This window comes from Megalobrama amblycephala, linkage group LG24 (assembly GCF_018812025.1).
Source record: "Megalobrama amblycephala isolate DHTTF-2021 linkage group LG24, ASM1881202v1, whole genome shotgun sequence".
NCBI lineage: Eukaryota > Metazoa > Chordata > Actinopteri > Cypriniformes > Xenocyprididae > Megalobrama > Megalobrama amblycephala.
The window spans coordinates 32,083,214-32,221,466 of NC_063067.1; the positions used below are offsets into that span (position 1 = coordinate 32,083,214).

Genomic DNA, 138,253 nt, shown 5'->3' on the forward strand with positions numbered 1-138,253 from the left:
CTCCAAATCACTGAATTCAGGTGTTCCAATCACTTCCATGGCCACAGGTGTATAAAATCAAGCACCTAGGCATGCAGACTGCTTCTACAAACATTTGTGAAAGAATGGGTCGCTCTCAGGAGTTCAGTGAATTCAAGCGTGGTACCGTGATAGGTTTCCACCTGTGCAATAAGTCCATTTGTGAAATTTCCTCACTACTAAATGTTCCACAGTCAACTGTTAGTGGTATCATAACAAAGTAGAAGCAATTGGGAACAACAGCAACTCAGCCATGAAGTGGTTGGCCATGTAAAATAGAGCGGGGTCAGCGCATGCTGAGGTGTGCAGAAGTCAATAGCTACAGACCTCCAAACTTCATGTGGCCTTCAGATTAGCTGAAGAACAGTGTGTAGAGAGCTTCATGGAATGGGTTTCCATGGCCGAGCAGCTGCATCCAAGCCTTACATCAAGTGCAATGCAAAGCGCTGGATGCAGTGTTGTAAAGCACGGCGTCACTGGACTCTAGAGCAGTGGAGACGAGTTCTCTGGAGTGACCAATCATGCTTCTCTGTCTGGCAATCCGATGGACGAGTCTGGGTTTGGCGTTTGCCAGGAGAACGGTACTTGCCTGACTGCATTGTGCCAAGTGTAAATTTGGTGGAGGGGGATTATGGTGTGGGGTTGTTTTTCAGGGGTTGGGCTTGAACCCTTAGTTCCAGTGAAAGGAACTCTTAATGCTTCAGCATACCAAGACAGTTTGGACAATTCCAAACTTTGTGGGAACAGTTTGGGGATGACCCCTTCCTGTTCCAACATGAATGCGCACCAGTGCACAAAGCAAGGTCCATAAAGACATGGATGAGTGAGTTTGGTGTGGAGGAACTTGACTGGCCTGCACAGAGTCCTGAACTCAACCCGACAGAACACCTTTATGATGAATTAGAGCGGAGACTGTGAGCCAGGCCTTCTCGCCAACATCACTGACCTGACCTCACAAAATGCGCTTCTAGAAGAATGGTCACATTCCCATAAACACACTCCTAAACCTTGTGGAAAGCCTTCCCAGAGGAGTTGAGGCTGTTATAGCTGCAAAGGGTGGGCCAACTCCATATTAAACCCTACGGATTAAGAATGGGATGTCAAAACTTTGGGACGTCCCAAAACTTTTGGCAATATAGTGTATATTTAAAAATATCCTGGCTCTTCCAAGCTTTTCTAATGTAGGTGGATGGGGCTTGAGATTTTGAAGCCCCCAAAAATGCATCCATCCATCATAAAAATAATCCATACGGCTCCAAGGGGGTTAATAAAGGTTGCGATTTAGTACACTTTAGTGAAGCGATGGGCTTTTGTAAGAAAAATATCCATATTTAAAACTATATTAACTATAATAACTAGCTTTCATCAACGGCTGTACACAAGTAGAGTTCCAGCGGAAGAGTGACCTCTAATTCTACGTATGATGCAGGATGTAGGCAGTAAGTGTAAGCTTAGATGCCTCTCGAGGTTTAAACATATAGAGCTAGGCTGCAAACTCAAGAAAAACAAAAGTAACACGGCAACAACATGAGAGTGAGTAAATGATTTTTGGGTCAACTAACCCTTCAATTAATGATGTGATAATTATAAAACAATCACAATTTCAACAAACAGAAGCTTGATAACTACTAAAGGATGTTAACTACTTTGGCACGTACATGGAAGTAAGGCATTTGTTCTGAGGATCAAATGAGAAGATGAAATCTTAGTGCAGTATTATGACTCATCCCTCCTCATACACCGGTTATGCTGCAAAAACTTTCGGCTGAAACCTTGTTAGGGTCTCGGATCACTTGCAAGGAGACAATGATACACAGTACATAACATGCACACGAAATCCGACCACCGTGACGCTGATGTTTTCCCGCTACGCTCCTCAAACGGTTCACCGGGCATTGCCTCAGATAACTATGGAGAGATGGATCGATAATCTTGCCTCAGAAGTGTTTCGGTTGCACCTCTCCAACGGTTCCACTGCGAGGAAGAGCACGGACAATCAAACCGATCAGAGGACGTTCGATCCTTCAGACCGTTAACACAAAGCCGGTCGCAGTGTCGATAATGCGATGATAGAAAGCAAGGAGGCGGGGATGGTGTTGGGTCGCCAGGCTCTGGACCCTCGTACACTCATACCTGGAAAATGGAAAACAGTCTTTATGGTGCTGAAGATGATTACCCTTGATTTAATAAACAAACATGAGCGCTGCATGTTTCAATGTAGCAACCTGGCGCTGATGCACATTCTAAAGGTTTGTGCTTTCAGAGCAGCTCACAATCAATGAATAATGCACATTTATGCTATATAGATTGCTTATGATCTACTGTTAATGATGAATTATGGCATAATTTTTGTCTGGGCTGCCCTGCAACAGGAAGGAAAGAGTAAGAGCAATATTTAATCCACATTCAATACTGATTTTACTACCACAATAATATAGTTGATGAAACTCCAGAGGGTGCAGGCTGATAATCTGCAAGCAATCACATCATTACCGCATGGCACAAGCTGATTGGCCTCTGCTGATCCTACAGCCAATGAGATTGCTTGCTCAACATTCAAATAGTCTGGTTCAGTGTTTATTGTAAGCTAGTCCTGCAGTGTGCTATCAGAGTTCCTCTGAAACTCTCCACTTCCCCAGCTCCACCTGCCTAGATTTGCTAGGGCAGTGGCTCCCAAACTTTTTAGCATTATGAGTGAGTCATCGAGTAATTCATTCAGTAACGAAGCAAGTGGTTGTGAATGAAGCATTGAATCGACCCACAATTCGTTCAAAGCCGCAGAATTGTTCGCGAAACACAGTTTCGTGTTGTAGTTCTGCTGTGGTTTTCGTTATTATTTCATTGCAAAATAGAGTAAATACTGGCAGTACTGTGTTTAAAATGTACGTTATATTTTTTGACCTGTTGTATAATAATGTCACGTTTGCAGTCATGTGGATATTTGGGAACAATTGCATTCTTGCTCGTTATCATCATTAAATACAAGAACTTACACAAGGTATGTTTTTGTACTGGAGAAAGTTTGAGTCTTAAATCGAAATTAATTCATTATCTGTGACTATATTTGTTCTTCATGCGAGTAAGTGCTAAATCCCTACTGTTACAAAGGTGCACTGTCAAGAACGACAGTAATTTAGCGCGATTTAAGGCAGCAGACTCTGCTCACAATCTATCATATGCATGTTGCTTGTGTGGATACAGTCATTTTTGACTGCAAATGATGAGGTAATCTGATTAAATGTACTAGATTTACGACATTTTGGCAGTTAGAAATACATGCTCTATTTTAATATTATTTTAATGTAGAATTAAATGAACTACTCAGCATTTTGTTCGTGTACCCCCTTTTGTCACCTCACGTACCCCCAGGGGTACGCGTACCCCAGTTTGGGAACCACTGTGCTAGGGTATTCATGTAAGTCTATTTATGCAGCAGCAGCAATACTCAACAGCAGCAGATCTAGTCCACCAAGACCAAATACATTAACATATTAAATAATGCAAAACTATTCAAAATGCAAAAACTATTCCAAGTGTTTGTGTGGTTATAAAATTAGCCTATAAATCAAATTAGGGCTGCACAATATATATCGCATGAGATTGTCACGTGCATTTCGTCAGTAAAGCCGGTTCCCTGATTACCGCTAAATCACCATCACCTGCTTTCAAATGGAGCGGCATTTAATAGACAGAACCGTAGATCACTGACAAGCCACGCAATATCACGTTCATTATCGAAGGCATGAAATGCGCGTGACAATCTCATGCGATATATCGTGCAGCCCTAAATCAAATACAGTTTGTAGCAGAAATACAGTATTTAATCTGTTAACTGTCACCCCTCCACCCACCCTCCTTTTGAGCTTATAACTGAGTTTACAGTTTTTCTCAATCGATTTGACACATTTCTCCAAACTCGGATCACTGTTCTCAAAACAGTTAACTCAGTGATCTGAACACTTTGTAATTGTCCTAAACAGATTGTAAGTTCAATCATTTCACACAAATTGCAAATCATGTGAACCATTTTCTCAAAACACTTTTCTCAGATGTTTTCATAATAGTTCATACATCCAACCAAAACTTTAATATATCAGGAAAAAAAAAAAAAAACAATCACAGCTTTTATTGGGATTAGACAAATCACAAACATTTATGTACCATTTGTCCAAACGCAACAAACAAAACTCTGGAATTTGTCATATTATCAAATAGACATGGTATGTTTAGAATTAGCCTCAAACTGATATCTGCTTGATTAATAATACACACAACACAGGAAATGCGCATTCATCACAATTGCATTATGTAATAGGGAAAATATAAAAGGGAAAGTATACATAGAGCAAGAAAATATGCAAGAGAAGGGGAAAATAAATAGGTGTAAGTGTAAAGGTGGTGATGGTGTGGGCGTAGAGGAAGGGATGTAATGAGAAGGAAAGGAAGAGTGGAACATATAAAGGAGATCATATATGAGGAGAGAGGAGGAAGTGAAAAAGGAGGATAGGAGAAGAGCTGAGTAGTGGAGGAGATTGTAGTGGAAAGAGCAAGAGGAGAAATTGTAAGAAGACATGGACGTAGTGAAAGTGGGTAGCAGGGTGGAAGGGGTGGAGGAGAGGGAAGGTGGATTTCAAATGAATGCTTCTTAATCCTGGACCTGGAGATACTGTCTGAGGGTATGGGGATTTTGGATTCAGCCCCCATAAAATGTTTTTTTTTTTTTTTTTTTTTAAATAAGAAATTATTTTATTTATAAGAAATTCAAGATAAAATACCTTGGCATAATGTTATGTTTGAATATACATATAAACAAATTTTTATAAATATCTGTAGTTTTATAGCTGTTGAGATAATTGAAAAACTTTTGCCTGGCAATTTGTATATTCTCAAATGTCAGGGTGGCACAACTGCAAATATTTTATTATCAACTGACAGGGTAATAATGTTAAGGCTGATACTGTAATGCAATATCCAGAGGAGCCAGTAGATCACTGTGGCAGAGTGAAAAGGGTTGTAGATATCTCTCAAATACTGATAAAAACAGCTCATTTCAAGTATGGGTAGATATATATTTACAAATATTTGGTTGTACCACCTGACAAGAAAAAAAAAAAAAAATTAAACACTTTGAAATGTTATATAACAACTGAAACTTGTTTACACATTGTTCATGACTCAAAAATATTCAAAATATTTATACAGTGCCCTCTATAAGTATTGGGACAGTAAAGATAAAATTGCTCTGGTGTCAAGACATTTATAAATAGGATTAAAAGGTTAATATGAGGCAGAAGTACATATCGACTGTTTCAACAATTTTTACACTTTTACATTTACTTTCAGTTGTGAAAACTGTCCCAATACTTATGCTCACATTAGGCAGAGGGATGAAACTCTAAAAGTGCTGTACTACTGAGTTGGTAAAACATTTTGTGTTGAAACAGCCAATAATAAAATGTGACATTCTGTATTCTATTAATCTGTTAATCATATTTATAGATGTCTTATAGACACCACAGCTAACAGAGCAATTTTGTCTTTACTGTCCCAATACTTACGAAGGGCACTGTATATATTGCATACATATATTTGTTAGTGTTTGTACATCTACAGCTGAAAATCATTAGAGAATACTCTTGTAGTTTTGATGTTAGTATTTACTTTTAATAAACACAAATGCAGTGCTTTATTTTGCAGTAAAGATGAACTGTTTGGCTAAGATAAGATTCTTTGGAGAAATGTTTATCTGTAAATGGTTGGAATTCATAAATGCTTTGGAATACAGATCTAAGGTTGGTCTCTTTTTAAAGAAGACACTCAGCAGATCATGAAGTGAAAGCAAAAAATGAAAGTGTACTGTACAGCAAATGTACTGAACTAAACATTATTATTTTATACAAAATATATATTTTACAAACTTTTTATAAAGTCACAGCCATACGTCTAACCAAGTTGTGCTCCAAATTTGAAGTTGATGAGACAAACATTTAGGTTACTAATAAGGTTTTAAAGTATGGTTTAAAGGTGCAATATGTACGATTTTCTGTCTGCTAGAGGCCTATTCAAAACAAAGGCGTAGCTTGATGACGCCAAGTTTGAGCGCAGAATCTTGGGACATGTGGTCTTCACCTCACAGCCAGTGCAAAAGAATCGGGACGGGACTCGGGCAGAAATCATGTTCATGGATGCGATTATTAACGTTACTGTAGTATGAAGCAGAGCAGGAGCGAGTGTTGTGGAGCTGAACGAGGAGCTGGAGCGATTGATCAACACACGCCTCACAAGCAGCGGGACTTTTATTATGACACAGTCGCCGGCGCCGCTTCCGCTTTTCCGGTCATGAGTATGAGGTAACGCAGCTCTGTTTATCATATTAGATACATTTGAGAGTGTTGAAAATGATGTTATAACGTTACTCTGTGCGTTCGCTCGGCGGCTGCTGTGAGACACTGTTACACACTGCAGTAAGATAGATCGATTTTACAATATCATATTAAATGCTGGATGATTGTGTTGATAAATGGCATGCAGTTAATTTTAAAACATATTGTATGATGGAGAAAGTGCTGTATTACTGTTACTAACAATAAAGCTGCATCTGATTATGCTATGTTAGCTACTTGACAAAATAGTGTTTTTCTCTGAGGCATGGTAAAGCATGGTACTCGCAAAAAATCAAGAAAATTAAATTTAAACAATAAGACTAAACGTGTTGAGCTATACAACATTATTTAGTTTTCTGTCTATAAATATATCAAAACAGTTGTTCCCTTGTCTATAAAAACATGTAAATATTAAAGCTCTTTGGTGTTTCCATGGTTTCTACAAAATAAAACCTGGAAACCGAGGGTAACGCGGGTATGCCGCCATTGACAGGCGACTCCTCACATGTCCCGGAGCCTTGGGTAAAATTGCAATTTTCTCACGATTTACAAATAGTTGCAAACATTTGGGATGTTGTAAGTACTCAAGTGAACAAAATATATAACTCTGGCCTAGTGGTTTTTGGTTATTTTACTGCAAAATTCTTACATATTGCACCTTTAAGCTTTCGAACGATACCTAAATTATTATGATGATTTCACAAATATGTGATTGGGAAAAAAGGCAATAAATAAGCACGCCAAGTGTACCGCTACCAGGACACTAACAGATAAATGGATAGTTCACTACTACCATAATACTATACTATAGAAGTCAATGGCTACCGTCAGCTGTTTGGTTACTGGCATTCTTCAAAATATCTTCTTTTGTGTTCAACAGAAAAAAAACAACAACAACTCATAAAGGGTTGGAACAACTTGAGAGATTACATGATGAGTAAATGATAAAAGATTTTTCATTTTTGGGTGAACGATCCCTTTAACATGCAACAAATCTAGTGTACTTTTTGTATTCTAATAAACTTTGCTTGTAAATGTCTCCTTGTATCCCTTTATTAAGGAAAAAAGTAATTAAGTCATTTAAGTTATTAAGTTTCATTGTGCCCCTAAAGTTTGACATTTTTCAACTTAGAGCAAGCCCTAGAGTAAAGAGTAAGCCCTAATCGTTGGGAATTGAAGGATGAAATTATAGCTTTAACAGTGTTTAGCTGTGAATCTGGTGGTGGACAGTCTTGTGCTCTGAGCGGATTTACATCGACTTCCAGTAGACGCTCACTGAGCAGTTTTTCCATTTTTAAATGACTAACTAATTAATGCTAAAGCAGGTTGGAAAACCTTGCTATTGGCACAGCTAATAATTTCCAACATTAACAACCGTAAAAGCCAGGGCTTCTTCATGAAAACAAGACATTGCAGGCCATTATATGAAAAATGTGAACAATAAGCCACAGAGAACAGTCACCCCTTGCAGTTGCATCAGCCGGTGACGTTATATCCATGGGGGAGCGGAGACGAGCGGGCAGAGATAGATGGCGAGAGCTTGGGCTAGTTAATAAAGATCAGACTGCTTAGCCCAGCGGAGAATAAAAGGTGTACAAAGAGGACACATCAAATCAGTGAGAACTCATTTAGAGAGGCGCATTAAACTCTGCGGGCTGCAGTAACAGAGCGTCTGTGCACCTGCGCTGTTCACTCGGGGGAACACGAGGAGAACATTATGAGGTCAACTGTGCATTGTTTATTTTATAGGGGCCTGTGTGTTTAATATCCCTTTGGCATCGAATATTTATCTTTTACATCATGGGCCTTGAAAGCGGAGGGCAGTGGATGTGCTTTGCTCACGCCCGCAGGTTTAACTCATGCACGCAAATGTAATATTGTGTAAGGATGCAGACGTGAAATAAATGAGCCCAAATATAAACAAGTGATACAGTCGAATTCATAAATCACTCATTTTTCTAAAGTAATACTGTCCACCAGGGACACCAGGAAGACAGCGTTTTTTTCCTCCCTTGAGCTTGTTGCATTTTCATATTATAGAAAACCCTGAATGTTGTGGAAGGAAGGGTGAACGTCAATTCACAAAGTACAACATCTTTGCTGCAACATTTTAATCAACCAATCAGATTTGAGGGACACGTTTACAGTTTATGTCAAGTTTAGGCTTACAACCAGGGTTAGGTGCTTCTACATTCACCTATCATTTCCCTCTGATTTTAGAAATAATTTATGGGTAGGGTTAGGTTTAGGGGTAGGGATAGGACTTCATTTTCGGACAGGAACATTGTTCCATGTCTTACTTGGCAAAATCACGGTGACCTAATGCCCACCTATCATGTTCATAACAAGTCAACAAGAAGAAATGGCATGGCATAAACATTGAGTAAACTATTCAGCCACTTAGACCTCACAATCAGAGGTTCACGTCTGATTCAGAAAGATCTGTGAGTCAGGCCTTTTTAGATCTGTTAAATTTTCAGAGTGAAAAAAACAAATAAAAAAAAGTAGGGTGGGACTTAATTTGATCCATTGCACTACTGTTCAAATGTTTAGGGTTGGTAAGGCTGCATTTATTTGATCAAAAAACTGTAAAAACAGTAATATTTTAAAATATTATTACAATTTGAAAAAATGTTTTCTATTTGAATATAATTTACAATGTAATTTATTCCTGTGATTCAAAGCTGAATTTTCAGCATAATTTTATGAATAGATTGTTCAAAAGAACAACATTTAAAATAGATTTTTGTGACACTATAAGGCCCGTTTACACTAGTGTATTTACATTTTAAAATGGCGTTTTAAAATTAAAATGATCCTCATCTACACTGGCATTTCCACAGCATTTCAGAATTTCGATCTCTGTCTGTACTACATGACCAAAAACACGTCACATGACCGTTCATGCACACTGGGCACTTTTTTTTTTTGGTAGTATTTTTTTAGTACTGCTCTCTCTCTCTCTGTCTATCTTTTTTTACTCAATTACAGACAAGTACAATGCAAAAAGTACAAGACAAATATTAGGCATTGTAATACAGTTCAGAGTATATAAAACAAAGAGTAAACAACAACTAAAATATAAAATGTGTTTGCTATTTGTTTTGAGATCTCATGTTTGAAAGAGGTTCACAATATATTGTAAGATCGGTGTTATAAAAGGTAATATATAAGGGTTTCTTTTGAGTTATTTTTGTCTTATGAATATTAAACTTTGCCAAAATAATTAAAAGATTAATAACATAATTTTGCTTATCAGAAAAATATGGGGTTTGAAAACAAAGTAAAATGTCATGGGGTTCTGTTTAATTTTTTTGTCATGTCTATTTTAAAGAAATAGAAAAATATTTATCAAAAATATCTTCAAATGATGTGTTATAAAAAGTACATTTATTACAAAAAGTATGGATATATCTACTAATGGCTGCATTTACAGGATAATATCTATGAATAATTTTGTAAATGATTTCTTTTACATTATTAGAAATAATATATTTATATGGTAATGTCCAAATGCTGTGCCAAGATATACAATGAGGTTTAAACCATTTTGATTTACATGGAAGAATGGATCCGACATTAAAGGTGCCATAGAATCAAAAATTGAATTTATCTTGGCATAGTTTTAAAAGACCTCCGAAGAACAGGCGAATCTCAACATAACACTGACTGTTACGTAACAGTCGGGATCATTAATATGTACGCCCCCAATATTTGCATATGCCAGCCCATGTTCAAGGCATTAGACAAGGGCAGCCAGTATTAACGTCTGGATCTGTGCACAGCTGAATCATCAGACTAGGTAAGCAAGCAAGAACAATAGTGAAAAATGGCAGATGGAGCGATAATAACTGACATGATCCATGATAACATGATATTTTTAGTGATATTTGTAAATTGTCTATCTAAATGTTTCATTAGCATGTTACTAATGTACTGTTAAATGTGGTTAAAGTTACCATCGTTTATTACTGTATTCACGGAGACAAGAGCCGTCGCTATTTTCATTTTTAAACACTTGCAGTCTGTATAATTCATAAACACAACTTCATTCTTTATAAATCTCTCCAACAGTGTAGCATTAGCCATTAGCCACGGAGCACTATCAATGTATCAATGTATCACAATCAGAATCAATGTAAACATCAAAATAAACACTGTACTTACGCGATTAGACATGCTGCATGACGAACACTTTGTAAAGATCCATTTTGAGGGTTATATTAGCTGTGTGAACTTTGTTTATGCTGGTTAAGGCAAGCGCGAGCTCCGGGGGCGGAGAGCACAAGAATTTAAAAGGGCCGCACGCTGAATCGCCACATATTTAATGATGCCTCAAAATAGGCAGTTAAAAAAATGAATTTAAAAAAATCTATGGGGTATTTTGAGCTGAAACTTCACAGACACATTCAGGGGACACCTTAGACTTATATTACATCTTTTGAAAACACGTTCTACGGCACCTTTAAAGAAATTTCTTATAAAATTGTTATTAAAACATTTATCAAAAAATGAGAGACCATTTACAAAAAGTTAAGGATTTTGTAAGGTTGTATTATTAATATCTAAATCTATAAATTTAGATAACATTATTATGCCATTGGGGACAGCCTTAATTACTTTGTTAAATTCTTTTTCATTCACAAAAAAAAAACAAACAAACAAAAAAAACAAAACAAACAAAAACCATATTTTGAAATAAAATTAGGGTATGTATGTAATTGCCCATTCTTGTCAATAAGCTGGTTTACAATTAAAATGTTGTGCTGAACCCAATTCTCCATGTACAATGATTTCTTATTATGAGGGAAAGTGTAAACAGTTGCCTCTTGGTCATGTAGGCAGCTGCAGTATTGCTGCTAACACTGACAACTAAGCCAGCAAAGATTGCAGTTCAGTCTCCATGTTATTGTTTACACGGTCATGAAAAGTGTCCATTTTGGTCCATTTATACTGAAACACAACCCTGGCAATTTCAAACTAAAACGGGCTCTGCAGCGTTTTCGAAAGTCTCTGTTTTTGAGGGTTAAATACGCCACAGTAGTGTAAACGACAGCCGTAACTGTAAGCAAAAGATTAAAACGAAATGCACTAGTGTAAACGGGGGCCTAAATGGTTTTACTGTCAGTTTTGATCAATTAAATGTGTCCTTATTAAATAAAAGTATTAATTTCTTTCAAAAAAACCCCCAACTATATAGATCGCAAAAATTTTGAACAGTAGTGTACATAGGACTACAAAAAAAACAATAAATAAATAAATAAATAAATAAATAAATAAATAAATAAAATAACCTCTCATTTCAGAATTATTCAAATACAGTCAAACCAAAAATTATTCAGACATTTTTAAATTTTTGATATATATTTGTACTAGTGGGTGCAGGACACTATAGTTCATTTATGCAAGTAAGGATATAAAATAAAGTAAACTGTAACACATTATACCCAAAAATTCTTCATACAGTGGACTACCAGTAAAATTGATAAAAATTTGGAGGCAAATTTTTGACCTGACCATGTTTTGCTTAAGTGTTATCTGACATAATTAAGATTAATTTTTTCTGACAGTTTAACTCTGAGATCTTGTCATATTTTATTACCGTTTTTTACACTATAGTGAATAAACTGTATTAATGAATGAAATGTTCAAGGTGTCTGAATACATTTTGGTTTGACTGTACATTAAATTGAGGATATTTTACAGAAACAGCATGATCTTACTAAGTTTATGTATGTTGATGGATTCGGTCGGTATGCCTTCCCCTCCGTCGCTCAGCGCTCGTATCTGAATGACGTAATCATCATCTGCAGGTAGAGTGAGCTCCACTGAGGTCAGATTTGTTGTTATGGAGTTAATTTCTTTATGCCGGTTCCTTCTGTAAGTCACCTGGAGAGACCAAATGAGAGAGGTGCTAACAACCACTTAAATTTATTCAGCACAAGCTATTTTAGTCGATAAAGGAAGTGAAATCAAATTATCATACGCTGTGGGGAACCGCAGGGATTTATTAGCACACCTGGTGTTTTCGCTATACTGTACAGCATATACGTTGTAGATATGCGTTAGAAATTAGTTTTATTTTTAATTTCCGTTACCACTAAGATGGGCTAATGTTCCAACAAGAGAAATAATATAAGCGCTTTAATATAGTTGTTTCCTAAATGCTCACCGGAATAGAACAAGCTAATAGGATTATGTGAAAACAATGCCTTACAGTTTAGCTTTGAGGTTTACATTGCTGGGAAGCACTTACCTGATACCCAGTAACATCTGACTCCATCTCCAGAGAAATGACAGGCTCCCAATGAACAGTGAGCTTCGAGCCAATCAGGTTCCACTCCACGTTCAAAGGTGGCTGCCCGGGTGCTGAGGGGAAACACAGCCATTAGTTACTGTGCATGTGACGACATCGCTGAGAAAGACATGAGAGAGGTGCCTGGCTGTCTGTTTGTTTATTATGTCCTATACTTAAATAGATAGTTCCACTAAAAATGATTTCAATTTCAATTTAAAAAAAAAAAAATCACCCGGGACCGTCGTACGGCAAGTTGTCCATATGATTTGTACATTATATCACAAGTCTTTTGAGGTCATATGAATAAATAGCACATAAGTTGGATGCATTTTTTTTGACTATCCCTTTAAGAACTGCTTTAAAGCTAGGGTACAACGGGGCTAAAGGCGCCTCTAAACCACTAGATGGCACAAAAACTTGCCGCAGCACTTTCCTAAATATCCGCTTTTCAAAATGCACGTGCAAATTTGTCTGATCTTTGACGCGATCGCAGGCAGCAACGCAAAGTTGATTCTGAAGATCTAATATTTGATGTTTTTTAAAATGTTGTTGATTTAAGTAGCAAATGAGAATCTATGAAATTAATGTTTATATTTTCAGATAAAGGTCTTCTTAATGATTTTCTTTATTTTCTTAATGATTTTTAATGAAAGCGCCGCTGATGTTGGGGCAAAAAGCACAATAATTAACATGATAATAAATAGCTGACTGACTTTTCCATTTCTTGACATGGTTAGATTTAGATGGTACATATCATATATCAATTTGGGTATCCATCTTAGAGATAATACCCATATTTACAATGAAACAATCATATTTAAAAATATTATATTAATCATATCATAATAAAATATAATTTATTTTTACTACTGTAAATCTATATTAATATTGTGGGATCTCATTCAATGCTTTCAGAATCCTTTACTTTTTAAAGTAATTTTGTTTCTGTATTTTTAAAATATATTTTTATATTAAAATAGGCCTATTTTAATGACAGTATATTTATTGAACACAAATTAATTATTTTATAAAAAATAAACAGAAAATAGTACAAATTTTGCTAAACTGATTCTTTTCAACAAGTATTAAGCTAGACATTATTAAAACATATTATTTTAGCTAAAGTATTTGTATGAATACTGTGTGCCTTTTACCCTATGTGTGGCTCCCCTCACCACCTCATGCATTTATAAGATTTATAAACAAGATTAACCACTTTTATGATTTATTTTCACACAAAATCTGTTGCTCCATCAATGTTCAATACAAACATATATATTTTTTTTGGCAATCATACACTTAGAGAGTATAGAAAAGCACATTTTCTCTTAAGGTGTGTCTTTAGCCCCGTTGTACCCTACTTTTGTACTTTTGCTGGTCACTGTATTCTTTAGTTGTATGAGGAAAAAAAAAGCAGCGTGAACATTTGTTTAAATATCTATTTTTGTTTTCCATGGCTCGACATGAGGGCGAGTGAATGATGACAGAATGTTATAACCAACAATCCTTTAAATATATAGACCACCGTTCAAAAGTGTGGGAACGTTTTGAAAGAAATGAATACTTTTATTCAGCAAGGATTCATTAAATTGTTCAGTAAAGACATTTACAATGTTCCAAAAGATTCTATTTCAAATAAATGCTGTTCTTTTGAGCTTTCTATTCATCAGTTAATCCTGAAAAAAATGTATCACAGTTTCCACTATTGATTCTTAAGCAGCAAATCATCATATCAGAATGATTTCTGAAGGATCATGTGACACTGAGGACTGAAGTAACGATGCTGAAAATTCAGCTTTGATCACAGGAATAAATTACATTTCAATATATATTAAAATGTAAAACAGTTCTTTTAAAGTGTAACAATATTTGACAATATTACAGTTTTTTCTGTATTTATGATCTATTAAATGCAGCCTCAGTGAGAGTGAGGAATTCTACATTCACAATTCTACAATTGTAGACAATTTCACTGTAGAGGCGAGGCCTAAATGAATGGATAAATGAACAAGCGTATACTCACGGGACTTTTTGGTGGTCACATTGATGGTAGGAGAGAGAGGGCCAGTGCCCGCCGTGTTGAAAGCGCTCACTGTCAGGAAATACTGAGTGTATCCTCTCAGATTACTGATGTTAACCTTGTTCTGATTGGCAGACACTCGGACTTTGCCCATGGTCTCTGGTTTTGTATCATCCTCCCAGTACACCACCTGATTTCAAGAGCGATGGAGAGAAAGCACAGCCTGTAGAATCTAAAGATTCAAGGATATAATGCTTTGGTGCCATTAGGTTCAGTGCAGTAGAATCATTATACAGGAGTATTTCACATTGGCTTTAGGGTGACATGGATGAAGAGTTTCAAAGAGGAATGTGTAATGTGTTCTCTTTCCTCAAAAAAGATAAAGAAAAGCCATTTCGCCCATGCTGCAGAGAGGGCCCCCGATGCATACAGTAAGAACAGGGTGCCCTATTCTTATTTTCAAATGGAGCGTTTCCATGGGTACAGAGGGAACTTTGAGGTGCAGCGTGGGAGATGACAGGCTCTGACAGAACCCACGGTGCATTTCAAAACCGGACAGAGAGTCATTTCCATTTAGAAGAAGGGACGCACCTCATAGCCCAACACTCTTTCTGGGGAAGCGCTGAGAATGTGCCAGCTCACTTCAATTTCAGTGGCAGAAATGCTTCTGGCCCACACGCCGTCTGGAATGCCACTGGGCTCTGAGAGGAAAGATAAAAAGAGAAAAAGATGAATACATAAAAACATAAGAGAAGAGGAGAAATGAGAAAATGAAACAAGACTAGACAGAAAAGAAAGAGTAGAGAATGCAATGAAGAGAGATGTAAACAAGACAAAAATAAGTCAAGAGAAGGAAAGAAAGGAAACAAAAAGGGAAGAACTGAAAGAGAAGAGCATAAATAAGATGAAATGAGACAAGAAACAAAGAGAAAAGATGAGATGAAATTAAATGTAATGAGATAAGAAGACCAAAATGAGACAAGACTGAAAGAGATGAGATGAGACGAGATAAAATGAGAGGAGACAGGATGAGATCAAGACAAGGGAAGAGACTAGAGGCGATGATGAGAAGAGAAGAACTAGGACCCAACAAGGAGAGAAGCCTGAATGGGACTGAAAGGGAAGAGCAAAAATAGGATGAAACGAAGCAAGAAAGAAAGAGAAAAGACGAGATGAAATGAGACGAGGTGAGACAAGAAGAGCAAAATGAGACATGACTGAAAGAATAGAGATGAGAATAGAAGATGATGCAAAGAAGAGAGATGTAAACGAGACAAAACTGAAATTAATGAGATAAGATAAAATCAGAGGAGACAAAATGAGAAAAGACGAGATCAAGAGAAGAAAAGAGACCAGAGGAGACGAAAAGAGAAGAACTAGGATGCAACAAAGAGAGAAGCCGAAACAGGGCTGAAATAAAAGAGAAGAGCAAAAAAATAAGATGAAACGAGACAAGAAAGAAACAGAAAAGGCATTTCACCGAGACGAGTTGAGACAAGAAGACCAAAACGAGACAAGAGTGAAAGAATAGAGATGAGAAGAGAAGAGGATGCAATGAAGAGAGATGTAAACGAGACAAAACTGAAAGAGATGAGATAAAACCAGAGGAGACGATATGAGAAAAGATGAGATGAAATGAGATAAGAAGACCAAAATGAGACAAAACCGAAAGAGATGAGATGAGACGAGATAAAATGAGAGGAGACAGGATGAGATCAAGACAAGGGAAGAGACTAGAGGCGATGAGAAGAGAAGAACTAGGATCCAACAAGGAGAGAAGCCTGAATGGGACTGAAAGGGAAGAGCAAAAATAGGATGAAACGAAGCAAGAAAGAAAGAGAAAAACGAGATGAAATGAGACAAGAAGACCAAAATGAGACATGACCGAAAGAATAGAGATGAGAATAGAAGAAGATGCAACGAAGAGAGATGTAAATGAGACAAAACTGAAATTAATGAGATAAGATAAAACCAGAGGAGACAAAATGAGAAAAGACGAGATCAAGAGAAGAGAAGAGACCAGAGGAGACGAAAAGAGAAGAACTAGGATGCAACAAAGAGAGAAGCCGAAACAGGGCTGAAATAGAAGAGAAGAGCAAAAAATAAGATGAAACGAGAAAAGAAAGAAACAGAAAAGGCATTTCACAGAGACGAGTTGAGACAAGAAGACCAAAACGAGACAAGAGCAAAAATAGGATGAAACGAGGCATGAAAGAAAGAGAAAAAATGAGATGAAATGAGATGAGGTGAGACAAGAAGAGCAAAATGAGACATGACTGAAAGAATAGAGATGAGAATAGAAGATGATGCAATGAAGAGAGATGTAAACGAGACAAAACTGAAATGAATGAGATAAGATAAAACCAGAGGAGACAAAATGAGAAAAGATGAGATCAAGAGAAGGAAAGAGACTAAAGGAAACGAAAAGGGAAGAACTGAAAGAAAAGAGCATAAATAAGATGAAACGAGACAAGAAAGAAAGAGAAAAGATGAGATGAAATGAGATAAGAAGACCAAAATGAGACAAGACTGAAAGAGATGAGATGAGACGAGATAAAATGAGAGGAGACAGGATGAGATCAAGACAAGGGAAGAGACTAGAGGCGATGATGAGAAGAGAAGAACTAGGATCCAACAAGGAGAGAAGCCTGAATGGGACTGAAAGGGAAGAGCAAAAATAGGATGAAACGAAGCAAGAAAGAAAGAGAAAAGACGAGATGAAATGAGACGAGGTGAGACAAGAAGAGCAAAATGAGACATGACTGAAAGAATAGAGATGAGAATAGAAGATGATGCAAAGAAGAGAGATGTAAACGAGACAAAACTGAAATTAATGAGATAAGATAAAATCAGAGGAGACAAAATGAGAAAAGACCAGATCAAGAGAAGACGAGAGACCAGAGGAGACGAAAAGAGAAGAACTAGGATGCAACAAGGAGAGAAGCCGAAACAGGGCTGAAATAAAAGAGAAGAGCAAAAAAATAAGATGAAACAAGACAAGAAAGAAACAGAAAAGGCATTTCACCGAGACGAGTTGAGACAAGAAGACCAAAACGAGACAAGAGTGAAAGAATAGAGATGAGAAGAGAAAGAGGATGCAATGAAGAGAGATGTAAACGAGACAAAACTGAAAGAGATGAGATAAAACCAGAGGAGACGATATGAGATGAGATAAGAAGACCAAAATGAACAAAACTGAAAGAGATGAGATGAGACGAGATAAAATGAGAGGAGACAGGATGAGATCAAGACAAGGGAAGAGACTAGAGGCGATGAGAAGAGAAGAACTAGGATCCAACAAGGAGAGAAGCCTGAATGGGACTGAAAGGGAAGAGCAAAAATAGGATGAAATGAGGCAAGAAAGAAAGAGAAAAAACGAGATGAAATGAGACAAGAAGACCAAAATGAGACATGACCGAAGAATAGAGATGAGAATAGAAGATGATGCAACGAAGAGAGATGTAAATGAGACAAAACTGAAATTAATGAGATAAGATAAAACCAGAGGAGACAAAATAAGAAAAGATGAGATCAAGAGAAGACAAGAGACCAGAGGAGATGAAAAGAGAAGAACTAGGATGCAACAAAGAGAGGCTGAAAGAGAAGAGAAGAGCAAAAAATAAGATGAAACGAGACAAGAAAGAAACAGAAAAGGCATTTCACCGAGACGAGTTGAGACAAGAAGACCAAAATGAGACAAGAGTGAAAGAATAGAGATGAGAAGAGAAAGAGGATGCAATGAAGAGAGATGTAATGAGACAAAACTGAAAGAGATGAGATAAAACCAGAGGAGACGATATGAGAAAAGATGAGCTGAAAGAGATGAGATGAGACGAGATAAAATGAGAGGAGACAGGATGAGATCAAGACAAGGGAAGAGAGACTAGAGGCGATGATGAGAAGAGAAGAACTAGGATCCAACAAGGAGAGAAGCCTGAATGGGACTGAAAGGGAAGAGCAAAAATAGGATGAACGAAGCAAGAAAGAAAGAGAAAAGACGAGATGAAATGAGACGAGGTGAGACAAGAAGAGCAAAATGAGACATGACTGAAAGAATAGAGATGAGAATAGAAGATGATGCAAAGAAGAGAGATGTAAACGAGACAAAAATAGGATGAAACGAGGCAAGAAAGAAAGAGAAAAGACGAGATGAAATGAGACAAGAAGACCAAAATGGCAAGAAAGAAACAGAAAAGGCATTTCACCGAGACGAGTTGAGACAAGAAGACCAAAAAGAGACAAGAGTGAAAGAATAGAGATGAGAAGAGAAAGAGGATGCAATGAAGAGAGATGTAAACGAGACAAAACTGAAAGAGATGAGATAAAACCAGAGGAGACGATACGAGAAAAGATGAGATGAAATGAGATAAGAAGACCAAAATGAGACAAAACTGAAGAGATGAGATGAGACGAGATAAAATGAGAGGAGACAGGATGAGATCAAGACAAGGGAAGAGACTAGAGGCGATGAGAAGAGAAGAACTAGGATCCAACAAGGAGAGAAGCCTGAATGGGACTGAAAGGGAAGAGCAAAAATAGGATGAAATGAGGCAAGAAAGAAAGAGAAAAAACTAGATGAAATGAGACGAGGTGAGACAAGAAGAGCAAAATGAGACATGACTGAAAGAATAGAGATGAGAATAGAAGATGATGCAATGAAGAGAGATGTAAACGAGACAAAACTGAAATGAATGAGATAAGATAAAACCAGAGGAGACAAAATGAGAAAAGATGAGATCAAGAGAAGGAAAGAGACTAAAGGAAACGAAAAGGGAAGAACTGAAAGAGAAGAGCATAAATAAGATGAAACGAGACAAGAAAGAAAGAGAAAAGATGAGATGAAATGAGATAAGAAGACCAAAATGAGACAAGACTGAAAGAGATGAGATGAGACGAGATAAAATGAGAGGAGACAGGATGAGATCAAGACAAGGGAAGAGAGACTAGAGGCGATGATGAGAAGAGAAGAACTAGGATCCAACAAGGAGAGAAGCCTGAATGGGACTGAAAGGGAAGAGCAAAAATAGGATGAAACGAAGCAAGAAAGAAAGAGAAAAGACGAGATGAAATGAGACGAGGTGAGACAAGAAGAGCAAAATGAGACATGACTGAAAGAATAGAGATGAGAATAGAAGATGATGCAAAGAAGAGAGATGTAAACGAGACAAAACTGAAATTAATGAGATAAGATAAAATCAGAGGAGACAAAATGAGAAAAGACGAGATCAAGAGAAGAAAAGAGACCAGAGGAGACGAAAAGAGAAGAACTAGGATGCAACAAAGAGAGAAGCTGAAACAGGGCTGAAATAAAAGAGAAGAGCAAAAAATAAGATGAAACGAGACAAGAAAGAAACAGAAAAGGCATTTCACCGAGACGAGTTGAGACAAGAAGACCAAAACGAGACAAGAGTGAAAGAATAGAGATGAGAAGAGAAAGAGGATGCAATGAAGAGAGATGTAAACGAGACAAAACTGAAAGAGATGAGATAAAACCAGAGGAGACGATATGAGATGAGATAAGAAGACCAAAATGAAACAAAACTGAAAGAGATGAGATGAGACGAGATAAAATGAGAGGAGACAGGATGAGATCAAGACAAGGGAAGAGACTAGAGGCGATGAGAAGAGAAGAACTAGGATCCAACAAGGAGAGAAGCCTGAATGGGACTGAAAGGGAAGAGCAAAAATAGGATGAAATGAGGCAAGAAAGAAAGAGAAAAAACGAGATGAAATGAGACAAGAAGACCAAAATGAGACATGACCGAAAGAATAGAGATGAGAATAGAAGATGATGCAACGAAGAGAGATGTAAATGAGACAAAACTGAAATTAATGAGATAAGATAAAACCAGAGGAGACAAAATAAGAAAAGATGAGATCAAGAGAAGACAAGAGACCAGAGGAGATGAAAAGAGAAGAACTAGGATGCAACAAAGAGAGGCTGAAAGAGAAGAGAAGAGCAAAAAATAAGATGAAACGAGACAAGAAAGAAACAGAAAAGGCATTTCACCGAGACGAGTTGAGACAAGAAGACCAAAATGAGACAAGAGTGAAAGAATAGAGATGAGAAGAGAAAGAGGATGCAATGAAGAGAGATGTAAATGAGACAAAACTGAAAGAGATGAGATAAAACCAGAGGAGACGATATGAGAAAAGATGAGCTCAAGAGAAGGAAAGAAAGGAAACAAAAAGGGAAGAACTGAAAGAGAAGAGCAAAAATAAGATGAAACGAGACATGATGTCTCGAAGATGAGATGAAATTAAATGAAATGAGATAAGAAGACCAAAATGAGACAAGACTGAAAGAATACAGATGAGAAGAGGACATAATGAAAAGAGACGTGAACGAGACCAAACTAAAAGAGATGAGATAAAACCAGAGGAGACAAGATGAGATCAAGAGAAGGGAAGAGACTAGAGCTGATGAGAAGAGAAGAACTAGGATCCAACAACAGACAGAAAGAAAGAGAAAAGACGAGATGAGACCAAAATGAGACAAGACTGAAAGAATAGAGATGAGAATAGAAGAGACGTAAACGAGACAGAATGGAAAGAGATGAAATGAGATCAAATCAGAGGAGACAAGATGAGAAAAGACGAGATCAAGAGAAGGGAAGAGATTAGAGGAGACGAGAAGAACCAGAATACAAGGAGGAGGCTGAAACGACAGGACCAGAAGAGAAGGGACGAGACAAGTCTAGATGAGAAGAGAAGCACAGTCGTCAGCGCACAAATCAGAGTCTGATGAAAATCATTCGTAAATCTTTTGTCTCTAAAACTGTAAATTACTGGTCTTTATTTTAACAGGATAGTTGAGTGACACAAAGGAATATTATCTGTACAGGAATTCAATTAATGCTGCAGCTTCCTGACACACCAATGTCTTCCCATCACTCCACGCTATAATAGCTCACCTCAAACAGATCCTAACCAGTTCAGAGATTCCCACTCTGGCGCTTCAAATGCTGAGCAAGCTACTGAAAGGTTTCAGAGCTAGAACCACCTGACATTTACAACAGAACATTATGTACAGCCATTATAATACATGCTTTACTTTGTAGTTACTGCAAAAAGAAAATTGCAGTTTGCAAAATACCAAATATACTTCCTGTTAAGAAATGATAAATTATTGCTAAAAGAACAGAAAATTGCCACCCAAAGTGTTGGAGAAACCAATAAAATTATACAGCACTATATAATCTAAATCTTTAAGCCTATCTCTCTTTTCCTTGACCATTTCTTACAAAATGCTATGTTCTTTCAGTGTGCTGGTGGTAAAGCTTTTATTCTTTGAAAGTTTTATGCACCTTACAAAAGCAACACAGCAAAGAGAAAAATGCATTGAAAACGCTGGAAATAACAGAGCAAGGTATTTGTGCGCTGCTCATAACGCGACCGACAGTCTCACCGTTCTCAGCTGAGAACACGATGGTGACGGGGCTGAACGGTCCTTGGCCTTTGGTGTTGTAGGCACCCACTTTGACGCTAAACGGAGAAAAGGGCAGGATGCTCTCGTTCCGGTACACGTAACGGGACTGAGCAGGCACCGAGGTGACGGCGTGCGTCCAGTTGACCTCCCCCAGTGGCCGGAAAGCGATGATATAGCCAAAACCATCTCCGTTTTGTAGGTCTTCAGGCACAGGCTGGGAGGGAAACAAAAAACTATAGTGATATTAAAACATACAGACCAGATTCTGCCTCAGGTTCACACCCAGTGCCTTTCCAAATCCCACACAGCTTCTGCAAAGTGATGCAACCTCTCGAGAGTGCAAATGAACCGCTTTCTAATATACAACCAAATCTGAATTGAATGCCATTACGGGAGTAAAGGGCCCAGATGGAAAACAGGCTTGGCTTTGACTGAGGTAATAAACACCCCCATTCAATTCCATTTAATTAGCCAAAACTATTACCTCGCACAGAGGGAGTGATAATATAGACAGATGACTTACCTCCCATGTTATTACCAACTCTGACTTGGAACCACCCCCACCTCCGACATCGGTGGGGGCCGTGTCGGGAACTGCGTACAGGAGAATAAAGAGAAAAACCGCCATGTTGTCAGTACAGCAGATAGATGCAGCCTTCCTCATTGTTTCTTTTCTTTTTCTTTTGCTCAAAGCCTCATTATCAAGTATCAAACAAAACACAAAACAAACAAAGCTCCGGTCCCTTAGCAACTGCTTTTAAAAGATTCTGTGGGCAGCGTCTGAGTTAACTGGCTTTGTTTTTAGTGAATTTCACCATTTGCCAAGAGTCTCTCAACAATAATGCTTGCAGAATTCATTCCATGTTATACAAAGAGGCACTTGAGGAATGGACATTTGAAGAATACGGGCACTAAAAAACATTGGTGGATTCAACCTCAGACAGCACACCCTTTGGCCGCCTACACTCGCTCACTGACCATCTGATACGTACTTCACACAAAACTGGATTGTGCTTTCTCGATCTGGCAAGCTCTGTTCTGATTGGCTGACTAATCTGATGGGGAATTTATACCTTTTGAGGATGAAATTATCAGTGGACTTGCCAAAGTTTGCCATGTTAGTGGCATTATATCAAATAAACAATACTGCCAGTTATGTCTGTGAAATCGACTCTAAGTCTGTACTTAGAGTCGGCATGAAAGTTGAGATATTCCCTATTGTGAAGTATATCTGAGTGAAATGGTAAACGTGTCATTAGAGAAGAAATTGAGATGATGCTGCAAGTGGGAGGGGAAGTTATTTTGATTAAGGATGATGAAAATAATGTGCATGGATAAATCATTTATAATAAACACTACGATATTCCATAAATAAGAATTTGATTTCATGATGCCTTTGCTTCTGACCACTTTGTTAATTGGGTCAACAAAAAAGTTAGCTGTTTTGATTTAAGTTTTATCATGGTTTCCACAAAATATTAAGCAACACAACCATTTTTAACTTTAATAAAATTAAGAAATGTTTTGTTGAGCATCAAATCAGCATATTATGATGATTTATTTGGAGAGACCAGAGTAATGACGCTGAAAATTTGACATCACAATTACATTTGAAATTATACATGATTGTTATTTTAAATATTTGCAATAAAGTAAGTAATATTTCACAATATTACTGTTTTAATGTATTTTTTGCAGCATTTTTGAGCATAATAAACTTCTTTTAAAAACATTAAAAAAATCTCACCAACCCCAAACTAAAAATAATGTTACAAACTGTATCTGCCATAATGATTTGAACGCAGTTACATGCTAGTCAGAATGTGTTGTGTACGCTCTTTCTGTAACAATGCACTAAAACTCAGACAACAAATAACTAAACCATGAAGAATTCACAAAACTATCACAATTATAGTGTACTCATTACAATGTTATATCAGTAGATCAGGTTACCACAACAAGTCCAGTTTCACATGCATGTTAAATGTTGATATTTAATTTGATATATAAAATGTTTGAATATTTGCTATTATTTTGCCTAAAATGAAAGAATACACATTATGAAAACACAATTTAAAGGCATAGTTCAACCAAAAATTTAAATTATTCCATGATTTACTCACCCTCAAGCCATCCTAGGTGTATATGAATATCTTCTTTCAGAAGAACACAATAAGAGATACAGTGGGTAAGGAAAGTATTCAGACCCCCTTACATTTTTCACTCTTTGTTATATTGCAGCCATTTGCTAGAATCCCATTTAAGTTCTTTTTTTTTCCTCATTAATGTACACACAGCACCCCATATTGACAGAAAAACACAGAATTGTTGACATTTTTGCAGATTTATTAAAAAAGAAAAACTGAAATATCACATGGTCCTAAGTATTCAGACCCTTTGCTCAGTATTTAGTAGAAGCACCCTTTTGATCTAATACAGCCATGAGTCTTTTTGGGAAAGATGCAACAAGTTTTTCACACCTGGATTTGGGGATCCACTGCCATTCCTCCTTGCAGATCCTCTCCAGTTCTGTCAGGTTGGATGGTAAACGTTGGTGGACAGCCATTTTTAGGTCTCTCCAGAGATACTCAATTGGGTTTAAGTCAGGGCTCTGGCTGGGCCATTCAAGAACAGTCACGGAGTTGTTGTGAAGCCACTCCTTCGTTATTTTAGCTGTGTGCTTAGGGTCATTGTCTTGTTGGAAGGTAAACCTTCGGCCCAGTCTGAGGTCCTGAGCACTCTGGAGAAGGTTTTCGTCCAGGATATCCCTGTACTTGGCCGCATTCATCTTTCCCTCGATTGCAACCAGTCGTCCTGTCCCTGCAGCTGAAAAACACCCCCACAGCATGATGCTGCCACCACCATGCTTCACTGTTGGGACTGTATTGGACAGGTGATGAGCAGTGCCTGGTTTTCTCCACACATACCGCTTAGAATTAAGGCCAAAAAGTTCTATCTTGGCAAACTCCATGCGGGCTTTCTTGTGTCTTGCACTGAGGAGAGGCTTCCGTCGGGCCACTCTGCCATAAAGCCCCGACTGGTGGAGGCTGCAGTGATGGTTGACTTTCTACAACTTTCTCCCATCTCCCAACTGCATCTCTGGAGCTCAGCCACAGTGATCTTTGGGTTCTTCTTTACCTCTCTCACCAAGGCTCTTCTCCCCGATAGCTCAGTTTGGCCGGACGGCCAGCTCTAGGAAGGGTTCTGGTCGTCCCAAACGTCTTCCATTTAAGGATTATGGAGGCCACTGTGCTCTTAAGGAACCTTAAGTGCAGCAGAAATTATTTTTGTAACCTTGGCCAGATCTGTGCCTTGCCCACAATTCTGTCTCTGAGCTCTTCAAGGTAGTTCCTTTGACCTCATGATTCTCATTTGCTCTGACATGCACTTTGAGCTGTAAGGTCTTATATAGACAGGTGTGTGGCTTTCCTAATCAAGTCCAATCAGTATAATCAAACACAGCTGGACTCAAATGAAGGTGTAGAACCATCTCAAGGATGATCAGAAGAAATGGACAGCACCTGAATACTTAGGACCATGTGATATTTCAGTTTTTATTTTTCAATAAATCTGCAAAAATGTCAACAATTCTGTGTTTTTCTGTCAATATGGGGTGCTGTGTGTACAATTAAATGAGGAAAAAAAAAAATGAACTTAAATGATTTTAGCAAATGGCTGCAATATAACAAAGAGTGAAAAATTTAAGGGGGTCTGAATACTTTCCGTACTAACTGTATATTTAAAAATATCCTGGCTCTTTATAATTATAATGGTAGTTGGTGTTTTGAAGCCCCAAAAAATGCATCCATCCATCGTAAATATAATCCATACGGCTCCAGGGGGTTAATAAAAGGCCTTCTGAAGCGAAGTGATGGGTTTTTATAAGAAGAATATATTTAATATTTAAAACTTTATAATCTAAAATAACTAGCTTTTACCAGACCATCGTACCACCAGACCAACTCGACTTGTGCCAAATGAGTAACCCCTTGACGCGATGTATGACGTATGATTGTAGGAGTAGCATAAGCTTAGGCTCTTGCGGTTAAAAAAAACAAAAGAAAAACAGGGCTGGGCAACAAAAGAAGTTCCTCTTCTCTTATATTGAAATCCTCTGACATTTCCCTTTACAAATTCTCATTTTAGACTTCTAATATGTGACCAGTGTTTTGTTTTGCTATATACTCTGTGCTTCCATGTTTGTCATTGCGTTATGCATCGGGTCAGGGGTTACTCTTCCGCCGCAAATCGATGCTTACGGCCCTCTGCCGGAAGCTATTATAGTTAATAAAATTTTAAATATGGATATTTTTCTTACAAAAAGAAGGCATTTATTAACCCTCTGGAGCTGTATGGATTATTTTTATGATGGATGAATGCATTTTTTTTAGGCTTCAAAACATGCCCCATTCACTGCCATTATAAAGTTATAAATTGTGTTTATCTGAAAAAAGATTGTCATATACACCTAGGATGGCTTGAGGAGCGAGTAAATCATGGGATAATTTTTCATTTTTGGGTGAACTATCTCTCATATGGTAATATTGGTACAGGTAATATTCTCATATGACTAATTGGTACATATGACTAATTAGTAATATTGGTACAGGTAATATTCTCATATGATTTTAATAAAAAATGGTGTATAAATGAACACTGTTGGTGACTCACCTGCATCTTCAGTTCTTGTTTTAAGAGATGCAGGACTCGGTTCTCCAACGCCGACGCTGTTTCTGGCCAGCACTCTGAACTCGTACTCCACCCATGCGTTCAGATCCACCACCGTTGCCGTCAAAGTGTTGCCATCAATCACCTCCGGAACTGAGAGCAAACAGAAAAGCCCCGGTTTAACCGTAAAGACCCGGATTACACAGCATCGAAAAGTCAACAACAGGAGCCCAATTTTGAGCCAATGTTTACAGTAAGCCAGAAATGTCACGAAACATAAAAACTCGTTCTGTTCCATGTCTCTTTCTGGGTGGGATGTTGTTTCAATGAATTCGAATTCGAGCAGCAGGGCAAGAGACCAGATTAAGTAGTTTTGCATTAGTACTTAGAGGCCCTTATATGTACTCAAAGCGAGCATAAGCTTCTTTCTAAAAAGCACATGAGACGTGCTATGGTAATTTCAGCCTCTCGCTGAATTGATGCTCCGCTTGACTAGCTTTAGCTAATCCTGTATTGTTACCCGTGTTCACCGCTTGCCAGCCCACTGTGAAAGCTGTCTTGGCCTGGATGATATAGCTTGTGATGGGGCTGCCATTATCCTGGCCGGGTCTCCAAGAAAGCTGAGCCGTGCTGTCCGTGATCTCCTCCACTGTTACGCCATCTGGAGCTCCTGGGGGACCTGATTCAATCAGACAATTAGCGGTGAATTAGCAATTAGAAATGAAGTTACCTTCACTGACATCTAACCTTACTCGCCCCCTGCCAGGAAGCTCTCCTCTTATCACCTCACTAAGCTTCTGTGATATAAGGCCAGTCTCTAAAAGGTGTTATTACATTTTAAGCTGTTGCTTTTGTGGGAACGCTAGATCTCTTTGAGAATCATAGCAAAGCTTTTCAGAGGCTCGAGCTGTTTTCTTAACAGCTACAGCATGTCTTCTTTGAAAAGCTGCAAGCAGGCATTTCTCTGCACATCTTTAATTGGTTCTTCCAATTAAAATGTGCAGAGAATTGTCTTGCTTTGTCAAATTCACACTCTTTTGGGGGAAATATGAGGAAATGAAGCTAAATGTTTTGTGGTTTTGTCAGCGCAGGTCATTGTGTCACTCGCAGCATCGCTTATAAGATCAAACAGTCTTTGTTTCTCACTTAAAAGGCACCCATCACAAAAACATGAAGACAAAGTAGAATTTTTTCTTCATTTTTGCTTTTGGACTAACATTTACACAATTTAAATTGTGCATCTCAACCCTCCATTGTCCATATCAATATTGGAAAGCCAGTCACTCCTAGTTTCTGCGAATTTAACAGCTGAATGCTCTTCAGGCTTCCCACTCTTTTAACCAATGACTTTTCCAGTTGTTCATGATTTAGGGTTAATGATTTTTAAGAATACTCACACTTTCTACACAATAAAATATTTAAGAGTTTGGCATAACTAGAAAAATGTATATCCATTATAAAAATCTCCATTGAGTATTATGATTTTATTAATTTACATGACTTTTTCAGATCTAGAAATCACATTTATAATTTGGCTCATTGTCTATTCAGGTAGGAACCCTGGTTTTTCAAAGGAAAAAAAAAAGGTTGTTGAGGGGATGAATTAAAATAAGATATATCTTAATTTTTAGTTGTTTAAGCTGATATTAATACTTGTTTTGCCATAATTTAAGTGATTTAAACCAACTGATTTCATTTGCTCACTACAGCCAGTTATTACTTGCGTTTTGTGCTTACAGCGATTGTTAATTTTATGCTGTTATAAAGCATTATTATAGGCTCTGGCAGTAAAAGTTGGCATGTCAATCTAATTTCAATTGAAAGATATTGATCCGGCTAAAACTCATTTGTGACCTTTGATAAACAGCTTTGATATGTTCCTCTAATTACCTCTAATGGAACATGTAATAATGGATCAATTCAACAGACAGATACATTTCCTTGGCAAAGCAAGGACAGCATTTTTGTCTTTCTATCAGGTTTTCCTTCCAAATCCCAACCCTACATTTGAAGCTCGCCCGAATCCCTGGCCGTCGCTCTCTTACCTTTCACGATTAAAATAGCTGCAGCCGATAAACTCTCGACATCCGTGTCAACCACACAGACGTATTTCCCGGCGTGTTTCAGCTGTATATTCCGTATCATCAAATCTCCAGATGTACTCTAGAGATATAAACAACACACACATACGCATTACTATCCACTCTATCAGCCGAGACTTTAAAGTGACAGGAAGATGGGTGAGTTGTTTGCTATATTCCTCGGCAAGTGATTCAGTAAGTGTAGACACCCTGCTGGGTTTGGGAATGAAAATGTGGCCCAACTCCACAGCTAATGGATGACTTTTGGCAAAGGCTGTTCGCTGCTATATTTGAAACGTCCGTCATGGACAAACATTCCCTCTGGCCAACCCTTAGGCTCCTTCGGCACCGCACAGAATCCAGCTACCAAACTCACTCGCTAATTGGCTAATTAGAGCTTAATCACATTTAAGAGGTTGTGTGATTGGATTCAGTGTGCCGAAACCCTGTGATACGAAACTGTGCAAGTGATGAATACTAAATCCACGCTAGACAATTAAATGCCTTTGTTAATCTAATAAAGATGAAGAAAGTTGTTCATAAGAGTGGATGTGAACTTTAAAAAAAGTACTCAATCAAAGGGAACAGATGAAGTACTGTGAAAACAGGTAAAGTAATAAAGATATTTCCACTTATAATCATCATGATACATGTAATTATCCAATGAAAAGAGCGTCAGAATTCTCATACATTGTAAAGTACTCTCTGATAAACTAACTTTTATTCTTTATAATAAAACTAGGGCTGTCAGCTGGTTAAAACTGATGTGCTGCATGTATCTGTATATCCAAAGAAAACAAGCCAATTCCATTGTGGAAGACGAAAGCACTGAATAAACTATGTTAAAAGAACAGAGAACTTTTAAAAACTCAAGACTCCAGCATTTTTGTTCCACTCCATTGCTCTTCATTTACATTTAGATGTTTTGAATGTAGGAATTCATTCATTTATTCACTCATTCAATTAACATGCTATACTGCCATAAAAGATAAATAAATTTGTACTGCTATTTAAAAGTTTGGGTTCAGAAAGTGTTTTTTTTTTTTAATGCTTTATAAATTAATACTTTTATCCAGCATAGATGCATCAAATTTGACAGTAAAGACATTGATAAAGTTACAAAAGATTTCTATTTCAAATAAATGTTGTTCTTTTGAAATGTATTTTCACAAAAAAAAAAAAAAGCAGCACAACTGTTTTCAACATTGATAATAATAAGAAATGTTTCTTGAGCATCAAATCATCATATCAGAATGATTTCTGAAGGATCATGTGACACTGAAGACTGGAGTAATGATGCTGAAAATTCAGCTTTGCATCACAGAAATAAATTATATTTATACAATATTCATGTTTTATTATAACCTCATCCTTGGTGAGCAGAAGAGAATCTTCTTTCAAAAACATTTTAAAAAGTCTTATCGATGCTAAATTCTTGGTTTGCTATATGGTTTAACAACATTAAAATTTGCTTTGTGTGTTAAATTAGGCATTGAAATTTCAATGATAAATTCTCATGGACGAATTTACATTTGTGTCACTTTCACATGGAATTTCAGTGCAAAAACTCACCTACTCTGCAAACAGCACCCCTTTTGTTGAAATCGACACTAAAACCATGTGGACATGTTAATAAACAGCTCTATCAGTGGGTGCATATAACCCTTAGAGACCCGGGACATCATTTAATACCCTGAAAGAATGTCTGTTTTCTAATTATTTTTTGTAAAAAGTGTATAGGGTCGCTAGCGACCCAAGGTATGTAATAGTGTTATATTTTTTTTATACTCAACAATACGTGCAATTCACCTTTATTCCTCAAGGTGGCAATATCTGATAAACAATGATGATGTGATATTTCACTTATAATCACCAGTGAATGTGATTTCACCAAGTAGAACATGTTCCTGAACAACATTCCAGTCGACCAATCAGAGTTGAGTTACAGTTATAGTCGATGTCAAGTTCAGGCTTACAACCAGGGTTAGGTGCTTCTACATCAGTGTTATTCATCTACAGTATCATTTCCCTCTGATTTTAGGGATAACTAATGGGTAGGGTTAGGAGAGGAGACAGGAAGTTTTCAGACAGGAAAATAAAGCAAAATATGTTGATGCAGGAACATGTCTTACTTGGAAAAATCACAGTGACCCATAATTACAGCAGGCATAAAACTAAATATGCAAGTATCATCAGCAAAACTTGAAATGGCTCAGTGATTTGCTGCAGAGCAAGTACTGAACGCAATCAAATATTAGTGTCACTGTCACTTGATGGTGGATCTGGTAAAGAAGCTGTCAGCGATAGAAATATTGATTTGGAAGGCGGTGAAAATGATATCTGAAGATGAAGAAAATGGTTGAGATCGTGAATATGAGCCAGATGCTGGAATGTACTGGGAAATGAGCTCTGATTGTAAAAAGCATCTGCTCAAACTGAACCCTTACGAGTTACAAAATATGCTTTATTTCATTCTTATGTAAATGTTATTAAAACATCATGAGAGTTTTATACCATTGCAGCAGTTAGAGATCCATCCGTGTTAGATTTAGATCCGATTCACCAAATATGTAATAATGACTGGTGAAACATTCATGCATTTAAGGGTTAATTCCTACTTTATTCCCCCATCTGTCAATAATCTTCAGTTTAATAGAATGGATCCTTTATTGCTATTGTTCATAGACACTGATTCGCTTGGATGTTGATTGTCTGTGCTGCGCTAAAATCTTTGGCACGGACAACTTCACTAATTTAATAAAAAGTGCTTAGATTTCAACTCAATTAAATTACACGAGATAAGATGTGTGCTCTTATCTAAGGGTGAGATTGTGGTTGGCAAACAAGAGGTAAATCTGCAATTTCAGCAGTAAGGACATTAGGCTACAAATTTAGCTTCATTATGGAAATGAGTTCATCCAAGCCGTGGACTTCACGCTGATAATCCTACAAGACGGGTGGCATCAGAGAATTCATAAGAACTGGAATATAATTACTGAGAAGAATCACTGGCTTAAATGAAGATGAGTGCGTTTCCTACAGTATGTGTGTGTCCAAATGTCGAAAACCTTTACATTTTCTGTTCAGATTTATCATGAAATTATCATAATTATATAAAAGTCAAAAATAATTTTATTTTGCTGCTGCTTCCACAACGCAGAACACAAACTCATTTAATTCCCTAAAATATGCAACCTTATTTGAGAAAGAAATCATCTTTTTGATGGCTTTGGGGGTGGTGATTAATGAATCTGTTTAAGGATTGCTCAGTTGAGTCATGCACATCCAATATTGACCAGTCAGTCCTCATTAGGGCATTCTCTCAGTCATTACTATTTCCAGAAAGTCGTCATTACATCCCAGAGAAAAGCAATCGGAGATGTGAGATCTGACCATTCAAAAGCCTTATGAGGATATTACACTTGAGATCGTTGAAGGCAAAACTTTGATGGATTGATTTTTATTCTGTGAAGAGGACGGAAAAGCAGCTCAAAGTGAACGAAGTGGCTGCTAAGCAGTGGAAGCAGCAGCTTAAAACTCAAAAAGAGAGTGATAAATTGATCCCTGCCAACTCTTCCACATTTTTAACAGTAGGTCTGGCTCATAGCACAATAGAAGCATTATGCAGTAAACTACTGGATGTATCTGTTCAGAATCAGACTTTTGTTGAGCATAAAGAGAATAATAAATTCATTCGTTGTAAGAGCTATATGGTACCGAGACATTAAAGGTGCACTCAGTATTTTTCCTCATTATTAAGGTTTTACACAAAGAAATGAAATAGTACTTTTGATAAATCTGTTTAAAATCATGTGCATTCACACAGAGTATGATGCAGACTTCAGGCATTTCAGCATCCATCAATTATGGAATATTGCAGTATTTAATATAAATGATTTATCTGTACACATATACATGTGCCCTTGTAAGCAAAATGACTTCCCCTCTCTCTTGCAGCGACATCTCATCTCTTCTCTGATGACGTGTCGGGACAACCTGTCACTCACATGAGATCGACCAATAGTAAAGCACAACCATCCAATCAATCCCAACGGACAAAATCAAGTCCCGTCCTACATTTTTTCACTCAAATATGTGTCACAAGAGGGAAGAAAAGACTATTGCAAATTCCATTTCATGCTGACTTTGAATTAAAATTAGTCCAAGACAGCTGCCATAAAAAAACAACAACATAAACAAAAAAAATGACTGAGTGTACCTTTAAGAAACTGTTTGGTGAGGCTCAAATGATTGAAATTTGTTGAAAATCTTTCCACAGTTTTATGACACATTAAACATTAGGCAGAATAGAATACAGATAGAGAGCGTATCTAATAAAATATGACTTACCCCACCCACATGCTCATAATGTTGATCCAGTTTATTGAGGAGCTGCCCATTGAAGGCCCAGGAGAAAGAAACATCCAGAGCAGGGTCACAGGAGATCTGGCAGGGCAGCACAATGCTCTCCCCGACGATGATCTCCATGTCCACCGGACCCTGGGTGATTTGTGTGGGATCTGCTCAAAATCACACTCAGCTTTACTCAATGGTCAGTCAATAAGGTTGATTCATTTGAATAAAAAATTTGTGTTATAAGGAAAACATTTTTGCAAAACCTGAAATATGCTGCTCTATGTACAAGAGCTCTGAGCCTGGAACCACACCAACCAACTCAAAGATTCACATTAAAGATAGTATTTGAAAATACGAAACAGACAATGGTACTAGACTGTGTCCTTATCAGTGAATGAACTACTAATCCCATGAGGAAGCACTGTGATGGACTTCTGCAGAAGCATATTAACAACCGTGGAGCTCATTGAAGGTCTTCAAAGGTTTATACATTATTGCTAAAAACCCATTTCTCTATGAAGAAAACGAATGGGATTTTTCTCTCACCCACCAGGTTTAGGACGCTAAAGCTTTATCTTCTGTATTATTGTGCTTAGTAGTCTCTCACTCTCTATTTTTGATGTAGAATTTTTTTAATACCATGGCAGAAGCAAAAAGATACTGTAACTAAACACGAACAAGGAAAATTGAAAAAAAAAAAAAACAATAATATTGATGCTCTTGTGTTTCTTAAATGCATTGTCAGAGCTAGAATATTTTTAGAGTATAAATGTTATGGTTTTATGGATAATATGGAGGGTTTTAAAAAGATTTGGAGTTTTGATGGAAAAATATGTACTGTTTTTGGTGAAAATTTGTCATTTTCTGAGAATTTTGGATGATGTGTATGTTTTTTTTTTTTTATTGGTGATCTTTTAAATAAGGTAAAATAAAGTTTTGTTACACAAAAGACACAAAAGTTCTGAACGAGGAGCTGGAGCGACTGATCAACACACGCCTCACGAGCAGGGGGACTTTTATTATGACACAGTCGCCGGCGCCGCTTCCGCTTTTCCGGTCATGAGTATGAGGTAACGCAGCTCTGTTTATCATATTAGATACATTTGAGAGTGTTGAAAATGATGTTATAACGTTACTCTGTGCATTCGCTCGACGGCTGCTGTGAGACACTGTTACACACTGGGATGTTGGGATGTTGTAAGTACTCAAGTGAACAAAATATATAACACTGGCCTAGTGGTTTTTGGTTATTTTACTGCAAGAATCTTACATATTGCACCTTTAAGAGAATGTAAACAGTTGTATGTGTACATGTGTACAGTGTCAGTATATTAGATCTTTGCATAAGGTATTAAAGTGACAGCAGCCTGATATTCCTGCTGCTGTCTGTGTTTTTAATGTTAATCAAACAACAAAGGACAAAGAAAAAAAAAATGTATAGCGTAATGAACTCTTATTTCAAACAATCAAGGAAAATTTAATTTCTATTTAATTGATATAACCCCTTTAACTACATTAATGTTTATACAAGTGCACAATTGCTTCCTTTCAGATTCATATTCAAATCTGCAGGGGTGGAGTTTGCTGTAAAAGACTCTGATGTAGTAACCTCAGCAAAACCCAGAGTGCAAATGCAGCATTCTATATTTTTCTCTCTAAATTGTGCATGCTCAACCTATAACCTACACCCTCACACACTCCATTAGTGTAATCCAGGGTAATTGCAATGCCATAAGCGGAGCGTGAAAATGGGTAATTACAACAACACACAAAAAGCCACTGTATCCCATCCCTGTTGAGTTGAGCTGGAAAGAAAAAAACCCCTGCCGGTTGGAGAGCTGAACCGCTCAACCCATCGCATTATACTAGAGGAGCATGTAAGCCCCAGAAAGCAATCAAACAACTTTTCTGTCAGAATGCATTATAAAAACAGAACTATATGAAAAAGAAGTCCGTGTGCAGGACACCTTTGTATTTACTCTTTCAGCTGAATCTATTTGTTGTTTTGTTGTAAATTCCAGGTTAGGATAGATTAGGATAGGATAGTTCACCCAAAAATGAAAATTCACTGAGCATTTACCCTCATGTTGTCCCAAACTCGTTTGATTTTCTTTATTCCGTCACACAGCTGATGCCGTAGGTCACAAGGCAGTGACCGGTTGGGAAGAAAATTTCAAATCAATTGTAGTACCTACTCAGGGCTTGACATTAACCTTTTTGCTAGTGGCTAGTGTTTTTTCCAAAGTTACTAGCCATTCAGCATTTTCATTGGCCACAATATTGACATCAAAACCATGGGAGAAATCTGCCATAGAGATATTTTTAATATTATCTCATAATTTGGCAGCATGTATATTAGGCTGCTGTCACTTTAAGACCTGATGCATGGATCCATAATACTGTTACACATGCGCTTTCTTTCTTAACTCTTTATGTTCACTTAAAACATAACTGTTCGGCATTTTGACATTATTTTGTGTGTATTTGACTTTTTAAGCACAATAAGCAGTGAAAAAGAACTCAATTTAGTACTGAGAGGCAGCTTTATGTGTGCACATTTGGGTGTGAGCACAAAATCTGTACGATATGTGAAATCCCAAACTCAAGCCCTGTAACAGCAACAATATTCATCTGGAGCAAATGAAACGAGTGAGTGAGGGGAGGAGGGTTTGTGTGTCGACTCGCTGTCGGAGAGATGAGAGAGATAGAGTGCAGCTGGTATTGTGTATCTGTTCTGCAGAAAATGAGTACTGGAAGCATTTTGGATATTTCAGTATCGATATGTATAGAAAAAAATCAGTATTTTTGACAACACCACATTGCACTTAGTTTATTATTTCAGATGCTTTTTAAAAATACTACAATTGAAAAATGTATATATTTTCTATAAAATTCAACCTGCCAAAGTGGCTAGTGGGAGTGACTGCGTTATGCGCCACTGTTGAAATCCACCCGTATTTGGCGGGTTGGCAGCTGTTAAAGGTGCCATAGAAAAAAAATTGAATTTACCTTGGCATAGTTGAATAACAAGAGTTCAGTACATGGAAATGACATACAGTGAATCTCAAACACCATTGTTTCCTCCATCTTATGTAAATCTCATTTGTTTAAAAGACCTCGAAGAACAGGCGAATCTCAACATAACACTGACTGTTACGCAACAGTCGGGATCATTAATATGACCGACCCCAATATTTGCATATGCCAGCTCATGTTCAAGGCATTAGACAAGGGCAGCCAGTATTAACGTCTGGATCTGTGTACAGCTTAATCATCAGACTAGGTAAGCAAGCAAGAACAACAGCGAAAAATGGCAGATGGAGCAATAATAACTGACATGATCCATGATATGACGATATTTTTAGTGATATTTGTGAATTGTCTTTCTAAATGTTTTGTTAGCATGTTGCTAATGTACTGTTAAATGTGGTTAAAGTTATCATTGTTTCTTACTGTATTCACGGAGACAAGAGCCGTCGCTATTTTCATTATTAAACACTTGCAGTCTGTATAATTCATAAACACAACTTCATTCTTTATAAATCTCTCCAACAGTGTGTAATGTTAGCTTTAGCCACGGAGCATAGCCTCAAACTCATTCAGAATCAAATGTAAACATCCAAATAAATACTATACTCACATGATCCGACGCATGCATACAGTATGCATGACAAACATCTTGTAAAGATCCATTTGAGGGTTATATTAGCTGTGTGAACTTTGTTTATGCACTGTATAACTGCACTTATAGTCGAGAGCTCGGGGGGGTAGGGAGCGAGAGATTTAAAGGGGACGCAGCCTGAATTGGCGCATAGTTAATGATCCCCCAAAATAGGCAGTTAAAAAAATTAATTAAAAAAAATCTATTGGGTATTTTGAGCTGAAACTTCACAGACACATTCAGGGGACACCTTAGACTTATATTACATCTTTTGAAAAGACGTTCTACGGCACCTTTAATGTCAAGCCTTGTACCCACTATACAGTATGCAACATTTGCAACAACAAGAGGATGAGTAAATGACGACAGAATTTTCATTTCTAGGTGAACTATCCCTTTAAGAAACTGTCATGGTTTTGATTAATTGTGCAGCCATACCAAGAACACAGTTGCCTGAAACTGTGAAGCCCCCAGAGTTTGCAGACAAATCACCACTTCCCACATAACATTCCCACAGCTGAATGACACTCTAAAATGACTTGTATCTGCAGGAAAAGCAAGGATGAAGCCCAAACTGTAATACTGTTATAGTAATCCTTACCTGTGACCAGCAGTCTTCCTGTAGTGCTGGCCACGCCAAACTGGTTTCTAGCCAAGCATGCATAGTTTCCCCCGTCCATCTTGGTCACATTCGTAATTCTAAGTGTTCCATCAGGGAGAAAAGTTATCCTAAAGGAGAGAACCACAATCCTCTCAAATCAAATTGGTTAACTCATAATGGAGCTACATTCCGAGTATAAATGTGTTTTATCTTTCGGGAACAGTGGAAATGTGTTAAAAAACATAATGTGTTTCTTTTGAATGGAACATAAATCTTTGTACATTGGACACTCTCCATGGCTCTGTGCATACAGCTGCCCGAGAGTCGATGAAGCTGAAGAATGTGTGTTCACACGAAACGTAAAGCCGACGAGCTATAACAGCGGGCTGCATCGCTCAATCTACTGCCCCATTATTTGAATTAGGTTTCCTTCCAACCCTTTATGACTATTTCTGCAATTATAACATACTCTTAATCTAAATAAAATAAAATACAAACCTTATTTTCATCATGTGCATGTTAAGTGCCTATCATTTGAAGTGCTTTCGATTTGATTTAATTGCTATTTGCCTGTAAGTGCCATCTATGGCACTTTAACCCTTTAGTAAGAACTATGTATAACGTGTAGTTTACATCTACACATTAATATTTACAACAAAAATATTTTCAATGATTTCAAGGTAGATTTTTTTGGATGTATATGTAGTTAAACTACAATATATAGTTAAACTAGTAATAAAACACAATTGCATGACTGAAATAGAAGAATTATTATTATTTTTTTTTTTTAAATATGTAATGAACATTCATTAAACTATCTAGTTGAATACAGATTTTGGCTCATCAGCTGATCAATATATATTTAATAGAAAAGGCTATAACATATTTAAAATTTTACTTAAACATACACTACCAGTCAAAATTTTGGGGTCGGTAAGATTTATTAATGCTTTTGAAAGAAGTCTCTTAATGCTCTTCAAGGCTGCATTTACTTGATTAAATATACATTAAAACAGCAATATTGTGAAATATTATTAAAATTTAAACAGAATTGTTTTCAATTTTAATAATTTGATTTTTTTTTTTTTTTCTTGTGATGTTAAAGCTGAAATCATTCTAATATGATTGTTTACTGCTCAAGAAACATTTCTGATTATGTTGAAAGCTGTTGCGTGGCCTAATATTTTTGTGGAAACTGTCATGAAAAGAACATCCAAAAGAAGAGCATTTGTTTGGAATATCAATCTACTGTAGGCTATATGTAAAATAATTTGCTGTCACTTTTAATCAATTTATTGCGTCTTTGCTCAAAAAAAGTATTCATTTCTTTAAAAAAAAATCGTACAGACCCCAAATTTTGAATGATAGTGAATATTATTCCTGAGAGCTAAAGGAATTAGCACCATACACATAAAAAAAGACTAATAAGCAATGCTAATTTATATTGAAGCAATTATTTTGTTAAAATATTACTATAATGAATGCTATTATGTTTCTCTTGTTTCCCAGCATTTTTCTGATGTTACAATCATCCCTGTAATGCTAACTTCTTTTATTAAAAAAAAAAAAAAAAAAAAAAATGCTCAAAGCTTTCTCAATGTAAAAATGTAATGGCACTCATTACTGATGGCACATAGATGTATAGCAGTGTGTGATTTCTGAAGAAAAACATGTAAAAGATTGTACAATTGCCTCTGCTCTCCCCTATCTATCAACAGTGGTTCTCAATACATCCTCCGGAGTACCAGATAGCAAATGCCGGTAACCGAGTACTGGAATGTTAATGTCCTAATGCGCAATTCCCCGGCAATGCGCTTACAGTTAAATTGGACTGTGGATGTGTCCCAGAATGCTCTCAAAAACAAACAACTGTGGCTTAATGCAAATCTATTGTTTTCTGACAATAGTTCTCCACCCTTGACAGGATTCGTCCCATACTATTTAATCCAACTTCATTATAAAAAGAGCCAAGCTTGCGATCCGCTGCGCTTCCTCAAGTGGCCTCCTACCAGGAATCATTTCATACTTGACAGACTCAACCCAAAATGCAGAGCGACCTCCTGCCGGCCAGGCTTAATGGCCTGCTTCATAATTCATGAGTGTTATGGTCAGTGAGCTACCACAATTGGCAATGCAGCTTCCTTTTGATAACTGTTAAGTTGCAGCCTGCGCAGAGAACGTGTGAACATAGCAGAGCCCCTGGGGTGAAGCCTCGTATGAATAGATGGTCAGAAGGAAGGAATACGAGGAATAAGGAAAAGAAAAAGGAGAAAAAAAAGATTGTATCCGTACCTCTCAGTGCTCTGCAGCGGTTCGTTGCCTTTTCTCCACAGGCTGACGGCTATGGGAAAGGCCTGCGGCCTGCACTCCATGGTGACTGTGCTGCCTGTCTTGGCTTTAAGCAGAGCTCTCAGAGGGCTTCTGGAAAAGTCTGGGGGTGAGGCTGTGGAAAAACACAGGGCCAAGAGAGTCAAACTGCTGCCTCAGGCATGGGTGCCCTGTGCACATAACTGTAAATGAACAGCACGGCCGAAAGCAGTGTTGTGTGTGTGTGTGTGTGTGTGTGTGTGTGCTCTGCTGATCTAGGACCACTTTAGCATTTTCTCTTCAAGAAACAGTTCAATGAAAATTCTGGAGGGACTTCGCTTGCACGCTCTCTGTGTTGTTTTAGCGATTCACTAAAGGAATTATGCAAATCGGGTAAGAAAATTAGTGATGAATGCAATTTGCATGGTGCAGTTCCTCATTATGCTGTGTGGTTCTAGTTTTTTCTCCCACAATCTGGCCAATTCTTTATTGGGAGAGTCCAAAAAATCTGCAAAGATCTTAATTTTGGAATACAATATTTCCCACTATTTGACATCTTTTAGAATAAATAATACAACTTCCACATCATTGCATTCTGTTTTTATTCACAATTTGTACAGTGGCCCAACTTTTTTGGAATCGGGTTTGTATATATCATTTTATCTTACCACTAAGAGTTCTCCTAAATAGCAGTAAAAGTTCTTAGCTAAGAGTTTTCTCTTAAAACCTATTCACAAAGCTGCTGAGACAAACTTTTACTAAGGAATAGACTGAAGTCTATGGAGTATACACACAGTGATTGGCTGATGGGGGAGGAGTCAGCGATTTAATCATAGAAATATTGTAGAATAAGGTGTCATGTTTCCATATTAAAAAAGGTTTTAAAATACAAATGTTGCCCTATTCAAATAAATAACTTTTTAATAAAAATATTGGCACAGTTAAAATAAAATGTTGCCATAAAGGTTTTAAAATGTAGGCAAAGTGTCACTAATTAAACTAGTATATACAGTTAATTGTCCACCTCTTGGATGTCTGCATCTCAGGAGAATGCAGAATTCAAGCGACAAATTATGTTTTATAAACAAAGTTTGGGAAAAACACATTTGAACAGTTTTTCTAATCAGCTCGAGAGGAGGAATATATACACAGACGAGAGCCGACTCGCCTAGTTACTTCGACAGTTTTCTGCATCCCTCCGCCACACCGCTCCTCATTCTCGGCTGGGGATACGGGGAGAACTTTGGATTTGGGCTAAATTCCAAGCTCGGAACCCTCAATCCTCAAACACCAAATAGGCTTAATGTATATTTTATTACTCTATTCAATCATTTGTAAGTGTGAACTCATGAAAACCACTGCCACAGGTAATCGGACAATATTTATTTATATGTTAAAGATTTTTCAAATCTATAAATCAAAATGTATTGCATTTATGAAGAAAAGGTTCAGCAACTAAGGGTCTATCTCTATTGCCTCAATGGTGTACAGTGTCTTTGGGTGGATTAGGACTGTTTGTGATTTGGTCTTAGTGACTTAGGAGTCCTCTTGACTACTAGCGTTTCACAGATTTAGGAGCTAAAATGCTTTGTGAAATACTCAGAGCAAAAATTTAGGAGTCCTAAAATTAGGACTGACACACCAATTATTTTTAAGAGTTTCTCCTAAATCGGCAATTTAGCTACGTTTTTGTGAATACGGCCCCAGGTCTTTAGCAAATTAGGTAAATACAACTTCAGATAAACAACAACACATGACATATTACACAGTATCATTATTTATTTAACAAAAATAAAGCCAAAATGGAAAAGCCATGTGTGACAAATTAACTACACCCTGTGATTCAATTGCTTGTAGAGCTACTTTTAGAAGAAGTAAGTTGAAAGAGTATTTTTCTGTATGACTTTGTCAGTCTCTCACATCTTTCTGGAGGAGTTTTGGCCCACTCTTCTTTACAACATAGCTTCAGTTCATTGAGGTTTGCGGGCATGTGTTTATGCAGAGCTCTCTTAGCATTTCAGTTGGGTTGAGGTCTGGACTTTGACTGGGTCATTGAAACACCTTGATTGTTTTCTTTTTCAGCCGTTCTGGTGTAGATTTGCTGGTGTTCTTACGATCATTGTCTCGTTGCATGACCCAGTATTGGCCAAGCTCTAGCTATTGGACAGATCTCTTCACATTTGACTCTAGAATACTTTGGTATAGAGAGGAGTTCATGGTCGATTCAATGACTGTGAGATCCCCAGGACCTGTGGCTTCAAAACAAGCCAAAAATCAACAACCCTTCACCGGTGTGATGGACAGTCGATTTGTGCTGATATGCTGTGTTTGGTTTTCGCCTAACTTGGTGCTCTGTATTATGGTCAAACATCTCCACTTTGGTCTCGTCTGTCCAAAGGACATTATTCAATAAGTCTGGAGGTTTGTTCAGATGCAACTTTGCGAACCTAAGCCATGCTGCCGTGTTCTTTTTAGAGAGAAGAGGCTTTTACAACTTACACCTCTTCCGAGCATGCCACACTTGTCCCATCTTTTTCTAATCGTACTGCCATGAACTTTAACATTTAAGATTTTAACTGTGACCTGTAGAGTCTGAGGTGTAGTTCTTGGGTGTTTTGCGATTTCTATGTGTATTACATGGTCTGACCTTGGGGTGAATTTGCTGGGATGTAAATTAAATGTTTTCCACTTGTTAATAATTCCTCACTGTAGAAGGTTGGACTTTAAAATGTTTAGAAGTGGCCGTATAACCCTTCTCAGATTGATGGCATCAACAATCGCTGATGTCTTTCTTCCTTGGCTCCAGGCCAGCAAACTGCCAAACTTCTGCTTTTATAGAGGTGCTCACGCTTGCTGATGATCAATTAATAAAAGACATTTAATTAGTAGCGCCTGACTGCTACTTACCCTCTTAATTCCTATGTTAACAATAAGGGTGTCTGTCACCCATGGCTTTTCCATTTTGGCCTAGTTTTTGTTAAATAAATAATGACACAGTGTTGTATGTCGTGTGTTGTTGTTTATCTGAGGGTGTATCTACCTAATTTTAAGACCTGCCAAGGACCAGATGATTTTTTATTATGTCCTGATACATAAAACCATAGAATTCAATAGGGGGTCCTTTCTTTTTCACATGACTGTAAAATATTATATATACAGTACAGTCCAAAAGTTTGGAACCACTAAGATTTTTAATGTTTTTAAAAGAAGTTTCGTCTGCTCACCAAGGCTACATTTATTTAATTAAAAATACAGTAAAAAACAGTAATATTGTGAAATATTATTACAATTTAAAATAACTGTTTTCTATTTGAATATATTTGACAAAGTAATTTATTCCTGTGATTGCAAAGCTGAATTTTCAGCATCATTACTCCAGTCTTCAGTGTCACATGATCCTTCAGATATCATTCTAATATGCTGATCTGCTGCTCAAGAAACATTTAATGTGTACAATTGTACAAAATATTTGTGTACAATATTTTTTTTCAGGATTATTTGATGAATAAAAAGTTCAAAAGAACAGTGTTTATCTGAAATCTAATCTTTTGTAACATTATAAATGTCTTTACTGCCACTTTTGATTGATTTAATGCATCCTTGCTGAATAAAAGTATTCATTTCTTTAATTTCTTTAAAAAAAAATAAATAAATAAAAATTCTTACTGACCCCAAACTTTTGAACGGTAGTGTATAATGCTACAGAAGCTTTGTATTTCAGATAAATGCTGTTCTTTTGAACTTTCTATTCATCAAGGAATCCTGAAAAAAAAAGTACACAACTGTTTTCAACATTAAAAATAATCATAAATGTTTATTGAGCAGCAGATCAGCATATTAGAATGATTTCTGAAGGATCATGTGACACTGAAGACTGGAGTAAGGATGCTGAAAATTCAGCTTTGCATCACAGGAATAAATTACTTTGTCAAATATATTTAAATAGTACACAGTTATTTTAAATTGTAATAATATTTCACAATATTACTGTTTTTTACTGTATTTTTAATTAAATAAATGTAGCCTTGGTGAGCAGACGAAACTTCTTTTAAAAACATTAAAAATCTTAGTGGTTCCAAACTTTTGGACTGTACTGTATATAAACACACTGTGTATATATAAAGTGAAACACTGTTACAAAAGATTTCTATCCCAAATAATTAATTTCTTTTGAAATTATTCTTTTTTTTAACAATGATCATAAAAAATTATACTTGAGCACCAAATCAGTTTTGCAAATCACAGGAATAAATTGCATTTTAAAATATAATACAATAGAAAAAAAGTTATTTTAAACTGTAATCATATTTCACAATATTACTGTTTTACTATATTTTTTTTTTACAAAAAATCAATGCAGCCTTGGTGAGCATACAAGACTTTCTTTAAAAACATTAAAAACAAATGTGCTGACCCCAAAAATTTGAAATGTAATAATAATAATAATCCTGTCATTGTATGAAAAATAACTTGCTTCTTTGTCTTAATTTCCGAGTGAACTATCCTATTAAAAATGGATGGGTTTGGTACAAAATTCCCCTAAACCTGTTTAAATAAGGAATAACATCAAGCCATGCTGATACTTCACAGATAGACGACACCAGTGTTTATATAAGTTATCCAGCTTTTAAAGTAGCCCTTATATGAAAGACATTTTCCGATAACAATGACGTAACACTAAGAGACTAGCACTAATTGGGTCTAATGTATCTTCTCTGCCGAGAAGCAGCGTTTATCCGATGCTGCGAATGGGAAAGCTGCTTATGCGCTGTCATAGCGAACACGCTGTGGCCTAAAGCATTGTTAAATAGCATCTCTATTACCTAATTAGCCCGTGGAGGGTTGCTGGCTCCTACACAAACATCATTAGAAAAGACCAGTGAAGGAATTGGCTGCATTCAGAAAGCAGAGGTGTCCTTAATGACCTCTACCCACCATCCACCATCTCCCTCTGTGTGTCTGTTTGAGCTGATGACAAAGATCTTTCTCTGGTCTTTGTCACTGTCTACTTCAATGTTTTTCCACCAGTGAACCCCTCAGTCGTGGCTTTGTCATGTTGTCAACACAGCGGCCACATCTCCCACCAGCCAATCAATAGTGGATTAACATTACTAAAAGTCACAGTGCCACGCCACTCCACTCTAAATGCTGCAAAATCAATGTTCTTATGGGAAATGTTGAAAAGAGGGCAGCTCCTTGGTGTGTGAGTCCATTTCAAGAGTTTATTTGCCTGTAAAAACCTCAGAGCAGCTCCTGTGTTCTGATATTCATAATGAACCATACTTCAACTTTTTTCAAACTGCACTAGTCACTTCTTTGTAATGCCAACTGAACTAGAGCTATATAAAAAAGTTCTGACTCAAAGTCTGCTCATAATAAAAAAAAAAAAAAAAAAAAAAAAAAAAAAAAAAAATCAAGTACATTGTGGAAACATTTCTTTTGTAAAGCTCGTCTTGTTTTACTCTATCTATGCTAATCTTAAATATGTAACCAACACTTAACAGGATTAGTTCACTTTGAAGATGAAAATTACCCCAAGCTTTACTCACCCTCAAGCCATCCTAGGTGTATTTGATCTTCTTTCTGATGAACACAATCAGAGTTATATTAATAAATATCCTGACTCGTCCAAACTTTATAATGGCATCGAACGGTACCAAAGAGTCTGAAGCTGAAGAAAGTGCATCCATCCATCCCTCATAAACACACTCCACGCAGCTCCAGGAGGTTAATAAAGGCCTTCTGAAGTGAAGCGATTCGTTTGTGTAAAAAAATATCCATATTTAACAAGTTATAAAGTAAAATATCTAGCTTCTGCCAGACCGCCTTCCATATTCAAATTGCGAAGAAAGCCTTTTTTCCTAAGTTGAATACGGAAGGCATAGGACACAGTGTAAGTGTTTTGAATGGCGAGAGGCATTACACTTTCTTCTAAGTTGAATACAGAAGGTGGTCTGGTGGAAGCTAGATATTTCAACTCTATAACTTGCACTGTAAAAAATAAATGTGATTTTAACGGTAAAATATTGTAAATATGCTATGGGAAAAAAAATCGTAAATAGGTTAACAGTAAGTTCCCGTACTATATACAGGGAAAAACTGTAAAAGCTCTAACCAGACATTTCATGTAATTTTCACAGAAAAAAATGCTGTAAATTTTACAATCTTTAGAAGTAAAAAAGAACAAATCAATGTACAATTTACAGTGAAAAACTGTAAACTGATGTTTCCACAATTCCCTGTGCGACACACCACATTTGAACGTATTTTGTTTAAAAAATCATGTTTCTTAATAGTTTTTGTTATCAGTTATGTTCATTAGGGTTTTATGTTACATGTTCTGTTGTTTAATGAATGTTTATTGCATTATTTAAGTATTGTGGGTTACCTGCGTTTGCATTGGCATTTGCTACTTGTGATGCACTCTGATTCTTTATGTGGCTTTCTCTTTTACCACCTGCATTATTATGGTGGTTGTCAGTATATGTTAAAGGTGCCCTAGATTATGTTTTTAAAAGATGTAATATAAGTCTAAGGTGTCCCCTGAATGTGTCTGTGAAGTTGCAGCTCCAAATACCCCATAGATTTTTTTTTATCAATTTTTTTAACTGTCTATTTTGGGGCATCATTATAAACTAGGGCTGCAACAAACGATTATTTTGATAATCGATTAATCTATCGATTATTAGGTCGATTAATCGACTAATCGTCGATTATTGCACTGATTAATCAGTAGGCTTTGTTCGATTATTCTACTTTAGCAATTAGTTAAAATATTGAGTTATACTGTTCTTTAACTAGTAAATAAAACAAGGAAATCATTTCAGCTTTTAAAAGTGTATTTTTAATCATTTTCAAGCCAACTGAATAGACCAATATCCTTCAGGTTAAAAAAATATAATGTAATTATGTGGGGTTTTTTTGAAAAATGAAACAACAACATACATACACACATATTATATATCATATTATATATATATATATATATATATATATATATAGTACAGTCCAAAAGTTTGGAACCACTAAGATTTTTAATGTTTTTAAAAGAAGTTTCGTCTGCTCACCAAGGCTACATTTATTTAATTAAAAATACAGTAAAAACAGTAATATTGTGAAATATTATTACAATTTAAAATAACTGTTTTCTATTTGAATATATTTCACAAAGTAATTTATTCCTGTGATGGCAAAGCTGAATTTTCAGCATCATTACACCAGTCTTCAGTGTCACATGATCCTTCAGAAATCATTCTAATATGCTGATCTGCTGCTCAAGAAACATTTAATGTGTACAATTGTACAAAATATTTATGTACAATATTTTTTTTCAGGATTATTTGATGAATAGAAAGTTCAAAAAGAACAGTGTTTATCTGAAATCTAATCTTTTATAACATTATAAATGTCTTTACTGCCACTGTTGATTGATTTAATGCATCCTTGCTGAATAAAAGTATTCATTTAATTTCTTTTCAAAAAAATAAAAATAAAAATTCTTACTGACCCCAAACTTTTGAACGGTAGTGTATAATGCTACAGAAGCTTTGTATTTCAGATAAATGCTGTTCTTTTGAACTTTCTATTCATCAAGGAATCCTGAAAAAAAAAGTACACAACTGTTTTCAACATCGAAAATAATCATAAATGTTTCTTGAGCAGCAAATCAGCATATTAGAATGATTTCTGAAGGATCATGTGACACTGAAGACTGGAGTAACGATGCTGAAAATTCAGCTTTGCATCACAGGAATAAATTACTTCGTCAAATATATTTAAATAGTACACAGTTATTTTAAATTGTAATAATATTTCACAATATTACATTTTTATTACATTATTACATTTACTGTATTTTTAATTAAATAAATGTAGCCTTGGTGAGCAGACGAAACTTCTTTTAAAAACATTAAAAATCTTAGTGGTTCCAAACTTTTGGACTGTACTGTATATATATATATATATATATATATATATATATATATATATATACACATACACACACACACAAACTATCGAGTTTATGGTCATTGAATGGCTTTCCTGAGGTAAATGTTACATTTTGTGTGATATATTTGTTTGCAAGTTTTATTGACTTCTTTCTGCGGTTAAAACTCCGATTAAGTGATTACAATAGAGATGGATTAATTTCAGTAAGTACTTTTTGATGTTCATTCATGTTTATTTCGCGCTGTAATAGAGAGGAATAGGTTCACATACCGCTTGAACCGAGGTGTTACAGCGATCTGCCACACAACGTTAAACAGCGTCACCACCACAAGTATTGTTTGAATTCCGTAGTAATATTGACTGAGCTTAGACTTAGTTTTATATCAAAAGTAACCTGATCTGTCGGTGCGTTGTCTGTGTCCTCTGCTCTGCGATGCATCTTTCACTGTGTGAGAAAATGAACGTGTGGCGTGAGAACAGTGAGTCTGAATGGGAGTTGGTGGCCCTGCATGACAGTATTCTGTAGTTCTGCTAAACGTTATGTTTGTTATGTTTATATGTTATGTTAATCTCCCACATTTCACGAGTTCGACTTCGTTTGCACTATGCTCTCCAAAGCGCTGACTTCTTTTATTGGATTGGATCCGGGAGGGCTGCATTACAGTATTGCACTACAGCGCCCCACTGGTTACACCGCGTTATTGCAGGCCCTTCAAATATGAGATCAAGAGACTATTCGACAACAAAAATATTTGTCAACAATTTTTTATTGTCGACGTTGTCGATAATGTCGACTAATCGTTTCAGCCCTATTATAAACGCACCGATTTTATGCTGCGGCCCCTTTAAAACCCGTGCTCTCCGCCCACAGAGCTCGCGCTTGCCTTAAACAGTGCCTTAACAAAGTTTACACAGCTAATATAACCCTCAAAATGGATCTTTACAAAGTGTTCGTCATGCATGCGGCATGCATGCATGCGTCGGATTATGTGAGTATTGTATACTGTTATATTGTTTACTTCTGATTTTGAATGAGTTTGATAGTGCTCCGTGGCTAACGGCTAATGCTACACTGTTGGAGAGATTTATAAAGAATGAAGTTGTGTTTATGAATTATACAGACTGCAAGTGTTTAAAAATGAAAATAGCGACAGCTCTTGTCTCCGTGAATACAGTAATAACCGATGGTAACTTTAACCTCATTTAACAGTACATTAGCAACATGCTAACGAAACATTTAGAAAGACAGTTTACAAATATCACTAAAAATATCATGTTATCATGGATCATGTCAGTTATTATTGCTCCATCTGCCATTTTTCGCTATTGTTCTTGCTTGCTTACCTAGTCTGATGATTTGGTTGTGCACATCCAGACGTTAATACTGGCTGCCCTTGTCTAATGCCTTTTATAATGTTGGAAACGTGGGCTGGTGTATGCAAATATTGGGGGCGTACACCCCGACTGTTACGTAACAGTCGGTGTTATGTTGAGATTCGCCTGTTCTTCGGAGGTCTTTTAAACAAATGAGATTTATATAAGAAGGAGGAAACAATGGAGTTTGAGACTCACTGTATGTCATTTCCATGTACTGAACTCTTGTTATTCAACTATGCCAAGATAAATTCAATTTTTCATTCGAGGGCACCTTTAAAGGTACAAAACAGATTTTAGTAGTAGTGTGCATTGTTGAATTTACTGGTTTACATTCAAATTTTCTTTTTTGTAAATTACAGTTTTATACTGTAAAATTTACAGTTTGTTCTGTAAATGTGTTTACAGTTTTTTTGTATTTTTTACAAAATTATTCTGGCAACCATAGCTGCCAAAATTATTTTGTAAAAACTATGAATTTGTTTTTTACAGTGTTGTTAAATATGGATATTTTTCTTACACAAACACATCGTTTCGCTTCAGAAGGACTTTATTAACCCCCCAGAGATGTGTGAAGTACATTTGTGATGAATGGATGCACTTTCTTGAGCTTCATACTCGTTTGTCCTGTTCACTGTCATTATAAAGCTTAGGAGCTTCAGGATATTTATTAATATAACTCTGATTGTGTTCATCAGAAAGAAGAAGATCAAATACACTTAGAATGGCTTGAGGGTGAGTAAATCTCATGCACACATAATGTACAAGAGACTGAAGGCCTGGGTATACTTGGAAAATGCATCATGGAACTCTGATGGCGCCGTGGGTGGAAACGTGCAGATTAAGGGGCGGTAATATTATAGTAAGATCCCCTTCCTACATCACAAAGGAAGCAAAATCTGAGTGAACTCACACAGTTGAGCGCGTGAGCCTTTCAAAGTATAGTCCTTTGGCCGTGAGCACGGCCGTTCGATGCGCACTAGTGGATCTATGAATCTAGTGGATTTTGTTTTCAAACGCTCAAGTCACTCGCACATGCACTGTTGTACGTGGAACATCCGCACGGTCTCCAAAATTGGGCTGCACATGGGCGTATAGGTATACTTTGAACGTGATTCAATGCCCTGATATACTCAGAGCGAAGTTCTTTTTTGTTCTTTGATAGAAGTAAAAACACGTTCGCAATACCTTTGCAGTGATATACTGTTAACGAATATTCAGACGCTGCCACGCTGCTGAGAGCGTCGTTTAGATTAATATGTAATTATGTGCTGTGCACTTTCATCTCAATAACAAAATAAACACCCAACAAAAATGACAGTGAGAAAACAGCAATTGCTCTGCAATTCCCCTGCATTATGTCAACAGATGAGGTCATTAAAATGACACTGTTATGACAATTTGAATATAAAGTAAGATTGAGACTACACCGCGTTCCAAATTATTATGCAAGAATAAACATTCAGATTTTAGTTTTTCTAAGAAAATGTTTGTTTGTTTATTTATCCATGTCTTTTTTCTGCACCCACTGTAAATGTTTCTCTCTGTGAGGTTTGGTTAGTGGTGTCTAAAATGCATCTTTACGCACAACTGCCAGCCTGCATGGAGAGCTTCTTGAGACTCCAGAGACACCAGCAGCTTCAAATACCTGTTTGGTGCTCAACACTGGCTTTTTTATAGCTGCCCTTTTAATATAATTAATTTTTTTTGACAAGAACTTTCATTAATAAGCCTTTATCTGACTGAGTTCTGCTGTGCTCTAAATCACTCACAAATCTTATGATAATTCGATAATCTCCATTCAGTTTCACACAATATTAGTTGTTTTCATGCCTTTTGCACAACATCGCACCATTTCATGCTTTTCATCTTCAGAAAGATCTTTCTTCCTCTCCATATGTCATGAGAACTGTGACTTGCTTAATAATGTGGAACAACCTCTAAGTAGGGTTTCCATAGATCTGGCAAATTATTTTGTCTGAGATTGATACCAGTTATCTAAAAAGACATGGATAAATAAACAAACAAAATTTTCTTAGAAAAACTAAAATCTGAATGTTTATTGTACTGAAATCTTACTGATATGTCACTTGAATAATAATTTAGAACGCGGTGTATAGACTGTATAGATCTGGTTATGTGAGACTAGAGTTTGAATTAATCCCTTTTCTTTGAATGACCCGTTGACATTACAGTACAGAATAGCTCTTTTGGCATTATCCTGAACATTGTGTAAGCATTTGTTTAATGTGTCATTGAAAGCGTAACCGTCACACCCGTTCACATAAAAATCAGTCTAAAGGCTTTAATAGACAACCTCAAAAGTGAGGGAAAGTGGCAATAAAAAAAGCGATTAATACGTAAAAATTCTTACATGAAGCCCCTTTAAGAGAAATGAATGGCAGTTGTGATAAAATCAAATATTAATATTTTTTATATTTTTCCACCTTTGAATATTTTAATATTTCACCAACTGCTTTGTCTATCTTAAAATAACAGCACATAGCAGAACAAATATCAGCACATCTGCCACATCTTAATTTACTCTATTTACTCTAGTCTTAAACAGCTAACCAACACATAAATAAGATTTAGAAATGTTATAATATAATTTATATTACTTTTTAGAGGCTGATATAAGCGTTGCTTCAGAAGTCTTTATATATATATATTTTTTTTTTTGCAAATGAGAAATGTATGGCTTATACAGCCATTCAAACAGTCTCTTAAATTGCTAAAACAATATTTTGAAAAATCACAATTTATTTAAGGGAAATGAATGTAAACAAGTAAATAAATAAGATAAAATAATTATATATATATATATATATATATATATATATTTTTTTTTTTTATTTTTTTATATTTTTTTTTTTTAGGTGTCGTTTCTAGAACTTTTTTGAAAAAACATTGTACTGCAACTGCAAGCAAAAAGCAATGTTGTGAAATGTTGTAAAAATGTTTTGTGTTTGCAGGGATGGAGCTGCAAAGTGAACAAAGGCACACGATAATTGGAAATGAGAAGGTACAGGAGGCTCTCTTACCTAACACCACCAGCTCAGCACCAAAATAAATGATTCCATGTTTGTTCTCGGCGACACACTGATACATGCCAGCATCTGAGAGGTTTACAGAGCTGATTGTCAGAGCTCCGTTCTCTATCTGTATCCTGTCCTGTGACACAGAAGAACAGCAATGAAAAGCATTTTAAAATAGCTGTGCATTCAACTCAAACAACAAAGACTGAAGTCTAGTCATTATATAATCAATAAAATTGTGTTATATATATTTAACAGAGCTCTCCAGCTGAGGTTTGACCTGAGAATCATTGCACTGTCAACCTAGATCTTTTTACAACTACAACACTCCTTGCTCTGCTTGAATTTTACCTCAGCTGCCAGCAGTTCTCCATTCTTCAGCCAGCTGTATGAAGGCTTGGGCTTGCCATTGGCCTTACACTCCCAAAACAATCTCTCTTCAATTGACAAAGCGTTGTCTCGCATCGTCTGAACCCACTGAGGTTTTGCTAAAAAACAAAAGTAAATCATTTTAATTGCATATTTTAAAAGAGTCCTATTATGCCCCTTTTAACAAGATGTAATATGGTTCTTTGGTGTCCTCAGAATGTGTCTGTGAAGTTTCAGCTCAAAATACCCCACAGATAGTTTATTATAGCTTGTCAAATTTGCCCCTATTTGGGTGTAAGCAAAAACACGCCATTTTGTGTGTGTCCCTTTAAATGCAAATGAGCTGCTGCTCCCGCCCCCTTTCCAGAAGAGGGCGGAGCTTTAACAGCTCACGTTTCGGTTGCTCAACAACAACAAAGCTGGAGAATCTCATGCAGCCAAAATGAGGATTGTCAGTAACGGTGTTCAGCCTTACATTGTTCAAACCGGAGTCGACACTGATGGAGAGACTCAGGAAGAAGTTACAACTTTTAGAATGAAACTGGACGTTTCTGAATGGTTAGTGGATAAATTTATGTAGTTGCTGTGGAGTTGATTCAACTCATCCACTAGCATGTGCCGTCATTTTAATCTTTTGTGCAAAAGCCGTATGGACGGCCACTATACATAGCGTACCTGTTTGCCAAACAGAGCCATACACACCAGGCTAACGTTTATAATTGCTATCAAATGCTTTGAATGGTCTAATATTTTTTCCAAAATATCACTTGGACAGAAATGCTCCTTTTTTAGCAATCCAGCTTGCCAGGTACAACTTGCAAGCTATCCAAGCTAACGAGACTCTAAATAATGTTCTGTGCTTGTCTGTGCAGCCAACGACAGAACAGTTAGCATGCTTTACTCAAAATTTTGCCATGGTGTTAGAACTGGTACACCGTTTTCACTTGTGAAAACAAAATGATGGCGCCGTGGGTGGAAACGTGCAGATTAAGGGGCCGTAATATTATATTAAGATCCCCTTCCTACATCACAAAGGGAGCAAAATCTGAGTGGCTCGTTTTTTCACATGTTTGCAGAGAAAGGTTTACCAAATCAAAGTTACTGGGTTGTCCTTTTTCATGTTTTCTGGGTTGATAGATGCACCGGGGAACCGATTATAGCACTTAAATATATAGACTATAATATCATAGAGACTCAGGGTTGTGTTGTTTTGATTTAGCAACCACCTAAATATACAACGATTTCAGAGTTTGGCTTTGCTGAGGCATGGACACTCTTTTATCTGATTAATTGAAAGCACAAAATGTCAATAATTACTTGATCTATCTGTCTTCCTGCCAATGGAAAAGGTGGCAGGTTTCCATTCATGCCCCAATTTCTGTAACAGTCCTGTCTGAATTCATGATGGAACCATCACATGGTTCTATAATGTGACACTCTTCTCATGTTCTGTGATGTAGATTCCCACCAATCACACAAGGTCCATGTAAGCATGCCTATAGATTAATCATCAATCACTATTCCTGCTAACAATGCTTGCAGGTTTTGTGGCAACTAAGCACTTAATTGATTGATCGAAGTCACATAGTGATTGACTCATCAAGAAAACTGATCAGCTTTCCCAAGAATTAATTAAACGCAAGCATCTGAAACACATGAGCTGACCAACCTTGCAACTGTTAGCAAATCTTTTTTTTGTGCTTTGGCCTTTTTCAAAGAGTCTGAATTATACAAGGACACTTGCACTCTGACAGCACTGGGAAGAAAAGCTTTTATGTTTTGTATCATTTCGTGGAGGCCAGGTCTTTTCAGAAGAAGGTCAGAGTTGCACCTGCCCCTCTAATCTTCTCAATAAGTCATAAATAAACCTTGAACTCGCATTCACCATAACAACATTTCATCAGGGAACTGAGCTTAGAAGTGGTGTACACAAATGTGAGTGGAAAGAACACCTTTTAAATCCCAGCAGTCAAATGCAATAGACCTATGCTGATTTGCACCAGAGTTTTTTTGTATTGTATTTCACTGATAGGTTTTTCCTTCTTTGTGTATATATATATTTGTTTTTTTTTAATCAATAACACAGCACATGCGAAAGGTTCCCATACCTATAAGATATCGAGTAGCTGTTCTGCTATCAATTATCATGGGAATATATGCTGTTTTCATCTTGCTATTCAATCACTTATTAGCACACTATAACCAGCCACTGCACACTGTAATTCTGCGTGTAGCTAGTGATATCCACATCATTAGGATGAGGCCTGTTCTTCTTGTTATTGTATCAATGGAAAATGGCAGGTAATGATTCTCATATGCTTGTTTCCAGTGCCTAATAATCCACTGAGTCATATCTTGTCTCAAAAAATGGGGCAATGAGTGCTTGAGTTCCAGATAGACTTACAATTTGTCCATACTGAATCTCTTTGAAACAGATTTTGGTGTTAGATTTGCAACTGAAGTTAGATCTTATAAAACTAAGGTAAAATAATGAATAAATTGGAGAGTAAAATGGCTTGATAATTAGAGGTGACCTAATTGCAGCGCCTGAGTTGCTAATAACAAGCATTCGTAATTAACCTCAAATATAATGAAATGAATAACACACCAGAGGTGAGATAAGTTCTTCATGCATGTTTGTTATCTAACTAAACATCCATCCATCCATCCATCCATTATAAAGCAAATATCTATCTACAAACCGATTCCAAAAAAGTTGGGACATTGTACAAATTGTGAATAAAATAGGAATGCAATAATTTACAAATCTCATAAACCTATATTTTATTCACAATAGAGTATAGGTAACATATCAAATGTTGAAAGTGAGACATATTGAAATGTCATGCCAAATATTCGGCTCATTTTGGATTTCATGAGAGCTACACATTCCAAAAAAGTTGGGACAGGATAGCAATAAGAGGCCGGAAAAGTTAAATGTACATATAAGGAATCAGCTGGAGGACCAATTTGCAACTTATTAAGGTCAATTGGCAACATGATTGGGTATAAAAAGAGCCTCTCAGAGTGGCAGTGTCTCTCAGAAGTCAAGATGGGCAGAGGATCACCAATTCCCCCAATGCTGCGGCGAAAAATAGTGGAGCAATATCAGAAAGGAGTTTCTCAGAGAAAAATTGCAAAGAGTTTGAAGTTATAATCATCTACAGTGCATAATATCATCCAAAGTTTCAGAGAATCTGGAACAATCTCTGTGCATAAGGGTCAAGGCCGGAAAACCATACTGGATGCCCGTGATCTTCGGGCCCTTAGACGGCACTGCATCACATACAGGAATGCTACTGTAATGGAAATCACAACATGGGCTCAGGAATACTTCCAGAAAACATTGTCGGTGAACACAATCCACCGTGCCATTCGCCGTTGCTGGCTAAAACTCTACAGGTCAAAAAAGAAGCCATATCTAAACATGATCCAGAAGCGCAGGCGTTTTCTCTGGGCCAAGGCTCATTTAAAATGGACTGTGGTCAAAGTGGAAAACTGTTCTGTGGATCAGACGAATCAAAATTTGAAGTTCTTTTTGGAAAACTGGGACGCCATGTCATCCGGACTAAAGAGGACAAGGACAACCTCAAGTTGTTATCAGCGCTCAGTTCAGAAGCCTGCATCTCTGATGGTATGGGGTTGCATGAGTGCGTGTGGCATGGGCAGCTTACACATCTGGAAAGGCACCATCAATGCTGAAAGGTATATCCAAGTTCTAGAAGCAACATATGCTCCCATCCAGACGTTCGTCTCTTTCAGGGAAGATCTTGCATTTTCCAACATGACAATGCCAGACCACATACTGCATCAATTACATCATCATGGCTGCGTAGAAGAAGGATCCGGGTACTGAAATGGCCAGCCTGCAGTCCAGATCTTTCACCCATAGAAAACATTTGGCGCATCATAAAGAGGAAGATGTGACAAAGAAGACCTAAGACAGTTGAGCAACTAGAAGCCTGTATTAGACAAGAATGGGACAACATTCCTATTCCTAAATTTGAGCAACTTGTCTCCTCAGTCCCCAGAACGTTTGCAGACTGTTATAAAAAGAAGAGGGGATGCCACACAGTGGTAAACATGGCCTTGTCCCAACTTTTTTGAGATGTGTTGATTCCATGATATTTAAAATCAACTTATTTTTCCCTTAAAATGATACATTTTCTCAGTTTAAACATTTGATATGTCATCTATGTTGTATTCTGAATAAAGTATTGAAATTTGAAACTTCCACATCATTGCATTCTGTTTTTATTCACAATTTGTACAGTGTCCCAACTTTTTTGGAATCGGGTTTGTATCTCTCTATCTATGATTTGGCTCTATAAATTGTAACTATTGCCATCTGACACCTTTCTGGATCAACAAAAGTGTCTCAAATTATAGCATTTAGCACTGCTGAGTCTTGGCACGATTCAACATAACTCTGCCAAATCCATTACGTGAGCTCAGTTTATTTTGGTCTTTACTATGCGGTTATGGAAAATATAAGAAAGTCCAAGCAGGGCAGAAAGTTATCAGAAAGCAATTCACTGCAATTGTGAAATGACTGAACTGGCAGGGTTCCTCATGGTAAACGCTGGCAAGAATTTGAATGGTTATGACAATAATATACATTAAGTATGTTTTAAATTATTAGCAAGCATTAAAGGATTAGTCCAATTTTAAATAAAAATTTCCTGATAATTTACTCACCCCCATGTCATCCAAGATGTTCATGTCTTTCTTTCTTCAGTCGAAAAGAAATGAAGGTTTTTGATGAAAACATTCCAGGATTATTCTCCTTATAGTGGACTTCAATGGACTCTAAACGTTTGAAGGTCAAAATGACAGTTTCAGTGCAGCTTCAAAGGGCTTTAAACGATATCAGACGATGAATAAGGGTCTTATCTAGCGAAACGATCGGTCATTTTTGAAAAAAAAATTAAATGTATATGCTTTATATAAACAAATGTTCACCTCCTAAGTGCCTCCTGCCAAAACCGCATTTCCGTATTCTCCAAAAAGTTTACGCTGTATGTCCTACACCTTCCCATATTCTACTTACGGAAAAAAATTTAACTGCCGCTGCATTCGTTCCGTAAGTAGAATAGGGAAGGCGTAGGACATACAGCGTAAACTTTTTGGAGAATACGGAAATGCGGTTTTGGCATTGTATTTTTTTCGAAAATGATGGATCGTTTCTCTAGATAAGACCCTTATTCCTCGTCTGGTATCGTTTAAAGCCCTTTGAAGCTGCACTGAAACTGTCATTTGACCTTCAACCATTTGGAGGCCATTGAAGTCCATTATAAGGAGAAAAATCCTGGAATGTTTTCATCAAAAACCTTCATTTCTTTTGAGTAAATTATCAGGAAAAGTTTATTTGAAAGTGGACTAATCCTTTAAGAAACAATATGGCAAAGACAACCAGTAACAGTACTATAAAATAATACAATGGACAACCAAACCATGTGTAGTATAATAGCACCATGGACACACTGTACATTTTTTCCAATATATTTACAGTCTGTATTTACGATATATTTCTGGCAACTCATTGCCATTCTTTCAGCCATTTTTACAGTAGTTTTTGTACAATGTCACCATAATGATAAAACCATTTACGTTATTATACCACAGTGGAGGGGTACTGTTGTGTCACGGCAGAAAATTATCTAGCTTGCATTGGATTATTTGTAAAATTCTGAATACAATATTTTTTTGCAAAATCCTGGTCATTGTTATAGCAAAAACGGTTAATAAAATATGCACTAAATATACAGTAAAAGTACTATGAGTGAAATAATTATACCGTGGAAAGACAGTCGTCCTTGCACAGTGTTCTTTCCCATCTTGTTCTCTGCCACACATTCATAGCCTCCGGCGTCCTCCTGCTGGAAACTGGGAATCTCCAGTACTACATTTGAGTTCTTCATCTTCACCTTGCTAGGAAACGGCACTCCATTTGCTCTCCTCCACGTTATCTCTGGAACTGGGCTGAATGTATGAAAAAAACTATGATAAGTAGTAATCTTGCAAAAGAGAAAAATGAAAACGCTACAAAGAGAAGAAAAAAGAAAAAGAGATAGGGGAACACAAAAGATGAAGATAAAGAATGGAAATTTTGTATAATTTCATTATTTTGTAGATTACTGTCGTTCCTACTCATATCTCAGCTCTAACATTCTAAATGAGATACATTTCCTCATAAGACACCATCTCATTTCTTTTTGCAAGGAAAACGTATATGGCTCATCCACTAATGGGATCAATTGAGACAGAAAAATTGCCTCAAGGCAAAAACTAGACTGTTATACGGTATTTCCCAAACAGACTTTGACAAGCATGTTTAAAAGGTGGCGAGAAGAGGTGGAAAAGGGCCACGTTGAAAAACACATTAAACTCAATGGCAGAGTACCATTAAAAGTCGGGCATCGGTAACTACAAAAGGGTGAAGAATTCCACTTACTTCCCCAAAGCAAAACACTCCAGTGTCACAACTGATCCCTTTGCAGCTGGAACCATGTCAGAGAAATGAACCTCTATTTTCGGCTCATATTCGCCCATTACGCCTATGAGGAAAAAACTGTTATTTTTCCATTCATAATTCATTCACTGATTATGTATAATAATAGAGAATACATTATATGATAAATACAAAACAGTGTTAGTAGGTGAATGGCGGCTTCTTCTGAGAACAAGCAGCTAAAACAAAGGCAACAAATAATTCATACCAATCTGGAGTCTGACACTACGCAGAGAGGTGTGGTGTTTGCTGCAGTTTTTACAGTGTCTGTAAATATTTTATCCAGCCATTGTTTATGTTTACTGTATGGCAAAGTATATTTAGGACTGTGAAAGCGTTTCTTGGAGAGTAAACTGGGTTGTCCATGAAACTATGGCTGCTAAAAAACTAATTTACACTGTTTTTGTTTAAAAAAAAAAAAAAAGTGTTTGCATGCTGTCAAGTCGACACCAAACGAAAGAGTTTCGGTGTTGCTATCAAATCCTAAGCAAAATAAATTAGTGTTATATTTGAAGTCTAAATACAAAGACAGATGCATTGCTGTTTTTGTTGATTTGAATGCTATTTTCAAAAGCTATTTTCAAATTAGTTCATATTTTAGTTTTATATTTTCTGTAATTATAGCATCAGCTGAAGAATCAACAGAACAGCTGACAGGGAAAAATAGAACTTTACAAATTTGTACCAAGTAAAACATTTACTATGATGTAATAATTACTTGTTTGTATGGGTATATGCATATTTTTGTTAACCAGATGATGTAGTTACAACATTTACCAGCAAGGCTGACTGCTAAAGCTAACAAGCCAAACTTTGAATCCTTGGTATCAGTAACCTTTGTGGCATCTCACACCATACTGCCATCTGCAGGTGGGATGTCTTCTCCCAGACAGACAAAGAATATTCAATAATGTTACGAGTGCTTGATGACTACAAAATGTACAAAAAAGATTGCATTTAGTTTAGTATTTCTAACTTTGCAATCTTTTTTTTCAGCATTTTTTCAAAAATCTTTTTTGTCTTAGGCCCTGTTTACACCTGGCATTAAGAAGCATTTTCATCAATCCAATTCAAAGTGGACAACACTAAATACAGATGTAAACGGGATCTAAAATACTTTAAGCTTGTCCACTTTCGACCACTTCCAGAGGTAGTCGAAAACGCAATTGACGGGATTGCTTTCATAGTGGAAATGCTCATGTGGTCGAATGCATTCGAACAGCTGCAAAAGACTGCCTACTCTCCGCCTATGCTGACTTAATGCATAAACATTATGAGAAGTGTGCTAGCCAGACAGGATTTAAACTTTGTTGGCTGAAGACCCAAGTTTGGTTTGAAGACGGAAAAACGTACCAAGCACAATGTTCTCCACCATTTCTAACACACACTCACAGCGTTCACTGTGGTCTTGCAGCTATAAGAGCAGAAACAAAAGCTGATGCTCTCCCTATGTTTTTCCGTAGTCTCCGGTTGCATTCATATGTAAATTGTGCAAGCTTATTTAGTCCATTAGATCAAAAGATCTTAAAAAGCCCATACATTTACCCACACATAGACCCTCCCCTTGAAGAAATCAGGACAGAAGTGGTCAAAAGTGGCCGAAAGTGGACAAAAAAGATGGATTAAAACACCAGGTGTAAACAGGAATGTCTCCTTCATCTACTTGTGATCTGATTGACCAAAATGCATCATAATACCAGGTGGAAACTGGACCTTTTTAGTCAGTGCTTAAACTGAAAGGGGTGGGGTGTTCATCAATGCTTTGAAGTCAAGCTGATTGAATCATTGAAATATAATATGGAACCAAATGAATTCCTACTACTGTAAATTATCCCTCTACTTAATTTATTACAAAAAAACATATATCCGTTTATTCCACCATGGGAATGAAACCCATGTAAGCCCAACTAAATACTGCTTGTTTCTAATGTTGCATAAGAACATGTTAACAATTTAGTTAGTGTGAGCTCTTGATGTTTTCTAATATTTAATATTAATTGAGCAGGGTTGTGTTAATGAAGTTTTAATTATATTATTTTCACTTGATGATGTTTTATTAACAAAGTTTGGGAGGAACACGTTCAAATGATCTATCCAGTCAGCATGAGAGGAGGCCTATATACAGTATATAAATAGACAACTCACCTATGTTCCTCGACAGTTTTCAGCATCCCTCTGCCACCCCGACTCATCACTATTGGCTGGTTTCTATCCTAGCCAGGGATACGAGGGGAGTACTCTGGGTTTGGGCCAAATTCCGAGTTCGGAGCCTCCCCTCGAACAGCACGCCAAACACGCATACTACACTACATTAAAGCGGTTGATTTATTTAATTTTATATTTACGGGGTGGAAGATGGAGCTGGAATGACCTCTTAAGTGCTCTGACACAATTCAAACAAATCTGATGCCAACTGCATCAACAGGTCAGTCAAACCCTTTAGAGCTGATATTATGATTCAGCTTCTGCCTACTAAATTGCCCACTGAAAAAAAAAAAACAAAAGTTGATATTTACCATCCGTTCGTAGTACCAGAGGGGTCGGGGAGCTGAGGACTTTGCCTTTTGTGATACGGTTTACCACCACGCACGTGTAGTTACCCACATCCGAAGGCTCCACTTTGGCGATGTAAAGGTTTCCCGTCTCCTGAGAGACAAAGCGACGACTGTCTTGCTGAACAAAGTAAGGGTACTCGTTAAAGACCCATGCAAATGAGAGATCTGGAAAGGAGATGAGACACAGAACATATATAATTCAAAACAAATGAACTAGGCTAGCCAAACACTCTAGGGAACTAGAATGAGAAATTCTTTGTACTTTTTGGTATTATCATTAGGGCACCAATCCCACTTTTCTTTCCCAGTAGCACTTCTGAAATCTGACCCAGGTGCATGATATCTTTGGTATCTTTATAAAACACAATGAAGAATGTCCATTTATATATATATATATATATATATATATATATATATATATATATATATAAAATACTTGGACCCAATAGGTGTCAGGAGCGTAGACTCAAAGATCAAGTGAGATGAACTTGCACTCTTACTTGAAGTCCTGCAAATTTGTAAACATTTTTAGAGGCCACAAGATGCAAGGAACACCTTATTGTGTTAAAGTCTTTGCATCTCATGGCCTCTAAAAAATTATTTTGCTTTTGACAAAGTGTGCAAGCTCTTCCCATACAAACCACGTATTAAATCCCATAGAGCACACTTATAAAAGTCATTGCTCTTTATTTCACATAAGTATACTGCATATTTATGCTAGACTGAACTATAAACCAAAAAAGTATATACTATAAAAGCCTTACCTCCTGCATATGATGGTGTACCACAGAGTAAAACTACCCCCTGGCCTTCTCGCACAGAGACAGCGCTTTTTGTTTGCGTTTTTAAATTCAAGTCTGAAAGGTATGAAAAAACAGTCAGAAGATACAGCAGTGCTAGATGTGTGAGCACCTTAGAGCTGATTTCTTCTATCTCAGCTTAATATGTAGAGACAACTATAAGTAAACCATTCGTAAACCAGCAAACCATTTTTAAAGGGATAGTTCACCCAAAAATGAAAATTTGATGTTTATCTGCTTACCCCCAGAGCATCCAAGATGTAGGTGACTTTGTTTCTTCAGTAGAACACAAATGATGATTTTTAACTGCAACCGTTGCCGTCTGTCAGTCGTATAATGCGTGTCAATGGGAACTCCATCTATAAGAGTCAGAAAAACATGCACAGACAAATTCAAATTTAACCCTGCGGCTCGTGACGACACTAAGACACGAAACGATCGGTTTGTGCGAGAAACCGAACAGTATTTATATCACTGAATGCACTCTGATGCCGGAAGTGATGTCTCGCTCTCATTGAAGCAAAGCGCGAGACATCACTTCCGGCATCAGAGCGCGTTTTCAGACCTCACACACCGGATGCTCAAGGCAATTGGACATAGTGGTGTATTAGAGGTAAAAAATGATATAAATACTGTTCGTTTCATGTCTTAGGACATCAATGTGTCGTCACGAGCCGCAGGGTTTAATTTGGATTTGTCTGTGCATGTTTTTTTTGACTCTTATAGATGAAATTCCTATTGACTTGCATTATACGACTGACAGACTGCAACGGTTGGAGTTAAAAATCATCATTTTTGTTCTACTGAAGAAACAAAGTCACCTACATCTTGGATGCCCTGGGGTAAGCAGATAAACATAAAATTTTCATTTTTGGGTGAACTATCCCTTTAATCCTTACAGATCAGGATCCAACTGTCAAATGTAAGATACAGAGGGTGACAAAATAAAGGAAAAACCAACATAGTATGACAACCATATTCTGCCAGAACAGCTTCAAAGCACCTTAGCATTGATTCTACAAGTCTCTGGAACTCTGCTGGAGAGATGGAGCACCATTCTTCCAAAAGATATTCCCTTATTTGTTTTTTTGACATTGGTGGTGGAGAGTGCTGTCTAACACATTGGTCCAAGGTGTTCAAATGGGTTGAGACTACGGTGACTGCGATGGCCATAGCATGAGATTCACACCATTTTCATACTTATCAAAAACATTCTGTCACCACTCGAGCCCTATGGATGGGGACCATCCTGGAAGAGTCCACTCACATGAGGATAGAAATGGTTCATTATAGGATAAAGTTCCCTCCAAGGGGACAAGTGAATGCAAACCATGCCAGCAAAATGCCATCTACGGCATAACAGACCAATCAGATTTTTATTCACTTTGTCACTTATCGCTATGTTTTGGTCTGAAATGTTATTTATTAGTCATCTCTGGTCTGATCTTCTTTTTGCCTTCAGTTTCTGGGTGTTCAGAAGTCTTTCTTTTTCTTTCCCCTCTTAGTCTCGACTTGGCTGCTCTGGTCAGCAGATGCTCTGACCTCACTGTTGTCTCTGTGAGAAGGTCCAGGATGGTCATCATCTCTGGATGTTTCTCCAAGTAATGGAGCAGATAGGTCAGCAGGTGTTCTGGATCCTCCAGATCTGACTTCACTGGCTGGATGTTTCTCCAGTGATGCCGGAGGAGAAAACATTGAGCTGAAGAAATCACTTGAAGAATCAGAATCAGAGAAATGGGTTGATCTCTTCATTTTCCATTCTCTGCCTTCTAACCTTGCCAGAAGTCTTTTTTTTTTTTTCTTTCAACACCCTATTTCATCTCAACCTGACTGCCTGAGCTTTGGTCAGCAGGTATTCTGGTCTGATCTCACTGTTGTTGACCCGGTGAGATGGTTCAGATTGTTTAAAATCCGTGCTTAGCCCATCCATAGATGTCTCCTTATGTGTTGCCGGTGGGTTATTATCAATATACAATTGATAAAATGCAAGAGGTGAAGCATACAAAGTGAAGGAACAGACATCTGAAATACAGGTCAGCATGGAGACCAATGGATTGTGTTGAACACCAGGTGTCTGGGGATTCATTAATTTCCTTGACTCCAATTTACGCACAAATGGTGGACGAAACCATTGAGGTCACGTCCTATGAGATGCGGAAAGCGTATTCGTAGAGTCCTCCGGTCATTCTCGCCAACAAGCTCTACATTAATCACATATTGGTTCATAAGTGTTTCATTATAAAGTCAACAAGAAAAAATGAGATTGTAGGGGCGATTAAAAAATAAACTAATGTGGAAGGCCCCATTATTCATCTCAACTGGACTCTAATCATCTGAACTGCTGACATAGCCAAAACTGCTATTATCAATAGAAGCCAGTGAATACTGTTATCCCGTCTTAACTTCTGACAAACAACTGAACACATTCAAGCTATTAAATGAAGGTAGAGTTTAAATGAAAGGTTTTCTCAGAACAAGGATAATGTTCAAACCTTTTCATACAAAAAAAAAAAAAAACTATAGCAGGCTAAACTGTAGAGGTACATGGGAGACAACAAATGTAAGGTATTCACTGGTCTGAAAATGCATTAAACAGTACAAATATCTGTCAAAGCACTTTACAGGGCAAGCCACGTTAAACTATATGCTTAAAGTGTTTATTTAAAGCGCTTAATGTAACACTTAACATGACGCATCTTCATGTTTTGGGCAGCTTGGATTGTGCATTTTTCCCGCACATTGCTCACACTGTGACCTGCACTATTTTCAGATACATTTTATCCATTAAAATGAATTGTTCACTGCTGTAAAATGATATAACTGGCAAAGGTTGTCCATGCACAGCGTTTGCATTTGTTGTTGATTATTTTTATTATTATTAGTTCAATCAAGACAGCTCTCAGAGTTATTTAACCAGCATTTATTGGTATGAGGCATAGAATGCTCGATTTTCAGCAGACAAGATCTGCTATGCAGCAGCTGCTGCTGAGCAAATACAAGAATTTGTTCAGCTTAGTTAAAATAGCATGGACAAATACAAGAATTTGTTCAGCTTAGTTAAAATAGCATGGATAAATGGCATGCTGCTGAAAAATACATTAAATCCCCCCACAGCAGATCTCTACAGGTGGAGCTGGGGAGGAGGAGGGGTAAACAAAAGTTTTCCTAATCATGCAGCAGGGCAATCGCAGGATAGGGTAAGAATATATGTGGTTGCATGGAATAGGAAGTATGTCTCGTTGGCTAATGACATGAGCTAAAATGTACACAACAATTTTTCAATATAATATTATTTCAATCATGACAACTCTCAGAAGATTTTTAACATGGTAATGGATATGACAATGTTAATGTATTTGGTCTTGTCGGAATAGATCTGCTACGCTGCTGCTGAATTGCTTCTGCTGTAGATTATTGCTGCTGCTGCAGAGCAAGTACAGAACTTGCTATTGCCAATACATACCCCGATACGCAGTAACAAATAGCATATATCAATAAGCCATAGCAGATCTATACAGGTGGAGCTGGGGAAGGTGTAGGTTTTAGAGGAACTCTGAAGCGCGCTGCAAACTGCTATAGTGAACGTAACCAACCAGCCATTTAAATGTGTGAGCAACAAGCTCATTGGCTGCATTAGTGACATGGACCAATCAGCTTGTGCCAAGTAGCTAATGCTGTAATTATCAGCTTGCATTAAGGGCCCATCAGCCAGCGCCATCTAGAGTTTCATGACTGAACTATGTATATATACCTATTTATTTTGAGTTAAATTAGTTAAACGAGTTAAATGTAATGGAGTTGTACATATTTAATTATTGTCATTCATTAAATGCAACATAAATCAACCAATTTATAACACAAATTCAATATTTTATGAATCTAAAAAGATTTATAAACATTTCTAAAGTTGTTTATACTGTACGTATGTATGTTAATAATGTATTTTTCAGTGTCTATACAAACATACAAAAATGTATGTGCACTAGAGCTATGGATATATATACATATAACAATACAATCATTGATATTCATAATCATTCATTTTCCTGTAGGAGCTATACTTATGTTTACATTAGCTGCATTAAGATGTTGATAACCCATTTTACTCATTCTTTAAGCTAGTCCAATATTGACAGCATCCACTTTAACACCTGTCACCCTGCATTGAGTGGCTGAAGTGCTAATATAGCATGCTAACACACAGTCGGTGACTCACATGCAAACTGGAGGCTAGCTCTTCTGCTAAGAATTGCTCCCTGTGGGTTGAAGGCAGTGCACTGGTATATTCCTCCATCCTGGGCCCGGTCCAGACTCCTAATGACCAAATTCCCTCCGGATAGCCGTCGACGGGAATCGGTACTGAGATTAATCAAGGTGCCATTCAGAGACCACCTACAGACACACAAACAGACAGATAATAGTGCACACAGCTCAATGTGTTATGATAACGGCTGATTTTGAGTGATTTTTTGTGATAACCTTTGAAATTGATTTTGTTTTGGATGTACAAATGTCATGTGGAATATCAATGTATCATTACAAAGCTGAATCAGATTGGTATTACACTTCATCCCTGATTCATTTCAATAAGAAAAGAAATATTTCAAAACCTGAACTGCCTATGAAAATCCAGCTGCATTGTGGTATAGAAAAGCCCATCTACATTTTTCTCACTGAATGTCCTGTTTCACTAGGAAATGCATCATATTACAGCGGTAAAATGATTTTATGTTGACTGCTTATGTTAAAAGGTTTCCCGCAGCTCCTTTTGCGGTCCTTTTCATTGTGTGATGATTAGCGCCAGAGAGTATCATCAATTCCACTTCCTCACACCTCATCTACACCAATCATTAAGACCCAAGCCCACCTGAGGCTCTAACCAGTAGCACGCATTTCAGAGGCCAGCCCACTAATACGGACAGATTTTCAAAGAGCGCAAGATCATTTGAGGATCCTGAGGCCTCGCTAGTCGTTTACTCTGACAGGGTGTCAGCTGGGTTGAACTCCCATGTGTCTGCACACCCCAGGAACAGATGCTGAGAGAAAAAGGGCCAAATGCTATGCGTTAATTCACTAGCAAGAGCAGTGGATGCAAAGAAGCTAATGGAGGTGTAAATGCTAAAACAGTCTTAAATGTGAGTGGTTCTCAATATTTTGGACTCCAGGGCCCCCCATTGTCCACAAAATTATTTGAAAGCCCCATAACTTTTCCAGGTATTCATGATTTACCGGATAAGGAGTTTAAAAATATATTTAGATGACGAATTCTCTGATTGGGTTAGTTCACCCAAAAATGAAAATTCTGGCATTACTTACTCACCTTCATGTTGTTTCACACCCGTAAGACCTTAATTCATCTTCAGATCACAAATTAAGATATTTTTGATTAAATTCGATGGTTCAGTGAGGCCTGCATTGACAGCAAGATAATTAACACTTTCAAATCTCCCCGAATGTTACTCAAAACATATTTAAAACAGTTAATGTGACTACAGTGGTTCAACCTTAATGTTATGAAGCGATGAGAATATTTTTTGTGCGCCAACTAAATAAAACTAAATAACGACTTTATTCAACAATATCTAGTGATGGGCGATTTCAAAACACTGCTTCATGAAGCTTCGAAGCTTTACGAATCTTTTGTTTCAAATCAGTGCTTCGAAGGGCGTATCAAACTGCCAAAGTCACATGATTTCAGTTAACGAGGCTTCGTTACATCATAAGTGTTTCGAAATTTCAATGGTTCACCACTGGGGGGCGTGACTTTGGCAGTTTGATACACACTCCGAACCACTGATTCAAAACAAAAGATTCGTGAAGCAGCATTGAAATCGCTCATCACTGAATATTGTTGAATAAAGTTGTTGTTTTGTTTTTTTGGCACACAAAAAGTATTCTTGTCACTTCATAACATTAAGGTTGAACCACTGTAGTCACATGAACTGTTTTAAATATGTCTTTAGTTATCAATGGAGGCCTCACTGAGCCATCGGATTTAATCAAAAATATCTTAATTTGTCTTCTGAAGATGAACGAAGGTCTTACAGGTGTGGAATATGGAAGACCATAAAGACAAATATCCCGTCTTCAGATGTTACGTGTACAGACGTTATAATGCGTGGATTGTACAGACATTAAAGGTGCCCTCGAATGAAAAATTGAATTTATCTTGGCATAGTTAAATAACAAGAGTTCAGTACATGGAAATGACATACAGTGAGTCTCAAACTCCATTGTTTCCTCCTTCTTATATAAATCTCATTTGTTTAAAAGACCTCTGAAGAACAGGCGAATCTCAACATAACACCGACTGTTACGTAACAGTCGGGGTGTACGCCCCCAATATTTGCATATGCCAGCCCACGTTTCCAACATTATAAAAGGCATTAGACAAGGGCAGCCAGTATTAACGTCTGCATGTGCACAACCAAATCATCAGACTAGGTAAGCAAGCAAGAACAATAGCGAAAAATGGCAGATGGAGCAATAATAACTGACATGATCCATGATAACATGATATTTTTAGTGATATTTGTAAATTGTCTTTCTAAATGTTTCATTAGCATGTTGCTAATGTACTGTTAAATGTGGTTAAAGTAAAAAAAAAAATGTAGGGTTTGCAGTGCTAGTGGATGTGACTTTTATTTTGATAGCGGAAATCTTGAGATTTCGTGAATAACGTGTTTAGCCGCAATTACGTGTACACGCGTTATAACGTCTGTACACGTATCATCTAAAGACATATTTGTCTTTACGGCCTTCCATAGTGGAATGACATGAATGTGAGTAATTAATGACAGAATTTTCATTTTTGGGTGAACTAACCCTTTAATGCATCACGTTGCCTTCTTGAGCATCAGTGAATGTTTGCAGCTTTTGTGATAGTTGTGTATGTAATTAATCATATCCCATATGCATGAAATAGCATTCAGCTCCATACAGCAAAGCAACAGCAACAACTATAATTCAGATGGAAACCGTTTTTGAGTCTTCCGCACAGATTTTTTTTCATGGGAGCAACAAAACAACAGGCACAGTTTAGAGGGAAAATTACTGACAAGGAAGGACATGAGCTGGTTTCCACCACCCACACTGTGAAATTCACAAATTTATTCTTAAGAATACACATACTGTCTAGTGCAGCTTTAGTAGATGGCACAACAGGTTAACCATACATCCATGACTGAGCAAATATGACGGAATATTACTTGACTTGATGCATTGGTTCCAGTCACAGCTTCTTAACGCTTTCACCCATGTATATTTATTATCTTTTCTTTTCACCATGTTTATCTCAAAGAGCAGCTGTATGTGTCAGGAACATACCAAGGATCAGGGTAAGGGCCAAGAACAAAACGCTCTAGACATCTCAGAATGTAATAGCTTTTCCGCTCTGTTCAAATAATCAGTGGCTTCTAACGCGAGGCCTTTCACGAGCGATGCAAATAAGAGCCGTTCGACGTCAATACGTGGTTTTCAGTTGGGTAAAAATAGTAGCGAGGCAAGTGAGGCCCAATCAAGGGCACTTGACACACAGTGGCAAATAGGTGACACATCCGCGAAGGATGTGATATCAGGAGAAAACGGAGATCAAGTGAAGGGAGGTGTGAAGTGGGGTTACGTTCGCCTCAGGGCTTTTCTGGAAAGTGCTGTTTCTCCAGTGTGGCTAAGGTTGAACTCGAGTTGACCCTGCTGTTCATATCAATTTTGTATGTGGGGGGGGCAGCATCATTGATATGACTGCTGGTATGGGCTCCAAAGCACCAGGCTCATCTGCTCATCTCTCTGCACTCCTCATGGTGCTGAGACCTTCAACACCTGTGGACCACTCTGGAGACCAGTCTCTGGCTGTGACAGCCAGCGTATGCTCCAGGGGAGCAATCTCTGCCTCCACACACACACACACACACATTTGTGGGCCAGCAATGCAGGCCAGCTGGTCTCAATACTTTTTTGATTTTCAAAACACAACCAAAACAAGAACACATACTTATGAACTGCATACACTAGAACTGAGTGATATATTGAATAATACCAACATATTCATGATAATTATGCTGATGATATAAAATTATGCAACCTCAGATTGTGTCATTGGACTCATTTTGAAAAATTTCATTTGGAAAGTATGAAAGTATTAAAGGGATAGTTCACCCAAAAATGAAAATTTGGAAAACAGTAAAGAAGATATTTTGAGCTGAAACTGTGGTCCTCGGTGATTCATATAATGGAAGTCAATGGGTGCCGTCACTTTGAGATTTAAAAAAAAAACATATGCAGACAAAACAAATTTAATACCCGCAGCTCCTGATGACACATTGAGGTCTTAAGAAGTGAAACAACCAGTCTATGCAAGAAACATTTTTTTTACAGCATTATTACCTGTAATCCACAGCCTCAGCAAAGGGTCCTGAGCGAATTCACGACAGTCTGCAGCACAATCTTCCTGTCTCATAATGACTTAATGAGAAACGTTGACAAACACTGAGAATCTATGAAAAGTCAATCTTCCCAAATGAGATATAGATTGTGGCATCCAGGCTAAGCACAAGTATGTACGATTTTGATGAACAATACAGCACACGCGTCTTCCCTCTCCACTGTAAACAAACACAGCATCAGCTCACTTGTGAGATCGCTCCCATGCATACGTCATTATGTGATAGGAAGCTCGAGCTCCAGATTCGTGTTCAGGACTGTTTGCCAAGGCTGTGGGTTACAGGTAAAAATGCTGTAAAAATTGTTTCTTGCATAGACTAATCGTTTCACTTCTAAAGACCTCAATGTATCTATTAATTTAGTTTTGTCTGCATACACTGTAAACCCGAATAAGTTGGGCTAACTCAAAAAATTTGAGGTAATCAGTTACATCATTTTTCTGAGTTATGATGTTCCCAATTTTAAGTAAGCAGAACTATCAAGTTTTAAGTTAGTAGTATGCATGATAATTGCTCCTAACTTGAAGTACTGAGTTAGCTAACTCATACAGTTTGATAGCAATTCACATAAAATATTTAGTTAGTTAACTTTTTTTATTTTGAGGTCTTCCAAATTAAATGAGGTATTTACTTCACTGTAAACTCTAATGAGAAAATAAAAAAAATGCCAACTTGCTAATTTGCTAACATGTTAACAATAGCATGGTATAGCACTTACTGAATGAGTACAGCAACTTAAAACATATAACTTGTCTGCTCTCAAACCAAGAAGCATGCACCGCTCGTCACCCTGACGGTAACTCTCCAAAAACCCACATTAACAGAAACTCTTCTAAATTAGCATAACAAAACAATAATCACTAGTAAATCTCCCTTATCCATTAATTTTGCACAAAAAACCCCACTAAAATTAAAGACTAATTTAAAGGGGTACTTCACCCCTGGAAAGATGAATGTGTATTTAAAATTGGTCATTTATGTAGTAGAAATGTGAAATTATTTTTGAATTTGGAGCTTTCTAGACTGAGAAAAGGCAGAAAATGTATTTTTGACTAATGTGGATGAAAGACAACAACTCCCAGAATGCACTTGTTTCGCTGCCCTTGCGAGGCCACGCCCAAACCACGCCTATCGGTTACAATCGTGAGTTAGTTCATACATTTACAGCGAAATGGTGCTAAATTGACACACGGCCTAAGGCTGAAACAAATTCCTGCAAAATCATTTACAAGTAAACAGTGACATGGATATTCCGTATCATAGCAACAAAGCGTCTCAACAGAAAAAAAACGCTGCGCTGCAGAAGCGCTCTCACGGCTCACAGCGCGCTCACAGACGGACGTTTTAAGCAGAGCGCCTAGCGTTTTCAGCTGGCTAAAAACGCTCTGGTGGACACACGGCCTAAGCGTATTCGCCTAGAGGTAAGACTCGCTGATACTAGACTCTTATTTCTGATAACACAGTAGCCTATATGTAGTGTTGTAGGTAGCAGTGAAACTGCAAACTTAGCAAAGTAACGTTAGATAGACAATTACATATAAGTTGCATATAAGTTGACTGTTATCAAAGTAAAGCCACTGTTCTGTAAAACTGAGTTAGTCTATTTATCTATTTATGCTAACTTACCACAAAAGCCTGTTGTTGTATTGGTTGAGATGACTGCAGAGACCGATAAATTTGCGAGATGAACCACTGATGTAGTGCAGACTATAACAAAATAATGTTACTGTAAGCTTAAAAATATAACTGTGACACCCACTTTTGATAAAATCTTTGATCTATGTCCGTGAGTAACCTCAAACCTATGCCTCAAACGCGCATATGTTATGGGCGTGGCGAAAAAATGCCGAACTACTTGCTATTACTGGCTGTAGTTTTAAGCCTCTGGCCAAAAAAGCCTCCGATGACGCAAAATGACGATTTTTGCGTCATCGGAGGCTTTTTTACAGAATAAAAATGCATAAATCTCTCATCTCGGGCTGATATGAAGGGGGAAAGCACGGTAATTCGAAAATACTGGTGGTATTCTACTAATACAAAGCTTAATGCTAAATCCTGAAGTAACCCTTTAAGCATTTAGCATGGGCAAAGCATGCTGAGAAATAGAAATCCCAGTCCAGTTTCAGTTAAACTTAAGTTAGTCTAAATTAAAGTCTAAATAAAAAGAAATGAGTTCATACAACTCAAGACTACGATACAGTTCAGTTTACTTAAAATATATAAGTTCTGTGAACTCAAAAGAAAGTTCTAAATACTCATAACAGTTAATTTAACTGAACTAATTTGTTCAATTTAAGTTTGTCCTACTCAAAACAATTAAGTATTTTGAGCATTAGGGTTTACAGAGTATGTTTTTTGCTGTCTCAAAGTGACGGCACCCATTGACTTCCATTATTTGAATCACAAGGATTCTAATTCAACTTGAAAAGCACTATATAGTACCCTTACAAAAAAAGAAGTTTATTTAATAGAATAGAAGTGCTATTAGTAGGGTACAACAGGGCAAAAGGCACCTTTGATTTTATTTTTCTTTAAACCACTATATGGCACAAAAACTTGCCGCAGCACTTTTCTAAACATCCGCTTTTCAAGATGCATGTGCAAATTTGTCTGATCCTTGATGCGATCATGGACAGCAGCATTCTGAAGTAGTTTGAGGTAAAATTTGAAACTTAGCAATTAATCAGCGAAAAGCTTGCGTGCCGAACCATGGGGCCTGGTCTGTCACGGATCACGGATCAACTACGATCCGTAGACGATCGCGCGGTGCCGTATCTTTTCAATGTTAATCAGAGCTTTTGTCCTAACTAGCCGTGACTGCTTCATGGGTTGATTCTATTTTAGAAACTGTTATTATTTTTTTGCAATGTCGCAGCTGGAACAACAACACAAAGTATGATAATGATAATCTCAGGTACTGTTTATGTATGTGACGAGCAGGGCGGGCGAGAGCCGGCCTCGGTCTCTCACGGAGGAGCTCCGGAAGCATAAAGGAGGAGCAACGACAGCGAAGGACGAGAGAGGACCAGGCCTGGACTTTATTTTATGTTTTATTATGTTTGTGTGGCCGGCAGACCCACGCGGACGTCTGCCGGCCACACATTACTTTCGTTTTGTTCTTTGTTTATTTTATTAAAGATTATGGTTTCAATGTTCGCCGGTTCCCGCCTCCTTCTTCCCGTATTTACGAACTGTGTTACATTGGTGCCGAAACCCAGGAGGAAGGAGGGACATGCTGTCGAAGAGCCCTCGCTGCTGAGAGGGATCGCCGTGCTGCGGAGTTCGGGCAGCGCGGGAGTGAAGACCGCGAGAGGCTGCCCGAGGCAGTGGTGCTGGAGCCTAGTGACAGGTGGGACGGAAAACTCGCTGCCGTGCTCCTGGGACGAGGTGGAGTGGCTGCCGTCCAAGAGGGAGCGGAGGAGTTGCCGCTGTTCGCAGCGGGCCGGAGCCTGCTGCCGTCCGCCATGAAGGGGAAGACCAGGGGACGGCGGACTTGCTGCCGGCTGCCCTCAGCCGGAGGAGCCATTGCCGGCCGCCAGGAGGCGGTCGAGGATCGGGCCGTCCACCGAGCGTCCAGTGCCATCACCTGGCACCGCGAGGAAGAGCCTCTCGGCTGGCTGAGCGGCAGTGTGTCCGGGAACCGGACCAAGAATTTTTTTTTCCTTTCTTCCCTCTCTCGTTCTGTCGCTCCCTGTGCTTCCGTCTCCTTTTCTCTCGTCTCGTCTGTCCTTACCCCCAGGTGCTGCGGCCGCTGAGACAGGCCCTGGGGGGGGAAGTAGAGCGCAGTCTCGGGAGTACCCCCCGGCCTGCGAGGGGCGATGGGGGTATGTGACGAGTAGGGCAGGCGAGAGCCGTGAGGGAAGTCCCCCCCCGCCCCCCCCCCCAGTGAATAAATATAGGATATGATTACATAGGGCAAGGTACCTGAGATGAAGGTGGAGTTTGGGGAGGTGGAGGGATGTTGGAACAGCTGAGACTGAAGAGAGGTAAGCAGCTGCTTATATACTCTGGCTGTTGATCGGAAGATTAGATGGGCTCACTCCTCCCTAAATTACGTTTAGGAACTTCACTTTAAGTGGTGCAATAACCATAGATTTACACCTGTTATGGAGTGGACGTATAACAGCTTGTTTTCGTGAGTATAGTAATATATTCCAAAATGTAAAAATATACAACCTACTTGACTTTACTGGAAAAATATCATTCTTTTAATTCAGCCAAGAGGTCCTGTCATGACGAATCGATCTTCTACTGACCGCACGTCTTCCTGCGATGCGAATCCGCAGGTCGTTCACCAAACTTGAACTTTATAACAATGAAATACGAATCACAAGCTTGCATTTCCGGTCTGAAGCATTCGCATGTGTATGAATGGAAGTCAATGGGACGAAAAGTGCAGTGTGACCGCACCTTTTTCCATTTCGTTGCGAGTGCCGGAAGCTTGCCGAGAGAGCCCGCCCACACGCTCTTCTGATTGGCTGTGATTTTTTATCAACTTTATCGAGTCTCACAGTTGCGTCGCGTCTGGTGTGGACAGACAAATTGTTTGTTCCTGGAATCTTATTGCATTTTGTCTAGTTCGGACACGGTATAACCCCTAATACATTTTCACTTGTTAGTTGTTTTATTTTTAAATGTACATGTGGAATCCAAGTTGTAATCCATCCTAATAAAATCAACTTTGTCAGTGGATGTAAATCAGAACTTTTGTTTCCATTTAGTTTTGCAATTTCACTGGAATATATTGTGGCCACAAAAAAACAGTAATATAAAGAAACAATTTCCACCACCAATGAATATTCAAGCACCAGATCCCCAATTGTTATCACACGCACTAATCAAAAATTCTGCTCAATAACTGGAAATGCTTCCTCGTTATCAGAAACATTTTCACTGCAAGCTATTTTAATAAGTGGAGGGACAAATTGCAAAAGTTCCAACTGTAAATGACACTTATGCTTTTTGGTTGAAATGATGGCTCCTCTAATCCAAGCACAGAAACCTAACCTTTTGGTGAACACTAACCCTAGTATTCACCAAATCTAATGGGATTTTTGTTCTAAATGCTTGAAGTTAAATTTATTTTACTTATTTTAGTTAAATATATTTGGTCTTTACTGGCATTCAGCAGTATTTGTATTCACTGAGGAAGGATACATTAAGGAAACTCATTTCTCATGCAAGCCTCAGCAGGACAGGAGTTTGGGATTTCTAATAAACTTTGAAAGACAGGATATTTTGAACTCAGGGTTTGATGTATCTTTTCAAGCAATTACCTTGTCGTTTGCACAAATCTTTTTAGAACCCGCTTCATTTGAACTCTGCAGTCTGACTCACTTCAAAAAGATATTTTTGGTCTTCAAATCACAGTTCATTAAAGAATTTATATGGATGTATTCAATTCATCTTTAATATCTCATGCTGCCAGTAAGCACTGGGATTTGATAAAGTTTGTAAAATCTCTATTCTTTGGAGTTGCTTTGTCAATATTTTTTGCCAAGGTGTCAGGAAACTTGGGTGGTAAAAATGATATTTTGACAGTTAGGGGAGCAAGTGCTGCACTGTTCGAGCACCGGCCGGTGAGATAGTGGAAGAGTAATTTAAAAGTGCATCTACCTTCAGTTTTTATGAACCTCACAGTTGTAGCTGGGCAATTTATTCTAGAGAGTTGACAACTCAGCTTCCCTGCTCAATAGCAGGAAGAAGCCAGAGCAGAAGTGCTTCAGCCTTATTTGCACATCAAGAGAGGTGTGCAGGTTAAGGCTCAGGCACCGCTCTGCGTGACGCACGGCTCAGCAAAAGAAAGAGCAAAAAGATGATTAGAAGAAAGTAAGGAACGCACAGCACTAAGGCTAAACATCACCCGTGTGCTTTCAATCAGTGGGATGGAATCTGCTCTTTAACAGAGGTGGGCACAGCAGCCACTTTAGATGGAGATAAAAGATTTGTATCTTTAAGACATCCAAAATCATCCGGAAAGATATTCTTACAGCCACTGAATGTCTAAGTCAAAATACATCACTGTATGTGTCATATAAAGCACTCTGCAGTGACAAAAAGACCTGAAGTTGCTGCTTTAAGGCGACATGAGTGACAGAGACCACTGGGCTACGATTCAACAAAGCTGAGAACTTTATGCAAATGAGTAGTGACCAATAGGAGCAAAGACAGTGGAGATCATGTGATCCATCTCTCGTGAGATTAGGGATGTGAATTGTAAGAATATGATTCCTCTTAAAGCTGCCATTGAACGTTTTTTTTTTTACAAGATGTAATATAAGTCTAAGGTGTCCCCTGAATGTGTCTGTGAAGTTTCAGCTCAAAATACCCCATAGATTTTTTTAAGTAATTTTTTTTAACTGCCTATTTTGAGGCATAATTAGAAATGCGCCGATTCAGGCTGCGGCCCCTTTAATTGCTCATGCTCTCCGCCCCCTCCTGAGCTCTCGACTCTATCATTGCATAAACAAAGTTCACACAGCTAATATAACCCTCAAAATGGATCTTTACAAAGTGTTCGTCATGCAGCATGTCTAATTGCATAAGTATAGTATTTATTTGGATGTTTACATTTGATTCTGAATGAGTTTGATAGTGCTCTGTGGCTAAAGCTAACATTACACACTGTTGGAGAGATTTATAAAGAATGAAGTTGTGTTTATGCATTATACAGACTGCAAGTGTTTAAAAATGAAAATAGCGACGGCTCTTGTCTCCGTGAATACAGTAAGAAACGATGGTAACTTTAACCACATTTAACTGTACATTAGCAACATGCTAACAAAACATTTAGAAAGACAATTTACAAATATCACTAAAAATATCATGATATCATGGATCATGTCAGTTATTATCGCTCCATCTGCCATTTTTCGCTATTGTTCTTGCTTGCTTACCTAGTCTGATGATTCAGCTGTGCACAGATCCAGACGTTAATACTGGCTGCCCTTGTCTAATGCCTTGAACATGAGCTGGCATATGCAAATATTGGGGGCGTACATATTAATGATCCCGACAGTCGGTGTTATGTCGAGATTCGCCTGTTCTTCGGAGGTCTTTTAAACAAATGAGATTTATATAAGAAGGAGGAAACAATGGTGTTTGAGACTCACTGTATGTCATTTCCATGTACTGAACTCTTGTTATTCAACTATGCCGAGGTAAATTCAATTTTTAATTCTATGGCACCTTTAAACATAACAGTTTTGTTAACTCTTTTAGTACTTTAAAGGAAATACATTTAGTAAAGAAATGCAATTCCAAATAAGATGCTTTAACTTCACTGATTTAAGTCTCACTGTTAGTTGTAAAGTTCACTAAAATGAGCTGGCTCAGCAGGATCATTAGTTTGGGAATTGGAACCACTGTATGCATTTGATTCACTAAAGACCAATTCACACCGCACCGACAGACACCGAGTACATCACTTCTCAGACATTCTATGACCTGACAAACACAGACTCAACATGTTCAATCAGCAAAAACAAGTGCCGACCAACGGCAATAGAATCTGACAAGGGTAACGCACTGATCCGACAATACTCGACAAAGTGTCTGTTGCCGTCTGTCAGTGCAGTATGAATTGGCCTTAAAAAGAACTTATTCAAAGATTCATTGGTATGGGAATCAGACTGCAAAGACTGTTTGCTTTTGATTCACTAGAGTTGTTCATTTGAGTCATTTGTTATGTAAACATGTTTGCAGTAAGAAAACTGATTCATTGAGAAAATAGAATTACAAATATTTGCACCAAAAATACATCTAATTGTGTGAGATTTTCAAAATGTACGCAGAGCACCAACAACATTAACACCACGTCCTAACTAGACAAGATGTGATGCTGCTGTTTATGTGATGCTTTCTATTTAGGCGACTTTGTGGTTTGGAGGGATGCAGAAAACATAGGTGAGTCGCTATGTGTGTGTGTGTGTGTGTGTGTTAAAAGGCGTTATAAAGGTGTTCCTCTTAAATCTTTGTTAATAAAACATCATTAAAATTGTTTATTTGAGTTCATATATCGTGCATGACTTCAAAAGCCAGAAAAAACGCAACAATGGATAATTTACCCCAGATCTTGAAAATTCATTGAAAGAAAATTAAAGGACAAATTGTATCAGTCAATAATGTTTAAAAAAAATATTAATTTGATTATGTACTTTTCCATTTAGCTGTGAGTGCGAGACAGCAGTGCACTTGCAGAGAGCTGATTGGCTGTGATTTGTGACTAATTTTGTTGCATCTTGTAGCCATGTTGCATCTGCAAGTGCATAAAATGTGCCTGTTGCTGTAATGTTATCACATCTTGTATGGTTAGGATTAGGAAGAGACAAGAATGCCTGCTAGCGACAGCACAGCGACCTGGCGACCTCAAAATCTCGGTCATTGTCAAACAGGGAGAAGAGCATTTCTGATCAGCTATTTTCAGATTTCCAGAAACAGACTGCGAGCAGCAAGCCTGTTTCAAGCAAGTATTCAAAATACACTTTTGAAAAAAGATGTACACATTGCATTTAAGAGATCATATAAAATTGAATGACGCATGGCACACAACATGTGCCACTTGTTTAATTGATGTGCATGTGTCAATGCATTCACCGAGCCCTGCCAGCATGAAGCCGGTGTAAATATTGCAGTTTTATGGCTCTTCTGTTGAGATGGAGCCCAGGATGACACTATGAGGTACAGCCTCGAGATGTGAAATCCATAATCCATTAAATTACAGGAGCACTCCTGACTAACCATTGCCATCAGATAATGCAGATGTCAAAAAGTGACACGCTGCTCCCCAGCATATATCTAATCTGAACATACAGCAAAAATTAATGGACTGTTAAGACATACCAAAATGAAAGATCACTTTGTTGTCACAGGCAACTCTCACCATTGCGAGGGAGTGAAAATTGTGAATTCTGTACATCTTGGTCATTAAATTCTAATAATATCATACAGTGCTGCATGAATAAACATAACATCATGCATGATTGGTGTTGCAGAATCATTTAAATTACTGAGAGGATGAAAAATGTTCCAAAACGAAGTGAGCTGTAGGCAGCATTAAGGCGTTATGGGCACGATCTAGATGCAAAGACCGCTCCAAATGGTAGGCAGCATTTATTTTTTCTTTCAGATACTTTAATTTGGCCAAATTTAGAGCAGCATCCTTGTTATTTCTTCACAGGAAAGCTAATGTAATGAGCTCTGTTAAAAAATACACCCAAGATGGCGGACATAAAGATTGTAAGAGTCAACTACAAAAATATTATCCATTAAAAATCAGGTAACACTTTACTTGAAGGGGTGTGCATAAGACTGACATGACACCTTCATAATCATGACATGACACATGTCATGAATATGAAGGAGGTTTTATGAATGTTTATGACAACTGTCATTAAGTGTCATTCGCTCAATTATGTCATTTTTAATGCAAAGATGACATTGTTTGAGATGTCCGAGTTATGACAACTTGACATAAACCAATACATCGTAACCTGTCAGTGTCTTTGTCATGACAACTTGACATCATTTAGCTTTATGGGTTAACATTACATTAAACTGTCATGTGGTTGGTTTTGACATGAGGTCATTATAATAGTGTCATGAATATGTATCTTGAGCTCAAGTACAGTGGTACAAATTGAACTTGTCATTAAAATGTCATTAAGTGACAATACTCTGACAAACTCTTTTTTGTTTTTTAAGTTTCCTCCAACAGAAGGTCAGATAATAGACAATTTCAAATTTCGTAAAAAAGATGACACTGTTATAAAATAATGGTAACACTTTATTTTAGGGTCTTTTAACTAGTTGCTTATTACTATTAGCATTCATATGGCTAAAATATTGGCTATTTATTAGTACTTATAAAGCACATATTAATGCCTTATTCTGCATGATCTTATTCTACATTCTTAATCCTACCCAATACCTAAACCTAACAATTAACTATAATAAGCAGTAAATTAAGAGTTTATTGAGGGAAAAGTCATAGTTAATCGTTTATATATGTGTTCCCTATACTGAAATGTTACCAAAATAATGTAATGTAATGTTAACCCATAAAGCTAAGTAGTTTTTTAAGTTTGATAATTAATCTGCTATGTCATGTTTATGACAGGTTATGATGTTTTGCTAATGTCAAGTTGTCATGACAAAGTCACTGACAGGTTATGATGCGTTGGTTTATGTCAAGTTGTCGTAACAAAGACATCTCAAACAATGTCATCTTTGCATTAAAAATGACATAATTGAGCGAATGACACTTAAACTTAAACTTCATAAAACCTCCTTCATATTCATGACACGTGTCATGTCAAGATTATGAAGGTGTCATGTCAGTCTTATGCACACCCCTTCAAGTAAAGTGTTACCAAAAATCAAGTATTGACACAAAATTAATCAACTAATAAAATTGGATATTTCACACTATGGACCAGCGCAAACCCTCAATCCTGACTACTGTCAAGATTTACTAAAGACACGCAGTAAAACATCAGAGCTGAAAAGTTGTGGACAGGGTTATTTTTGCAGCTGACCTTATTGCATATGCATTTGTAGGAGTTTTCACTTTCAGACGCAACATTTATGGGAGGAAAGTATTTAAATTGAATCATGCAAGGTGATTTACTAAGGTTTGCGCTAGTCAATTTACTGGTATTTGCGCCATTATTTAATGCCAAAAAAAATGCGTGTCATAAATAGGGCTGGGTAAAAAATATCGATTTCTCGATTTTAATCGATTCTCATTTTTACGAATCAATATCGTTTCTTAAATCCCAAGAATCGATTAGTCTAGTCTGTTTTCAGTTGATGAAGTGAGCAGAATGTGTAGCGCCTCCCTATCCAATAAATCACAATAATCTTCTGTGCTTTGTTACTTTTGATATGAAGCAAAGTCTCAGATTTCAAATGACGTCCATCTTATTATGAGATTAAAAAATAAATACCGTTTTGGTGCTGTTTAATGTGGCGTGACAGATCGCTTTAGCTCCTCAGTTAAAGAGAAGCAGCAGCACAGAGCATCCTCTGCTGAGCTTTAATACAGTTACAGCGCGAAATAAACATGCATGAACATCTGAAGGATACGTTAAAATATACAGTACAACTTACTGAAATCGTATCATGTCTCGTGTAATCGCTCAATCAGTGTTTCAACCTCGGAAAGACGTCAATAAAATAGCTTGTAAACAATGTCACGTAACGTCACATTTACCTCCAGAAAAACATATTCAGTGACCATAAACTCATTAGTCAGCTACAAAAGTGAACTCTATAAAGCAGGTTTTTCTGATAAATATAGCTATGCACCAGTTACATATTCATTAATGTTCTTCAATATTTAATGCATATTTGAAAAAATCAGTTTTGACAGCCACGATTTAAATGTTTATATTTCAAAAAAACGAATTGGAGCAGAAATATGATTATGTAATTCTAAACTTGATTCATAATAAAAACATCATTGAGTGTAATTTAAGTGTTGTATATAAATAAGTTAATTTAACCTTCAATATTATTATAGTAGTACCAACTGACTCCATGTGTAGTTTACAGCATTAGTTGAGAGATTTTTTTCCTCTAGAAAATTTGCCATGTACTGTAACTGAAATACTACATCCAAAATAATCGATATTGAATCAAATTGAATCGAAATTGTAATCGTAATCGAATCGAAAGCATGTGAATATTAATCGAATCGAATCATGAAAATTGTGTCAATACCCAGCCCTAGTCATAAATCAGATGCTAATTTGAGCTGCTCTTGGTAGATTGCGTTGGTCATTATAGAAAAGAGCCGGCTCCGTCCATGTATGTTAATGTGTGCATTGTCAGTAAACAACTCGCAGAACTTTCCACTTCCATCTGTGCTTTTACAGGATTGCGCCCTCACGCTAATTTGCCATTTAGTAAATCTGGCCCTAAATTTGAAGATGTAGCTTCATTGGCAACATTGATAACAACAAACAAACACTTTGTAAGCCCATATGATGGTGTCAGAAAGCAAAGGAAAAGAGTTAAAGAGCAAGAAAAACAAACAGTCCCATACCTGTACTGAGGAGGAGGAATGCCCTTTGCATCACAGGTCAGTGTAGCGTCTTCCTCCAGTGAGCCCACTGTCAGGTCACTGGGCTCCATTCGCCATTTCGGACCATTAAAAGACTTATAATCCAGACACTCTGAGAGCAAACAACAGAGTACAATTTTAGATTTGTATCTTAATGCACAGTTTAAACTGAAGTGTGTCAGTTTTTCTATGTTAAAATACTTTTTCCGATCTCATCTTAATGGAATAGTTCACCCAAAAATAAACAGTACAAAACTGGATCCTTTATTAAAGGTGCCCTAGATTATGTTTTTAAAAGATGTAATATAAGTCTAAGGTGTCCCCTGAATGTGTCTGTGAAGTTTCAGCTCAAAATACCCCATAGATTTTTTTTTTATAAATTTTTTTAACTGCCTATTTTGGGGCATCATTATAAACGCACCGATTTATGCTGTGGCTCCTTTAAATCTCCGCCCACAGAGCTCGCGCTTGCCTTAAATAGTGCCTTAAAGTTTACACATGCAGCTAATATAACCCTCAAAATGGATCTTTACAAAGTGTTCGTCATGCATGCGTCGGATTATGTGAGTATTGTATACTGTTATATCATTTACATTGATTATGAATGAGTTTGAGGCTATGCTGCGTGGCTAAAGCTAACATTACACACTGTTGGAGAGATTTATAAAGAATGAAGTTGTGTTTATGAATTATACAGACTGCAAGTGTTTAAAAATGAAAATAGCGACGGCTCTTGTCTCCGTGAATACAGTAAGAAACGATGGTAACTTTATCCACATTTAACAGTACATTAGCAACATGCTAACGAAACATTTAGAAAGACAATTCACAAATATCACTAAAAATATCATGATATCATGGATCATGTCAGTTATTTTTGCTCCATCTGCCATTTTCGCTGTTGTTCTTGCTTGCTTACCTAGTCTGTTGATTCAGACGTTGATCTAGACGTTTTGCCGTTGTCTAATGCCTTTCATAATGATAATGTTGGGACCGTGGGCTGGCATATGCAAATATTGGGGGCGTACACCCCGACTGTTACGTAACAGTCAGTGTTATGTTGAGATTCGCCTGTTCTTCGGAGGTCTTTTAAACAAATGAGATTTATATAAGAAGGAGGAAACAATGGAGTTTGAGACTCACTGTATGTCATTTCCATGTACTGAACTCTTGTTATTTAACAATGGCAAGATAAATTCAATTTTTCATTCGAGGGCACCTTTAAGGAGAGACAATTATATATAAGCCATACTGTAGGATTATGCCTTTAAAAGGTGTAAACACTATAGCTCTGTGATGCTTTCAAAACATTGTTCTGTTTGCTTTAGTATCCCAAGCAGCCAGAGACATTGACACCAGTGGTGTGAGTTTGTTGGCGGCACGAATGTCTGTTAATTTGTCTGATCAATGACTGATGGGGGATTATAAGTCACTATAAGTCACCATGAATTCAAAATTGACAATTCTTTTTATTTTTAGAATTTTGCATGGTTTATTATAATTGATTTATGGTGTACTTCATTTTTTTTTTTTTTCAATTCATGTGCCCTTGTTATCAAAACTCCCCCCACAACAACATCTCTTCTCTGATGACATGTGCACTAGTGAGAGGACGACAGCGATTTAATGATTCAATCCATTCCCATTTGGACAAAATCCAATTTCTTCTCATTCAAGAAGCTGTTTTACTCTGTTACACGTCACAGTACACAGCTTTAACTAAAAAAAAAAAAAAAAAAACATACAAAAGCTTAACAGAAATTATTCTGATAAGAGTGTTTTCCAACATAATGATGGAAATATTAACGTGTTTAGAGGCTGTTTTGCAGTTGTTTTAGCAGCAATATAGAGGCAAAACAGATCCAAGAGAAATTTTATTAAAAGTTAATTGATTCTGTGTGGGAGCATTTTGGTGAAATAGTTAACCAGGACGAATCAAGTGCTGGGTATGTGACATGTAACGGCTGTGAGGCGATGTATGTACATGACAATACAGTACATAATAAAGCCAGCATTTGCTTGGACTGAACACATTTTTTTGTTTCTTGTGTGTGTGGGAAGTTGCAGTGACAATATAATTTAAGTTTGAAGGGAGTCTTGTCTATTGACTAAGAAGAATTATATTTAAAAGCATCTTACTTCAGTGTAATATGTTACCATATCATCACACTAACAACTGAGAATTAGAATAATGTGACGTATCGAAATCAGAGAAAATCATAGTTGGGTGGCGGGTGGATGGTTTATTTTTAACAGCGGATTCGTGTGATGTTAGAGCCGATCCGCACATCACCTCCGCTGAGACATACGTCATGATCAGAACATGCCGTTTCGAGGAGAAGTGGAGGTTAATGTTTTTGATGAAATATTACGTGGGCGTATCAATAATAATAATAATAAAAAAGATGTGCGCTGATAAATCATTTACAATAAACATTGCAACATTCTGTAAAAAATTAAGAAACGTCATTTTTGATTTCATGGTGACTTCAAGTCTTTTTTAAAAAGTCTGAGGGAAAATATTCTGCAAATGACAGAACTTGTAAAGCAACGCACATACACAGAGAGCGCAGAAAGAAAGACCATATGTGGTGAGATCACACCAGGTGTGTGGGTTCTAATCAACTGCTATGCTCGCATCACTCAATTTCTACTTAAGATGGTTTCAAAGTGGCAAAATAACAGAAATCCTCACATTTAAGTGTGATATTTGTTTAGAAAATGAGAACTAGGCGCTCTCAAATGACATTTACATTGTGCACAATGAAGTTACACATAACAATACAGGGTCTTTCTTAATGGAACGGAAATGCTCAGCTAATCTGAATGTCTCCATTCAGTTTTATTTTACTTTTAAAGAATTATTTTGTCATTTGACAATGGAAGACAAAAGTAGAAATTTTGAAGAATATGTTTATTGCTGGTCCATGCAATTACAAGAAATGTAGACTGGAGCTGTCAAAAGCTTTGAAAATGACATAAAAGGACCACAAAAGCAATCCTAATTTTGAGCTATATTACAATAATACAACAGTTTGGTGTGAGGAACAGGTCAAATGTGATGATATGATGTGGTCGATTAGTGATGGTATCATTAAGGATTCAGGGCCCTATCATACACCCGGCGCAGTGCGACACCAGATGCGATGCAAGTGTTTTTTGCTAGTTTCAGCCCAACACAGTTATCATTTGCACGTCCAGCACCATGTTGTTTAAATAGCAGATGCACTCATCTGTTCACCCATGGGCGTGCTGGTCTTTCAGGTGTACTGTTGGCGGGTTGCTATTTTGAGGCAACTGAAAACGACTGTGACAGTGACCAACAGAAACCTGGTCTAAAGTCAATGGAGCAGTATTTTTTTATAGTTATTATTTAAAAAGCGTGTTAGTAATATGGGCCTATAGGTGAGTGCACAACGCACATACATTCTTCTTGTTACAAACACAGGAAAGCGCAGCAGCACACAAACATTTTTAAATATTAAAAACAGGATTCCTCTCTGGAGAAGCGTTCAGTCTTATCGCTTGCAAATTCTGCCACGTAAATAGCGAATCCGCCATGGTGCAAGCACAACTGTTTTTTTAAAGGGAATAGGACATGACACTCTGATTGGTTTATTGCACATTATGCCCAAAACACACTCATTACTCATTAAGGGATTTGGTACAACCCATTTAGATAATGCTCCGGGCGCGCTGACCGTTTTTTCTGTTGTTAAACTGGCAAAAGTGGATTCAGACAAGCCCTAAGTGCACCTGTGTCATGGGCTTTAGACAATGCGCTTAGATCTTTAAAATAGGACCCTTAAAGGTGCAATATGTCAGTATTTTGCAGTAAAATATCCAAAAACCACTAGGCCAGTGTTATATATTTTGTTCACTTGAGTACTTATAATATCCCAAATGTTTGCAACTATTTGTAAATTGTGGAAAATTGCAATTTTAACCAAGGCTGCGGGACGTGTGAGGAGTCGCCTGTCAATGGTGTTATACCCGCGTTACCCTCGGTTTCCGGTTTTATTTTGTAGAAACCATGGAAACACCAAAGACGCTTTAATATATTACATTATAGTAGACAAGGGAACAACTGTTTTGATATATTTATAGACAGAAAACTAATTATTGTTATATAGCTCAACAGCCTCAGAGAAAAACACTATTACGTATCACCAATACGTTTTAAAATTAATTGCATGCCATTTATCAACACAAGCCATCCAGCATTTAATATGATATTGTAAAATCGATCTATCTTACTGCAGTATGTAACAGTGTCTCACAGCAGCCGTCGAGCGAACGCACAGAGTAACGTTATAACATCATTTTCAACACTCTCAATTGTATCTAATATGATAAACAGAGCTGCGTTACCTCATACTCATGACCGGAAAAGCAGTTATTATGACTGTGTCATAATAAAAGTCCCGCTGCTCGTGAGGCGTGTGTTGATCAATCGCTCCAGCTCCTCGTTCAGCTCCACAACACTCGCTCCTGCTCTGCTTCATACTACAGTAACGTTAATTATCGCATCCATGAACATGATTTCTTCCTGAGTCCTATCCCAATTCTTTTCCACCGGCTGTGAGGTGAAGACCACATGTCCCAAGATTCCACGCTCAAACTTGGCATCATCAAGCTACGACTTTGTTTTGAATAGGCCTCTAGCGACCTCTAGTGGACAGAAAATATTACATAGTGCACCTTTAGGGCCCTATTTTAACGATCTAAACGCAAAGTGTAAAGCGCACGGCGCAGGTGCACTCAGGGCGTGTCCAAATCCACTTTTGCTATTTTAACGACGGAAAACGGTCCGTGCGCCGGGGCGCATTTTTGAAATGGGTTGTCCCTATTCTCTTAATGAGTAATGGGCGTAACGTTCAATAAACCAATCAAAGTGTCATCTCCCATTCCCTTTAAGAGCGAGATGCGCTCGCGCCATGGCGGATTGCTATTTACATGGCGTACACGCGATGAGTCAGTTAATATATATGTGTGTGTATTATTGGCACGATTGTTCAATTAATTAGCCAATTTCGTTCATCATTATAAGTAGTAATAGGCTGAACTGAAAATAGGTAGCCTAATTCTAATACACGCAATGACTATTCATCATTACATTTTTATATTTATGTAGCCTACACAATAATATTCTTTTACACTGTAATCCTTTTGTTTTTAATATTTGCCATGTTTGTGTGATGCGCATCCCTGTGTGTAATAAGCAAAGTCAACGCGCACTGTGGACGCGCCCAGAGGCGCAGTTTCTACAAACGCGCTCTAACAAAAAAAATATTGCGCCATTGACTTTAGACTTTAGACCAGGTTTGAGTTGGTCTATGGCGCAGTCTATTTTCAGCTCCTTAAAATAGCAATGCGCCGGCAATGCGCCTGAACACACCTCTTTTTTAGACCAGCACGCCCATGGGCGCACTAACTGGCGCAAATGCATTTACTAATTTAAGGACATGGCGCTGAACGGGAAAACGCGAACGGCGCCGGACGCAAACTAGCAAACACACTTGCGCTGCGCCTTGCGTCGCATTGCGCCGGGTGTATTATAGGGCTTAATGTTAAAAAAAGAACAGAATTAACATTTATTTATTTTATGTTTCAGAAAATAAAGCAAACAAACAATTAGACTATCTATAACAAAAGAAACAGCATTTTTTAAACAAATCACTATTATACAAACATAAATGAATGTAAAACAAATTGAATAAAAATTTTCTTGCAAAAAAAACATAAAGTGGAATTGAGCATGTTTAGTGTTTAATATTTATAAACCGCAGAGAAAAAAATTAATATAAAGATTTACACGTGTAAATGTTTATTTTGTAGAAACAAAGCAAAAACTAACTGACTGTGATGTGTTTAATAAATTATTACACACTGATTTATTATTTTTAAGTATTTGGGATTTTAAAGGGGTCATGAACTGCATTTGTTTTATTTTATAATGTTCTCTGAGGTCCACTTATAATGTAAGCAAGATACATTATCAAAACATGATCATTTAGAACAGGCAATTTTCTATCATGTTTTTGATCCTCTCTTTGAAACACTGTTTGATGGGCTTGCCACATTCAAACGCCCACTGCTATGATTGGGTAACAGTTTTGCATATTAACATAATTTTTGATGTCCCTGCAATTAGGTGTGTGACGTTGTTTTGAAAACTTCTGATGTTGAAAAATGGTAACCGGTGAAATTCAGTCATACATAAAGTGTAAGTACTTGGAATTACCACAGTAATAGTTAACAAAGGATAACTTATGGATTCAACATGAGCAAAAAAGATTGTTTTTAAGTTGGATCTTTTCAAAGAATCAGTTGATTCAGTTCACAAAACCTTTCTTAATGATTCATTCATAAATCAAATTGATTCTCGAGTTCAACTCACAGACTCAGTGATCCCGTCATAGCCCTTAACATCTCACAGGAGGTGAAGAATGGCTCAAATTTCAATCTGTTCCTCACACAAAGCTATCGTATGGCTTTAGAAGATTTATAATACAGCACACATGTTGTACAGACCACTTTTATGGTGCTTTTACACCCCGTTGAAGCTTAAAAGACCCAGTTGGGAAAAGAGCAACCAGTACAGTTATTCAAAATAACTTCATTTGTGTTTCACAGAGGAAAGAAAATCATAGATTTGGAATGACGCGTGTAGGGTGAGTAAATGATGACAGAAGTATTTATTTTTAGGTGAACTATCCCTTTAAGAGCTTAAACTCTGAGGATGATTTGGGATATATATAAGTCTGTAAATTTCCAGTGATTTCACATTCAGAGAAATAATTTCCCCTCCCACATCTGTAGGGAGTGGAGCCATAAACTGTGACATACTAGTTCAATTTCCTTGGAGGACACATTGTATCGAAGCCTCCAAAACCTTCTATGTCACAACACAATTCATTTTCAAAGTGACTGCACAGCTTAATTGAAAGCTCTTCCACCACATCCAAAACACGTCCTGTTCCTGTAAGCCTGATTCTGTGCGTCAGGGTCTATTACTGTCTTCCGCTCATAATCAAGATATGGGCAGATAGCAATAACACATTTGTTCCTGTCTGCTGTGGGTTCACACCGAAACAATAAACGACCAGACATGTTGACCACATGCGTAATGCTTCCGTGAACTAGAGGAGAACATCGGATGCAGCGGTCCGCAGAAGCACTTCTCGTATACATTAACTCTGAGCTTCAAAACATCGCTGTAGTCTACTTATAACATGATTTAGTTAAAGTTGATAGAGACATAGTTGTGAATATGCCACAAGAGCCACACAGGGAAGGAATTACCAATTCATTTTACCTGCAAGATACTCCATGATTGATAGCAGCAAAAACTGTTTCCATAGTAACGTCATCTTCAGCTGCCAGGGGCGAGTGTTACTTGAATCCAGTGCGCCGTGAATGAACGGCTGCTCTCTCCAGAGAAAAACACCTGACCTGTTGAGGACCAGATTATGAGACAAATTAGAAATACTTTATTATAGTACAGTCCATTTTTCTTAATTAACTCCAAAAATTTGTTTTTTATGCAAAAGAAAGCCGTGAGGTAATGAGCGGAGGCTGCTGTGTGCTTGCAATACACATTGTAGGGCAAAAATGGCAGCACTAATGCAGCTAATGTGGCTTAAAACATTGCAAGCGAGAAGATCTCTTGCACTAAGAACCGGAAAACATATACTCTTCCCATCGTGCAAATTGATCGGATAGATTAGATTTTATGTAAATAATCTATTGGAGAAACTAAAGTAGATTTTGACAGTTTTAAGGATTGTATCTATATCATTAAGAATCTGCAGAAAGCTCCATAGATTTTATGCAAAATTTGCTGCAAATAGTTTCACCACTAATGTAGACATGTTGAAAATACATTTTTTTTTTTTTTTTGTATATCAAAATATGTATAACACTTTGCTGAACAGATATACAACAAAAGGAAAAAATAAAACACGTTGGAAATACACCTACAATTCATAGGTTTCACATCAAGTCAAGACATCTCTATTTATATAGCGCTTTATACAAATTAGTTTCAAAGCAGCTTTACAGTGATAAAAAGGAAAAATAATGATTTAATGATGAAAACAGACTTCAATTCTGCTGTAAAGCCATTTTTAGACAATAGTAAACATTGAGTTGAAATCAGATCAGTGTTGATTCATTTTGGTTCGATAACTGTGTTAAGTACATCAATTATGAAATGAGTTCAATTCAGCTATAAAGCAGCTCTGTGATGATTATTGCCATGTTTACTGATTACAACCTGACTGGCACAAAAAAAAAAAAAAGTATTTTCAATGGTGCATTTCACGACCCCTTTAAAGGTGCCATCGAATGAAAAATTTTATTTACTTTGGCATAGATGAATAACAAGAGTTCAGTACATGGAAAATGACATACAGTGAGTCTCAAACTCCATTGTTTCTTCCTTCTTATATAAATCTCATTTGTTTAAAAGACCTCCAAAGAACAGGCGAATCTCAACATAACACCGACTGTTACGTAACAGTCGGGATCATTAATATGTACGCCCCCAATATTTGCATATGCCAGCTCATGTTCAAGGCATTAGACAAGGGCAGCCAAGTATTAACGTCTGGATCTGTGCACAGCTGAATCATCAGACTAAGGTAAGCAAGCAAGGACAATAGCGAAAAATGGCAGATGGAGCAATAATAACGGACATGATCCATGATTACATGATATTTTTAGTGATATTTGTAAATTGTCTTTCTAAATGTTTTCGGTTAGCATGTTGCTAATGTACTGTTAAATGTGGTTAAAGTTACCATCATTTCTTACTGTATTCACGGAGACAAGAGCCGTCGCTATTTTCATTTTTAAACACTTGCAGTCTGTATAATTCATAAACACAACTTCATTCTTTATAAATCTCTCCAACAGTGTGTAATGTTAGCTTTAGCCACGGCAGCACTAGCCTCAAACTCATTCAGAATCAAATGTAAACATCCAAATAAATACTATACTCACATGATCGACGCATGCATGCAGCATGAATGACGAACACTTTGTAAAGATCCATTTTGAGGGTTATATTAGCTGTGTAAACTTTGTTTATGCTGGTTAAGGCAGTCGAGAGCTCAGGGGCAGAGGAGCGCGAGCATTTAAAGGGGCCGTGCGCTGAATCGGTGCATATATAATAATGGCTCAAAATAGGCAGTTAAAAAAATTAATTAAAAAAATCTATGGGGTATTTTGAGCTTCACAGACACGTTCAGGAGACACCTTAGACTTATATTACATCTTGTTAAAACTGGTTCTAGGGCACCTTTAAAACTTGACGGATGAACTCGCACCGTGCCAATTTTAGGGCTGCAACTAATGATTATTTTGATAATCGATTAGTTGGCTGATTATTTCTTTCGATTAATCAGATTTAAAAAAAAAAAAAAAAAAAAAAAAATATTTTTTAAATTATTTTAAAAAAGGACAATGCTGTCCTTCAAACAAACATGCCAACTAAATGCAATGAAAACATAGTGAATATATTTATGCTATGTGCAAAAGATCTATAAAGCAAAACAGTTTAAATCCTTACATTAAAAATTGAAGACGATAATAAAGAAAAATAAACAAAGTCAGTGTTAACAGATAAGTTCTGCAGGAGGAACACACACACATTCACTCTGGACCCACTTTCATAAAATACTAGAATTACATGTTTACTTTTAAACTTTAACATCCGACAACAGATATTTCAGCAAAATTAATATTTTTTCACTGAATATTAATTGGCTCTTTCTCTGCGTCCCATCTGTTTGACGCAACATGCGCGCGCCGGCGCTCATTCAGAGCCATCATGCAAAATGCAAAAAAACTTGAGTAAATTTGTAACACTTACAGATAAGGATATAACCGTAAAATGAAAGTTTTGCAATGAAGAATCATATCACAAATTAAACAGCACACGCATCTGTCAAAGCGCCATTACACTAATGCATTAGCTTGACGCTTAAAATAAAGAATTCTCATGTTTTGGGCAGATTGGATCACGTACGTTTCCCGCAGCAGCTCAAGCTCACTCTGTTTCCTTCACTATTTTTAGATGCATTTTGTTCATGCGTTATTCAGTGCTGTAATTTGACGCGACTAGACTGGCGGAAGTTTTCATGCACGGTGGGCAGATGCGACTAATCGATAATGACATGATTTTCATTATCGATTTTATTAATTAGTTGTTGCAGCACTAGCCAATTTTGATAATAATTTCAGGTTTTATATACGTAGCCATCTTTAATATTTACTTTTGTCATTGTTATTTTGGCTAATTTTAGCGTGAGACTCAAATATGAACTTGACTTCAGTTGCCTGTTCATACAGACAGTATTCAAGCTTCTTTTATAAGCTGCTGTGAGACACAATATGACCAGTTACTATGTCTGCTCCTCCAGTGAACATATTTTCAAACAAAGATACGCCAGAATCAACCTCTGTCTTTCTGAAGCCAAACTGCAAATTTAATTTAGCCTATCAAATTCAAAGACCCGAAATGTTGTTTTTTAACCAAAGCAATCTTTTGCTAATATAGGCTATTATGAAACAACTTGAAGCAACTACTATGAATTATTATGACAAACTAAGAAGAAGAAAGTTGAAGCATGCAGCAACAGGCACAAAAGTACGGAACAGGCTTCATGAATTCAGATATACCTTCAAATCTACTGAACTGTTTTAGTGATTAAATCCATTTACTCTAAAAGCAATCACAAAAACGTTAAAAAGTCTGGAGATTCAGTCCAGTTATATGGTAATGTCCTCACCTGAGCCAGTTTTCCATCACCTTCTGGTTGAGTCAGAGGATATAAACATTACAAGTATGATGGTGGTCAGAAGGGTGTGCTTGTTTTGTAAAAATGACACACCATTCACAACAACCAGTGAGTTATGGGGTTCGGATGGTGTTCTGTCGATCTGCCAAGCAACTTTTAAAATTCAATTTGTAGAGCCAAAAATAGAGAAAGCAAGAGAAAAGGAAGGAGATAGTGCTGTTGATGTGAGAACAGAGAGACTGCAATTTTTAATTTTAGATCATTTTTTTCTAATAATGTTTAAATCTTAACTGTCCCTTTTGATCAATTTAATGTCTCCTTGCTGAAAAAAAAACTATTAATTTCTTTGTAAAAAAAAAAAAAAAAATCTTACTGACTATTCATCAGCTCCTGCCACTGAAAAAAGAAAAAATACAAAAGGTAATTGCGGCTTTTTTTCTCACTGAGTTTACATCTCGCAATTCTGACTTATAAACTCGCAAGAGATATAAACTTGCAGTTCTGAGAAATAACGTTAGAATAGCGAGAAAAAAGTCAGAATTGCGAGAAAAGTCAGAACTGTGAGTTTATTTCTCTGTAACTCGCAATCACGAGTTTATATCTTACAGTTCTGACTTTTTTTCTCAAAATTGCAAGTTTATATCTCGCAATTCTGATTTTTGATGAGAATTGCAAGATATAGTCACAATTGCGAGACAAAAAGTCATAATTGCAACTATTAACTCGGACTTTATTTGTCAGAATTGCAACTATTTCTCAGAATTATTAGTATATTTCGCAATCCAGACTTTATTGGATTTATTTATTGCAATTCTGAGAAAAAAAAAGTCCGAATTTCAACTATTTCTAAGAGTTGTGAGTTTGTATGTTGCAATTCAGACTTTATTTCTCAGAATTGAAACTACTCAGAATTGCGCATTTATATCTCGCAATTTGGACTTTATAACTCACAATTGCAAGATAAAAATCAAAATTTTGAGACGTAAACTCGCAATTGTGAGGAAAAAAGTCAGCATTATGAGATCAAAACTCACAATAACCTTCATTATTTTTTATTCGGTGGCAGGAACAAGCATTCATAGTATTCACTATGGTTACTTTTCGGTAACTATCGAAATCTCAGAATTAAATCATTCGCTGAACATGTTCTGGATGGCACCAAGCCATGTTTATACTAGTTGCACTGCATATTTAATGTTATGCAGGTCATATTTTTTTAACCTTGTGTAGTTTTGTTTATGGTTTTCAAGAATAAGAGCATGTCACACAATCTGTCCATGTTGGCATATCTGCCTTATTTGACGAGTTTCAACCAAATGGCAGATTAATTTGCACCCACAAACCACAGAATTTGATCAGAACAGACCTGTGACCCATTTTTGGGTTGTGGCCAACCAGTTAAGAACCACTGCTTTAAGATGCTCAACGTCAATTTCTCATAATACACTTCAGAGGAGCGGTTCACACAACTCACTGATGCACAAAGCACACACACTTGCACAAAGCCAAGTAATATCCAGGCCACTGAAGACTTATAAGGGCACTCCAAGAATGATAATTATTGCCATGTAGTTGTCAGAGCATGGCGCCTCAGGAAGGATTCCCCTCATCTTTCAAGTTTTAGGCTGGTTTTAGCAGGAGTAAGTGTGTAAAATGGGATTTAAATACTCTGGATTTTGTGCGAAGAACACTGCATGTCATGTTCTGTCTTGCTAAGCAGTCTTGAAGTGAAATCCTCAATGGCAGTGAGCCTGTGAGACCGTCTCATCATACTGAACCGTCTAGTTCTTTTCCATTAATGAAAGTGTGCACAGTGTGTAATTAGGGGCTCTGTTATTTGCAGCCTAATTTAATGCTTTTTATACAAACAATTCAACATCCCTCTAAATAAAACACCCTGAAGATGTAAAACCGCATCAATGATGCTTAATGTGCATACCCTCTGAAGCAAAGACTGTTTCAAAGTGCCATCTCCACTCCATTACTGATTATGTTTCTTTGTTCCTTGATCAACATAATCAGGGTCAATACGAAAACATGTATATGTGTCCAGACCTTTACCAAACTGCAACCGTCAAACCCGTGCAGCAGATATTGGTGAGATGTCAAATGTAATGGAAAAATGTTCAAGTGTAGCCGCAAATTGACTTGTAAGTATTCTTCTCTCCTGAGGACAATATTCTGTCAATAGCAGTTGTAACAAACTGTATTACGATGCCCTCAAGTGCTTCAGAAAACTGAAATATCAAAAACATTAAGACAAAAAGAAGCATTCTGATAAGCAACACACTCAGACAGACAGTCCATTTATGACAAATAAATCTGTTACTGTCCCGTAACATTGCATTTATAGGTTAGTTAACTGACGTCTTCGTGGCACAGCACTTTATTCCGTATAATATGCGGGTGAGATCTTGCTGGTTTATGTTTTGATGATCCTCTGCGGGGTATAAGAGGGATTATTGTGTCGCTGGCCGACCTGACTGATTTTCTCAATTACGAAGCTGTTGAGCGCAGTTTAGCGGGACAGATGTTATATTTGTATTCATTTATTTCATTATTTTACGGGGTGGATGACACGTGAAATGAGGCTGAAACAAGAGATGAATATCTATAATGTCCCTTACATAAGGACACATATAAATGGCATCAGGTGTGACTTATCCAAGGATTTATGGAAGGAAAAAAAAAGCTGCTGTAAAGCTGAAAAATTGACTGGTTTAGTTAGACCGACATCAAACTGCAATATATCGTTATTTAGATATTGATTTTAATATTAGACGCTGAACGAAATAATAAATCAATCTATAATCTCTAATATTAATGTTCAAGTCGAGCGTGTTGACATGCACAATCCTACACTGATTATGCGTAATAATCTGACAGCATGTAAGGTCATGTAAAACTGTTATGTTAGTCATTACCGTTTAAAACAAAAACCAGTATGCATAGATTTTTGCTTTGATTTTACTCTTCATGTTGTGTTTTGGTGTTTAATTCAGTGTGTGCATGACTAATTCACATTTCGGTTCATGGCTTTGATGTCATAACCAAGAATATCCAGAAAGAATTTCATGTCATTCTTTTTTGTGTTGTTGAGAATGAGCTTATTTTTAATAGTTTTCACTGTCTGCATGTAAACACACATACAGCACATAATAACTGACATATAGGGCTAAGCTATGGACTGAATATTAAAGATAAACTATATTGCCAAAGGTATTGGAATAGAATTCCAGAGTTCCAATCACTTCCATGGTCACAGGTGTATAAAATCAAGCACTAGGCATGCAGACTGCTTCTACAAACATTTGTGAAAGAATGGGTCGCTTACAGGAGCTCAGTGAATTCAAGCGTGGTACCGTGATAGGTTGCCACTTGTGCAATAAGTCAATTTGTGAAATTTCCTCACTACTAAATATTCCACAGTCAACTGTTAGTGGTATCATAACAAAGTGGAAGCAATTGGGAACAACAGCAACTCAGCCATGAAGTGGTTGGCCACGTAAAATCACAGAGCAAGGTCAGCGCATGCTGAGGTGCGCAGAAGTCGCCAACTTTCTGCAGAGTCAATAGCTACAGACTTCCAAACTTCGTGTGGCCTTCAGATTAGCTCAAGAACAGTGCGTAGAGAGCTTCATGCTCATCAAAGCTCATCAACTGACCACGGGTGTTCCTCAGGGTTCAGTTCTTGGACCCCTCCTCTTCTCCATTTACACTACATCACTTGGTCCCATCATTCAGGCACATGGTTTCTCCTACCATTGCTATGCTGATGACACACAACTCTTCCTTTCATTCCAACCAGATGATCCCACAGTAGCTGCACGAATCTCAAGCTGTCTGGCGGACATCTCGGCATGGATGAAAGAACATCATCTACAGCTCAACCTGGCTAAGACTGAGCTTCTCGTCTTCCCTGCCAATCCGACTCTAAATCACGATTTCAGCATCCAGCTAGGCACATTCTCAATTACCCCATCAAATTCGGCCAGAAATCTTGGAGTAATCCTTGATGATCAACTGACCTTCAAAGACCACATTGCAAAGACAGCTCGGTCATGCAGATTTGCACTTTACAACATCAGGAAAATCAGGCCCTTTCTAACAGAACATGCAACACAACTTCTGGTCCAGGCTCTGGTCATTTCTAAGCTTGATTACTGCAATGCTCTTCTGGCTGGACTGCCATCATGCACAATCAAGCCTCTACAAATGATTCAGAACGCAGCAGCACGTCTCGTCTTCAACGAGCCCAAAAGAGCCCACGTCACGCCTCTCTTCATCTCTCTTCACTGGCTACCACTTGCTGCTCGCATCAAATTCAAGGCGTTGACGCTTGCTTACAGATCCACCACAGGCTCAGTACCCTCCTACTTCCACTCACTCTTACGAGTCTACACTCCTACCAGAAACCTGCTCTCATTAAAGGAGCGAAGGCTTGTGGTACCATCACAGAGAGGCACGAAATCACTTTCCAGAACATTCTCATTCACTGTCCCTTGCTGGTGGAATGATCTTCCTGCCTTCATCCGGAATGCGGAATCCCTGGCAATATTCAAAAGACAGCTGAAAACCCATCTCTTTCGTGAGCACTTAACCTCATCTTAAAAAAAAAAAAAAAAAAAAAAAAAAAAAAAACTTCTTATTCCTTTCCTTTCACTTCCTCTAATCCCTCTCTATTGTAGCTTAGGATAATCTGAGCACTGCCTATAACTTGTATTATGAGCACTTATGAGCTTGTCTATTTGCCTCGTCATGACGACTCGCTTGTTGTATTCCTCACTTGTAAGTCGCTTTGGATAAAAGCGTCTGCCAAATGAATAAATGTAAATATAAATGTTCATGGAATGGGTTTCCATGGCCGAGCAGCTGCATCCAAAACTTACATCACTAAGTGCAATGCAAAGCGCCGGATGCAGTGGAGTAAAGCACGCCGCTACTGGACTCTAGAGCAGTGGAGACGTGTTTTCTGGAGTGACCAATCACGCTTCTCTGTCTGGCGATCCGATGGACGAGTCTGGGTTTGGCAGTTGCCAGGAGAACGGTACTTGCCTGACTGCATTGTGCCAAGAGTAAAGTTTGTTGGAGGGGGGGGTTATGGTGTGGGGTTGTTTTTCAGGGGTTGGGCTTGAACCCTTAGTTCCAGTGAAAGGAACTCTTAATGCTTCAGCATACCAAGACATTTTGGACAATTTCATGCGGATTAAGAATGGGATGTCATTAAAGTTCATGTGCACATAAAGGCAGACGTCCCACAACTTTTGGCAATATAATGCATGTATTATAACTTTTTATTTGGTAACTATACTTTTCCTATGTCATAAGGTGAGACACTACAGGCAAACACATTGTCTTTTTGATGTAAATTTTGGGATTCTGGGCTTTTCATAAAGTTTTTTTTTTTTTTTTCAGACTAGTGCAAAGAAAAAATTCCAAAATGATCTTTGAGTGTATGTTTTATAGCACTGTATCTATTTGCATCTGTTTTCTGTTTTCAAGGCCGTCTTCTCAAAATTATTTTCTTCTCCTACACTGAGCCAGAAATCTCCACTTCAATAGCACTTACATAAACCAAACTTTACAGTTTTAGTCCTAACTAACTACAGTGCACTGCATAAATGAGTACACCCCCTCTGAACAAATACAAAAGATGTATTTTCTTAATGATTCCTAATACAATTCATGGAAAAATGGCAAAACTGAAATGTATTAAACATACACTTAATAAAAACTGAGAAATATATGTCATTGATATCCATAAAATATGTAGAATAGCCAATTTTGTTTAAATGAAGGATTGCAGAAATGAGTACACCCTAGATTTAATTCAACAAATGTATAATATTCTAATACTTATTATGTCATCCATATTTTTAAGTATTCTGCTCTGACCCTTCTTACAAGTTCATGACAAATTAACACATCTGTCCTGTTTAACTCCTGGATGATGAGCTCCTTAAATGCCCTGAACAACTCGTCTCTACAGAATCCCCAACAGGCGCTCAAGAGTGTTAGGACTGAGTGCAATACATGTCCACAGAAGGTTTTTCACCTTGGGAGAATGCATATCCTCATTGTCATGTTGAAAAAATGCCCAACAATGCAGGGAATGAGGAGAGAGTAGCATCTTCTTTTCAGGTTTGTGTATTACATCACACAGCGGTGTGTGAATTCATGACAGCATTGATAAAGCACAAATCCCTCACACTTTCAGCACTCATACATCCCTATATAAGAGCTTTACTACCGCTGAACTTTACTGTGGGAACCAGGCACTTCTCAGTGTACTCCTCCTCTAGCAACACCAGAACATTTTGGATGCTGTAAGATTCAAAATGATTGATTTGGTCTCATGAGACCAGAGTATGTATTCCCAGAAGTCTATATTTTGTAATTATGAGCCTTGGATAAGGCTAATTGACTTTATTGTGCTTTGGCTACAGTAGGCAGTTCCAGTGAGAACAACAACCATGCATGTCATTTCTGCAGGCTGCATCTTACTCTGTGAGATAAACAGTCACTCTTTTCATAGCTTTTGTTGATTTTGAGACACTCGCTTGGTATTTCTCCTGCTCTTTGTCTAGCAAAAAAAAAATCACTCATCACTAAATGAAAGCTTAAAAAATGAAGGCCTGATTATTTCACGGGCCTTGTCACAAGTCCATTGTTTTTGAATATCTGTGTTACTTTTGCTGTATTTTCACACTTAAAACAATGATTTGGTAATCCTCTTGTACCACTGTCCTCTTTTGTGCTAAGAAATAAGTCTCCTGACAGTTCTCTCCCAAGTGGTTCATTGTTGTCAGCATTAAGTCTGAGAATGATTCAGTGGGCTATACAACACTTTTAATTGTCAACACATTACTTATTTTTAAATGTTTTGCTTCAACATACTTACCTGTTGATCAAAAATTGCCTTAAACTTACACCAGAAAAATGTTATTCAGTTTTATTTAGTAACTTCCAGAAGGGTGTACTCATTTTTGCAACACAACATTTGATCCTTTTGTTAACAAAATCTTATTTTTCTGAATAATTTTGACATGCTTCTTTGGTAATTGATCAAGCAGACTTGCTGGAACATTATATCTCTAAAGAACCCTAACATGTCTTCTAAGTAAAGAGAAATTGCTGAATTTGTTACTTTTCAGTGTACTCATTTATGTTGTTCACTGTATATTCTGAAGGTTTTTACAGAGGGGTTTGATTACAAGGGTTGATAAAAAGAGATATCCAAAATCCACTCTGTAATAACCTTTGACTCAATATGTCCAAAAAAACGAAACAAGAATTTTGAACCTGACTTCATCCAATGTTCAGATTTCTGTTCTATAAATGTATGTAAATTAGAGCATATTTAATTAGATAATGCCTCATTTGCATATTCAAACAACATTTCAGAAAACTTGTAATACAAAATGTTTACAAATAAACTGGGGAAATATGCTGATATTAACTATTAGTTAATTTTTGTACCCTATGGTGTCTTGCCTTAAAGCCCCCCTGTGGTGAAAATGTTTATATGTCTATGTGGTATATTTAATATGCTTTGAGACAAACCATGTGCAAATGCATAAGTCAACACCATTGCTTAGTATTTTCTCTGCAGTAAAGTCTCAAACCCGCGGTTTGAAATCGCTGGTGTTTCTGACATCACAAACTACCTTGTAACCAATCACGTCAAAGTGCCGGCAGGCTTTAGCATATCATTAACTGACTGCGCAAGGGAGTCTCAAAAGAAGCCAGGTTATCCCGGTATATTTTTCTGTTGATATGAAAAATCGTGTAGATTTAGCAATATAGTAGGTGTATAATGTATATTGCGATGCTATGATGAACTATGTGCCATTCTCCCCTGATGTTTTAAGTTGTTAAAAGTGTTTCTTTGTGTAACATTAGCAACACATTATTAGCTGTTTGATAACATAGTCAAGCAAAAGGCTAATCATATTTATTACTGTTATGTGTCCGACGTTGTAAAAAGCGAAACCATTGGGCAGCGTTTGCCTCAGTAAGTTGACCGAGTGGATCTCTGAGCTTGCGCGAGTGAGTGGAGGCGGGGCTAATTATCATATTCATAGATCCGTGTATAATAAATGAGGCAAGGGTGTAGAGTTACATTCAAGCTATTTTAAGGCAAAACAATGGGAAAAAAATGTTTAAATATGTAATTTTGGTGATCAAAGATGAGTTGTAAAGGATAAAATTATTGACTACATGGGAACTTTAAGAGATCCTTCATTTGTCTTGGAACTTGAAACATCAGTTGCAAAAATGGCATTTAAAGATGGTTTGATCCATTTTGGTGAATCGCTTCAAAATGACCATTTCAATGATTCAGTGAAATCTTTGATTCAACAATTGTTTTTTTTTTTTTTGTTTGTTTTTGTTTTTTTATGTATTAAAATGTTTTACTAAAAATAAGGGTAGGGCTAAATCCAAAATTAAAGAATTGGCTCCCTTTCAGTTCATGAGGAGGAATCTGAATTAAATTGGCTACAAACCACAGAAAGCTGATTTGGAATTTAAAATGAATTGAGGAATCAATCAATCAATCCATCAATCCATCCATCCATCCATCCATCGCCAAAGAAATATCAGTCCTACTGACCTACTAGCACCAACTGTCACCAACATATATTGAGATACAGCGATGAGCAAGGCCCGATTTGAGGCACAGTTGTAGTGGACCTCACAATATTAATCTCAGGTGGTGACGAGTGAAGCTTTGTCTCTGAAACACAAAGCCATTAATAACAGCCTATCAATTGCTTTCTCTCTCTCAAACCAAAGAGTGGCCTCTACGGGTACCGGAGCACATCATCAAAATAGCAAATGAGGCTGGAGGCAGCGGCGAGGGAACCAGTACACAGAGGCGCGAGATTTGTGATAATCATCATTCACTCTGTCCCTTTGCCTGTAGGCACTTTACATCAAAACAAATGACAACTGCATCTCATAGTGACATGTTAGCTTAAGCAAATGCATAGAAGACAGCTTATCAAAACCATTCCCGACGGAGAAACTGCTGTGTGCCAACGCTGATACAAGTGAGATTTAGGATAAATGTGCAGTCCGCGGCACATTATTGCATTACTGTAACGGTGAACACTATGTGGTGTGTGTTTTTTTCCTTTTCTTTTTTTAAATTATGAATAAATGTTTGATGAACAGCTTGATGAACAGCTGGATTGTATTTAGCAACAGGTGAGATGACCAATCTAGCAACTGAGAGAAGGCCGATGAATGCAACCCGTTACCATACAAATTACAAAAGAAAAGAGATTCGATAGATTTTATTTTCATGGACTTCAGTCAGTGTGAGATTAAAAAAACCTGATTTGATACATGAATTTCTAAGGCCTCTAAATTATCAACATGATCAAAATGTTGCTGAAAAACTTGTACACAATCTACTACATGCCTTCTGTCATCTGATTGATTATACGTTTTTAGTATAATTCTAAAAACATCTCCCTTCAGGTCGTGGTGTGCGTGTCTTTTCTCTCTGAAATCTTAACTGATTTTTAAACCATAAACGTAAGGAATAACTTTCATATTGTTAGTAATATTTCAAGATGAACATTTACATCATTTTTTAGAAAAATCATTAAAATCATATTAAATGTATTTATGTATAATCAGTGTTGGGGATAGTTATTTTTAAAAGTAATGCATTACAATATTGCATTACTCCCTAAAAAAGTAACTAATTGCATTACTTAGTTACTTTTCATGAAAAGTAATGTAACACGTTACTTTTTCTCACCTGCGCTGGGCTTGCTTGTTTGTTTTTAATAACAACAAAATAAAAAGTTCTATTTTTTGCATATTTGCACTTGTACAGTAGAGGGCGCAACTCAAACAAACCCTTCAGCTGTGCTGTCATTGGATTAAAGAAGAATAGGATACAGAAGAAAGTTTAACACTCTTATTTCTAAATCTAATCTAAGGTCATTTTTGCTTATTAGTATGGTTAAAGGTCAGCAGCAAAGACATTGGTTAATAAAGTGAGATTAAATACATAAAGTATATTTAATATAGTTAATTACAGGTTTGTGTAAAATTCTGAGATTGCATTTCACTGTTTTTATTCATTTTGAACAATACTGAATGTTTGAGTGGAAGTGAGAAGAGTAAATGCGTGTTCACATTGAGTCTAGAACTACAATAACCATCATCTCAACATGGGGACAGGAGAGCTGTCAGTCAATAAATGTGAAAAAGTAACTTGCGTTACTTATTTGAGAAAGTAACTTGGATAAATTGTTGTAAATTGAAAAAGTAATGTGTTACTTTACTAGTTACTTGAAAAAGTAATCTGATTACGTAACTTAAGTTACTTATAATGCGTTACCCCAACATGTGTATTATACAATTCAACAGGCTTTGAGGAATGTTTATTTGTTCATTTCTCAGTTAAATTGCATTATCTGCTTTGTTCCCAAGAATAAAAAGAGTTCTGATCATAAAACTTAAGCATTTAAATATCATACTCATAAGACATATCATTGGGAGATACAGAGTGACAACAGATATTATATGCTTTTTATGAACATAAACTGCTATACGGTTACATAGATATCAGAATTTCTTACTTTTTGGATATAAAAATATCTGCAACTGCACCAAATTGTATGTTTTTGCTCAGTTTGGGCAATATCAAAGTGTTTTTCCTCCTTGAGTATGAGCTGCATATCCTCCAATATCATATTATATGAGCAATAAAATCCTTATTTATCAAATATAACAACACACTTTGGTTAAATAAAGTGTTGCATTTAAAAAAAAAAAAAAGATTTTTCTGACTATCATTTCATATGTAAGGCTTTACAGTGTTAACCTTAACTAGGGTTAAGGTTTTCTTCCTTTTCATTCATGTAACATACACAAGTCTACATCAGACAAATGCATACATGGTTAAAAAAAATGGCATTCTTTCAATAGCTATTATGTTTTTTTCTTCTTCTCCTTCTTTCTTAAGTACAGACCTCATTTAGCTTTTTTTAAAAGAACTTCACAAAGCTACAATATAGCAATAAGCCTGGTTAAAAAATCCATGGTTTACAGTGGATTTAGAACAGCTGAATGGCTTCACAGAGCTTATTGCTTTTATAAAACTGTTAATCAATAAAAATATTTTTTTTTACAGGTATATGTTGGCAGAGTTATTTACAACAGCTTCGAACGCGGCTCAACCAATCAGAAACAAGGACTGGAACTATCCGTTTTATAATGTCCATTTTGACCTCCTTTCTGGAGATTAGACAGACTATTAAATTGGTTTCACTAACAAACTAAATACCTTTAATGGTATAATCACCGATACTTTGCACATGTTAAAATCTTTAGTTTTTTTTTTATACCTTCCATAGTGTCTTTCAGGATTTTTCTGTCACATTGTGTTGTTAAGTGCTGATCTGTTGTAATTAGAGTAGGCATGCGTTTGTCCTTAATTTATTTGCTCCCTTAAACCCAAAGTCAGAGACACTCATTAGGATAACGAATGGCAGCTTTGGAAAGAGGTCTCAGGACACAGAATTCTTCCAACTCCTACATGACTAGACGACTAATAAGTCTCATCATGGCTGCTCCCAGCGCATGAGGATTTTTCAGAACAACGCCGTTTTTAAAAATGTCAACCCACAAGGGCGCTTACGCTAACAGATACCTTGAATGAGTTGTTTTTGTGCCATATAGTCTCCGCAAGAGATTATTTAGAAATGCAATTTAGTTCTTGGCATGAATAAATTGAGGGAAGCGCACATATATAAAGCAGGTCATTTGAAGATTCTCCAAGGTGTGAATTTTACGCAAGTTGTCTGTGGCGATGTATGACTTAATTTTCGCAGCTTCAATATTATTAGAGGTTCAAAGAATTTTTACACCACACATACGGAATGAAACGAGCAAAATGCTGCATTAAATCCAAGCGCTTCCTCGCATGCAATACAGAATGCACAGAGTCCTCGGCTGGATTTTATCGCGGATTCATATTAAATCTGTGGCAGCGAGATGAAAGGACACTTGCCACTTCTAAGCGGTGTGAAAAGTGAGGGACATTTCTTGACTTCTCTTGACTCCATGAGCATCTCATATTGCATGCATACTTCAGATGAATAATTCAAGTGAAATTAAAAACCAAAAGTTCACATTAAAAATGCAAAGCCATATTACAAGTATCATTCCTGGAGGAAGTGGTTATGCTCGAAGAGAGCATGATATCGGTTCAACCACAGAGCATGGGGAAGCGTTACATCATATGAGAAGTATGAAAAATACGAAATGCCTCGCTGATACGATATCAGCACACTTTCAGGAAACACAAACAGGCATTTTGGGCACATTCAAGATACTCTTTACATTACAGTATTCATGTTACATGATTATAATAAGTAACCAACATGTACTTTGCGGATATAGTTACTGTACTATGGAGCTACTTGTAAATACAACACTACATCAGACAAATGTGTACATGATTCAGAAATGTATTTGGGGGGAAAAAAATGCTTTTTTTCCTCTGTTTCTTAAGCAATCATTTGGCTTTCTTTCCAAGAACTTCACAAAGCTACAATGTCCATTTTAACCTCCTTTCTGAAAATTAGAAGGGCTGTTAATTTACTAACAAACAAAATACCTTTATATACCTTTATATGTATATATAGCAAATGTAATATTTACAAGCAGCTCTGTGGTATATACATATATGCAATTTGTTGTAACAAGGACATTGTAATGTGAAGTGTTACCCATTTTTTTCTTCTTTCTGAATGTCAGACTCTCTCCAGGGGCTTTCCTGACACACCAGCAGAGCACCTGTGCATTTCTGCAGGAGATGCGCAGTTAAAGCTACCTGAACTTCACTGCTGCAGAGCTCCTTATATCCGAATCTGTCAGTTCAAACCCTGTCAATCAGCATCATTCAGCACACACTCTTTAACAGTAAACCAACACGAGCTGATGGGTGAACCAATATTTGACCTGCTGATTAAAGCATCTGCTGGTTCAATCAGCACTGATTCGCTGTGAATTCTAATGCAGCAATAAATGTAATGAAAACATAGGGCTGCACCTGAAAACCATGCAAGGTGAAACAATGAGCAGACAGAATAATTCTAATAACAAAACACTCAATTCTGATATGAGAATTTCTACTTTACCCGAAAAACGTGTTTTCTTTTTTCTCCTCACAGTGTATTTCTTCAGTCTGTGTTCCACAAGCGGTAGATGAGAGATGCTGACATCGCAGTCACTGTGATTTCGGAAAAACCATTTTGCCCAAGTCTGTGTCCAGAGAGAGAGAGAGAGAGAGAGAGAGAGAGAGAGAAGAAAAGCTCAGGACGTAGGAGGGTTTCGCCCTTTCTCCTTCGGTTCTTCACCCCTGAATATATTCCAGCACTGCTCCCCCGCGATGTGTCTGCAAACTGAGCTCAAACCCAGACAGTCCTCCTCCTGTGCCAAGCTCACCTCGCTGGATTCACAGCCGTACAGAGAAAGAGAGAGACGCTGTTTGCGGCCAGATTTACATTCAGCGTGTCCAGCCAGCGCTGGGTCCAGCAAATCAGCAGAAGGATAGCGAAAGACTGGAGTGAGACACTATTTGTGAACAACAGCGCCACCTTCCGACCGAATCGTACAGCTCGCCGTTATGACTACAGAAGGGAATCGTGAGGAATTTTAACAGTTTTAGATTCCCTTTAACCATTAATGATTCCTTAACGAGCTCTGGTCCCCTTGCTTTAGAAGTAATTGGCTTCTTCAGGGTCAAAAATTGATATTATGTAAAAATGATATTTATACAATTTTTATTAGCCATTTTTCCCCGTTGAAAATAATACACAGTTCTTCTCTAACATTTTTTAAAATTATTTTTCAATTAAAGCAGTATTCCATGTTAAATTAAACTAGAGACAAGGCATTTAAAATCCAGTTTTTTGAAGGTAGATTAGTGACATCTGGTAGGAGTAAAAAAAGAAAAACTTTTGTAATGCCGTGCTGTAAGCACTAGATTCCTATATAGTTCTATATAAAATGGCTTATAAATTATCTAGTGTTTTTAGACATAAATACTTTTTTTTTTTTTTATCGAGTTTTGGATTACTTAGACATTCTCAAAGACTACTTTTTAATCAAGGTTTAGATTTTTTTGTTTGTTTGAAGTGTTCATTTGTAGTGTCAGTTTTTGCATTAATTTTACTACAGTCAAGCCTGAACACAGAGGTGGACATTTTGTTACACATAACAGCCAAATTAAATACAAATGTAACAAAAATGAACAGGTAGGCGATATTTTATCACAACTTAATAAATCTGGGTCTGTTCTAATTTCAACCTCTTATTTGAATCTTTTGGCTTTCACCAGTTCATTTGTGTGTAGCGTGTGTGTTTCTCTGCATGTGTGTAAATGAGTGTGTGTGTGTGTGTTGTACTCTTGCATAACCTCTTCCTTGCTGTTCTTTTTTGTACTGCTTTGTGGCTGAATTATTGATTTTATTTCACACATTTGGATAAACTTGCTCTGTGTTACAGTCAGGCTAGTTCATATATATGTGTGTGGGGGGAGAGAGGTGGGGGGTGGTGTGTCAATTTTGCACTTTTGACATTTTAGAGTGTCCCCCCTTCATTGCTGTGCACTTCTTTTCTGCACAGTGGCTGATTTGTAGTTTGTACCACCAAAAGTTTCTCTGAGTTTTAGTTTTTTTTTTTTTTTTTTTTTTTTTTGTATTTCCCATTCATTTCCTATATGGCATTCATTTTTTGACCACGAAGGAGCCAAGTGTGACTATATATATATATATATATATATATATATATATATATTTAAATTGTAATAATATTTCATAATATTACTCATTTTACTGTATTTTTTTATCAAATAAATGCAGCCTTGGTGAGCATAAGAGAAAGGGGAGATTTTTGCTTTGCAGGGTAGGAAAAATAAATGTGTTTTGCCTTTGAATTATGTTCATACAGTGATCAAGCATAACATTATGAGCACTGCAGGTGAAGTGAATAACACTGATTATCTCTTCATCACAGCACCTGTTAGTGGGTGGATATTTTAGGCAGCAAGTGCGTCTCTTACCTGGGGAACACATGGCACCAGGATGCACTATGGGAAGAAGGCAAGCCGGCGGAGGCAGTGTGATGCTTTGGGCAATGTTCTGCTGGGAAACCTTGGGTCCTGCCATCCATGTGGATGTTACTTTGACACATACCACCTACCTAAGCATTGTTGAGACCATGCCTTTCATGGAAACGGTATTCCCTGGTGGCTTTGGCCTTTTTCAGCAGGATAATGCTCCTGCCACAAAGCAAAAATGGTTCAGGAATGGTTTGAGGAGCACAATAACGAGTTTGAGGTGTTGACTTGGTCTCCAAATTCCCCAGATCTCAATCTAATCGAGCATCTGTGGGATGTGCTGAACAAACAAGTCTGAGTCTGTTTTGGCAGCAAAAGGGACAAACACAATATTAGGAAGGTGGTCATAATGTTATGCCTGATCGGTGTATTTCTTTCCCCATTGGCAAATAATTATTTCTTTGGACTTGTACCAAGACATTTTTATAGTGTTGGCTGCCATTCCACTGAATATGCGGATCTTGTCAGGAAACTTTCATTTACATAAAAAAAAAAAAACAAGTGACATGCTTTATCTCTGAAACCTGCAGTACAGAACATTCTGCACTTGTTATGTCAAACATGACAGGCTTGCAGTTATGCTCAATGCCTTGAGAAAGATTATATATCTGAGTGTGCTCAAATTGACCTTGAAACAAGACTAGTGAATCCCATTTATGGACAAATGACATGACTCTGTGTGTGCCACAAGTGCAGTTGGACCTGATGGTGTCAAGAGTTTCACTTTTGCTTGAACTTTTCTCCCCACGGTTACACAACTTTAGAAGAGTTAACAAGCTTTACCAGCAGACGTTATTCAGGTCTCGACAATAAACGAGCCCTTTCACTTTAGCATGCGCACAAACCTATAGTTCAAGGAGGAGAGCGACTTGAATGTAGCCTTTAGTAGGCTACTTTCTGTGTTTCGTTTGTGCATGAGACAAGACCGTCTATAAAAACATCACTGTCTATCAGCATAGACCCCACAGGCCTGCACTGGAGTGTAAAACACACCCACGTTCACTCACAAAAAAACACGGCGTTTTATTAGCACTTCCCAGACATATCCATCCACATCACCCCATTATAATTGTTGTTGGGAATAAATCTCTGAACAGGACTGGAAGATTAGATGATCTTTGGAAAGGTCGAACGCGCTCCTCCGGGTGTTGAGAACAGGTCAATTCCAGAGACAAACCCCTGTAAAATAAGCTCTCTTTATTAAAGCCGAAGCCGTGTTCTTCCCCACTGCCATTAAACACACATTAATCATGCTTACTTCAGTTCAGGATACTTTAACACAGCCCAGCCATCATTAATAACGCTCCATCCAGTCCCGCGTTGACATTTCCTTTAATTATCTCCGTAATTTATTCATGTACTGTATCAGTGGCGCTTGTTGTGCGAAGCTGCCTGCGAGGAATATTTTACTCAAGCCTCTTCAAGACACAGGATTAACTATGCTAATGAGGAAGCTGGGAGGCATGGCTGCTATTTGTGCGTGTTAAGCCGGGAAGCCATTAGGCCCCCGATTTACACGTGCCAATTGAAACAGGTTTGAGTTTGTTACTGTGTCAGAAATATTTTGAGAATTATATCTGTGTGTCTGGGAGGTCATTTTTGTCATACATTTAGTTTGTTAGGTTTTCATTCTTGGTTATAACCACACAGCCTTTGTGCAGTAGAAGCAATGGTGACTGAATTTCCATTCAGATTTACATTTATGCATTTAGCAGCAGGTTTATTACCATTGACTTTTAATAGTAAAACTATTAAAACATTTAATTTTAAAATATAAATATTAGATGAAAAATATGACTAAAATAAAAATCCAAAAGTATAAAAATAAAAACTAATTCAAATATTAATAAAAACTATAATAATATTGAAGTAATACTAAAATAACACAGTTTGGCAGATGCTTTTATCCAAAGAGACTTACATTGCATTCAAAGGTAAACGTCATCAGTTCATGCATTCCCTGGGAATCAAACTCAGGACCTTGGGGTTGCTTGTACCATGCTCTATTTGAGGTACAGGAACACAAATTTACAATGAATTTAATCATATTGCTGATATAAAAAAAGAAAGAAAAAAGGGATAGCTCCAATTCTAATTGGATGAACCATATTCAAGGCTTTACTATTGTTATATAGCATCCTTTTAAATCAAAGTGTTTTACAGAAAACATGTATACGTAGGCTACCTTTACAGCAGTTAATTCTAGTCTTCGAATTTAATTTCATAATGGTAGGGATTTTCAGTTCCTTATCTTTCAGTCATGTTCAATGTTATGTCGAAGACAAATGGGGTATCACTTGGGAGCCCCAATCACCAGTTTTAGAAAAACGGCCAATGGAACTGGCGAGTGGAATTTGCATGCTGAGCCACTCCCCCATACATACAGGTATATAAAATGGTGGCACGCATTCCACTCATTCAGAGTTTTGCTTCAGGGCCAAGTGATTGCTCTACTGAATGATTGCTCTACCTGTCACCTTTACAACAAGGAAGGCCTCTTTCTGGTGGTTACGGCACATTCAGCGGTTTGCACGGATAAGAGCAGCGATTCTCCCTGGACACTTCAACATAAATAAATAAAAAAATACATTTTCCTAAAACAGCAAAACAGACGACAAGCATCTTTTAAAAGACATCTCTCCCACCTTGTGTTTCTGGAAGCTGTCGTTTCCTGTCCTCATCTGACGGCCATGATCGCTGTCTCACATGTCTGGGTCAAGAGCATGCTGAGACAGCATTCGTGAATGGTTCATGTCCTCACTGTGAGAAGATGACCATGTCGACACTGCGGTCGTGAGTCCCCTCTGCTGTTACCCAGCCCACTGTCTCTGTACAAAGGAGAGCCACGAATATGGTTAGCACACTGAGAGACCTGAGGGTTACAGTGGGAGTGTTTTACTGGGCCAGTCCCCACGGACCTCTCACTCCTCTAGGGTGGTGTGTGCCATCGAGCTGCCAGGTGATGGTGCTGGTCTTTCTCACGGGGGACCCAGCATGTCATTCGGCGCTCCGGGTGAGGATCAGATGTTAATAGCTGCATCGGAGAGCGGGCTGTTGTCCTCTGGAGAGGAAGATGAGGCTGAGTTGGATTCAGAGTTGATGACCATGCTTGCCCGGGACAGCACAAGCATCGGACTCAGGTAGAACCTTCCACCTTGTCCTGAGTGCTCAAGGTTGGATGACTGGTTCCTGGGTGTGGAGCACAGTTCACAGCCGCATTCCACCCCAGTGCCTTTCTTTCTAGAAGTGCAAGACGAGGTTCAGAAGTAAAAGGTTCACCTTTTACTGCCCGATGCCGCTTTACTGCCTCCTCCACTCTCGCTACCCTCAATGGTGGGGACGCCAGGGGGTATGTGGAGATTCCCCAGGTGGAATCTGCAATTGCAGAGCATTTGTGCCTACAAAGTGCCACCAGAAAAGTACCTTTGTGGAACCATCCATGTCTCCCGTCTAAGGCCTGTAAGATGCGCAGACAGAAGCAACACCTCTTTGCCACAACGTCGAGCCTCCAGCAGGAAGGCAACGCAGTTTCAGATGCTCCTGCTGCATATAGCATCTGCACCCCGTGCCGCTCAAATTGATGCATATGAGAGCGCTGCAGCACTGGCTAGACAGCCGAGTCCCGAAATGGGCATGGCGCCACGGCACACTCCATGTGACCATTACACCGATCTATCACCGATCTTTCAACCCTTGGTCAGACCTTGCATTTCTGTGGGCTGGAGTGCCCTTAGAACAAGTGTCCAGGCACATTGTTGTTGCAACAGATGCCTTCAGAATGGACTGGGGCACTGTATACAACGGACATGCAGCCTTGGCCTCCTGGACAGGACCTTGCATATCAGTTACCTAGAGCTGATGATAGTGCTGCCTGCCCTGTGCTGGTTTTGGCCATTGCTTCAGGGCAAGCACATGTTGGTCAGGATGGATGACACTGCAATGGTTGCGTATATTAACCACCAAGGCGGTGTATGCACACGTCGCAACTCGCCCACCATCTCCTCCTGTGGAGTCAGCAGCTGCTCAGTCACTCTGCACAATTTACATTCAGGGCGAGCTCAATCATGTGGCCGACGCACTCTTACGATAGCTCACGCTTCCACGGGAATGAGGACTCCATCCCCAGGTGGTCCAGCTTCTCTAGAGTCAATTCGGGGATGCACAGGTAGACCTGTTTGGCTCCCAGGATTCCTCCCACTACCCGCTCTTTTACACCCTGATGGTAAGTCACTAGGAAAGCATGAACTGGAGATCCTAAGAGGCATCAGGAGGTTAAATCCTCCTAGACCGTGCCTCATCCTCTCCTGGGATCTCTCTGTGGTCCCCTCTGGACTGCAGAGAGCACCCTTTGAGCATGTTTTTCAGAGATGCAACAATCTGCATTGACTTTGTTTATAACTGTTTTCTTTGGCAGAGCAAAAAGTAACAGGCCATATTGTGGGTCAAAATGTAAGTTAATCAGTATGAACTTCTTTTTTTTTTTTCAATTGTCAATAGTGTAGAGATTTACAGTATGAAGCACAGTTTCATACTTTTAAACCGAACAGCTTAATATTGGTCAACACAGTGAATACGCGCAACCAACATCAACCCATTGTGAAATTGGCATGGGAAAATCTTTCCCTCTCGGAATTCCAGTTCACGAGTTCACACTTACAAATAATCAGATAGAAAATAGTATGCGTAGTAGTATGCGTATTTGGCGTGCTGTCCGAGGAGAGGGCTCCGAGCTCGGTATTTTGGCCCGAACCTAGATTACTCCCCCCATTCTGGTTAGTATTCTGGAAAGTAACCAGTGCAGGTGTGAGGAGACGGGGTGGTGGAGGGATGCTGTCAAACTGTCGAGGAATATGGGTGAGTCGACCGTGTCTAATATATATGCTTTCACTCATGCTGATTGGGTAGATATGTTGATTACTGATTGCTGACAGCTGGCCGAGATGACGTGATGATTAGTCAGATTATTTGAACGTTGCTCCTCCCGAATTTTGTTAATAAAACATCGTATTGTGTAGATTCCTATTGAAATGATGGAATAAAGGAATTAGCAAAAATAAGATAATGAATAGAATGAAAAATCCCAAACAATTGTCGCATAATACATTTGCGAATAAAACAGCGCTACCATCCCATGTGTTCAAGAGAACAAAATTGTCACTTCCTGGGAAATTGGTGCAAAATATCTGTAATAAAAATGCAAGTTGCTGCATTCAGGGAAGCGACTGTGGCTCTTTTTTTCCCTACATCATAAATGACTTGCACCTCAGAGCGTGAAGATGTTATCTTGCATTCGGATGCCTTGGTGTTTGGGAACACAATCATGTCCGATGCTTCTAGGAAGGAATTAAACCAAATCATTCTGATGACAGAATTTGATTTGGGCATTTCAGAAAGATCAAACCAACATTGTAGATGCTGTGCAATGAAACTGGTCCACTGGTTAGTCCAGTTATTCAATCCCATCCACTGTTGAGACAAACGTCTTGAGGGTTTTTTGTTGTTGTTGTTGTTGTGCATCAAGGGATTTATCACCTAAATGTGTTTCTATAATAGTTTATGTGCATGTCTTCTTATTGGATAAAAAAATGTATATGCCTCAATTGTTTTTATGTGCATTTTTTAGAATTTATGCACATTGTTGGTGTTTTCATTCAGTGTTTTAATGTGAATGAAAAAACAAAAACAAAAAACACACACTACTTATGCTATAAAATGTGGTAGAATAGTGTGGAATTGTAAGGTGCACCTCAAGTAAGGAGTGAAAAATGTGGGAAGATTGAACAAATTAAAAAATTAAGTAAACATAAACATCTAATATAAAATGCAAAACAGTACCTTAATCACATGCATATGCAACATGACATGAACTGTGGAGGGGGATTATTTTCTCTAAAGATTAATGATTTTCGCATACACAACCATAACAAATGGCATTGCTACAAAATACAGCAACAACTGCAACATTCTGTAGTTCAATCCCATCAAATCCAGTTCGCATCAGTGCGTGCCAAGTGCCATAATCACTGGAATGGAGCTCAGCTTAGTCTATGTGTAATTACCCTCTCTTGCCTTTAGCTTAAGTTTACTTACGTGCTGTCAAGAGAAGCATATCTATGAAGGCAATAACAGCTCCTGGCAAGACTGTCAAACCATCTGGTGTAGAGAACAGGGTGACAAAAACAAACGCAGACAGGGACTTGGTCTTCGTCCAGTTTGGAAGGAATAGAGAGAAACCTCTGCGCTCCAGGCAAAGCTTACTCAGCATCACTAAAGGAAATGCACGTAAGGTCATCACTGCGCAACGCTGACCATACATCTCATTTTTGTTCTTCGCCTCTTAGGTTATGACCACAGGAGGACAATTTCCTTGTGGAACCCACAAAGCATCGTGGAAGCTCTCTGTTTGTACTCGCCAAAGGCGGATATGTATTCTGAAAATGGTTTTAGATGGTAATTTGTGTTTTGAATTGCTGTTTGACTGTAGTCATATTCCTTCCTCAGACGGGTTTGCCTAATGGAAAACATCATGCATCATATTTAGTACAGTGTGAATATATTCCTAAATTCCAGCCTCTTGCTTTATCACTGTTCTTTATTTTCACAGAAGAAGATGTGGCTCATTTTCTCAGGGCGTAATATGCATTCAACCTGAAGAAACCGGATGAGCGCTCACATATCACTTCCTACCCTATTAAAAATGACAGCAATTTAATAACGCTCCCAAATGCGTAAAAAAGTCATAGGTACAACTTTTGCCTTTAAGTGCCGATATGATACACATTCACAAACAAACCGAGCAAGACACTTTACACACTGTAGACGTGTTGCAATTTAAATCTCCTGTCACAGCACTTTGCCTTTGCCTTGCCTTAAGGCTACGCTCTTAAATGAAAATATGCTCTCAAGACAAGGCTTTTTCCCTGGTAAAACATCTGAAATTCCTCTAAATTAAGGAATAAGCAAACAAATAAATAAATATGTGAAAATATATTCCCACTCAATAAGCACTGAAAAACTTTTTTATGTTCCTCCTTGTCAGTTTGAGGCCCACTCTCCTCACAGTATTTGTCTCTTATGGAGAATTTACTTCTGCAGTGTGAGCCTTATTTCCTCTGGGTGCCCTAACCCTCTCCTTAGTTCATTATCCTGCCTGCTGCTAGTCGGGCCGCATAAGACTAATGGCCCTCTCTGCCTCTCATTGCGCAGTGCCATGCAATGGTGGAGGGGTCTATTACGCCTGAGCAGGTTGAATTTACCTTCTCCAAGAGAGTCCATCGTGGACTTTAATGAGAGGACAGCATCCTAGACATAAATCCTTATTCAGTTGGTCCGTGGAGTTGGTGGGATGCGGGATGACAGTCGGACCACGTGGCCTGCGGAGGCACATGACAACGATAACTTATCCCAGACAGACCGCGGCTCCGTCTGTGCCTGAGTTCCAGTTATGGGGAGGGAAATGAGAAGGGAGCAGGTGGCGGGTCTAAACACTTCCAAATGTCAATCTGGCCTTGAGATTCACAGCACAACATGATTGGGAGTCAGGCAAAGCTTCGTTGACTCCAGTAAATTGAGATTTAATCAAACCGCTCTTAATTGAAATCTTTTCTCCAAACACTGTTTAAGTCAGACCTGGTGTTGTGGTTTTGTGACAAAACACAGAGACCAGAGCTGTTTTCTACAGTAATTGCTCAAAGTGCTGTGTTTTTTACATAGTAAAACAATGGTAAAACATGGTTTGAAAGCAGAAACGCACATCATTGTAAGTCTGTTAAGTTGTCAGACAAGCCTAAATTGTCAATATATAATATAATATAATATAATATACTTTTTGGGAAGAAATAGAAAGAAATACTTTTATTTAGCAAAGATGCATTAAATCAAAGACTATAGAATTGTTTTGAATGGGAAAAAGTGCAACTCGCAATATGGCGGAATAAGTCCCGCCTTCTAAATGAGAGTCAATCGCCGATTGGTAAAGTCATCGCATCACTGCAGCGGCCGTTAGAAGCTCCGGTTCCTATAGAAACAGTCAGACGCATGCTTCCTATAGAGGGTATGCACGTGATGTCGCCGTCGACCGTTATGACTGCAGTTACGCCCACTGAGTGGCAAAAAGACTGAGCGGCAGCATTGGTTTTCAGCGTGAATGCCGCGAAAAACACACAAAACACATACAAAATGGAAAAGACCTTTGTGATTGACTGTACAAACAGCTTTTACACAAAATCTGAGGAATATTTTTACAGACTGCCAAAAGCTACAGAAAAAAGAAGCAAATGGATCACTGCAATTCACAGAAATAACTGGACTCCAGGCAGAGAAACATAGAATTTCAGTTATCATTTTGTGTCAAAATGTTGGATTTTGAGGTAAAATCGTACCCTATATATATTTTATTGTTATATATTGTATTGACAACTCATCAATTAAATATTTATCATCTTATATTCTGCATAATTGGGTGTTTTTCAATAAACAATACTGACAAAAACTATACAAGTTTTAGGGCTGGATGATATGACGATATACAGTGGGTATGGAAAGTATTCAGACCCCATCAACTTTTTCACTCTTTGTTATATTGCAGCCATTTGCTAAAATCATTTATGTTCATTTTTTTTCCTCATTAATGTACACACAGTACCCCATATTGACAGAAAAACACAGAATTGTTGACATTTTTGCAGATTTATTAAAAACTGAAATATCACATCGTTAGCCTCATAGCATAATTGCCTAAGTATCATTTGAAAATGAATGACTTAGGCAATTATGCTATGAGGCTAACGACATGGTCCTAAGTATTCAGACCCTTTGCTCAGTATTTAGTAGAAGCACCCTTTTGATCTAATACAGCCATGAGTCTTTTTGGGAAAGATGCAACAAGTTTTTCACTCCTGGATTTGGGAATCCTCTGCCATTCCTCCTTGCAGATCCTCTCCAGTTCTGTCAGGTTGGATGGTAAACGTTGGTGGACAGCCATTTTTAGGTCTCTCCAGAGATGCTCAATTGGGTTTAAGTCAGGGTTCTGGCTGGGCCATTCAAGAACAGTCACGGAGTTGTTGTGAAGCCACTCCTTCGTTATTTTAGCTGTGTGCTTAGGGTCATTGTCTTGTTGGAAGGTAAACCTTGGGCCCAGTCTGAGGTCCTGAGCACTCTGGAGAAGGTTTTCATCCAGGATATCCCTGTACTTGGCCGCATTCATCTTTCCCTCGATTGCAACCAGTCGTCCTGTCCCTGCAGCTGAAAAACACCCCCACAGCATGATGCTGCCACCACCATGCTTCACTGTTGGGACTGTATTGGACAGGTGATGGGCAGTGCCTGGTTTTCTCCACACATATCGCTTAGAATTAAGGCCAAAAAGTTCTATCTTGGTCTCATCAGACCAGAGAATCTTATTTCTCACCATCTTGGAGTCCTTCAGGTTTTTTTTAGCAAACTCCATGCGGGCTTTCATGTGTCTTGCACTGAGGAGAGGCTTCCGTCGGGCCACTCTGCCATAAAGCCCCGACTGGTGGAGGGCTGCAGTGATGGTTGACTTTCTACAACTTTCTCCCATCTCCCGACTGCATCTCTGGAGCTCAGCCACAATGATCTTTGGGTTCTTCTTTACCTCTCTCACCAAGGCTCTTCTCCCCCGATAGCTCAGTTTGGCCGGATGGCCAGCTCTAGGAAGGGTTCGTCCCAAACGTCTTCCATTTAAGGATTATGGAGGCCACTGTGCTCTTAGGAACCTTAAGTGCAGCAGAAATTTTTTTGTAACCTTGGCCAGATCTGTGCCTTGCCACAATTCTGTCTCTGAGCTCTTCAGGCAGTTCCTTTGACCTCATGATTCTCATTTGCTCTGACATGCACTGTGAGCTGTAAGGTCTTATATAGACAGGTGTGTGGCTTTCCTAATCAAGTCCAATCAGTATAATCAAACACAGCTGGACTCAAATGAAGGTGTAGAACCATCTCAAGGATGATCAGAAGAAATGGACAGCACCTGAGTTAAATATATGAGTGTCACAGCAAAGGGTCTGAATACTTAGGACCATGTGATATTTCAGTTTTTCTTTTTTAATAAATCTGCAAAAATGTAAACAATTCTGTGTTTTTCTGTCAATATGGGGTGCTGTGTGTACATTAATGAGGAAAAAAAAATGAACTTAAATGATTTTCCGTACCCACTGTATATAACATTGATGATTACTCCAATTTAGACCTACCTTGTAGTTATGTAAAGCATTCACATGCAGATTTGCTTTATGTATTTCCCCAGTGTCGAAATCAGGAACATATAAATGTAAGGAAAAACAATTCTTGGCTGCATGTCAATATCCATGGATTAGGTTTCTTTGACATGTCATAAGAAACATTTTCTAGCCCAACCTTTAGTGTAATCGTTTGTTTTACTCGCGTTTTCGTAGTTTCCCCTATTAAAATAAGTCATGCGGCAGGTTCTTTTGCCACTCAGTCCAGCTGAGGGAGCGCGTTCTGGCGGGAAAGTGACATTCTATGCATACCCTCTATAGAGACGTGCTCTTAGGACTGCGCATGCTCATTAGCTTGATCCAGCCTGAAAAATACTGTTTTTTGTCATGATTCGAGCATTTAGAAACTTATGATTAATTATGAGACAGTTGTTGTCAGATTTCATTGGTGATTTCAAATATGAAATTTAATCGAAAGCTTGGCGAACAGCTTTGGGGAATTTGATGTTTCCCCATTCAAAGAGATAGGAGCTGCACTTGCATGCCTGAGAGGCATTTCAAAGATGGCTGTCAAGTGAAATGTCTTGTCTGAAAGGGACTTTGATTAAACTGAGTAAAAGTGACAGTTATAACATTTTGAATGATGCAAAAGCTTTCTGATTTAAATAAAGGCTCTTTTAAACTTTCTATTAATCAAAAAAAGTATGTTTTTAATATAATAATAAAAAGTAAGTGAAAAGTAGTGAGCATACAGTAAGAGACTTTTGTCAAAAACAACAAAAACAAAATCTTACCAACCCCTATATATAAAACCAGCATTTTCATTAAAACCAGAAAATATTCAGCCTTTGCAACAATACGCTTCTCATTTGCGTGTTAAGAATGACAGGCTGAATTGCATTAAGTCAGCAAGGGTGATTAAACCAACAAAAATTCTGCAATTGGGATGCTTCTATGTCGCATTTGTAAAAAACACATTTTTGTGGTCTAAATGCTGGTTTGGTTTGGATGCAACCAATTTTGGCTGTTATATTGCTCCTCATGTTTTAAAATCAGCTTTTCTCTTTCTCTTGTCTCGTCTCACCTCATCCTCCATAATATCTTTCCTTGTTCACACGGCCATCTCATTTGTCAGTTATTTAACTAGGGCTCAATTATTAATCCACCTGCTCATGGAGATGGATCACAGTCAAATTGTGGTCAAAAAAGCTGAATATGCATCATGGATAAATATTTCAGCACTTATTTTCAACAGACTGCTCTTTCCCCGCTTCACTGCTGAGGCAGGATGTTTGTGGATGCATTTCTAAACAGCGAAACAATGAGGCTAGAGCGCAAAGTGTTGAGACCATAGGATCAATATGCTAATGTGTTACAACAAAAACAGGCTTCACAGACTGCATTCACTGGAGCTAAATCTAGCTTTGGAGTTTTTGTTTCATAAAAGCATTCACAGCTGGAAATTGTATATTGTCTGGTGTAAAAGTCTATCGCCCGCAATTTTAGTGTGATGCAACTTTGAGTAACCTGATACACACACGATTAAATTCTAGTCGAGATTAATTACGTGAATAATCTCCATATTAAATGACCCCAGGGCTCAGTGAGAGGTGCAAGGTTGGGATATTGGTGCAAGCACTGAGCAGCTTGAGGCTTGCATAAAGAAAGACGGTATTGCGTCTATTTCTCAAAAAATAGTTTTATTATTTTCTTATGTGTGGTGAACGGACTGTTCTGGAAAGCTCTCCAAAAACAATATCTCTGCTGTCACAATGCAAGGTCCTTCTGTTACATTTTATAATTGTGTGAAACATCCTGGAAATATATTTGATATTTTTTATCTAATAGACTTGGGGTGGGCTCCTTTTGACTTGGGCCTGTAAGAAACCACCCAGAGCACCCTAGCAAGACACTAAAAATGATTCACACTGCATTCGAAATCATCTGAAAACTTTCGTCTGTCATGAAAAAATTCGGATCGGGTTCAATTTTCTGCATTTTTCGCATCCATAGCAAGCATTTTGAGAGGTGTTTTGACAATTCAGAGCCACCGTACAGGCGAACGCCAAAATCCAGAGTGTTGTCTGACAAGTTGATCCACTTAGTCTCGCAGCACAAGGCGACTCTATGACAAACAAAGCATCATACTGAGCCACTGACATCCTGAAATAAACTTTGAATCGCTCAGGATAATCCTGCAGCTCCTTGATAAGGATGTTGAACTCTCCTTCCTCTCTACACGAACTCAGGATTTAATGGACCCAATATTTCCTCTTTCTTTTTTCTCTTTTTAAGAAGAGATAGGACAACAAATTCACCCTCACTGCTTGAAGACTCCATTTTATATTGTTTTACAATTTTTTTTTTTTTTTACGAATCGATCAATTAATACGCATCGCACTTAGTGTGCAAGGTTTCTATGTGTGATGAATGTTTAGGATGACGAATACGAAAAACGCATACGAAAATGATGTACTTAGTGTGCAAAGACCTTAATGGTTTAATGATCTACAATGAAATAGCAAAAAGTTTGGTGATTAAGTACAATAGTAATTTCTCACTAGAGATGCCATCAAAAGTGGACAACATTTTGACAAAAAATTGTACATTTAAGGTCTTTGCACAACTGAGTCCGAAGATCGCATCCGAAACTTTCGCACGTTAAAAAATAAATACGACCTCACGTTGTCTCAATCACGTTTACACAATGCCTCCGAAACTTTCGTCTGTCATAAAAATATTCGGATCAGGTTCAATTTTCCGCGTTTTCCGCATCCGTGGCACTCATTTTGAGAGACGTTTTGACAATTCAGAGCCACCGTACAAGCGAACGTCAAAATCCAGAATGCCATCTGACAAGTTGATCCACGTCGTCTACAGCACAAAGCAGCAGCGCTGTATGACAAACAAAGTGCGGAATACAAAGAGACAGAATATAAAGACAGATTGTGCCAGTATCACTAGCAGAGCATCAAACTGAGACTCTGACATCCTGAAGTAAACTTTGAAACGCAGCTCCTTGATGAGGTGGAACTCTCCTTCCTCTCTCTCTCTACTCAATCTCTGGATTGGATGGACCCAATATTTCCTCTTTTTAGAAGAGAGGACAACTAGATCATGTTCACTGCTTGAAGACTCCATTATTGTTTTGGAGTCTTTTTTTCGCAACAGATTAATGCACTTTGGACTCAATATGCAAGGTCTCTGCGCGTGACGAATTTTAAGGATCACAAATACAAAAAAACGCATACAGAATTTTTGGACTCAGTATACAAAGGCCTTTACTGTCATGATCACTAGTGAGAGTGCCCTATCAGCCACTAGAGGGCACTCCATCCCGGACTCTTGTTTTCACCCTTTGGACTTCATTACCCATAACACACTTCCCGGACTCATTATCCCATGTCATTACACCCAGCTGTTTTGTGTTTCTTCATTAGTGTCTGTCTATTTATACTCAGTTGTTTCTGTCCTTGGTTGTTGGTTCGTTAATTTGTGTTACGTGCACCTTGTACTTCTGGCTTTCTGTTTTATGGACTGTTACTGTGGAGTTTGACCCTTACCTGTATTTTGGATGATGATTTTGGATGACCCTACAATAAATATGCTGCACTTGGATCTTGTCTGTTCATCTCTGTGATTTTACCGTGACATTTACACACAAAATGACCACCAACTGCAGATTTCAGACACCATCTTTATTTTTTAGCTCAATTTACCATCTTATATTCTGCATAACTGAGTGTTTTTAAATAAACACTGACAAAAACTATTCAAGTTTTAGGGCTGGATGATATGACGATATATATAACATTGATAATTACTTCAATTTAGACCTACCTTGTAGTTATGTAAAGCGTTCACATGCAGATTTGCTTTATGTATTTCCCCAGTGTCGAAATCAGGCACATATAAATGTTATGAAACATGATTCTTGGCTGCGTGTCAGCATTCATGAATTAGGTTTCTTTGACATGTCATAAGGAAAATTTTTTAGGCCAACCTTTAGTGTAATCGTTTGTTTTACTCACGTTTTCGCAGTTTCCCCTATTAAATCAAGTTATGCGGCATCTTTATTTTTTAGCTCTACTGTCACAGAATGGACAGAAAGCAGGATTGAGGGATATCAAAGGCGGCAAAGGATACATCTATGTTACCTTCAAAAATAGATCAGATGAAGGGATCTCAGGAGACAGGAAGAAAAGCTAACACTGGAGTTGGGTGTGCCTTGATGCTTTCCTACCTTGGAATGTGTCCTCCGAAGGCAGAATTTTTAAGCTTTCAGACGCACCCATAGAAAGTTGCAGGTAGGTGAGTTTATTCAAGGTTGGACAAAAACTCTGCAGGAAAGTTAAGGGCCAGAGTTGAGAACCTCTGGCTTATTCAAACCCAGTGTTAGGGAATTTTCTATACTTTAAGTTATATTTTATGTAACAAATCTCTATTCCTTTTGTTCAAGATATTTATCAAGGTCTCATCCAACCCACTTGACATGAAAGCAGTTTTCTTCTGAAAAGACTCCAATATCAAAAAGGGTAAACATGATCTATTTCCTACATGCTGGAGCCACTGATCATCAAATTGAGGTTACGAGGCAGCAAGAGAGCTGTCAATCATCCTGCCACACACTTAGCCTACATGTTCAGTACAGAGCAGCTTCATTTGCCACATTTAACCAAAGGGTTGACACTAAAAGCTTTTTGACAGCGGCAATGAACGGTCACATAAGATCATGAATGGCCTCCCCAGTGCAGCCGTTTGCTTTTTTTTTTTTTTGGCTGGTTGTTAAGTCACTGAAACACTCTTATTTGACAAACGAACACCACCAATTCTCAAATCCTCATGTAAATCAGTTTATGAAAGCCATCTAGAGAAAATAAAACTACTATAATTTTCAATGACCGAATGTAAACATGCTTGTAACAGTGCATTAGTGAGAAGAAATTATTGATTAATATATGCTAGCAAGCTCTGAAATCCTTTGTGTGCAAAGAATAGTATATAATGCAGGACTGAAGAGATAATCATATTTGCCACCTTGTTACCATGGTTTCTTCCCTTAAGTGCCATGAATTAAACAAATACTGAATTGTAAGTCTTTAAAGCAACAGATGGCCTGGATCAAACATTATATTTGCCGCAAATATGAAGGTTACAAACTCTCAATTGCAAATACACAATGGTGTAACAAGTGCCAGTGGAATTTGTAGCACTAATAGAATCCATTTTCATCAGTAAAACAATCATTCTCTTTTCTGTTTCAGAGAAGGTTAAGAATATTCCAGGTGAAGATTTGAGGGGATGTGGAGCGTTGCCATCATTACTGATGATTTCCGGGCCACTGATTGGTTAAAATTAGAACAATAGAACAAATTAATTAAGCAGTTGTTAAAATAATTACAAGCAGCATTGGTGGTCCTGTTCAGCAAAAACACAATAGCGGAAAGGCAGATCAGAGACCACTCTCCGGGAGTGCTTTTATTTCATCAGCATGCAGCTAATAAGAATGCTCTCTATCCAGTCTTAAATGCTTCAGTGCCTTGCAGAAGGAGTGGGCTGAAGTCTGAGGTTCATTTGCTGTACTTTAATTGTAGATGAATTATTAACTCACAAAATCCTTCATTAAATAACTTATTAAACTTGACGGCTCTGACTGACTACATATCTGTGTTCTGCTGTGTGGTGAATAATACTTGAAACCTTTTTTTTTTGTGTGCATGCATTCTTGAACATTTTACATAAACATGAAGTACATGCAGCACAGTAAAATAAAATTGAGATCCATCACAGTCACAAGTAATATATTTTTTTAACATTAATAAAGATTTAAAGTAAATGGTTGACACAACCAAAACTAAAACTATTATTGAGTTAAAGTACTTACATGCTCTATATGAGTATATGAGTTTCTTTTTCTTTCTGAAGTGTTTCATGATCCTTAACACCCTTTTCCCAAAATCATTAACATTGCAACAAAGAATTTATGTGAGCACACAATAGCAAAGAAATTCCATGAAAATGAAGACAAAATAGGACCTGAAAAAAGGTCATTTTGTATTTTTATACATTAAAATAAATAATAAAATAAATATTAAAGTTAAATGGACTAAAATTAAATGTCACATCTGTTTTTGGTTTTGTTTCACATTCATGTTTTCATGTATTTTATTTTGAAATTAGTCATAGCATGTTTCCTGTTTTGTCATGTGATTCCCTGTTCCCTCATGTTATCTTGTTATGTTAAGGTGTGTTCACGCGGCCTCGTAATTCCAGTAGTTACGAGATTCTAGCTTGTAAAAAGCGTTCACGTCCGTCGTAGAGCTCGTAATTACAGCTTGTAAGATGGGAATTTTCTGAAAGCTCCCACATGTACCAAGTGGCCGCTGTAGATTCATTTAGGCGTTGATAGTGGTGCCATGGAAACGCATAATTCCCAGTCCAAGGACCAAAAGGACGTGAACAGCTCTGAATATAACGTCACCTGTTGTTATCTCAAGATTCCGGTAAATACGCAAGGTGACGTGAACGCAGCATTATCATGTGTTTCCATTGCTTCATGCTTCATGTTTTGATTGGTTCCTTTGTTTCATGCATCATGTTCTTATTGGTTCATTGTGTTCATTACTTTCAGGTGTGTCTTGTTATGTCATTAGTCCTTGTGTATATATAGCCCTCATGTTTCCATTGTGCCTTGTCTTATGTTTTTCTTTGTAACTGACTGCTCAAGTCAAGTTCAAGTCTTCTCTAGTTCATGTCCTGGTTTTGTTTGTTGTGCATCTGGTTCAGTTTGTCAATAAAACTGCACATAGGTTCTCAACCTCAACTTGCCTTCAGTGGACATTACGTTACAAAAAAAACAAAAAAACATTTGGGATCAAAAGAAAATATCATATTTGTATTCTATAACAGGGTTGAGTATATGAACAATCTTTTTAAATATTGAGAAAATAGAAAAATATTTACTTTCCATCATGCTGTAGTAACAGTATTAATTATTACTTCTTGTGAGTCTTGAAATTTTAAGGTTGGAGAGACAAGAAGATCAAGACCTACCATTTTTAGATGGACATATTGAGTAACATAATTAACTCAGATAATAGTTTTTTCTTAAATATCTTATAGTTTTCAAAAATAAAATAGAATGGAAGTGTGCAGTATCCATTCAATAAACCTGCATATATTTACCTGGGGTCATTTTTTCTTCTTATATTAAGTAAGTTCTGGATTTGCTTCAATATATTTGATCTCCTCTCAACTGCCTGGTTTATAGGGATAAGACTGTCAAAGACCAACTCAAAGCAAGTGAGTGCCCTCTAGTGTGCAATATCTTTGCCTTTGGCGCCTGTGTCGAGTTATGCGTTACTGACAGCTCGGAATTCACAAACACATTGCCTGGAATTAAATTTAGCTGTGAACCTTCTGCAGCATGATCCAAGAGTGTCAGAGACGGAGATAAATGACAGTTAAAGACAGCAGACAGCTCTAAGTAAAGCTGTCTTGGTTACTTGAATTTGATTGCTTAATTTTTGTTTCTGTTCCATTCACCCCCTTATCACTTACACTTCCCTACTTCCCTTATAACCACTGTCATGGAGAAAGACAGGTTTTTTTTTTTTTTTTTTTTTTTTTTTAAAAGAGAAAAACGTTGGCAGTTTTTATAAATGAACCAGTCAAAATTGCATCTGTATATCAGTATACTGTATATGTATATTAAAATGTATATGGTGCAGTATATAGCTATACTTTATTTTGTGATTTCATTGAAACAGAGAGAAGAGGTATATAGAAGAAGTGATCACTGCACTCTGTTCTTACTATTGCCACACTAAACTGGCTATGACTAGAAGAAAGATAATACCTAAAGTCACCATGAAATCAAAACCTTTTCACTTAATGGAATATTGCAGTGTTTATTATAAATGATTTATCCGCTCATTCATGTGCCCTCATAATCTTTAATCAAAACAACTTCCCCTCCCTCTTGCAGCGACATCTCTTCTTTTCTCTGATGAAATGTTTACTGGAGTGAGGGTGGGGCAACCTGTCACTCACATGAGTTCCACCAATAGCAAACCACAACCATCCAATCAATTCCAATGGAGAAAATCAAGTTCTGCCCTACATTTTTTCTTGTTTAAGAAGCCGTTTCACTCAGATAGCTATATGTCACAATAGGGAAAAATAGAAAAATTTGCCTCTTTCTGCATATATAGCCAATCATTATCAGGTGTAACCATTCAAGCCAATCAGAATTCAGTATTGCATTAGACAATGTTGCCACTTTGTTGCTAGATTTAGAGACTAGCAACAAATACTTGTTCCGCTGTCTGACAGAAAATTTTGGAGAGAAAACAGATGCAACATAGGAGAGAAAACAGATGCAAAGTACCGACATTAGGCATAATGCAAATACGATGTTGATGACATCAAACATGCTAATTGAAGCATCTGATTGGAGCATTATCAATAAAACAACTTGTAAACAACATGCCACGTAGCCTTAAATTTACTTCAGAAAAGCCATTCATTATCCATAAACTCTAGCAAAAAAAAAAAAGTAATCTACAGAGAAACATTTTGTATTAAAAAAAAAATGCAGCTCACCACTCTGCAGCAGCCAGATCAGCTCGTCTCTCCTCTGCTCACCGCTGCCCGCTCTCTAGCAGCGCGCAGCTCTAACAGCTCGCCACTTCAGCCGCCGTTTTCAAGCAGCTCTGATCAGCGCGCCGCTTCTCAGCAGCCAGATTAGTTCACCGTTCTTTAGCAGCTCTGGTCTCCACACCACTCTCAAGCAGCCTGGTCAGCGCTTCGTTGACGAGCCGCCTGCAGTGTCGAGCGCGCCCATCTCGGCACTTCCACCTGCTTTTGTGGGGCGAATTCTAAAAGAGCTTATTTCTAAAGAGCAAATTTCTGCTACGTTGTTGCAAATGTCACAACACGGCACCTCTGCACGCGGATGACAGGCACAGTGAGTGCGTGCGATGTCTGGGGAAATTCCACGCAGAAGCCGCGCTCATTGAAATGACCTGTTCTCACTGCGAGAGCATCAGTCTGGCCTCTCTGCACTCGCAGATGGCTTTCTTTTCAGAGAGCGACTCCGCCCCTCGTGCCCTCCCGTTTGTTTCCTCCCAGGAGCCTGTGAAGAAAAAACAGCGGTGCAGAGGATCTCAGCGCTCGGATGAGAGTGAGCTCATGTCGGCTCAAGTCCCACGTGCCTCACTCTCTCCACAGAGAGAGGCTTCTCCCATCTGCTTCTCCCGCCCGCTGCCATCGCGAGTGACCTGGTTTTCTTCGGGGGATCTGATGATGAGCCGCTGGACGACAGCATGTCCCTAGCAGCTTCGGACGTGAGGATTGGATGGGCTCGGCTCACGACCTTGTCGTCTCTTGAGCCGATCGATGCCAGGGCTTCGATAGACACTGAGCTCATCCGTGTCCTATCTAAAGCCGTCGAGGAGCCTGGTTTAGAGTGGTCTGCGCCTAAAGAACCCACACACAGCTGCTTACAGTGGTTCCTGCGGGACGCTGCCATGCCCTTCCTCAAAGGGCCGCACCCTCCTTTCCTGAGGTCCACGATGAACTCACAAAATCGTGGCTCACCCCCTATTCTGCCCGCCTTTGCTCATCTGCTTCACACACTCTCACCTCTGTTGATGGCGCTGAACAGAAGGGATATGAAAAGCTGCCTCCACTGGACGAAGCTGTGGCCACACACCTGTGCCCGCCTGCCGCCATTGGATAGAAATCACAGGCTGCCCATCCCTCAAAGCCCTGCCATACGACTTCGGCTCTCGCTGGGCGAGCGTACACCTCAGCCAGCCATGCGGCGTCAGCACTACACTCCATGGCGGTGCTACAGGTGTTCCAAGCTAAGCTCCTTCGCACCATGGACGAAGCGGACATGATTCAGCAACATTCAGGGAGCTGCGCAGCGCCACGGACCTGGCCCTGTGCGCCACCAAGAGCACGACTTAGGCTACTGGTCATTCGTTGACCAGCCTGGTGGTGCTGGAGCGCTACCTGTGGCTAAATTTAACTGAGATCAAGGACGCGGTAAAACTGTCTTCCTCGACTCACCTGTCTATTGGTTTGTTTGGCCCTGCTGTTGGTGGATTTGCCGAACACTTCACCATTGCACAAAAATCATCCCAGGCCATGCAACACTTTTTGCCAAAGTGTTCCAGCTCCTCTGCCTCGAGTTGCCCCAAGCCTGCATTGACTCAGCAGCCCACCAGAACCACGCTGCCAGCCACTTAGCTCACACCACGACCTGAGCCTCGGCAGCGCTCGCGCTCTGCTAAGCGCCACCCCCTTCCAAAGCGGCAAGGTCCCCGGCCAAGATAGTGCTGGACCCTGTGCCTCAGAAGTCAGCCTGATGTCTCAGACAGGAAGAGGAGGAGGTTGCTGCGGCCAGACCACTCTCCAAAATGCCTTGTCTAGTTTTCCCGTCACCCTGTTCAGTTCCAGGTGCTTGAAACAAAGTGTTTGTTGCTTGTGCAGGGCCTGTTCTAGCACCCTGGCAGCACACTACTGTTATAGCAGATACAATAAAAAACATACTCAAAAAGAGAGCAAATTTCCTCTTCCACTCCCCATGTGCGCTACAGTTCCTTACAGGACTCAGTGACCGAACCAATCCAACCAGTTGCCACGCGGGCCGAGGCCTGGCAGGCCATCCCCAGAGTGTCAAAATGGGTGTTGAACACAGTAAAACAAGGTTATGTACTCCAGTTCGCTCAGAGAGCCCCGTTATTCAATGGCGTGATCCCAACCTCCGTGGCAAGAGAGGATGTGCATGTCCAACATTTTGCTGGCCATAGAAGTGGTTCCTCCAGCACAGAGTGAGTCAGGCTTCTACAGCCGGTACTTCCTCGTCCCCAAAAAGGATGGTGGTCTCAGACCCATCCTTGATCTCAGTTATCTGAACCGGGCCCTAAGAAAGCGCTTGTTCAGAATGATCACTTTGAAACAGATCCTCTAGCAGATACGCCCAGAGGACTGGTTCTTTTCTCTGGATCTGAAGGATGCTTACTTTCATATCCAGATAGCCCTCAATCACAGGAGCTTCTTGAGATTTGCCTTCAAAGGGGTGGCATATCAATACATGGTCCTGCCGTCCGGGCTATCTCTGGCTCCCCGCACTTTTACGAAGTGCATGGATGCGGCTCTCTCCCATCTAAGACAGATGGGAATATGCATACTGAACTACCTCGACGACTGGCTCGTTTTGGCCCAGTCAGAGGTGGACCTGGTGTCACACAGATCCCTCCTCCTCAACCATCTAGAGTGTTTGGGACTCAGGGTCAATTTTTCCAAGAGCTTGTTGTCACCCAGCCAACGTATTACGTTACCGGGAACAATTATCGACTCGACCCATATGAGGGCCGTAGTCTCGCCAGAAAGGTCTCTGGCCATTCAGCAGCTTGTGGAAACTTTTACGAACAGAACCTATCTGCCACTCAAGGGGTTTCAGAGGATGCTAGGTCTTATGAGCTCAGCATCACCAGCTCTAAAGCTGGGCCTGCTTCACATGCACCCACTGCAGTTTTGGCTAAAACCTTGAGTCCCACCGCACGCCTGGCATCAAGGTCACTGCCTAGTCAACCAGGCATGCATCATAACCCTAGCCCTTGGACGCATCCCTGCTGGTACAAGCAGGGTGTGACTGTGGGGACGGTAGGCAGGAGGAAAGTCATCTTCACAGATGCTTCCAAAATGGGCTGGGGAGCTCTTTGCGACAGCCATCCGGCCTTCGGCACTTGGACGAGTTCGGAAAGCGAGCTTTATATTAACTGCCTGGAAATGCTGGCAGTATATCGAGCTCTCCACACATTCCTACCACTCCTGGTGGGACACCACGTCTTAGTCCGATCAGCCAACATGACAGTAGTGTCCTTCAAGCTGAACCCTCCTCGCCTCCTGAACCAATCCCTACCTGGGACCTTTCCATGGTTCTTAGAGGACTCAAAGGCCCCCCTTTTGAGCCGCTTCAGACTGCCAACTTACACCCCCTGTCACTAAAAACCGCCATGCTGTTGGCCTTAGCATTGGTTAAGAGAGTGGGAAACTTACAGGCGCTCTTTGTGAGCCCCTCATCATGAGTTCGGGCCTAATGACGCCAAAGTCGTCCTGAAACCAAGACACGGATACGTCCCTAAGGTTCTCTCCACTCCGTTAAGGCCACAGGTTGTCATTCTCTCCACACTTCCTGCTTCTCAGGATGATCAGGAGTTGAACTTACTCTGTCCTGTCAGGACCCTAAGGGCCTACATTGACTGTTCTGCCTCATTTCGTCAGTCGGAACAGCTCTTTGTTTGCTTCGAAGGCCGCACCAAAGGTGCACCTTTTAGTGCTCTGGGCGAATACTCGGTCGTCCCTCCTTCATAGCACGCCATGATTGTATTATCTCCAAAGCGTCTTAGCCTAAAAAGCTTATGACGCAGTACGAGTGTAGAATCGAAAGGGAACGTACTCGGTTACTAACGTAACCTCGGTTCCATTAGATACGGAACGAGTACTACGTACTTTACCGTGCTATTTGCAGGAAGCTTCATGTCGTCAATTCAGTCGAATTAAATCAGTCTGCCTAGGTGAGACGCCCGTTTACATAGCCTGATACCCCGCCCCTTTTGGCAGGCTTGGATGGGCTCGCTCACCATGGGCTCGCACGGCTCAGCCACGTCGTCATTGTTTCGTTTTATTTCAACTCCACGAACCAATGGCTGTGCAGTTTCACTGCGTGATTGAAAAAGGCTTCAGAAATTGGAGAAAAGGAGTTTTCCCCAAAGCATCTTAGCCTAAATGGCTTACGTTGCAGTACTCGTTCCAGGGAACCGAGGTTACGTTAGTAACCGAGTACGTTTGTCAGGCCGCCATGGACACACCCTTTAGCGAAAACTCAAACAGCGAAAACTTGCAATTTAACATTGCAAAGGCCTTAAGATTAGACTGACCAAATATGATGTTGATCTGATAAAAGCTCTAAGAGGAGAAAATTTAAAATATCTCACTTCCTGTTGGGTTTTCAGATTTTGCACCCAGGGATTTTTTTGTAGGGATTGGGCTGTTACGTGTGTCTACCTAATTTCATACTTGTACGTGAAATGTAGCATGAAGGGTGCTTAATTGAAATTTTTTAGGTGGCACTATCAAGCCATTTTGCCACACCTAATTCTGAAACCGATATCAGACGTAAATTTTCACCATTTCTGATGCATGTGCAAAGTTTCATGAGTTTTTGAGCATGTTTAGGCCCTCAAAAATATGATTCATTTAGGAGACTGACTGACTGATTGACTGACTGAGCAATCACAATAGGGTCCTCACACAATTGATGCTCAGGCCCTAATTAAAATGGCATGATAACAACAGTTTACAACATCAATCAGCATAACAGACAGTTTTTGTACAACAAAAATAACTGGAAGCAGATGAGACCAGAAGCCTCTGTAAACCCTCCTCTTCGAACCACCCACTCTAAGTGGGACTTGAACCCAGGTCCACCAGCATGGGAGTCGGACGCTGTAACAAGGAGGCTAAAGATCACAGTTTTTACTGTCAGTTGCTGGAGCGCCTCTTGAGATCAGGGGAGTGAGGTTTACATGCACAGCTCTTACCAGCCTACGTCCATTACACCTCGACACATGAAATTACAAATGGCCGCACCTGCTCTTACGTTAAAAATAAATATTGACACCTATTAGCTTGTATGCAGTATCATGCAAAAGTTTAAATATAAGTGTCCAATAACAAATTTACCATGCAGTCTTCTTCTCACGTGAGTGTACATCCTTTTTTTAATTAAATTTCTGAAAGGCCTACTATCATTGAGAAAAATGACTCAAGTACACTTAATATTACCTTGTTTGTACTGTTTTCCAATGCTGTGCCTCCCCTCACTGCCTCATCTCAGTGCTTGAGGTTTCAAAAGCTTCAACAGCCTTGTCTAAACACACATTCAGCTCTCTGTCCTTCTCTACGTGAGTGAGTGAGACGTGCCAACCACCATCAGAGACTCTGCAGGCATCGCGAGTCTCCTGACTGTGTTATCTCTAACAACAGCCTGCTCTTACTAAAGCCTTGAGCAGTTCTAGTATGTTGGAGGCGTGTGTGATTGTTGATAGTGAATGTAAGTGCTGCGTCCAGGATGTGCTGTACATGCTCAAGTGCTCCCATGCTGCTCGGTTTGTTTCTTACACCTACACTAGAGGGCAGTACTATATTACTGGAGGCAAAGCATGTCATTAAGATTTCTAAATTAATGTTTGAGACTACTGGGCTTAATATTGGCAAAAAAACCAAACAAACAAAAAAAAAAAACAATAGGCTACTCATGAGAACACACCTCTAATATAGCCTATTGTTTTTTAAAATTATTAATATTAGGTTGGGACAAGTCACATTTTGTTAAGCACATTGTCAAATGTGTTTTAAATGTTCTATTTTTTTTTTTTAATAAAAATGATCTTAGCTGAAAACTTTTTTTTCCTTACATTTCTGTTATTGTTTGAATTGTTTTGTGTTTCATAATTGTTTTACAGTTTGAATTATGCCTAGGTTTTTTTAAACTATCCATTGAATGACAGGTTCCATTATGACAACGTACCCTATACACCATTCCTATACAAAAATCGACTTTCAAAAATAAACCTGCCCTGAGAAATACTACATACAGTGGAATATGACAACCACTGAGTTGGCCTATAAAATAATCTTCAGACATTTTCATTTCAGTGAACAAAATAAAATGAAAACAGCTATTTTTCCCCTCATTCCATTTACTGTTGAAACTTGACTGCACCTTTATACTCTTTGTTCTTTAGATAGGCAAAGTGGCCCACTCAAGGTCTAAGTTCAAAGAAATGCAAAACAGTCCTTGCCAGTCTAGCTGCAACATCTGAGAGATATTCGAAATGCAGAAATATGTAAAGACAAGAGGTTTTGTTAAATGTAGAAGAGACCTCTTTTCGAATGCTGTGATTGATGTGTCTTAATTACTATCTATATTTGTCCGAGTGCCAGTTTAAAATACACACATCAGACATGATTTACAATGGAATGAGACCAACGGCGCAGCTCATTAAGTGACTTTGTGCATTCCACAGAGTCAACATCACCATGACAACAAAAAAGGCATCTTTTAGGACAATAGTGTCCTGTGCAGTGAATGAGGTTTCAGAACGTCCCTCGTGTGCACTCTGATCCTTCTAATGCAAAATTGTCTTTCCACACCATAATCCGCAACGAGGGGGTCTAAACCCCAGCCTGCCGTAGAAAACACAAAAGAGAGAAACACATTTGCATTATCCATAATTACAGGGGTAGATTTTTTTGGTGGTGGGTGGAATACGGGGACATTTTCTTTCCTAGCAATGCTTGGAAAAGAGTGAATTGTCCAACCAAATAATTTCTTTCCTTTCTTAATTATCTTATTGATTGATTGACTGATTGATTGATTGATTGATTGATTGATTGAAGTATTGCGTTCCTCCAAGGAAACTATAGTTAGCATGTAAAACCAATATGAGATTTCACAACAATGACAAACACTATCTTTCAGCTTTCAATCAATACTTACCAAATATGAGAACACATTTTACATGAATAAATTTAGGGTTATAGTGAAGCAGATCATCCTGTAAAGTATTGTAACTGCACATTATGAATCATGACAACATTTTTTTGTGATAGAATTCCAACAGAGCTGTCCAGCCATTGCATGTAATAACTAAGGAAAAGCAGAAGGACCAATTATGTGCATGGCTGGACATTAACTGCCCTCCTGAACCAAGATTAAAAAGCAATTACAGCATGTTACGTATAATAGAGTTCATTTTAACTCTGATTAGTGGTTCCTTACACTCTAAGGTCATTCATATTCACTTTTAAAGGTAATTCAGGGAATATAATACTGAGAAACACTTGGAAACCCTAATAATGTTGATCTCTGCTAGTTTATGTTCAGCCTGGGTAAGCAAAGTAAATTACACATCTCGTGAATGGTGAACAGCACCTCCAAACCCTGCCTGCAAAAACGAGCATAAAATCTCTAACATAGGTGCACAAATACATTAAGGCCACTGAATTCTGAGCCAGTGGGATAAGCACTTTTCAGCCGTGCACTCGCTGGTGTCCTGCAGACCCTGCAGTTTAAATAGACTTGGTTTAAATGGCTTTAAGTGAGCACTCAGAGGGACCTGACTGGCTGCAGCTATAGTAATAATGAGTGTGAAAAGCTGTGGAAATGAGTGGAACTAACTGAGAGTACCTCAGTTTAAGTGCTGGAGTGCTATCCACTGCTTAGACTGCGAGTGTTGGAGGATATCATGTCAAGCCAAGCCAAGTTTATTTATAAAGTGCTGTGAAATAGGAAACTAAATAAATAAATAACATACCACCAGTTAAAAAAAAAAAAAAATGTGTAAAAAATGTGTAAAAATGTTTGTAAGATTAAAGGTGCTGTATGTAAGCTTTTTACTGTACTAAAGCAGAAAAATACCATAAAATGTTTGCAGATATTTAGGAAACATGCTGAGTTCACATACCCGTTTCTGCTACAGTCAGTTATTTTACTTTGAAATGTGCGTTCCGTGTCAGAACGTCTGTTTTTGTTTTGCTCTGTGCAAGACCACATGTTGCCAATTTACCCAATAGTATTTCGCCGCCCCGGGTTGCCAGTTGGCGGAAAACACAAGCAGCGAATTGCAGCCATGGAAGCCAGCGAACAAACTAGGTCAGAGATCGCAGACTCTACTCTGCCTAAAAAGCCTTAGCATCCATCTAAACATCTACAACATCTAAAAAGAGGAACATATTAAAATGCGATATCAACTCATCAACTTACAGTGTGTAAGTCTTCTCGCCTTCCAATGTCAATTGAGCTCGCTCCTGTTGCGTGTCCTCAAACTGGCAACATGCGTGAGTGTCGAGTCTGAGGAGGAGGGGGCGAGGCAAACAATATTTTGATTTTGGACTGCAGTACCTATTTCAACCACTAGCTGTCATTCTTACATACCGCACCTTTAAAGGTGCAATGTGTAAAATTTAGGAGGATTTAATGACAGAAATTCAATATATGACACGGAATGCACATTTCAAAGTAAAATAACTGACTGTAGCAGAAACGAGTATGTGAACTCAGCATGTTCCCCTAAATATCTGCAAACATTTTATGGTATTTTTTCTGCTTTAGTACAGTAAAAAACTTACATACAGCACCTTTAATAGTTTTCTGATTTCTACATATAGCCCCTTAAAAGTGCAGTGTGTAAATTTTAGCAGTGAGGTTGAGAATTGCAACCAACAGCTCAGCACCGTGCTCACCCCTTCCTTTCGAAGCACTTTAGAGAAGCTACGGAGGCCGACACAAAGACAAAAATGTTGTTGTCTGAGACAGCAGATAGCCAGGCAAGCAGTGAGGTTTCTTCTTACTTCTAACAAAGAACGGTGTCTGCTTCTGATAAACCAGATGTCTACTACTACTACTACTACTATTTATTCTTCCTTGTGCATATTCAACATAGTGACGATGCAAGCTGCCTCTAAAAACACCAACGAACATAGAGACGAAACATGCTCTGTAGAGCAGTTTGTCCATTTAGGGCTACTGTAGAAACATGCTGGTGCAAAATGACAACTTGACATGGAAGAGGACCTGCGGTGTATGTAGATAGAAATGGCTCATTCTAAGGTAATAAAAAACCATAACGATTCATTATTTAAGGTCTTTATACACCACTCATAACATAGTTATGTATATTATATTGAATTATTAGTGACACCAGTGGCCGTTAAGTGAACTGCAGCCATCAACTTATTGCTCGTGCTCACACTTGTGCACACCACAAGTAAAGTATAAGACGAGGCTGGACGTGATTCAATGCCTCACGGTGAAGAGCGAGATGGATGTGTAAATACGTGCTGCGTGCATAGCAATATGGATATGTTTGCACCAGCTCTGCAATTCACTGGCATCATAGGTGTAATTTGCAGTTGAGATGGGTGGGGCGGGTGGGACATGTCCCCACCACTTTTTACCAAGGTTGATATTGTCCCCACCACTTTTTGAAACATCTCGCAGCACGGATGTAAACTAATACAAAAGAAACATCTCTAGTTGATTAGCAATTCGTTCGTTTGTGTTAAATAATAGGCGATGTGTTGTTTTAGAAATCACGTTGAGTGCTCGTTGCAGTGCACAGTGCGCAGTCTTCACATGGACGAGCGCTTCAAACTTTCGCTGTTGCGGTCGTAGACTCTATTCGTTCCAGTGAAATCACAAACAAAATGCACATGAACGTGTCTCTGCACTTGATAAACAATCACCAGGGGCGTGGCCACAGGGGTGGCACGGGGTGGCAGCTGTCACCTTAAAAATTAGTCTTGCCACCCCAGTTGCCACCCCAAAGCTGACTAGTGCCACAGCTGGCATATTGATGTAATGCACAAATAATTTTCAGTTTTGGTTTGGCGTTAGTCAACATCCTCATCGGCTCATAATAAAAGATTATCTTACTTAGAGTGGGACACTTTAAAAGTACATATCTAATACAAACTATAATTCACAATTTAGTTTCATGTCTAAAAGTAATTTATTCAGATAGATGCATTTCTGTCCCTGCAGTAGGCTGAGTGAAAAAGCTAGATCAGAGTGAATCCACAGACTGGAGCGCAGGCTACCAGCTATATCGGAAGCAGTGTTGGGTAAGTTAATTCAAAAAAGTAATTAATTACTAATTATTAATTACATCATCAATATTGTATTTAAAATACTTTTCTAATTACTCTGTCTAAAAAGTAATTTAATTACTCAATAAGTAATTTAACTCATTACTAATTCATTCTTAAAATCCCTATAAACCTTGACCGGAAAGACAATAGAAAGGAAACTCTTTTGATAATTTAAATATGAGTCAAACATGGAATAGCTTTTTAAAACATTTTAGCTTTATTAAAACATACTATAATACTTAATTTTTTAGTAACAAATAGGGATGTCTAGTAGTCGGTACCGATACCACCAAAAGTGCACAATACTCAATAAGTCGATACAATGATAAAAATATTTAAAGATACAAATAAAACAATGCTATATATTTTTTCAGGTAGGTCTAATAGTAGTAAGTAAAAATACAACAGAAATTGAATAATCAAATATAAAATAAATCTGCATAGTCATAAC

General features: G+C 38.1%; 1 protein-coding gene across 1 annotated transcript; it reads right to left on the reverse strand.

Annotated features, from left to right (window-relative positions):
• Positions 1–1,074: 1,074 nt before the first annotated feature.
• cntn3a.2 (contactin 3a, tandem duplicate 2) lies at positions 1,075–107,355 on the reverse strand. The gene is made up of 23 exons (XM_048178857.1): positions 106,893–107,355; positions 90,240–90,376; positions 82,904–83,033; positions 66,636–66,811; positions 62,384–62,476; positions 61,581–61,784; positions 59,008–59,110; positions 58,351–58,535; positions 52,536–52,672; positions 52,191–52,320; positions 39,808–39,958; positions 37,516–37,643; positions 33,248–33,417; positions 28,862–28,979; positions 27,337–27,495; positions 26,820–26,969; positions 22,672–22,742; positions 22,128–22,362; positions 15,311–15,420; positions 14,723–14,909; positions 12,658–12,770; positions 12,125–12,290; positions 1,075–2,151 (listed from the first exon to the last, which is right to left on the reverse strand). The coding sequence occupies exons 2-23, from the start codon at positions 90,292–90,294 to the stop codon at positions 2,051–2,053; spliced, it is 3,072 nt and encodes a 1,023-aa protein (XP_048034814.1). The 5' UTR covers positions 90,295–90,376; positions 106,893–107,355; the 3' UTR covers positions 1,075–2,050.
• Between the last annotated feature and the right edge of the window lie 30,898 nt (positions 107,356–138,253).

Bases quoted from the DNA above. Each gene is read 5' to 3' on its own strand.
- cntn3a.2 (XM_048178857.1), bottom strand. From the start codon at position 90,294: ATGACGTTACTATGGAAACAGTTTTTGCTGCTATCAATCATGGAGTAT. The intron at 62,477-66,635 runs GTGAGTCACCGA...CATACCTTTCAG, and splicing joins AGCTAGCCTCCAGTTTGCAT to ACTTGAATTTAAAAACGCAA. The intron at 2,152-12,124 runs GTAAGATCATGC...TCCATTTTCCAG, and splicing joins CATCAACATACATAAACTTA to GTATGAGTGTACGAGGGTCC.